At 33.0% G+C, this 141,307-nt stretch overlaps 21 protein-coding genes and 1 non-coding gene across 25 annotated transcripts; 6 read left to right on the forward strand and 16 right to left on the reverse strand.

Annotated features, from left to right (window-relative positions):
• Positions 1 to 848: 848 nt before the first annotated feature.
• On the reverse strand, positions 849 to 3,716 carry LOC11416539 (uncharacterized). Of its 2 annotated transcripts, none has more exons than XM_039828358.1 (2): positions 3,314 to 3,716; positions 849 to 932 (listed from the first exon to the last, which is right to left on the reverse strand). In XM_039828358.1, the coding sequence occupies exons 1-2, from the start codon at positions 3,648 to 3,650 to the stop codon at positions 916 to 918; spliced, it is 354 nt and encodes a 117-aa protein (XP_039684292.1). In that variant the 5' UTR covers positions 3,651 to 3,716; the 3' UTR covers positions 849 to 915. The 2 variants fall into 2 exon arrangements, with proteins under 2 accessions (XP_039684292.1, XP_003623161.2); XM_003623113.4 differs by lacking the exon at positions 849 to 932 and adding an exon at positions 2,612 to 2,822 and having other exon boundaries at positions 3,314 to 3,713.
• On the reverse strand, positions 2,617 to 27,436 carry LOC11407869 (putative lipid-transfer protein DIR1). 2 transcript variants are annotated; one of them, XM_039828359.1, is made up of 2 exons: positions 27,045 to 27,436; positions 2,617 to 2,822 (listed from the first exon to the last, which is right to left on the reverse strand). In XM_039828359.1, the coding sequence occupies exons 1-2, from the start codon at positions 27,379 to 27,381 to the stop codon at positions 2,806 to 2,808; spliced, it is 354 nt and encodes a 117-aa protein (XP_039684293.1). In that variant the 5' UTR covers positions 27,382 to 27,436; the 3' UTR covers positions 2,617 to 2,805. The 2 variants fall into 2 exon arrangements, with proteins under 2 accessions (XP_039684293.1, XP_003623166.1); XM_003623118.4 differs by lacking the exon at positions 2,617 to 2,822 and adding an exon at positions 26,534 to 26,739 and having other exon boundaries at positions 27,045 to 27,435.
• A 1,013-nt stretch (positions 27,437 to 28,449) lies between these two features.
• Positions 28,450 to 28,521, forward strand: TRNAP-AGG (transfer RNA proline (anticodon AGG)). Its single transcript has one exon. It is a non-coding gene; the product is annotated as a tRNA-Pro (tRNA).
• Positions 28,522 to 28,839: 318 nt separating this feature from the next.
• Positions 28,840 to 32,234, reverse strand: LOC11413481 (rop guanine nucleotide exchange factor 7). Its single transcript, XM_003623119.4, has 7 exons — positions 31,557 to 32,234; positions 31,304 to 31,420; positions 30,781 to 30,935; positions 30,526 to 30,600; positions 30,142 to 30,435; positions 29,683 to 30,039; positions 28,840 to 29,412 (listed from the first exon to the last, which is right to left on the reverse strand). The coding sequence occupies exons 1-7, from the start codon at positions 32,104 to 32,106 to the stop codon at positions 28,990 to 28,992; spliced, it is 1,971 nt and encodes a 656-aa protein (XP_003623167.2). The 5' UTR covers positions 32,107 to 32,234; the 3' UTR covers positions 28,840 to 28,989.
• A 5,550-nt stretch (positions 32,235 to 37,784) lies between these two features.
• Positions 37,785 to 40,161, reverse strand: LOC11436005 (probable glutathione S-transferase). Its single transcript, XM_003623120.4, has 2 exons — positions 39,679 to 40,161; positions 37,785 to 38,304 (listed from the first exon to the last, which is right to left on the reverse strand). Exons 1-2 carry the CDS (start codon positions 39,997 to 39,999, stop codon positions 37,966 to 37,968), a joined length of 660 nt encoding a protein of 219 aa, XP_003623168.1. The 5' UTR covers positions 40,000 to 40,161; the 3' UTR covers positions 37,785 to 37,965.
• A 4,279-nt stretch (positions 40,162 to 44,440) lies between these two features.
• LOC11405818 (probable glutathione S-transferase) lies at positions 44,441 to 46,318 on the reverse strand. The gene is made up of 2 exons (XM_003623123.4): positions 45,894 to 46,318; positions 44,441 to 44,944 (listed from the first exon to the last, which is right to left on the reverse strand). The coding sequence occupies exons 1-2, from the start codon at positions 46,233 to 46,235 to the stop codon at positions 44,588 to 44,590; spliced, it is 699 nt and encodes a 232-aa protein (XP_003623171.2). The 5' UTR covers positions 46,236 to 46,318; the 3' UTR covers positions 44,441 to 44,587.
• A 2,272-nt stretch (positions 46,319 to 48,590) lies between these two features.
• LOC25498637 (probable glutathione S-transferase) lies at positions 48,591 to 50,856 on the reverse strand. Its single transcript, XM_013593569.3, has 2 exons — positions 50,473 to 50,856; positions 48,591 to 49,163 (listed from the first exon to the last, which is right to left on the reverse strand). The coding sequence occupies exons 1-2, from the start codon at positions 50,791 to 50,793 to the stop codon at positions 48,810 to 48,812; spliced, it is 675 nt and encodes a 224-aa protein (XP_013449023.1). The 5' UTR covers positions 50,794 to 50,856; the 3' UTR covers positions 48,591 to 48,809.
• A 2,435-nt stretch (positions 50,857 to 53,291) lies between these two features.
• LOC11407372 (probable glutathione S-transferase) lies at positions 53,292 to 56,430 on the reverse strand. The gene is made up of 2 exons (XM_003623125.4): positions 55,941 to 56,430; positions 53,292 to 53,925 (listed from the first exon to the last, which is right to left on the reverse strand). The coding sequence occupies exons 1-2, from the start codon at positions 56,259 to 56,261 to the stop codon at positions 53,572 to 53,574; spliced, it is 675 nt and encodes a 224-aa protein (XP_003623173.1). The 5' UTR covers positions 56,262 to 56,430; the 3' UTR covers positions 53,292 to 53,571.
• Positions 56,431 to 62,977: 6,547 nt separating this feature from the next.
• LOC11405498 (probable glutathione S-transferase) lies at positions 62,978 to 66,068 on the reverse strand. Its single transcript, XM_003623126.4, has 2 exons — positions 65,425 to 66,068; positions 62,978 to 63,796 (listed from the first exon to the last, which is right to left on the reverse strand). Exons 1-2 carry the CDS (start codon positions 65,743 to 65,745, stop codon positions 63,443 to 63,445), a joined length of 675 nt encoding a protein of 224 aa, XP_003623174.1. The 5' UTR covers positions 65,746 to 66,068; the 3' UTR covers positions 62,978 to 63,442.
• A 2,626-nt stretch (positions 66,069 to 68,694) lies between these two features.
• On the reverse strand, positions 68,695 to 71,488 carry LOC11409926 (probable glutathione S-transferase). Its single transcript, XM_003623147.4, has 2 exons — positions 71,111 to 71,488; positions 68,695 to 69,246 (listed from the first exon to the last, which is right to left on the reverse strand). The coding sequence occupies exons 1-2, from the start codon at positions 71,429 to 71,431 to the stop codon at positions 68,893 to 68,895; spliced, it is 675 nt and encodes a 224-aa protein (XP_003623195.1). The 5' UTR covers positions 71,432 to 71,488; the 3' UTR covers positions 68,695 to 68,892.
• Positions 71,489 to 74,913: 3,425 nt separating this feature from the next.
• LOC11410956 (probable glutathione S-transferase) lies at positions 74,914 to 76,460 on the reverse strand. Its single transcript, XM_003623148.4, has 2 exons — positions 76,085 to 76,460; positions 74,914 to 75,471 (listed from the first exon to the last, which is right to left on the reverse strand). Exons 1-2 carry the CDS (start codon positions 76,403 to 76,405, stop codon positions 75,118 to 75,120), a joined length of 675 nt encoding a protein of 224 aa, XP_003623196.1. The 5' UTR covers positions 76,406 to 76,460; the 3' UTR covers positions 74,914 to 75,117.
• A 5,735-nt stretch (positions 76,461 to 82,195) lies between these two features.
• LOC112416650 (uncharacterized) lies at positions 82,196 to 82,951 on the forward strand. The gene has a single exon (XM_024770944.1). It carries the CDS (start codon positions 82,196 to 82,198, stop codon positions 82,949 to 82,951), a length of 756 nt encoding a protein of 251 aa, XP_024626712.1.
• A 1,444-nt stretch (positions 82,952 to 84,395) lies between these two features.
• LOC11426304 (probable glutathione S-transferase) lies at positions 84,396 to 86,857 on the forward strand. 2 transcript variants are annotated; one of them, XM_039827544.1, is made up of 3 exons: positions 84,396 to 84,629; positions 85,821 to 86,179; positions 86,376 to 86,857. In XM_039827544.1, exons 2-3 carry the CDS (start codon positions 85,859 to 85,861, stop codon positions 86,718 to 86,720), a joined length of 666 nt encoding a protein of 221 aa, XP_039683478.1. In that variant the 5' UTR covers positions 84,396 to 84,629; positions 85,821 to 85,858; the 3' UTR covers positions 86,721 to 86,857. The 2 variants fall into 2 exon arrangements, with proteins under 2 accessions (XP_039683478.1, XP_003623199.1); XM_003623151.4 differs by lacking the exon at positions 84,396 to 84,629 and having other exon boundaries at positions 85,624 to 86,179.
• Positions 86,858 to 87,535: 678 nt separating this feature from the next.
• LOC11426305 (probable glutathione S-transferase) lies at positions 87,536 to 88,981 on the reverse strand. Its single transcript, XM_039827545.1, has 2 exons — positions 88,570 to 88,981; positions 87,536 to 88,147 (listed from the first exon to the last, which is right to left on the reverse strand). The coding sequence occupies exons 1-2, from the start codon at positions 88,888 to 88,890 to the stop codon at positions 87,791 to 87,793; spliced, it is 678 nt and encodes a 225-aa protein (XP_039683479.1). The 5' UTR covers positions 88,891 to 88,981; the 3' UTR covers positions 87,536 to 87,790.
• A 2,333-nt stretch (positions 88,982 to 91,314) lies between these two features.
• On the reverse strand, positions 91,315 to 92,410 carry LOC11409419 (probable glutathione S-transferase). Its single transcript, XM_003623154.4, has 2 exons — positions 92,016 to 92,410; positions 91,315 to 91,872 (listed from the first exon to the last, which is right to left on the reverse strand). Exons 1-2 carry the CDS (start codon positions 92,334 to 92,336, stop codon positions 91,516 to 91,518), a joined length of 678 nt encoding a protein of 225 aa, XP_003623202.3. The 5' UTR covers positions 92,337 to 92,410; the 3' UTR covers positions 91,315 to 91,515.
• Positions 92,411 to 96,750: 4,340 nt separating this feature from the next.
• Positions 96,751 to 99,432, forward strand: LOC11409927 (probable glutathione S-transferase). The gene is made up of 2 exons (XM_003623156.4): positions 96,751 to 97,188; positions 98,799 to 99,432. The coding sequence occupies exons 1-2, from the start codon at positions 96,868 to 96,870 to the stop codon at positions 99,141 to 99,143; spliced, it is 666 nt and encodes a 221-aa protein (XP_003623204.1). The 5' UTR covers positions 96,751 to 96,867; the 3' UTR covers positions 99,144 to 99,432.
• A 1,206-nt stretch (positions 99,433 to 100,638) lies between these two features.
• LOC11407375 (probable glutathione S-transferase) lies at positions 100,639 to 101,725 on the forward strand. The gene is made up of 2 exons (XM_003623158.4): positions 100,639 to 101,059; positions 101,190 to 101,725. The coding sequence occupies exons 1-2, from the start codon at positions 100,739 to 100,741 to the stop codon at positions 101,547 to 101,549; spliced, it is 681 nt and encodes a 226-aa protein (XP_003623206.1). The 5' UTR covers positions 100,639 to 100,738; the 3' UTR covers positions 101,550 to 101,725.
• Positions 101,726 to 103,118: 1,393 nt separating this feature from the next.
• On the forward strand, positions 103,119 to 104,072 carry LOC11405846 (probable glutathione S-transferase). Its single transcript, XM_003623159.3, has 2 exons — positions 103,119 to 103,434; positions 103,713 to 104,072. The coding sequence occupies exons 1-2, from the start codon at positions 103,123 to 103,125 to the stop codon at positions 104,070 to 104,072; spliced, it is 672 nt and encodes a 223-aa protein (XP_003623207.1). The 5' UTR covers positions 103,119 to 103,122.
• Positions 104,073 to 104,313: 241 nt separating this feature from the next.
• Positions 104,314 to 105,691, reverse strand: LOC11407399 (probable glutathione S-transferase). The gene is made up of 2 exons (XM_003623160.4): positions 105,250 to 105,691; positions 104,314 to 104,967 (listed from the first exon to the last, which is right to left on the reverse strand). Exons 1-2 carry the CDS (start codon positions 105,568 to 105,570, stop codon positions 104,611 to 104,613), a joined length of 678 nt encoding a protein of 225 aa, XP_003623208.1. The 5' UTR covers positions 105,571 to 105,691; the 3' UTR covers positions 104,314 to 104,610.
• Positions 105,692 to 108,475: 2,784 nt separating this feature from the next.
• On the reverse strand, positions 108,476 to 109,616 carry LOC11408634 (probable glutathione S-transferase). The gene is made up of 2 exons (XM_003623162.4): positions 109,219 to 109,616; positions 108,476 to 109,009 (listed from the first exon to the last, which is right to left on the reverse strand). Exons 1-2 carry the CDS (start codon positions 109,537 to 109,539, stop codon positions 108,650 to 108,652), a joined length of 681 nt encoding a protein of 226 aa, XP_003623210.1. The 5' UTR covers positions 109,540 to 109,616; the 3' UTR covers positions 108,476 to 108,649.
• Positions 109,617 to 112,195: 2,579 nt separating this feature from the next.
• Positions 112,196 to 113,133, reverse strand: LOC11407084 (probable glutathione S-transferase). The gene is made up of 2 exons (XM_003623163.3): positions 112,813 to 113,133; positions 112,196 to 112,555 (listed from the first exon to the last, which is right to left on the reverse strand). The coding sequence occupies exons 1-2, from the start codon at positions 113,131 to 113,133 to the stop codon at positions 112,196 to 112,198; spliced, it is 681 nt and encodes a 226-aa protein (XP_003623211.1).
• Positions 113,134 to 118,183: 5,050 nt separating this feature from the next.
• Positions 118,184 to 120,740, reverse strand: LOC11410639 (universal stress protein PHOS32). Its single transcript, XM_003623165.4, has 4 exons — positions 120,473 to 120,740; positions 120,268 to 120,377; positions 119,282 to 119,400; positions 118,184 to 118,542 (listed from the first exon to the last, which is right to left on the reverse strand). Exons 1-4 carry the CDS (start codon positions 120,645 to 120,647, stop codon positions 118,437 to 118,439), a joined length of 510 nt encoding a protein of 169 aa, XP_003623213.1. The 5' UTR covers positions 120,648 to 120,740; the 3' UTR covers positions 118,184 to 118,436.
• Positions 120,741 to 141,307: the final 20,567 nt, after the last annotated feature.

Genomic DNA, 141,307 nt, shown 5'->3' on the forward strand with positions numbered 1-141,307 from the left:
GATGTTGCTCTTTAAACAACCTCTAATTGAGAGAAAAAAAATCCAACTATGGATGGCTGAGAGGCCGTTAACTGTTGCTCACCCAAAAAAACGGTAGTTAAGTGGCAACATTTTTTAGATCGGTTCAATCACTTTTTAAATCAGTTTAACTGATTGGTAGTTAATTATCGTTAGAAGTATTTGTGTTGGTTCAGAGTGTTTGAGAACAAACCAAGGGTAAAGAGCAATTTCCTAATATATTTTGCATGCTAAACATTGGTTGGGCATAATAATTTGCTTATTTTGTTAGGCATCATGCAATGTTATTTAAGTAAAAAAAATAAAAAATTCTCATTCTACCACTCTTTTTGTCCAATTTTCATCTCTCATTATTTTGTTAAGCATCATGCTATGTATTTAGTTAGGTCTTGGAAGCTCATCTGGTTCAGATAGTCTTAAGGTTCAAAGAACATTTATCAAGCTACTTCCATCTTATTTGGTCACAAGATCATCACATCTGAAGCACGATCCAAAATCAAGTCTTTTTAGAATTTGAGACGAATCTTTATCGACTGTGGTAATTACCGGTAATTGAAATATGATGTTAAAGCATCCATTATAAATTTTTACTAGGAACATAACATAAAACACTTGTTTTATTCAGGGTTTACACCACTGAGCTACTAGCTCTTATCCACGCTATAACCAACAAGAAAGTTACAATACACCATAGTGTGTTTGTGTGCTATGTTTTTCAGCTTTTTGAAAAACTTTTAATCCTAGCCCTTGGTTTTATTTTGGCCAGATGTCACACATCCATGATGGTAAATGGGATAAATTGAGCAAAGGTAAAAGAAGCAAAGATGCACTCGTAGTTTCTAACAGCATCAATGGATATCCCATTTATGTTTGTTTTCATCAACAACCTCAACTTTTTCAAGGAAGAGTGTAAGCTGCAAAGTTCATGACTTTACAAGAGGAATTAGCATATTTGATCAATAAAAAAAATTACAAAAAGCAAAACAGATATTAGCAACATGCTATTTGACATGTTTATTAGGCACAAAATTGTTTCAACTTCCACAAAAGAAAATAGATTTCCTGCAAAAAATATTGTTACTTTTAATGAAATTATTTATTTATTTCTTTTCCTGTGACTCTTAACTATATTTATTATCTCATTTTACGGTATTACTGACAAAACAATAATTAATAGTATTACATTAAACTTTAAAAACAACAAGTATATACAAACAAATTTGTTCCTAAAAAACGGCAGCTTAAAAGAAACTGAGGGAGTCGTTGGTTATTTACGCCCACACTTGTAACCGACAGGGCGATCAGCAAGGTTGCAACGCTTAGGGATAGTACTAGCAATTTGAGGGTTAACACCAGACATTTTAGCAACGTTTGAGAGCAAAACAGCACAAAGACAACTTGGATTCTGACCAAGTTTCTTAACCTGAGCACAAGGAATTAGCTTAAAAGCTTCATTGTCTATCAATTTTGTAACATGGAAAACTTGTGCTGTAGTGACGAAGTATTGGATGGCTAGTTTCTTTCTCCAACCAAACAACAGAATCACAATATGAAACTATAGTTATATACATATTTCTTTGCATTTTCATGTACAGAATAACGGTATAAGTTTTATGGTAAAGGAATATGTATCATCAGCTACCTTAATGTGGCTGAAGCTAGCTTTTAAATTAAGGGGTAAAGCCCTATTTTTAGTGCTTTCCCCTTTATGTAATTTTCATTTCATATGTAATGACTGAAGAAAGTGGGAGCCTTGGCGCAGTCGGTAAAGTTGTTGTCGGATTCAAATCTTGGAAACAATCTCTTGTGTAAAGGACAGAGTAAGGTTGCGTACTATATACGAATTGGGGGACCCCTTCTCACGCCCTGCGTATGAGGGAACTTTAAAAATTATCTAATTTATCTCATTGCTATATATTCTTAAATCTTTTTTTAGCTACACACATTCACGGGTTGTAGATGATGAAGTACTACTAAGAATAATAAAATATTCTTGAAGAGTGTCAAAAGTTATAGATTCATGAACCATCTTTATTACACTTCATGAAAGCAAACAAATTTCCACACAATGCTACCAGTTAGAAAACTCTTCAAAGGTGTAGTGTGGTCCACGATCTATGAAGCATAACTATCTAGAAACATGTACAAAACAGCTGGTTAACTAACTTGTCCACTCAATTTCTTATCCTAAGTTTCTAGAATTCAAGCCTATGTTTATTTAATTACTATGTCCAAAACTTGTCCTCTCCTTCCACTTTCTCTTACACACCAAATGTCATTCTTTTTTAATGTTATTGATGCAAAGTATCTATCAATTTTGTCAATGACTAATCTCCATCAGAAAATCTGAACAATCATCTTTAATGAGATCTCTCCTCCTAACCATTTATTTTTCTATCCACAAGACTTCGCTTAAAGGATCCGAGTTCAATCCCCACTCAAACAATGTAGTGTATTTTTTAACAAGTTTTACATCAACAACGATATTCAAAATCCGATTTTTGTGAGATCTAAATTAAATCCATACCAACTATATTAAATAGTAATTGAAATATAATGTAAAAGCATCCACTAACTTTTTTTGGCAGGCACATAAAATAAAACACTGAAAGTGAAACTGTTTTATTCATGAGGGTGTACACAAGTGAGCTGCTAGCTCTTATCCACACTATAAACAAACAAGAAAGTTACAATACAACACAACTAAGTTGTGGTGACCATAATAGTAGCTAACAGCATCAATGCATATCCCATTTATGTTTGTTTTCATCAACAACCTCAACTCTTTCAAGGGAGAGTGTAAGCTGCAAAGTTCATGATTTTACAAGTAGAATTAGCATATTAATGTACCAAGAAAAAAGACATATAATTAAAACAGATATTAGCAGCATACTTACATGACATTTTTAAGGCGTAAATATGTTTCTAGTTCTTTTTTTTAGCTAAAGCCCACACATTTTAAATATGGAGAAGTGGGGTGTCTGAGGTTCGAATCTCAGCCCCTGCATAAAATATGCAATATCCCTACCGATTGAGCTAAGCTCACGGGGATATATATTTCTAGTTCTATAAAAGAAGGTAGACTTTTAGCAATATTTTATTTTTACTTTTGAAAGAATTATTTATCTTTCTATTTTCTATAATACTCTTAACTATTTATAGTTTTATTTCACTTAAATAGTTAAAATCATTACTGAAAAAACAATAATTAATATCTTGCATTGAGCTTTGAAAACAATAAATAAATACGAACAATTTTTTTTACAAAAACGACAGAGAGTAGTTAGTAACTTACGTCCACACTTGTAACCAACGGGACGATCAGCAAGGTTGCAACGCTTAGGGATAGTAACAGCAATTTGAGGGTTAGCACCAGACATTTTAGCAACGTTTGAAAGCATAACAGCACAAAGACAACTTGGATTCTGACCAAGTTTCTTAACCTGAGCACAACAACTTTGTGAGACACTAGCATTTTCATCTTTTGCTGCACTTGCACAAGGAATAAGCTTAAAAGCTTCATTATCTGGTGTAGTACCCCTTCCACATTCACCAGCACTTTCAACTCTATGAGTTCCTGCAACAAGGACTGCAATACCAACAATGCACAGCAATTTCATAAGACCCTCCATTTTTTTTTCTTAATATGCGTCTAAATCACTTAGTGAAATTAATTAGTTCTATGCAACAACCCCATGCATTTGGTGGGATTTTATAGTACTAAAAATGTGGTTGGTCTAGTCATCCACTTAGATTAATGGAGCTTGCACTAGTTCTAATAGGTGAGTTTTTACTATATCTTATTGCACCATTAGTAATAAAAAAAATTGTGTAGACACAAATTTGTTAATTATGTTGTCCAATATCAAGGTCGGTGAGAATTGTGTTTATTTTCATATTTGTAGGTGTAACCATTTTTTGCAGTATGTAAATTAAGGGACTATGTAAGGGTGACACCTCATTCTCAAGCAAATGATTCATTGCCCTTTTTGAAAGCTTAGGAACAACTTTTAAGCCAACTACCACAGAACACTAGCTCACACACACTTAGCTCAATGATACCCCTAAACTAGGAGTGCTTATGTAGACTCTATTATGGCCCTACTTTGATCGTAATTTATTGGTTTAATTCAACTTTTGAATTGGATGGGTCGACCGACCCTCGTGCTTGGGGGATTGTAGACTGAATGTGACTTCGCCTATAGGCCCATCGCTCCCCGTGCCTGGTTGGAGAGAGACGAAGCGCAAGACCCGAACACCTTGATCGCATAGCTTGGAGGTTAATCATCTAACTGACTAGGGCGAAGATTGGGGCACTAGGAAGCGCTCGAATATCTGGTCACAACTATAAACTTGATACTTTAGCATGGAAGGATGTATGCTGCTCTATGTGTGGGCTTGTGCCCACACAAATTTTACAACCTTTATTTTTTTAGTAGTATAATGTACCAACCGTTGACATTTTGATGAGATGGCCCACACTTAATACAAATCATTTCTCTTTTGGCACGCACCTATCATCATATATCTCAAATTCTTTCTTGATAATACGAATATTATCAAGAATCAGATGCGAAATTTAGTGGGAGATTACTGGTTAAGTGATCGTTTAGTTGTTTATATAGAAAAATATATTTTTATTGATATTTGAAAATGAGAAAATCATTCAAAGTTTCCATAATATAAAAAATCAATTAGAGACAATTATTAATGCTACAACTTTTTATATATGGTGCCCCCACTATTCAAATATCCTAACCCGTCATTGTATTTGAGGGACATGTAGTCCCCAATTAGTAGAAAAGGTTGTTGAATCCTAGGAAACAAACCCCAATCCTTCTCTATAAAAGGAAGTCTCTAGCCAAACCCTATTCATTCACTTTTTACCCTCTAAATACTCAGATGGCCCAGTAATCACTCTTAGCCTACTAGGTCTAGCCTAAAATTTGTTAGAACCTTTGTTGGGGTTTGGAGCAAGAACTTGACTAAGAAAATGATGAAGATGAACATGATGAAGAGTGAACATAAATTCCGAAGTTTATGTGTGACATACTAACTTTTAGGTTCGATTCACCCTACCAATTAAGCTAACCAGATGCAAAAGGGTATACTGGCGAATCCCCTTCAAGATAATATGGGACCCTTGACGTGACATTCACATTCACACCAAACGTATCAATCAATGATTTAATATTATTTTTGGCAGAATTCTAACTCACAAGAATGAAATTTTTGTGTCTTTTTTTGAATGATTGTCTGCCTCCAAAGTGTCTCTATTTAATATTTATAGAAAAACTTATGCCCTTTTGTTTACAAGTAACAACTCTTCGAAAGAGTTTCTTTATGAATAGACACAATGGTTACATTGCTTCAAGAATCAAGCATTACATCCTTTCACTGAAAGGTCTCCATTCAACCAATGCAACTTTCAAAATATATCTAAATCCACTATTTCGGAAATCTCATGGTTTCTGATAAAGGTATCTCACTATTTGAACATTTACTTGGTAAGTAAGTTTTCACTCATCCCCAAATAGAATAATATGCAAGCTTTGAACCAACTATCCATTAGAACAAATGTGTATAACTCACACATGAAATCTTGGTACCACTGATCGAATTGTAAAAATGACATGTTTGTTAAGGTCTTGTGTTGTTATTCTTTTCATGAAGAGTCGAGTCATTGAACTCAACGAAGCGATCCTCATTCTCATATAGGTAGACTATAACATAAATGCCTCAAAAGTATGCATTCCAACAAATATATAGTATATGTCTGTTAAGAGAAAAAAAACTCATCCTATCCCTTTTCATCTTATGGTCCATGTACTTTTATCCCATTGAGACGTATCTAACGTCAAGTACTTTTTAATGTTTTTAGAAAAGTAACAAACACACTCTTGGAAGCACAAACCCATTTTGGCTTTCACTCTCATAATTTTGATAAATATTATGGTATGAAAGTTGCAAACCACTTTGACTCTTTGAAAGATAAGAAATAGAGAGATTAAAGTGATAAATATGATATGTTGATTACGTGATTAGAAGAAAGAGATAAAGAAAAAAAAATGAGGTGTTAAATAAATGTTAAGATATTTGGCATGTTCAAATATCATAACTTTTAAAAAAAAATTATAATAGATACCCTACCCTAAGACACAAGTGTGTTGTAGATTTATTTTTGACTATGTAAGTATTATTCTTTTCAAGTTAATCATCAATTTAGTCTTAAATTTTTAGAGCTGTATATTTTGACCTTTGAAATTATGAAAACTTTAAAATATCTATCGATTTTTTTAAGCTAAATTAATCCACCCAAATTAATACTGGAGGGAATTTAACCTGAGACATTAAGGAGGAATACACTCTCAAATTTTAAACCTACCACCAGATCAATTCAAGTGGATTAAATTATCTTCCAAATTGAAAATCATTAAACCCTAAAATTGGGATTTGGATCTTCTCAAATAATAATAATAATAATAATAAAACGCGATGGTTATGTGGAATATCTCACAGTTAAAATGTATTTGGCCCTCCTTATAATTTTTATAAGTTGTAAATGTCGCAATGCATTTTAATGGTGAAATTGTTTGTTAAAAAAAAAAAATGGTGAAATTTTGCACATAGCTCTCTCAACTTTTTTTAACAATTGAGAGATTCGAAAACCCGAAAATTGACATGTGTACATAGAGATTAGTTTGATTGATGACTTAAGAATTAATTTATTGGTATTAATTGTGAACGATAGTCACACATCGAGTTTGAGTAAATTCAAAATAGGATAATATATAAGAGAGACGATCCACATATTCAACACCTTAAAGTTTCGGGTGAAGATGTGGTATTGTAATCTCTTGATAATCTTAATTATTTGGTTCGTTGTTGCTCTCAACGCTCCCCAAACAAGCGGTGTCAAAGGATTGATTATTACAATTTCTTAAAACTAAGAAGCTTAGCTTGATGTATGTACTTATGATTCTTGCTTGCAAACTTTTGGTGAATTTTCTCCTTGAAAATTGACAAACAAAACCAGCTGAGAATCATCCGTGAACAATGTGATTACCATGTGTTTTTGTTTATGGAGACACACTTAAATTATATCTAGTTTATGCCATCACTATATATTCATTGGTCATTTTTAGCTACACTTTCACTGGTTGTAGACGATGCAGTACTTAGAATAATGCAATATTCTTAAAGAGTGTCAAAGGTTATAGATTCACGAACCATCTTTATTACATTCCATGAAAGCCAACAAATTTCCACACAATGTTAAACGTTAAAAAGCCTTTCAAAGATAAAGTGTGGTCCACACCCTATGAAGCATAATTATCTAGAAACATGTACAACACAGTTGGTTAACTAAGGTGCTTGTCCACTCTATTTCTTATCTTAGTTTTCTGGAAATTGAGCCTATGTTTATTTATGTACTATGTCCAAAATATGATCCATCCCCTCTATATCCTTGGTTGTTGTACATGCTTGGTTGTTAAGATTTTCTTCTTGTTTCTTGGTGCATTGTTAAAATATTTAGTAATGTACTTGGTAGAGATATAAGTACTATATATAGTGATAGATATTTGGCAAGTGAACCAAATTCAATCGAAGTAATAAAAAGTTCGTTTCTACGAGGACTGTATTTAACTTCTACTTAGCAAATTCATTTTAAAAAGGATGTATAAATTTATATTGGTGCCCTAGGCAGTTGAGTTGATTTAGTAACATAAACTGATTAAAAACAATAAAGAATTGGTTTTTAAGAAAATCGAGAGAAGTATGGTTAAGTCCTTCGAATCCTCCAAAGCTCTCCTATGGTAATTTGCACTCCTAAATACGATCAATGATTATTTAGTTTCACGACGGATTAACTTAGTAATTCTACCCAATCTCTTGCCCTAGAATTCTCCCCGCAAGTGACAACCCCTTAATCTCTTAAGTGAATTCAAAACCATTGGAGGTATTAACGAACGTTAATCCCTATATCATAACCTAATAATGATCTATCTCTAGCTTGATTACTTAGGTTAAACCTATTACCTAATTCGGAGTTAAAAGCCAGGGTTAGTGGTCATTCAATTTCTATGATCAATATGCATATTCACGACGCTAGGATTAATAGTCTATCATAAACGTACATAAGGTACTAAGCACAAAGTAATATGAATAAAAACTAAACTTTCATTAATGTTCAAAGGAGTTCAACAAATTAGGGTTCCCATAGGATTACATCAGATTCATCTCAGGAATTAACCACAAAAGAATTAGTTACTCATAGCTAAAGTATAAGCTAACTAACATAAGAAAAAGGATTCATACAAGTGAAGGATGATTGACTCTTAGTTTTGATGGTTTCCCACCAGATCTCCAAGTCTCTGCTCCAAAATATGCCTTTAGGTCTCAAAATTCGTGAACCCTTCTTCAGAAAACACCTCTTACTATTTATAGGCTAATAAAAATCGGCCACCGAGCTCCAAAATCGGTGGCCGAAATCCTAAACTGCGTGGCCCAATAGTGTAAAATCGGCGTCCGATTTATGCTTATCGGCGGCCGATTTTTGTCGAACTCAAAGTCTGTAAATTGGCAGCAAAATCGGTGGCCGATCTATCTAATCGGTGGCCGATTTCCAATACTTCAAACTTCATTTTCTTTGTCTTTTGCGGCTTGCAGCTTCATGAATTCCAATAAAAAACCCCCTAAAATTACATGAAAAATGCCTACTAAAAGAGTAATGAGAGAATGTCATCATATAGTTTAGAAAAAAAGTACTATAGTTCAGCATAGTTACTATAGACCATTTTTGTTGACTATAGCATGAGAAATCTAATAATCTTCTGTTTCAAGTAAAAGGGAATCTATTTTTATATTTTATCTATTGTACGTTGTGAACTTGATCCTTTACAAGTGTTATATAGTGCACCAATTGCTATCTAACGGTTCTTACGGCTGCTTCAAGGTACAATAGTTGTAACTTGTAAGAGATTTGATTCTTATATCTTTATATCATCTCTTTATTCTTTTTAGAGAAATGATATATGTACATCGATTTTTTGATAACTTTTTGACAACTTTCTCTCTCATACTTACATTATATTTTGAATCTCTCTCTCTCTCTCTCTCTCTCTCTCTCTCTCTTGTTTTGGACTAATAGGAAGAGAGTAAATAAAAGTTGTTATCAAAGTTGTTAGATATGGTTATACAAATATCACAACTCTTCTTTTTATCTTCATGCTCTTTTATTTTTTGGACAAACTAGAATGATATATATGAACACATGTGATTTACCCCGCACAAGACCTGCAAAAGGCAAACCACCCAAGAGTATTTACAAGAACAAGGTGCTAACCAAAGGGAAGCACCACCAAAACGTCAAAACAGATAAAAAAAATTACAAGTGGACTCCCATACAAAGGAGCAGTTGTTTCCACCTGTAGCTAAATATCATCTGTTTTGATTTCAGCCATAAAAAAAAAGTCAGTTTAACCTTTTCAATGAGAATAGAAGAATTAGACGCCATGTTTTGGAATACACGGTCATTCCTCTCATTCCAAAGAACCCAAACATAGGCAAACCAAATGATCCTGAAGAACGTATGAGTGAATCTAGGCACATCCGCCGTAGTAGTAAATTGGATGAAATGTTGACGGAGATCACCTTAAGAAACCGAAGAAATACCCAACCAATGCCAAACATGAGACCAAAGAGACTCGAAAATGTCACATCCCAAAAACAGGTGTGCTGCTGTTTCGGACTTCCCACATCCGAACACACACACCGTGTCATCTTGAGAAAGGACACTCCGCCGCACCAAATTGTCCTTAGTTGAAAGTCTGTTGCAAAGGAGGCGCCAAATTATCTTCATGCTCTTATCTTTGCATGCTGCAAAATTAGGGGTGGAAGATGATCCAAACATGCATAAAACTACTTTCTGTAGGAATTTTGTTAAGATTATATCGTGGCAATTAAAAAGAGAATTGAGAAAAATCAAGATAAAAGCTTATCATTCGAATATTATGACATAAATATATTAAATAGGTTTTACTAACATTCAAATTAATATTTGTATTAAATAGTTTTATTAGCATTTAAATATTTATATTAAATAAATTTTATTAGCACATCAATTGTATTTATTTTATACAATAGTAAAGTTAGGCGGTCGTTTATTTTGTTTTGAAGTACCTATTTATTGTACAAATGATTTCATCTATTTATATGAAAAATCTTTCAAAAAACATTATTTATATGAAAAACAAATAAATGAGAAAATACAAGTTCTGTTGAAAATTTGTTCCTCTTTTATCACTTTACACTAGTTACAAACTTGTGCTTCGCACGAGTTCAATAACGTATTCGATAAAAAAATTCTTTGAAAGAAGAGATGTTAAAACGACGGAACATTATTGTTATACCCTGATTTTGGACCTAAAAATACTCATTCAAATTTCTTTTTCAACACTGATATTTGTCAATTTACTGTTGTTTTACTCTGAATCTTTACTCTCTTTTCATTTGCCTATTTTACTGTCTCTGTCTCAATGTTCAATCATGATTTTCTTGCGTAAAACTATCCAAAGTGTCTTTCTTGCATTACAAGTCATTTGAAAAACTCTCTGAATCATTGCATTACTTTTCTTGCATTTTATTTCAAAAAATCATACAAAAAGGGTATTTTGGTCATTTCCTGCATTGGAGCCCATTTTAATCTCTGTAACTGTCTCTGAGTCTTTTTAACTTGTCTGTACAAATTATTGTTGAATCTTTGTTTAAAAAAACCATTTCAAAAATTGTATCTGAGTCAGTTTGAGTCAGTTTAGTCCCTAGGGGCATTTTGGTCTTTTCCTGTCAAAATTTTGGCAGAGAGGTATTTTAAAATACCTCATTTTTGTAATTGGTTCGTTTTAGTCCTTTTTGTTGATTTTATTTTTGGTTTCACTTTACGTTTTGTCCAATTTACCAATTTTAGTCCAATTTTATTTTAATTGCATTTTAGTCCCTGAAACAGTTTCTAAAATTGCATTTTAGTCCAATACTTTTTAAAATTGCATTTTTAGGTCCTTTTTCTTAATTATAGTCCAGTCCTTCAATTTTTCTTTTTTTGCAGAGAGGTCCCTAAGTCCAAAAACAGGTGTCCTTCTCCCATTGGGTCTCAAGCACACATGGCAGCCTATGAAAGGCACAAATCTGCACAGATCCACAGAATCAGTGCCACATCACCAAAACAGAATTCCATTTTTCTCTCTCCATTCAGTTAGATCAAAATTCAGAAAATCATCAAGAACAAGCAAAAACCCTAACTTTTCCAGAACCAGATTCATCAACAAATTCATCAATTCTCAAAGATTCATTGATGAATCTTCATCATTGAATTGATTCCTCTGCAATTCAAGGTACGAATTCCTCACCGGAGGCGAGGAACTCCAGCACCGATCACAGAGAAGAGGAAAGAGAAGAAGAAGGAAAGAAACAAAGAGGAATCAAACCACAAAATCACAATATTGAAAGTTCGTAGCGATTCATAAACACTCAAACCGAACCGGATCTTGGAGTGAGAACACAAAACCGAATCGGAATCAAGCATATGGAAGGAGTTCGAATCAGCATCTGAAGAGTGACACCAAATCCGACTCAAACAAAGCTCAATCGCGCCAGATCGAAACCAAATCGAAGTTTTTCGTAGACTATTATCTCCAGATCCTAACAGATCCAACGGAGGTAACGATTTCGTTATCCTTTTTTCGTTTCTCGCGTTTACTAGCTGCATGTGATGTGATTTTGTTTTTTTGAAAAAATTTGAATCTGAATCCTAAAGTGTAGATCTAGAGAGTTTCGCTTCGATTTTGAAAAAAATAAGTTCGGATTCGTGATTAACACTAAAAAGGATATCTAAATCTTAAAAAAAAATCGAAATCGGAGAAACTTGCTCAACTCCGGCGGCGGCGCCGCCACCCTTGGGCGTCCGGCCACCACGTCGGAGAAGCAAGGTTCCCCAGAGAAGATGAAGATCATCTCCCACCTTTTTCAGAAACTTTTTAGAGAGAAGTGAGAGCTTCTCTCACTAGGATGAGAGAAGAGAGAGAAAGAAGAGGAGGAAATGAAATAAACCGGTCCCCAATGCCTTTTATAAACAACTGAATCGGTCTGGTTTATTTCCGGTTCTTTCCCTTCCTTTCTGCGCCCTTAGATCTAGGGTTTGGCATCTTGGATCAATCCAACGGTTCCTGTGCATCCGGATCCAGTGGACGTTGGGCTTGGGCCTTTTCCTGCGTTTTCTTGATTTTCTTGCTATGCACACCCTGTTTCTTGTTATGTGAACCCCCTGTTGTCTAATTTTTTCTTGTAAAAAAATTCCTAAAAATTTCTATGTGTTTCTTGATGCATTTTTGATATTTTTGTGATGTTTTTTCATGTTAAAAAATGATAAAAAAATATATGTGATATTTTCTTATTGATTTGTTCATTTTTTGACTAAACTTGTGAATTTTCTTGCCATAGTTTGTGCATGAGGTCTTGGCACGATATTAATGATTGATATGCAATTTCATGATGAATATGTCTCTGATCATATGTGTGTTTTACCGTTTGTGGATGTGAATTTTCATTTTTTCTTGTTTTGCAAGTAATGTGTGTTTTTGTCAAAGAAATAAAGTGCAAAGTATCTCTAGAAATATGTCATAATTCTTGGCTTGAATGTGTTCTTGTTATTCTCACATTATGGTATAAAATAAAACCCTTTAAAATTGCTATGATGAGAGAATTATAGGTCATGTACATGTTTAGGTATTATGACAAGTTTTGGGCATATTTTACCACTTTATTACTCTCTTTTTTGCCATTCATTCAATATCTCCTTACTTGTTTCCTATCATTTTATACCCTATTCTACTAACCATTTTATTTCTTGTTTCATTCACCTCATAAGCATTCTATCATTTCATCTCCATTTCTTATAGTTTAGGTCTTTTACTATTCATTTCTATGTTAAAGTTGGCATGTAATTTTAGGTAGTTTAATTTCCCTTTTTTTAATTTCTTGCAAGACCATAGAATGTAAACTAGGGCCAATGTAACGGACAATGGACTCTCCAATGATGTACACCGACACAAGCACCGACACGCACACACGTTGTATGTTTACCGCTTTAGATGTATGCTTAGGAAACGCGATACTTAGAAAAATATCAATTTTCCAAAATAAGTAAATTCCATCACTTGAAAATTTTTCCTAATAAACCTTGGAGTCAAAACTCCATTGAATTTTCCCTTTATTTTCTTAAGAAAAACTCAAATGAACTCTAATTCCAACTTAGACATTTTTAATAATAATTCAACCAACCATTCACCATTTTCTTCTCTCATGCCTTTACAGTCTCTTTCTCTTCTTCAAAACCCATTTTAAAAAAAAAACTTAAAATCAATCAAACACACCAAAAACATTTTTGAAAGAGAACTACATGAAATTTTGATCCCTTAAAAGGGTATGTAGGCAAGAGGTCAAAACCTCTCAAAGTCCAATAAAATAAAATCTCAAACATTTTCTCCCTCCATTCTTAACCTAAATAAACAACTTCTTTTTTCAATAAATAGCATTAAAAATAAAGCGTAGACATAAAACTAGGAAAACGGTTCCTATAGAGTACTATAGTCGTTGCGGGTGCCTAACACCTTCCCGTAACGAAAACGACCCCCGAACTTAGAATTTCTAAGGGTTTTCTCAATTTTGCCCTTCCCAAGAAAAAATAGAGAATATCAAAGATTGAAAGGTTCAAGCCTAATTAATGACTTGATACCCCAAAATCGTGATAACAATTATGATTCATCATAAAATATGTATGACCTGATTTAGAAAGCATATAATCAGTTTATGAGATTAGGAATTGACATAATATTTAGGATGAAAACTATTGGAACCAATAAATGAATCAATGATGTGTGAATTTACATATTATCGAAAATTATAAAAAAGAGTTTTGTTGTAATACCCATATTTACATCAAATGAAATCAAGCAAAGAAGTAGCATCAGTGAGTGAAGATAATCTAGTCTAGGATTAATGTTAAAGTGATATGTTGAAAGTGCGGATCATGAACACCAAATCTTTATTTGGAAACGACTTGAACGTGCATATTTTTAGGTGGCTTCTCTAGATAAAAAATTAACTTATCACCTACATCTAACACATGTTCTCGTCAAAATTTGAACCATTGGCCACCTAAGTATTTTTTGTAACTTGCTCTCTTTGCCGTTATCAAGCGACAATTATACATTTTTTGAGCTTGTTAGTCGATGAGTGTGATTATTTTCCGTGTTCCTTTTCAAAATGTCATTGATATCTCATTTGAGAAGTGTTAGGTACAAAACAAATTGCAGTGTTAATTAGAAGTTATATATATGTACATTTCTAAAACATTTACCAAAGCATTGTAAAGATTTACTGTAGGAAAATAGCATGTTTTATTTTTCTCAAGAGATTAGGAAAACAACATTACAATTAACATGATACTAATTGGAACCAATGAAGGAACCAACAATGTACAAATTAACGTTACATAATAGTTAGGTTTATAAAAGAGATTGCAAGTTTCATAGACTAACCAAAAAGGAATTTTTGCCAATACTTACATCAGACAAAATGAAAAGAACAAATGACATCCCAAAGTCAAGATAGTTTACGACTACAGTCCAAAGCGATACATCAAAATAGTAGAAGTTAAAATAGTTCAACAACAAAGATCTACTTTGGAACAACTCGAATTTGCAAGTTCTTCTGTGACTTTTCGAGATCAAAGATGAGCTTACCACCTTCTTCCATCACTCGTTATCTGCAGAAATTGAACCACTGCCCACCCAAGTAAATTTCATAGCTTACTCTATCGGCGGTAATGAGATGACAGTTATACTGTCTCTGTGTCTGGTCATCAATGAGAGTGATTGTTTTGCGTTTTCCTTTCAGAATTGTTCTTGACACCTCGTTTGGGAAATGCTAAACAGGAAAATAACTGCAATATTAGTCTAATGCATATTTACATGGATAAGATGTATGCGAATATAGTTACATATAATTTATAAAATAAAGGTAGCATGACTGATTTTAAGCTAAAGAAAATGTAACATGACTTCTAATTTATCATCCTATTATCTTCATATAAAGTCTAGATAAATGCATGCATGTACATTATATGCACCCCGTTGACCAATTAACATTGTTGAAACAAATGGAAATTAAGCATCACTTCCGCATGTGCATATATAGCTAGCACCATTTGACATTGATGTCTTCGAACATTTGGTGCAACTCTCATAATACAATCCAAACTGGTTATGATTGAATTTAGTTGTTTTCCAAATAGTGATGCAATATGTTTTCTAACACAAATTATGCACATGAAATAAAGAATAATGCAATATGTATTTTTAATTTGTGCGTAAAAAAACTCAAAGCATGTTTGTGCATAAAAAAGCAGACATTGACTAAGTTTATAAATTCAGCAATTGGCCTAACATGTGACAGTTTGGAAAAATCGTTGTACGAAGTACGTTGAGAAGAAGTCGAACTCTGACTTAAGTTCTAACTGAAGTTTGACTCTGAGCTTGAGAAGTGTTAAAGTCACGACAACAATTCAAGAAACATGGTCAAAAATCAATCAAATCGGATTGTGAAATAATAAGTTACTCTAACACTGTATTGTGAAATCATAATGCAAACTTACTAAGTCTTAAACTTCTCACAACCGGATGATGTAGGTTGATGACCAACCTCGAACCTGACCAATTGTTACATATATTTGGGTTGCCATTGACTACAAAATGGAAGCAAGGAACTCAAGGTAAATAGATGGTAAATGATAAAGCTACGGAGTATTTTTCCCATAGTGTTACATCAACTATATTCCCACTACATAAGGAAAGATATTTTTCGGGTCATTATCAAACTTATACAAAATTCTATCATCTGATGTTGACAAAATAGAAAATAATACATTTTTTAGGCATCTATACCTTTTATGTGTGTGTGTGTGTATATATATATATATATATATATATATATATAACATAAGCATAATTTTTTTAGGCATCTATACCTTTTTTGAAGAAAAGACATCTACAATTTTACTTTTAATTAAAATCAAAATTTTATAAAAATTATACGCATTAGCGTAACAAAAAAACATACACACATAAAGTATTACTCTAAACGCTAATATGTGTGTTTGTATATTTGCGAGGTTGAAGAAAGAAAATAAAAATATTCTGTATCATTAAATGATAGTGTAAATAAAAATATTTGTGAGGTTGTTATAATTAAACGATATTTAAATTAAATATATAAGTGATAAAAAGATAATAAAATTTCTTTGAAAAAAAGGTAATAAAATTAAATGGAACATCCTTTAAAAAATTAAATGGAACGGCTAAAAAAAATTAAATGGAAGAAAAAAACATATTGAAATATAATATTTGAAAATAAAAGAAAATGTTCCCAACGTGAATTGAAGAGAGATGATTGTGAAATAAATTGTCGAGAAATAGTTTTTTGAAGTAGCATTCAACAACTTTTGGTCAAAACTCATTCCATTCAATTTTATGCATTAAAAAAAGTACCTTTTTTAGTAAGTACTTAATTGATATTGTACTTGACCTAACTTCTTCTTAAAAATGTAGAGAAGTTGAAAAAAAAAAAGGGTCAAACGGTATCTTAATCTCCCACAACGGCAGTGTAGAAGCAATTGAATTTGTGAAAAAAAATTAGGAAATAGTTAAAAATAAAAAAATTGGAAAATAGTCAGAAGTTTTTAAAAATATGAAAATTGGAAAATAGTTAATAAAAATCGGTGAGGTAGCACTCAACCAAGCAATACTAAAAAAATTTATATGCTTTAGCGTAACAAAAAACAGACAGACGAACATAAAATATTACTTTAAACGTTAATGTGTGTGTGTATAAATTCGTGAGGTTGAAGAAAGAAAATAAAAATATTTGGTATCATTAAATGACAGCGTGAATAAAAATATTTGTGAGGTTGTGATGATTAAACAATATTGAAATTAAATATATAAGTGATAAAAAGATAATAAAAATCTTTTGAAAAAAAGATAATAAAATTAAATGGAACTGTTCAAAAAAATAAAATAAAATAAAATAAAGTTAAATGAAAAGAAAATATATTGAAATATAATATTAAAAAATAAAAGAAAAGGTTCCCAGCGTGAGTTGAAAAGAGGTACTTGTGAAATATATTGTCGAGAAGTAGTTTTTTAAAGTAGCATTCAACAACTTTTGGCCAAAGCTCATTCCATTCACTACAAGAAACATTACCTTTTGCCAGGGATTTTGACAGGGTTTTAAAACCCCTGGTAAATATACCACGGAAAATGCCAAGGACAACCCCTGGGAAAAAGACGTAGGACCCTATGAAGAAAACCAGGGCCAAACTCGTCGTTTTATGTAGACAATCCCTGGTTTTTTTTTGGCGCCACTTTTAAATTCAAAGTGGGAGACAAGAATGCAGACTGTCAGCCCATTGCAGGCCATAACCCAGGGCTTCTGCGACGGACAGCCCGTCGGACTGACATGAATCTCTGCAAAATGCAGATGAGTTGACCGGTGCCTGCAAAAAGCTGATAAAGCTGACGTGTGAGGGGTTTAGGCCGTGGTTTTTTGCATGAAATCCCTGGCTTTTTCTCTGAGAAATATGACCGTTCTGAGCTACCTATGCCTAACCTATGATTGCAAAATGAGAGGGGGGATTCCGTCGTAGTACCCCTGGCTTTTCTCTCTCCCTATATAAGCATGCATCGGTGCTCTCATATGCAGTTAACACTTAGAAAAAAAAATCAACTCATTATATTATATAAACTACTCTTCTCCAGCAGCACTAAACCTCTTAAATTTGTTAATACTCTTTTAACTTATATTTTCATGTTTCTATTTTTTGTTACTACTCCACTAATATTTTTAATTTCATTTGTATCAGTGTCAAAGTTATACCACCTCTTGTGTAGATCCTTGCTAAGCAGCTTGTTCTCTAGATCTGTTATTTGTTAAGTCTCAACAAGTTATTAGTTTCTCTACTTCAAAATATTGTTGTTGTTATACATGCTGATTGTTGTATATATTTTTTTTGAATTTGTTATTGTTTTTAAATATATGATATTGTTTATTTTTTTATGTATATGATGTTATAATTATTTGCATGGTAGATCTGTTTTTTTTGTTTCCTGCAAATCTATTACGGATTTTAGGTAATAAATTATTTTTATGGTAGTGAAAAATACTGCAATTAGAGAAATTTTTTTTATTAATTCTGTTATTTTAATTTATGATTTCGAATTTTAAATGCATGTATTTACATATAATATGTATATGTTATTGTTTTTTGGAAATATGTTGTTAAATGAAATTATTTGTAGAAAATATATATGTTTTGATGGTTAGTAATAAATATGTATGATGATTTTGTTTGGAAGATATACATGTTCAATATCTTATTTTTAGGTAGATTTGTTTATTATACGTATATTAATTTATAGTTATAGTAGAATGTAAAAGAAAAAAAAAGGTCAAACACTAAGCTTTATAGTAGTGTATGTGTGATATTGCTTTATTTATATGCATTTAATTGTGTTTTAAAAATAATTTTATATTTTTTAAAATATATTTTATTAATTAAAATGATTTTTGAACCATTTAATTGTATTTGAAAAACAACTTTTAAAAAATATCGAATTTTTAATTTATTTAAATTCATTTTATTAATTAAAACTATTGTAAAATTATTAATTAATTAATAAAAAATTCGGTTTTAAAAAGAATACATTTTTATTTTAAAAAATAATATACATTTTGCCAGGGGTTAAACCCCTCGCAAGTCCCTGGTTTTTTCCCTGACCTGATCTGACCTTCCATCAGTCAGTCAGAAGTGTGAAGCGCGACAGTGTGTCGGAAGAGAGCAGACTGCACAGCAACAAAAAGTGAGGGATTTTGCCAAGGGTTATGACAGGAATAAAGCCACGCCATATACCAGGGGTTGAGCCCCTCGTTTTTCTCCCAGGGGTGTAACCCTTGGCAAAATGTTTGCGACGAGCGCTTTTGCCATTGCTTCCGCCCCTGGGAAATTCCCTCACAAACGTCCCTTTTCCCAGGGATTCTGACCTTTTGACAAGGGTTTTGCCCCTGGCAAAAGGTAATGTTTCTTGTAGTGATTCAATTCTATGCATTAAAAAATGTTCCCTTTCTAGTAAGTACTTAATTGATATTGTGTTTAACCTAACTTCTTTTTAAAAATGTAGAGAAGTAAAAAAAAAAACCGGGTCAAACGGTATCTTAATCTCCCACAATGGCAGTGTAGAAGCAACTGAATTTGGGAGAAAAAAATTGGAAAATTGTGAAAAGTATTTAAAAATATAAAAATTGGAAAATAGTTAAAAAAAATCGGCGAGGTAGCACTCAACCAAGCAACACTAAAAAAAATTATATGCATCAGCGTAACAAAAACACAGGCAGACGGACATAAAATATTACTCTAAACGTTAATGTGTGTGTGTGTAAATATTTGCGAGGTTAAAGAAAGGAAATAATAGTATTTGATATCATTAAATGACAGTGTGAATAAAAATATTTGTGAGGTTGCGATGATTAAACAATATTGAAATTAAAATAATTGATAGTGTGTTTGACCTAACTTCTCCTTAAAAATGTAGAGAAGTTGGAAAAAAGTAGGATCAAGCGATACCTTACTCTCCCACAACGGCAATTTAGAAGCAACTGAATTTGGGTTAAAAAATTGAAAAATAGTTAAAAAAAAATAAAAATTATAAAGTTATTAATAATATAAAAATTATAAAATAATTAAAAAAAATGGTGAAGGGTAAAATGGAAAATGCACCCTAAAATGATGAGGTGGCATTAACCACACCCCATCAATAGGAAATTACTAAAATACCCCTCCAAGGGACAAAATGGTAAAATCCTAGGGATAGTAAGTAGATTGTATTGACGGGTTACTTGTCCACTTTGACATTAGTCGTTTATTTTCATTTGTTCATCATGATGTACCACCGGCAGTTTTTTCGACACTTTCTTCTAAAAACTCATCAACTGTTTTTCACCTAACAACAACCTCAACATTTTTTTTTTTTGAAGGAACAACAACCTCAAACATAGACCCTTGTGCATTCATCAATCTATTAATCCATCAACATTCTTGTGACTCCTTAGGTGACATGTGATAATTATGGTTCATTGAATCATGCAGCGACGATGACACTTTGTGCCAAATGTTGATTGGGTCACTTACCACTCTAAAGAAAAAATAAGACATTTAGAATTTGTTTGAGAGTTTAAAGGGGAGGAGAAGGAAAGGTTTTGTGAGAACATAAATATATGAAAAAATTGTGAAATCTTTTACTTTTTTTAAAAGAATATTTTTTTAGCGAGGGATCAATTAATGTTCACGATTAATATATGTTAATTTTAAGAATATTATGAAAACATATATTAAATTTGAAGAATTCATATAAACTCTTCCAAATCCCCCAAAATCCTCCCTTAATATAATTTTTTAATTTTCCCAAATGAGGAGATTTTTATATTTTGAAGAAAAATAAGTCTCCCAAAGTCCCTTCCTTTTCTCCAAACCCTCCCTTCCATTCTCCTCCAAACTCGCAAACAAAACCTTAGTGACTGATGGAGAGGGCGGAAAGCATGGGCTCTAACCCCCCCTTCTATCCCACCCTATTATATATATGTTTATATACATATGTTTTCTTTAATTAAATCTCTTATAAGAGCATCCACATCCATGTCATTCATATGGGTGGTATAAATGGACCCACTTAATATATTATATTATTTCACATTTTCTAATTACAAGTGTGTTAATCCGTGCAATGCACGTGTGATAGACTATTATTTTTCAATCTCAAATTATTTTATTTTATTTATTTATTGATGAAAAGTATCTACGCAGCGTGAATATTTAAATATGTCAGTATAGATTTGTTAAAAATAATATGTTAATATTTTTTTTGCCGCAATGATGACAAATATGTGTCACAGGTTTTTATGTTTATCAGTGGTAAATATATGTCCCGTGTTTTTATGTATAAATGAAAAATATATTTATGAGTTTCAGATCGTCGTCGATGAAGCGCCGCAGCGGCTATCCTTTCAGAGTCTTGGTGTGTGTTGATTCTATTGTGGTCACTGGTTTTGTTTAACATCGTCGTTGTATTGTAGAGCTATGGTGTTGACGCGATTATGAGTTAGTCTCGGTCTTCTTTTTGCTATTTTTTCATTTTTTTATTGGTGTTTGTTTTCGTTTTGTTTTGTGGAAATGAAGATGAGTGGTGAATTTGTTTCGGCTCTGTGATTTTGTCTAAAAATCTTGAATCTGGTTTTCTGGATTTGAAGATATGGGTTTTTTTAGTTCTGGCATTGTTTTGTTGGATGCATATCTCGATTCAACATGACTGGTTTTATCATAATGTTCTTTGAAACGGCTAGGTGTGTAGATGCTCTGTGTTGACGGTAGTATCGTTAATCATTCCTAAAATATTTTATCCGTCGTGGTTGCTTCTTGCATCATTGGTGGACAGTGGTAGATTAATGTCGTTTGTTCATCCCTTGATCTGGACTGCGCCTGAAGTTTCAAGACCACTGCGATTTTGTGGATTCGGTTCGTAATTGGTTGCTTTGAATCGAAACGGTGTTTATGGTCTTCTGATACTTGAAGATAGTTGTTGGAACTTGGGTCAATTCTGTGTTGGCAGATGATCGTTGGATTATTGCACCCCTACGTGGGTTCGCTGGATTGCACGTGATAATGGTTGTTTAGGACTGTTATCTCTTATTACCCTTTTTGTATTAAATTATTGGGTTTTGCTTTTGTGGTTTACTAGGTCAGGTAGTTGGCCCGCAACCCAAGTCATGTATTTCCTTCTCTTGATAAAAACTTGTCCCATATTTTTTTTATTTATCAATGACAAACATATAGTTTTATTGAAAAATAATAGTCTCTGGTTTATTTCAAAGATATTTATTATTATTGCAGAATGTTTTCCCTCAATTTTTTTTCTTATGTTTATCCGTGATAATATATATCTCATATTTTTTAGTTTTTTATTTTGACAAAAAAAACATTCATATGCAAGAAGCAATGTAGTCATTTGAGATTGTAATTTTTCAATCAATGCAAAATATATCTTATAAATAAATAAAAGAAAAATCTATTTTTACAGATTTAATAAATTATAATTCTAGTTTTTTAATTTTGAAATTATGTTATTTTATATAATTATTTATTTAGATTATTTTTTAAAATTTTGTTGTTAAAGATTTTTATTTGATTGTTGGTTATACTTTAGTATGTCATAAATGGTGTCATTAAAAAAACGTTTGTCCTAAATGGTGTAATTGGATTATGACTTTTATGATTCAATCTTACATTGCCACATGTAACTTTTCTTTTAAATTTTATTTTGAGATGCCATGTGTATTGTTCATTTTAAACATTCTCAAATGTTTGTATAGAGGATTTAAACCACTCAACTATACTTTCAAAATATTCATACCATCTATCCAAAACTCTAAAATGGATCCCACAAATTTCACAATATACTCAAACTTTATATTTTACCAGCGAAAATACGGGCACTCATGTGTCATCTTTCCGCTATTTTTATTGCTCTAACGTTTGAAAATTGTGAACGGTGTCTTTTTTCTGAAATTTTAATTTTGAATAAAACTAAAAATATAAATGTTTGTTGCTTACAAGTTATAACAAACCAAACAAAACATGATTATCTATTTCAATGACACCAACAATATAACAAAAAAATATATTTTAAATTCTTATTTTATTTAATGATACCAACAACAATCTTTATTATATATAAAAAGTTGTTTAACACTATAAGGGTTAATAGTGTTTTTCACCCCTGTAATATATGTCATTTCTGGTTTGATTTGCACCCTCGTAATTTTTTTTTCTTCCGGAAAACACCCCTCTAATAGGCCCATTTTCAAAATATTTTTCAAGAAATTTTGGTTTTTTGAATGACCTATTAAGGTTTGATTTTGGTTTTTATAGAGGCGAAAACCGAAAATGACATATATTACAGGGGTGAAAAACACTATTAACCCAAACTATAATTGAGATAATGAAAAAGCAAGTGTATATATATATATATATATATATGTATATATATATATATATATATATATATATATATATATATATATATACTCATCTTGTTTGTTACTCTTTTTAAATGATAATGAAAAAGCAATGATTTGGTTGCTAGTTGGATCCTTAATTTTGTTTGTTGTAAGATCTATCATAATATTTTCTATGCTCAAACTGCAACATAAATCTGATTCTATTTAAAGGATTAATTTTCTGAATCAAATGTTCTTTTAATATACAAATTGAAACAATCAATCTCTGCCCCTGAAACATGAACCCATGTTTGTTTCTCTTTACTTCACTTAACTCAATTCTCTATTGGATGAACTCAATTACATTACTCAAGTCAACTCATGTACATGTGATAACGCTAAAAGCATTCTTGATCAACATAAACAAGATCATGCCATGGATTTCTGATGACTACTTGTCAACACTATATTTGTGTCTGTTTGATAACTTTTAAAGAGAAAAAGTCTGTTGTACATGGTCAATTCAGCTCAGAACAAGTTTTTGAGGTTTTTGTGAAAAGATGGAAATATTTCTAAGAGTAAAATAGTAATTCTGCTTAACTTTACATATGAAACTTGAGATAGGAAGTTGTGAGTTATGATTTAGGAATTAACGTTCAGAACTAACTTCTGTGGTTATTCAATTGGTTTAAGAGATTAAATTGTTATAACTTAGGAAAGAGTTTTGTGTCAAGAGATAGATGAAAATTAATTAGTCAATTTGTCTTAGATAACGAATAATTATTGAGAGTAAAGGGAGGTAAACGATTCATATAAAGCAATAGCGGATTCACCGGCTTAATCATTCATCTCCAAATAATTTTCCAAACAAATTTTATCTTTTCGTTACTTACTTTTTATGCACCCAAAAACCTACTTCCTAGGGCAACAAAATAACCTTTACACATCCTAACTAATAAGATCATTGTTGAAATTTTGAGATTAACACAGTCCTCGTAGAAACGAACTTATTTTTATTACTTCGATAGTTTTAGTATACTTGCTAAAAGATTTATCAATTTCCTTCATGATAGTTTTTCATATATTCACAATTGAATCCCTCTGATGGATTTATATTCTTCATATTAACATATCTATAATCTAGTTCGTCAAGAAGAAAAACAATAAGATTCATGGAAAGCGCCAAGGTCCTTTCTGTGAACATTAAAAATGGTCAAATCCTTGCAACTTATTATCAATCCATGGCTTCCAAAATAAGCCATAAAAGAAATCAGGACCACCATCCTCTACTTTAGCTAACCTTGATAATCAAGTGTCAAGTGCACAATGGATTCTTTTATTTAATGTCGATTTTGCATCAAATAATCTTGACAAGGATCACTATTGTGAATAATCCATCAAGTTGTTGTTATGGTTTTAAGCTTTGTAATCAATTTGACCTTCAACATTCATGTGAAGGTTTTATGTGTCCGTTTCAATTTTATTGTTAGAAATTTTTTAAAAATTAATTCAAATAAAGATTTTGTTAAGTTTGTCCACGTCCAAAACAGTCATGTCTACCCTTTTCTCCAAGAACATATTATTATTCATCTCATTATTTTGAATTAATTCATTTTAATCTTTGGGTCCATTCTCTATACCATCCAAACATGGATTAGGATATTTTCTAACTACGAATTGAATGACGCATCTACTACATTACCAGCTCAATCTAATATATTTTTTTGAAGATCTTGGTATATAATCAAAATGATGCGATTATGATTATTTCCACTTCCAATTCTCATGATGATGCCTCACCCAATTCCCATCATGTTATTTACAGAGGTGGGCATGGTTCAGTTCGAAACGAAAACTGAATCGAACTAAACTGAACTGTTTGCTAAATTTAAAATAATTGAACTGAACTGAAATGTTTGTATTTTGAACTGAACTGAACTGTTTCAAACCGAACTGAACTGCTATGAACTGAACTGTTATTATTGATACCTTTGAAAAATATATGAACAAAAAATCAAAATCAAATTTTAGTTATTGAACTGAACTGAACTGTTTCGAACTGAATTGAACTGTTTCGAATCGAACTGAACTGTTTTGAAAAGAACTGAACTGTTTCAGTTCAGTTTCAGAACTGTTAGTAATGATTCAGTTTTTTTTTTTTTTTTGGTTCAGTTCATTTCAGCAATTCAGTTCGGTTTTTGATCTTTTTGCCAACCCGGCCCTTAGTTATTTAGATGTTTCATCGAAACAAGATCCAAATATCTATCTCTCAATACTCGCACCAAAACCCCTTTAAAAACAAACAAACCCACCAAAATCCCTATAACAACACCTCACATTCTCTTCCACAATTGAGCCTAAATAAACACAAGAAAATCACTTATTCAAACATTCATTCAACTGCTTCCACCACCAATCGACCCCGATCTGCCATACACCAAACAAAGCCAAAAACTAGAGTCTAGAACTTGACTTCCGATCTCGAAGCAAAAGCGATCGACCAACCAAACTTCATAAACAAATAACTAAGGCACCCCTCAAAAACTCTCAACCTACTGGAGAATACACCATAATCAGCCCAAAAAAAATGAAACTAGACACTAATTCCTAATCTCGAAGCAATAGTGATCAGCCCATGAGAATTCCGAAGACAAATCGCCCAGGCAGTCGACATGTGGGGAGGTAGTGCAAACAAAACAGCTCGTAAAAGGGCCCAGCTCGAAGACAACCCAAAATAAAAAACAACTCAAACTTAACCACAAGCCAATCAAAAACAACACAACAATGAAAACAGCTAGCGACGACAGAAATGGACCCAGATTGAAGTTCACCACAGATATATAGCAGAAAAAAAAATGAATATTTATCTTAAATTCGATCTGGGTAGATAGTCATATTCCCTTAAAGATGACTAATTAAGGGAATCTTACTCGTCACCTTTAATTTGAACTCATCTTCCAACCACACTTTTTCCGTTTACAAAATTTTGCTTAAGAGATTTGAATCTATTCCTCTCCAACCGATAAAAAGTTTGTATACCTAAATGTCAATTTGTAATAGATGCAAACTTAAAATTATTATTATTTGATGAAAGACGTATTATTATTAAGTTTCAGCTGTTGTTTATTATTTTTTATAATAGAAAAGATTATGTTGGTTAGGTTCTGAAGGCTCTTAAAGTTCGAAAACAGTTTACAAAACTAGTTGTGTCATAATCAATTACAAGATCCTCACATCTTTAGCGGAGTTCGAAATCAAGTCTATTTAGAATTTGAGATGATTCTTTATCAACCGTAATAACGGTAATTAAAATATGATGTAAGAGCATCCACTAAAAAGTTTTAGTAGGCACATAAAATAAACCACTGATAAAGAACATGTTTTATTCATGAGGGTGTACACAAGTCAGCTGCTAGGTCTTATCCACACTATAAACAAACAAGAAAGTTACAATACAACACAACTAAGTTGTGATGACCATAATAGTAGCTAACAGCAACAATGCGTATCCCATTTATGTTTGCTTTCATCAACAACCTCAACTCTTTCAAGGAAGAGTGTAAGCTGCAAAATCAGAATTTTACAAGAGTAGTTAGTATATTGATCCATCAAGAAAGTTGACAAATAGAAGAGAAGAAAAAAACATAAAAATTCCTAGTATCATACCGTTTCACATTTTTAACAATAAAGTTTCGTCGTTTTTTAAGTTATTCATTTTTTTTCCTATAATACTGTTAATTATCTATAATCTCATTTCACACGTCAATAATTAATGTTACATTGAACTTTGAAAAAGAGAAATAAATATAAACGAAATCATTTATACGACGACAATTCAGAAGAAACTAATGGAATTGTTAGTTACTTACGTCCGCACTTATAACCAACGGGGCGATTAGCAAAGTTGCAGCGTTTAGGGATAGTAACAGCAATTTGAGGATTAACACCAGACATTTTAGCAACGTTTGAGAGCAAAACAGCACAAAGACAACTTGGATTCTGACCAAGTTTCTTAGTCTGAGCACAACAAGTTTGTGAGACACTAGCATTTTCATCTTGTGCTGCACTTGCACAAGGAGCTAGCTTAAATGCTTCCATATCTGGTGTAGTACCTCTTCCACATTCACCAGCACTTTCAACACTATGAATACCTGCAACAAGGACTACAAAACCAACAAGGCACAGCATCTTCATAAGACCCTCCATTTTTTCTTCTTCTTAATATATATCTTAGATAATTAATTAGTTCTATGCAACAATGCAATGCATTTGATGGGGTTTTATAGGACTAAAAATGTGCTTGGTCGAGTCATCCACCTTAGATTAATGGACCTTGCACTAGTACAAATTGGTAAGTTTCTTCGCATATCTTATTGTACCACTTAGTAAATAAAAGCTTGTGTCGACACAAATGTGATAATTATGTTGTCCAATATTAATTTAAGTGACAATTGTTTTTGTTTTTTCATACTTCTAGAGTAGCCATTACCTGTTTGTATGTAAATTTAGGGAGCTATGTAATGGTGACACATCATTCTCAATCAATTAATCCAATGCCCATTTTGAAAGCCTATGAGTACCTTTTAAACCAACTACCACAGAACACTAGCTCGTACACACTTAGCTCAATGATGCCCCTAGCTCATAACACGGCAAGTGTCACATCATTTATCCATTTCTCTTTCTTTCTCTGCGTTTCCGGTCTCTCACGCGCCCTGTCGGCGAGTGCATCTCACGCCTGTTTCAGCTATTCGCGTTGTGCCACGTGTCTGTTTGGGTCAGGCTTTCAACTAGTTGAACATCTTCATCATCTCTTTCCTCCAACTCAGTTTTTTTCAATTTCAACACCCCCCACTCCAATGATTCAACATGTTGAAAGACACTTTCAATAAACCATTGCACTTGGTCTTATAGTTTATAGTTAAAAGTTTGCTCAATAAATGGTTATGTTAAATGGAAGGTTGTGGAATAAGATAATTTTTAGAAAGTTTACCCGTGAAACTTAATGAAATAAGTTAAAAAGAGCTTAGAGTAGAGATTATACTAAAGTCTTTCATAGGACAAAGTATGATTAGCATTATTGCTTTAAATTGTTATTTTGGCTGAAACGCATTTATGATAAATATTTGTTTTATTTATTATTTTTATAAGCTTGAGGAAAATTAAAGCCCAGATTTGAATTAAAAATGTCAATGAATATCATATTTATAAAAATCACAATATCTTAATATTCTGAAAAGTTTATTTAGAAACTAACCGAAACTGAACATCATTGGGCATTTGGTCTAGTGGTATGATTCTCGCTTAGGGTGCGAGAGGTCCCGAGTTCAATTCTCGGAATGCCCCAAAATCTATTTTCATTTTGTTTTCAATTGGCTTTTTATTACCACGTGAATTTCAATTTATACTTTCTGAAAATCCTTCAGAAATTATTTTTGACAGGGTTTTAATAGTATCTTGTTTAAATTAAGGTTATTATAGTTCTATGATGAATTATTAACATCTATTTCTTTAAAAATATTCTACAGCTATATATAAGTTCTGTTTATTAAATTTTGTTAACATATTTTTCTTGTTTTTGTAACTTGAAGTTCAAAATTTTCTCATATCCGTACTACGTATCCGGCTCTATAGGAGACAACTCATTACTATCATTCATGAGTATTAAATAAAATAAAATACTATCCATTCTAAATAAAAGTGAATCCTTCTGCATATTCCATTCTTTGCATTAATATACATAATAAGAACAAAAAAAAAAAAAACATTTGATAAAACCCTAGGCTACTAAAGATCAATGCCCTTTCAAACTTGTCATGCATGCACTTCATCAACTGTTTTTGATTCTGAAACTGATTTCTCATTCGAACTACTCCCTTTTGCATCAATGCTAAGAAAATCAGTCAACGATTTCTTCACCCCTACACCTCTCTGAGGAGTTTTGTTGCCATTATTCAGGAGTGGAGATTTTCCTCCCTTTGAAGGGCTGATCGCATGTGCAGGAGAGCGTGTCGGTGTTCCGAAAGCTGATTTGTATGGAGTGGTTGGAACAGGTACTGAGTACGGAACCGAAATACTCTTGCGAGTAATTACACCAACTTTTGAATGAGATGAGAATTGATCAGAATTTTTTGTCAAGTCATCTACGTAGAGCACGTCATCGATTCGCGACACCATGTTAAATGCTAAACTTTCGAGTACTCGGGAGTAGCTCTCTAGAATGGCTTTTCCAACATCCTAGACAACAGAATATTTCAAGGACTATTAAGATCAAACTTTTTTATTTTCAAGAAACAAAAAATAAAAGGATTTAATTCATATATACACTGTCAGTATAACAAAATTTTAAACTGTCAATCAATCATAATCGACAAATTCTTAAAAATGATTGACTTTTGTCTTAACTACTTCAAATGTCACGCATATAATTGGTTGTTATTTATTAACATTGTATGCGACGTATCAAAATAAAAAGATGTTTAAGTATTGAACATAGTGAATACAAACCTTGTTATATTGGATTTTGCTCATATCCAAAGCTGTTTGAGGGAGACCGGGAAAACGCTGCTTTAAGGTAAGAAGAAGGGTTTCTGCTCTCTCTGCAAATAGTTCCCTCTTGTCTGCATCAACCATTAGATCCTTGACCATTTCCCATGATGTTCTTGAACTTGATCTGCCACTGACACTAGCAGGCTTTGAATTTGTCTTTTTACGCCAAATATACATGGAAGCTTCTGCTCGGTTTGCGATCTCTATAGCTTGATGTTCAGAAGATAAATCGAGGCAAGCTAGCAAACACTCCGGAGAAAAATGATCTGACGTGATATATCGATGAATAACATCACCCAAGCTAATTCTAGCATTCTGAAAGAAAGTTAGATCAGCAATTTTACCATTATTGTATTTGTTCTTGCGAATCACGGTATTTTACAATTTTGAATAGATAGGGATCATTTGTGTATATACCTTTGGAAGAGATTCCAGATAAGACTCGGGAATGTCCATTTCGGCTAAAGTAATACTGTTGATCGCCATTGCGGCTTTTAAGATTTGGCTCGTGCAATCACGCTTGTGCTGCAATTGCTTTCTTGACTTTTCGTGGAGACCACAAGGAGGGACTCGGGGAACCGGAAGCCACCATTTCTCTTCTTGTCGCTGAAGTGCTTGCCTAAAAGACGAAGGACTAGTACCGGCATCTGGAGCTATAACACCTTGATCTACATACCAGAACTCGGTATCGACAAAACTATCTTGAATTTCCTATGAAAATAAAATACCATAGTTTAGAATAACGTCTTACTCGAAAATGGACTAATGAACTAAAAGTAAACTCATTGATGTAAATCTTACAAGAAGCATGTTATCTAACTTGCGCAGAGCTGGAAGATTGACGTACAGATCTGAGCGTGGTCGACAAGTCATGACCTGATTCACATTTTCAAAAACATTGTTAACTATCAACAAAATAAGTAATCATCAATCATCATAATATCAAAATACTTTTCATCGGGTTTAGGTTTATAGGGCTAAATAAGCATCTTCAATAGCAAAATATACATTAAAAAAACCAACGTAACTCTATATCGCAGCTATAAATACACTTACTTCAAGCTTGCTTCCATCAGGAAAAGTCTGCCAATTAGGCGTTAATTCAACAATATGATCACTAACAGAAAGAAACCACTCCATCTCTCTTCGCCACATTGCTTTTTTCTCTGAACGCAGAGGCTCTAATCTCCAAAGTTGTCCAAATAGAGTAGCTGCACATCCAGTAAAGGAAAGAATAAGAATAATCAAAGACAAGAATTGCAGCCAATCAAACTAACCGCAGCAAACTTAAAGCATCAATTAAGGAAAAATTGAAATTAGAGGCGTAGAATTGATTTTGACAGGTTTCAATGTTTACGAGTATAATCGATTCTAACTTGAGCTCAAATTTTGAACCTTTTCCTCTACAATTGATCTTTACCCTCAAATTTATTGTTCAACCTACTTTTTACATAAACTTATTCAAACATAAATCGCTTTACATTTAACTCAGTTTCAACCAAAATCAAATTTGTCACAACAGAACCAAACATATACTTAGCAAAAGCACAAAAACCAAATAAAAACGCATTTTTCATACCACATAGATTAGTTATGGCATTTGAGATAGCCAACGCTGTAGGGACCCCATTTCCACAACCTGACATATCTTCTCCAAGTAACAACTTTGCAAACCTCTCCTTCATCATCTCAATCTCTACAAAACAAAATCAAATCACAAAAACAACAAAATCACACTAATGTCAAAATTAAAAACAACTTACATTAAAAATTAAAAAAAAAAAAAAAAAAAAGAAGTGATTTTTTGCATAAACACAGATTGAAATTAATACCTGATAATGCTGAAACTTGTTTCACAAATTCCTTTTCAACCAAATGCTTCTTCTTACCATCTTCACTATCATGAACACTGATACAATCTGATTCAGAAATTTCCTTAACATTCCATCCCAATGAAGGTGATGAAGATGAATCCACTTCAGTACTACTACTCATACTATGTTCTTCATTACCAACATTCTCAGATGACAAAAACTCAGAACTTGAACTACTCTCACAACCCTTTTCTTCAATCAAATCACAAAAAGTTTCTCTTTTACCAACACCATTTTCTTCATTCTTGTCAGCTAAACTCAAACCCTCCATTGTAGTAGAACCATACACTATACCATGATACTGAATCTTTTTCAAGCAAAACCCATGTGAGAAATGAAGTCTAAAACACAAAGTTTTAAGAGATTTGGTGACCCAAATGACCAAAATGGAAAAAGGGTTTGAGTTTGTGGACCTTGTAAGGCTTAACAATGGGGTATAGTGCTTGAGATGTTTCAGATGTTGTTGTTTTTGTTGTTTTAGTTTATGTTTGGTGGAAGTAGTATCCATAGGTTGTAAAACATTGTTTGGTAGTGAAAGTGTGGGCTACACTAAGTTAGTTTGGTTACTTATATTTCAAGGGTTAAGTTTAAGCTACTCATCATTATTACTCTTTTTGTTCTTCTCCAACCACATCATGTTGTGATGTCATTCATTTTGATTTTTGGATTTTCTCATATGCTTGGAATCACAATATAAGTATATGTTTGGCACCTATGATAAGCACACGAACATTGACACGTCGACAACGTTAAAAATTTGATAAAATCATCTAATTTAGTGTTATGATATGTGTCAATGTCGTGTCGCATATGTCTAACATCATGACACGCCTAATCAGATGAGTGTCAGGGCTTCATAGTTTGACACTAAGATGAAAAAATATGATTTGACAAAAATTAAATTGAAAGTAAAATGATTTAGGTTTAGATACATTTAAATAAAAGTAACTTAAAGAATAAATTTAAGGGTTAATAGGTCTTTACCCCCTGTAATATAGGTCATTACTGGTTTTCCCCCTGTAAAAATTTTATTTTGATTCACCCATGTAAAATATTTTTGTTTTAATTTACCCCCCTAATAGACCAAACAAAAATCAATTTTATTTTTTTTAAGAAATTTTCGTTTTTGTTTGTTCTATTAAGAGGGTAAATCAAAACAAAAATATTTTACAGGGATGAATCAAAATAAAAATTTAACAAGGGAAAAAATTGAAAATGACTTATATTATAGAGGAGTAAACACTTATTAACCCTAAATTTAAATTTAAAAATGTTATAGTAGATTGAAATTCTATCAAACTATTTGTCAATTCAAACATGCATGAAGTTTTTGTTTGATTTTACAGCGATGAAAATTATTTTGATAAAACAGGTTTGGTTAGAATTAAGTTAAGTGTAAAGTCATTTATAGCATAATAATTTTATGTGAAAATGAATTTTGAAAAAATATTTAAAGCTAAATATCAAATATGGAAGTCGGTTCCATATTTTAACTGCATGTAAAATTATGAAGGTAGTATCAATTACACTAGAGAACATTCAAACATGTAACTAATTAATTCTAAACATCAGGAATAAATTTCTTCCTCCAAAATTAAAATCAAACATGAACAGTTTACTTTTAACAAAAAATGTATTTTATAACCAATTTAATGACACAATAAAAAAAAAATCTTAATCTAACAGACAACAGTTCATTTCATACATTTTGTTTGGAATATTAAAAAGGAGAAAAAAATTTGTTCATAAACTAAAATTTTAATAAGAAGATTTAAACAATAATTATTTTTAATGAAAAATTAGATTAGAGATTTGCATCTCAATGTAAGGACAGAGAGTACTATCACTTCAGCGAGAGTTTACAATAAAATTGATCTATATCAACGATACAAAAGATTGTAGACACATGTTAACAATTGATTTAACGAACTGAGACTTGAAGTTAACTTGGAGACAAACAAACGGGGTTGCTCATAGCTTAACTAAGGAAGCCCCGTCTAATTCTAGTTTCCATATTTACTCTAACATTCCATCTTCCATTTATGATATTCTAGTTAATGAAATGCAATAATCTCTTTTCTTTTCAGGAAAAAAAAAATCAACAATACAAAAAAAATTATATTTGAACCTAACTCACTTTTTATATATCTACCATTAGAAATACTTGATATAACTTTGACGTGCATATAGCTGACAAGTACTTATGTTATTATATTGCAGCTGCTGTATATGTGCATAGTTTGGTGCTAATGTGTCTCATCCAATTTTGTTACTGATTTAATTTAGGCATGTGGTGATTCAGGTTTTGGATTAATCAATTTGTTTTTGACAGTCTTCGTTTCAGATAACAAAGGGAATCAAATTAAACAAGTTTAAGAAATTCAATGACTAAATTGTAAGATAATATAACATAAGCTTTATATTATAAGGATTAAAGTCGATTTCAAATTCAAAAACTGAATAGGCTATAAGGTTAGATTACTTTAAATTTTGGACAGAAGGTTAGATTACTCTTCAACGTTTCTACGCTTTTTCATAATAAAGTATGGATCCAAAATCAAAAGGTTTAATTAAACGTCGCTATTCTTTAAGAATAATAAGTAAATGTTAGAGATCAAATACCAATTTACAGATAAAATAACATTTGGATAAGATTTTTTTTTTTTTTAAGGAAACATTTGGATAAGATGATAAATGTTCTTTTTTAGTTTCAGTTGGATTATAAGATTCGAATGCAGCAATGTTAGATCTCTAGAACAATAACTTTACCATTCAGTATGGTTTTATCCGGCTCAAGGGACTCTACTCCATAGTTGCGCGCATATTTTGCATCCCGTTTAAAAATAGTAAAAACCAATTTCAATTGAATTGAATTTTTTTTTTCCTCCCTTCAATCTAAATAAGTGATTTTCACACATATCTAAATTTTTTCTTTGTGATTCATCATCTAAGTGTGGTGGTTTGTTGTTCGTCGTCTTCTGCGGCGTTGTTTGATTTCTCGTCTTCTTGCGGTGTTCATTTGATTCATATTGAAAGATCGATTATTCAATCAAAGATTTAAACGTCAACGTTCCAGATCCCGAGGTCATGGATATTCCTGTCACTTTAATTTTATCATATATTTTTGTATGCATTATGTTGTTATATGCTATCAACTTAGATGCTGTGAGTTTGTTCGCAGATTCATCATTTACGTTTTTAGCTGTGTTGAATGATGTAATCTCTCTAATTGAATGAATGAATATATTTTTATTTTTGTCAAAAAAATGTTTCGGTACTCGTTAAAAAATGTTTTTCGGAGATTTACAAATATGCTTTGGAAATTTGAATTTTACCAAGTCAAGGTATGAATGAGACCAAAATGCTGAGTAAAAGAATTCTTTAGGAACATTTTGTAGCGTTAGGACATTTTGCTCCCACAAATTTGTGAATAGGTAATGACGTGAAATAATTTGGTTCAATTGTTAATTTTTTTTAAAAAAAACTCAAATAAAATATATTACTATCAAACCGTACTCTTTCCGGCACAAGGTGTATCCAGAAAGAGGTTTAAAAAGTTTCAAAAATATGTTACAAAACCGCGAGAATCAAAACAAAGAAAGAAACAATATCAACATATGCCCGCACACAACAAAGAGTTAGGCCATCACCTATAATAATCAAAAACAGTAATTTTAGATTTTGCCTTTAACCATCAAAAAGAAAGAAGCTTTATATTATCTAGAAGCTTTGAAGCGGGGGAGACTTTGTTTTGAAATATTCTACTATTCATTTTCTTCCAAATAGTCCACGTACAAGCACATCAAATCAATGTGAAGAGAGATCGTTTTGATTTCGATATACTAGCTAAACTCTCAAACTGAATTAAATGATCTGATAAATTATTTGGAGAAACTGAAAGAAAGTCAATCCACACAAAAATACCGTTCCATAAGGAACACCAAATCAATCCTTAAATTATGTCGTTAAGCGGTGTGATGTGAAATCCGCTAACTGCATATGTGGCAAACCAAAATTTGAATCTCATTCTAAAGAATTATCCACATTTGGTATTTAGTATCCTTTGAATAGAATTACTTCCAATAAAAAAAGCTTAAAAAGTTGCTATATGACCAATACAAACCATAATAATAGTGTTAAATGACATAATTTCAAACTTAACTTGCAAGACTTTTTTTGGCATATTCAAAACCTAACATAAGTTTCCTCTTTTACTCATGATACAAGTTGTTACCATGGAATTTGCAAAGAGAAAAATAATATATATAACGGCTATAACAACCATATGTTAATGTGGGCCAAATTTTGAAAACCAATGAGAGGGAACAAAGAAAACTTAGGCATCAAGATTTTTGAGTTCGCATTAAAAGCAAAGTTAGCCTTATTCCTTTCTTGCTTTTTCCTTTTGTTGATTTTTCTTCTTTAGTTAACTAGTTTTGAAAAATAAAAGTCATATATATGTTTAGCAAATGTCTTCTTTTAATTTGAACCCGTTTTAATTCATTGTTTTGTACTAAGCTCAAATTCAAGTTTTGAATGCAGCATAAAGAGTTCAAATTTAAAAGATTGCTTTTGGTTTATCTTAAATGTGATGACCACTGCAGTGGCACAATGACGTGAAACGTATGAAAAATTAAAGAGAAATGTGATGCCTTTGTATTTTGAAATTTGAATTTGATAGTAAAAGTGACGTATATGAAGCTCTAAAAGTATGGACTAATTCTTTATATTGTACTATCTAGTATCAGTTTGGTACACTTGTGAATTTCCTAGAAAACTAAATATGACAAGTGTATACTATACTTTTTTAATAGGGGTGATAATTTGATCGATTAATCCACAATTTATCCATTACACAAAATATTTTAATAGATTGGATCTAATCATCCCTAAAAAAAAATAAAAAATAGATTGAACCTAATCTATTCATCTTATAATATGAATATGGATCCAATTCATCCAACATTTTTCCAAAATACAATTGATTACTTATTTTTTTTAAATGAAATTGAATGGATTATATTATTATTTTTAAGCCAAAAAAGAGTGCAAAAATATCATGCGTAATAAATGACATCTTAAACCCTCTTTCACCTATCAACACTCTACATATATTATTAAAAAGAAAAAAAGAACGGGGACTGCACCAAAACTCATGGGAGTACAAAGTACAAAGACAATTGCCTCATTAAAACTAAATGAAAAATTCATTGGAATAAAACCAGATGAAGCAAAGATCATATGATGTTTATAGTTTGTTGACCAACATAATGTACAAAGTGTGTCTGGTACCTCAAAGCTTACACCATCTGATCCTCACTGTCAGCTTACAAAGTGTGTTTGGTACCTCAAAGAACACATTATAGTGGTTTTAGTTAATAAAAAAGTAAGTGTTAGATAGTACTCAAAAGAGAATATTGCTAGCATTCCTCTAAAAATATTAAGGAAATTATCTGTACATAACATCATGTAAAGTTATGTCCATAATTTTTTTTTCTTTTGAAATTAGGTTTTTCTCAATAACGCCTCAAATAATTACATTCACAACTCTCGAGTAAATAAACGACTCTTTTATTCAACTTTCTCTATATTGTATTCACAACCCCTTTATTCTCTCAAACATTGTTTTTGTTCACCATTCCTTATTGCATTCTTTTTTCAAAAAAATCATTATCATGTTATATAATTCTAAAATATTATATAATTTCGTTACAATTTGATTTTTATACACCTTAAATGTACAAACTTTACATACAACAGATGATGATGTGTTGTCATATCATTTTTTTTTTTTTGGTAGATAGACGAAATGGCAAAGCCATTATAAACTCACACACAAGTGGAGGTACCAGGGTTCGAACCCCGGTCATGGCATCCGGCCTAACAATATCGGCATTTTTGCCAGTTGAACTAGGACTTCTAGATTCATATCATTTAATAAGTATGAAAAATGACATATTAATCTTAAATTCATTAAATGATTTTGTAACACACCATTGTGCAAATTTTTATATACTAACATCATATATAAACTAAATTGTTATATATCATACACACACACATATATATGAACTAGGTTGATTTCGTTATAAAGAGACGTGCTAAGGTGCTATTTAATTTAATGGGAATAAAGATTTTTTGTACTAACAAATAGTATAAACAAGGTCAAAATCTTAAAAAAAAAAATTTGCGCATAAATAGGGTATCCTCCACTTACAACTTGCAAGACTAATTTTCTGTTATTGCATGCTCAAGACTGAATTCGATGTCAAGGTCTTTGGTAAATCCTATATAACACGAAAATTTAAACATAAACTAAAATGACATACAAATAGTTTAGATATTTCTTCTTAAATCCCCATTTAATCTATTTTGAAGCAGCAAGACTTTCTAAACGAGCTTTGTAGAAAGCCAAATAAGTTTCTTTGGGAGGGAGTTTTTCCTTGACAATTGGGTGGTTATTGAAGTTTTGGCTCCAATTGAATAGTTTGGGAAATTTCTCACTAGTGAACAACTTCAATCCCATTACTTCTTGTAAAGCTATGAAGGCTGCAGTAATGTCAACAATGCCAATCTCATCTCCACCAAAGAATTTGTCCTTGAGCTCATTCTCTAGAAATTGAAGAGCCACTTCCATTTCCTCAATAGCATTCTCACGTTCTTTCTCATCAAGAGTGAAAGAAACTTTTCGCATAACATTCAAACACTGCCTCACAAATTAAACCAATTATTAAAATTATACATGTTAAAAGAAAAAAATAAATATGTTATGCATATTGATTTTTTTTTTTAAGGAATGTTATACAATGAGTTAGTTGCAGTATAAGTAGATAAATTAATTTATATTTTGAAAGTTTTTATAAAAAAAATAGAAGACTAATCAAAGATATGTGTACATTCATTAATTTTCTACACTCCTTCAAGATCTTATTTTCTTTCTATCTTTATCTTCATATCACATTATCAACTTATCATATCCATCACACAGTTTCATCATATCTCTTTATCTCTCATGATGTTTGCACCCCAAAAGATGTACACAAAATAATTTCCTATATTAATAAAACTAAGTTTGAGCTCAATTTAAGGAACCCTTTTTCAAGGAAAGAGTGATAATTTTTTTTTAAATATAAGAGAGAATTAAAAATTAATGAAAAACTAAAGGTGACAACGAGGGGGTATCTTCGTCCCTAAATATAAGATCTTTTTGGAAAAATTTTGTCCATTTTTATAAGACTTTTTTTTTTTCGACACACCTATGATCTCAAATATACGAACTTGGACTAGGAAAACACTTGTGGAATCACAAATTATTTAAGCTCACACAAAAATGATTAAAAAATTGTAAAAGAAAAAAATATATATGAATTGGTTAAAAATTCACATTTAATTTATGTTTGGTTAAAAAATTCTTTTGTTTTTGAAGAGATATTTTTATAATTTTTTAACTTTTCATGCAAAAACTCATGGCATGACTTAAAAGCAAAGATTAAAATCGTAGATAAAAAAATTTGTGGGAATTAAAAGTCGAAAGAAACTTTTAGGTGACTAAAACAAAAAAAATTAAAATATTTATATAAATAAAAAACATATTTAATCCATAATGAAATAATATATTTTATGTCGGATGTTTAAATGGTTTTATTCGAGGTCGTGATCATTCATATATTTCTCCTTAGACTAGAGTTGCACAGAAAAATAGAAGAGCAGAGTAAATAATTTTTTTTTATAAAGTAGTTTAATAGTTAGAAATTCATCTATTAAATTAAATAAGTGAGAAATTCAATATTCATATCCATACTCTAGCATATATTTTTAGAAACTAAATTATGTTAAGCGAAATAAGGAATGCTAGCAACGCACATTTTTCTACACATCTTCTTTGATTGGTTAAAATTCAGAGTCCCACCAAATCATATAGGTTCACTATAAATTTGGTGGGTCCCGTGTAAATTCTAACCAATCAAATAGAGTGTTCCGAAAATGTGTGTTGCTAGCGTTTTTCTAAGCCGAATATAACTAAGAAAATATTAGCTTGTCATCCACACATGCCCACATATACGGATCAAAGAAAAATTACCTTATCATCTATGAACTTGGTCCAGAAACGAGCCAAGGCTCTTTCGTAAGGATCAGAAGGCAAGATAGGATTTTGTTTCCAAGTCTCATCAATATACTCAAGAATCACAAGGGATTCTGATATGGGCTTATCATTATGAACTAACACAGGAACCTTCTTATAAACAGGGTTGTATTTTTTGAGTGTCTCACTCAAGTTCCCCCACTTTTCTTCCTCATACTTGTATTCGACTCCCTTCAATTTTAGAGCAATCTCCACCCTTGTTACAAATGGACTTTCTACCAATCCAAAAAGCTTCACCTCTTCTTTGTTTGATGACATCGTTGCACTTCGATCATAGATTGGTTCCTAAGATCTACTTTTATATAGAACCAGGAATATCTTTTTGACAATTATAGACAGAATTTTTATTCAACACAAATGATAAGTCAAACTACACCGTATATTAATTTAATTACACGTGTGGAAGGAAATGTAAATTGTTTTTGATACACAACGATTTATTCGAAGGAAATGTAAAGTGGACGCGTGTGTTGTATTAACTTCATTTGACGTAGATGGTTGAACCAAAAGAAAATAAAGTTGATTGGACTAGTGCGGACAGACCATACCATGCGACTTGTTATATTTTACCTAACGATTAACAAGATCTCACCTAACATTGGTTTGTTTGTATACCAGCTTAGTTCGTCCTCACTCAATACTGGTTTTACTGTTCAAGTGACGCCAGCTCAATCCGTCCTCACTCACTACTGATTTGACTGTTCAAGTCATGCAAGCTCGAATCGTCCTCTATCAATGTTGGTTTAACTATTCAAGTGACATAAACCATGCCAAGCCCGTCCCAAAATGGACTATGCAGATAAACTTGTTGTGTTCACATTCAAATTACGCATGCCCTGATTCCACGTGTCTTGTACGGACGACCAACGTCTCTGAAAGAGCATCTCAATTTCACGTGCCCGTATGGACGAGTTTCAACCTACTTCACATGTGACCGTACTCGAGCCAGACAACCAATGAGAAGCTCTGGATCACAACTTAATGGGCTTGAAGTTCCAGTTAGGACATTTCAGAGTGATCTTGAAATTTCACTAGGGACATTTCACTGAGCAACTCACATGTTGTAATTATCTTGTGTTTACATACGTGAACAGTAACCAAATATATATATATGAGAAAATTACAAATGGAAAGCAAATGAATAACAAGTTGTGCCGCTAAGTCTTTTTGAATGATAGCATCAATCCTTGTAAACACAAGATTTATAGACCTAGGAGACATTACATTACTATGTATGATCCTTTGAACTGTATTTAGAAGGTCAACAACCTGTGGTGCTAAGAAAACAAAAGTGTCAAACATAATTGATATAGAAGCATGTTGATTGTCAAAACATATTTTCTCATATTCGGCCGCTTGACGCGGCTTTGAGGGATGCTTGTCCCACCATAAAAACACATGTAATTGAACTATCCTTTAACCTTTTTTTTTAAGAGGGAATTATGTTTTATGTATACAATTGCTCTTTATTTTAATTTAGATTTAGGGTGTATTTGATATACTAAAAAAATGAAAGGCAAGACATGACAAGTTCAACCGTATAATATTTAATTTGTAAAACTGTTACAGAGGCAAGATAGATTGTAGGCAAGGGACATAACAAAAACTGAATTTCTTGTCCCTCACTACACTACAACACAACTCTTTTCTCAAGTAGAAATTGTCTAAAACACGAAAATTTTCTCGCCTATAAAAAAACAAAAAATTATTCAGTACCATAAAAGTTTGTTATGTGTCTTTATGTCTTGTGTTGGATTGTTATGTATAATACTTATTGTTTAGCAAATCAGACACACTCTTAAACATTGATATTTTTTTTAAGGTTTTTCTTTAATTGTCATTATAATTGAAATGATTTGGGGACTGCTTCAAGACACATGGAGCTCAATCAAACTAATAAATTTAGATATATGGAGCAAGTATCAATATCAACCAACATCCAAACAGTCACACGCAACAACAACATATCTAGATTTGATCTAGCAATTAAATGTAAATCAAAATTAAAATTGAACCAAAGAACATCATGATAAAAGGAGTCGGGAATAAAGAACAACAAATCAAAAATTTGTCCACCTAAATCGACCGAACAATGTCCTACGTCAAGAGGAGAGAGATCTCTCCACTTAACCAATAAAGAGTTTCTTTATAAAGAGATACAAAATAGTTACTAAAAGTTAGCTTCAACAAGTCTTCGAGAGTCTTAATTTCTACCATTTTCTTGAATCTCTTCCGTAACCAAGAGACTCAATGATTTCCCTACCCAATGTGTTTACAAATTGTTTTTCAACTCTAGAATCTAACCACAAAATGAACCAACCATTAGCCTTTGATTTTCTAAGGATCTCCTCTTTTGGTCTCTTACGATTCACCCAAATTGCTCACAAAGACTCATCCGCTCATGTGTTTCTCAACTTTTCTAAACCAAAAATCTCTCCCCAAAAGGCACCAACCCTTTCCCATGATCCTCATCTTTTGGTTCTGTAAGATATACTGCGACATCATTATACAAAAATAATAATTTGTCCATGTAAATATAACTCAGTTGATATGTACATTGCAATATGTAGGAGCCAAAGTTTAAACCTCAATTTCTTAAAAATCGTGGTTGAGCCTAACTCAATCCCACAAAATTGGCTTGTGAGGTGAGGATTGCCACCATTTATAAACAAATGTTCATGACATCTTTTGTTTGATGTGTGACTCTTTAACACACCCCCTTGATAAGTGCTCAAAAGTAACATATTTCATGTGTTAACTTAGGCAAATTAGTGACTTGTTTTGCAAGTTATCTAAGGAAAAGCTACCATTTGAGTGCAATTTTACCATTTATTCTTTACATGCCTGATTCTACCCAATTTATGCAGGAAATGACAAGCAAGGACCAAAAGAAGGAAGCTCCTGAACCAAGGTTCGTTCGCTTAAGCGAACTCCTGTTCGCTTAAGCGAACCAATTACAGAGAGCAACCGTTATGTTCGCTTACAAGCACGCTTCCAGTTCGCTCATGAAGAAAGGTCAGTTCGCTTAAGCGACCTATGGTTCGCTTAAGCGACCAAGTTCCAGTGAGCTCCAGGAAAGTTCGCTCACATGTTCGCTTGTGCTTCGCTTAAGCGAAGTTCATCCAACTTCAGAAGATAGGGACCACGTGGCAGCACCTCAATGGTCAACTGGAGATTTCCTGGATGTTCGCTTAAGCGAACTATGCTTCGCTTAAGCGAACTGGCACGCAGTCAGCCCATATAAATAGTTTTCTCTTCTCTTTCCAAGATATTCTATTACATTTTTATTCATATTTTTCTGGTTTTAGAGAGAGACTAGGGATTTTCTAGAGAGAGAAACTCAAAGCAAGGTAGTTAGGAGTAGATTCAAGCCAAGATTTGTTGAGACATCATGGATCTTGTCATGGAATCTTCACCCTTTCTTCATCCTTTGCAAAGCTATTATAGACATATGTAGCTCCATCTACTCTTGTAGTTTTGAGGTATTCAAACAAGCTATTATGTAATCTTTTGATCTTTTAATATATGGTTCTAGCTTATTTATTCAAAATTGTTGTTATTCTTGTTTTTATTGTTTTATTGAGATTCAAAATGATATGGACATATACTTTTGAATCTAGAAATAGAATAACAATCTATCTTAAGTTATCACTCTAGACATGGATGTTAATATTTGATAATCACTTTTAATCTAGGACTTAATGCTTTTGGGTAATTTAGTCGATTGGGAAATCGTCGATTAAACTACCCAAACGACTTTGTGATCGTTTAAATGTTTGGGAAATCGATGTTTAAACGATCCCTTAGAAATAACGATATCATTTGGACACGAATGATATTGTCGAGTGATTGTGATAATATAGTTTAAAAAGCTAGAATCCGTTAATCGATCGAGAGATTGCAGCTGTTACGCTTGGTTGATGTCTCTGACCGCAAGCGGAATAGCCCTATCTCTTCTCGTTTTACTTTTATGTCAATTAGGAAAATAGTTTACACAAACAAACAATTTATACCCAAACACTTAACGTGACAAATATTGTGAAAATGCTTATGAAATACGCAACTCCCTGTGGACACGATCCTATTATACTTACGTGTAAATAGTTTTATGAGAGGTAAAAATCCTTCATAACCCCTCACGACCAACACTATTGAGTTTGGTTCATGGACATAATAACGGAAACATGATAGCATGTGGCCTAATTGATCTTAACGGAGGCTCTGATACCATGATAGCCGAAACTTGAGGCTCTGATACCATCTTAAAAATCATGGTTGAGCCTAACACATCCCCATAAAATCGGCTTGTGAGGTGAGGATTGCCCCACTTATAAACCCGTTGTCAGACCATCTTTTGTCCGATGTGGAACTTTTTAACAGAATTCACCACATATTGGATCTTAACGGAGGCAGTAATACCATCTTAAAAATCATGGTTGAGCCTAACACAACCCCACAAAATCAATTTGTGAGGTGATGATTGCCCCCACTTATAAACACATTGTTAGACCATCTTTTATCCGATGTTGGACTTTTTAGCATGATTCATCATTTATTACCTTTAAGGTGAATTTTTAGTCATTGAGCTACTAGGAAAAAAAAAAATTAAAATCATTTTTGTTACAAAAGCGACATATTTATTTTCTTTATTATTAACAAGAATAGTACATAAGAGGATAAAACAAAGAGAAATAGTAGATCTTGTAAAAAAAATATATAAAAAAAGGAGAAATAGTAGATTGCATATATCTATTTTTACATGAAAATTCAACAAAAACCAAACTGAGAAACAAGTAGATTAAACATTTATCCTAAATCACCCGAATAAATATCACCTTAAACTAATTTATTTTGAAGCAGCAAGACTTTCAGAACGAGATCTTTCAAAGGCCAAAAGGGTTTCTAGTCTAGGAGGCAAAATTTCCTTGACAATAGGGTGGTTATTGAAGTCTTGGCTCCAATTGTATAACTTTGGAAATTTCTCACTAGTGAACAACTTGAGTCCTATTACTTCTTGAACAATGGGGAGCCAAAAAGATATGAAGACTCCAGTAATGTCAACAAGGCCAATCTCTTCTCCTCCAAAGAACTTGTCCTTGAGCTCACCCTCAAGAAATTGAAGAGCCACTTCTGTTTCCTCAATACCCTTCTCAATCTCTTTCTCATCAAGAGTGGAAGAAACTTTTATTATAGCATCCAACCACTAGTGTCACAAATTAAGGTAACATAATTATTAAAATCATAAATATTAAAACTATTTTATATATGTATTTGTATGCATGTATATCCTCTAAAAGAAATAGGGTTAAATAAGTAAATGGTTCCTAAATACATAAAAATTTGATTTTAGTCCCCTTAAAACATTATTTAGGTTTTTGGTTCCTAAAAAAAATTTCATCCGTGAAATTAGTCTCAATGTAGAGCAGAGACCAATTTAATGGATAAAAAGTTTTAGAGGGACCAAAAATCTAAGAAATATTTTAGAGGGACTAAAATCAAATGTTGATATATTTAGGGAAACTATTTACATATTTAACAAAAAAAAAAAAAAACATCGATAAGTTGACCACCTCATGTAGCATACACCCTTCGGTCACTATTATAAGCAAAATTTTGCATTTTAGATTCATTCATTAAATGATGTATGTAGTCTATAATAAAGACCAGATACATCATTAATTGAATGAATCTAAAATGCAAAATTTTACTTATAATAGTGACCGGAGGGTGTACACATCTTATACCTCCACACACACTTGTACCTCCACACACAAATATAACAAGTAGCGACGTGGTTCCCACACACTTACCAACTTTGTCTCTCATTCTCTCTTCTCCCTGGTGCCACATAAGAGTGTACAAGGATGGTAAAAAAAGGTGTCAACTTATAATTAAAAAAAAAATAGAAAGGCTAACAAGGGCACTTGTTAAGAAGTTTAAAGAGAAAATTTTATCTTGGGAATGATGTATTCAATACATTAAAAATTTAAAAAGTAATTTTTTCTACCTAAAATTTATAAATTACTTCTATTTTTGAATCTTTAACTATTACCCTGAGACTTTTAACAAGACTCATAAAAAATATGTGTATATGTGTGTGAAGTTGGATTAGAGTTACATAAACAAAATGAGAGAGAGAGAGAGATAATTACTTTATCATCTATGAACTTGGACCAGAAACGTGCCAAGGCTCTTTTAGAAGGATCAGAAGGCAAGATAGGATTTTGTTTCCAAGTCTCATCAATATATTCAATAATCACAAGAGATTCTGCTATAGGCTTATCATTATGAACTAATACAGGAACCTTCTTATAAACAGGGTTGTAATTGATGAGTGTATCACTCAAGTTCTGAAACTTTTCTACCTCATATTTGTATTCAACTCCTTTCAGTTTTAGAGCAATCTCCACCCTGCACACAAATGGACTTGCCTTCATTCCAAAAAGCTTCACCTCTTCCTTGTTTGATGCCATCGTAGTGCTCCAGTTACTCATTGATTGATTCTAAGATCTACTTTTTTATATAGAGCCTGGGGTATTAATTTTCAATTAATATTCTAAGATATGGAATTTTTATATAACAAAAAGTGGAAGTCAACTAGGAAAACTATATTCCAGTAAAAAAAATATTGAACCGTATTCTATTAAGCAAACTGATCATTCGATACACACGTGTCGGGAGTTGAGACATCATAAATGGACGGAGCTTTAATAGATTTTTGGGTTCGAATTAAATATTGGATATACGATAGCTTTAAAACTTTTATAGAGAGTTTATTGTCCATTTAAATTTTATAAGACTTGATATTTACAAACAAAAATTGGTCTTTTTTAGAAATCATACTATTGAGCTACTATTTATATCTACTTGTTTCGTAAAAAAAATCTTGCGTGATGTTAGCATTATTCATCGATGAATTGAAACATTACTTACAATTTACGTAATGTGGGTTACTATTAATTTGTTAGTACTTGATTTGAGTTTTTTTTTTTTTTTGAAAAATAGTTTATAATTAAGGACAGATATAAATTTAAGGTTGTTATATTTAAAAATAATTCTTGTAATAAAAGATACTTATATTTAGAATCAGTGGTAATATTTTCCTATTAAATTTTTTTTGACTACGTGAAGTCGTGAATGCCCAAAATAGTGATGTAAGGGATTACGTAACCACAAGTGCTCAGAAAGTTTTGGGCAAAGACCAAGAGCATATTTAATCGGGCGTCTCTCTTATCTAATAGAGACTTCATTTTATTTTGAACTCTATTAGAGAAAGAAAAAAAAAAAAAAGACACATATCAGTTATCATCATTCATAAGTTATCATCATATTATAATAAATTATGTATGTGTGATCCATTTAAGGTCTCTTTTTTAGTTTCCTACCACTGTAGATGTTCTAAGGGTCTCATTTGATAAACACTTTGATTAAGCTTTAATACAATAAAAGTATATCTATGTTTATTGCTTTTTATATAAGTGTTTTTTTATTTTTTTTCTATATATTAATACAATAAAAGTTTATCATATACATCTCCGTGGGTATAACTCAGTTGGCAGAGACATGCATTGTTATATGCAGGGGTCGGGATTCGAACCTCGGACACCCCACTTATTCTCTTTAAAAAAGGTTAATTCTATACACTAAAGGTGAATTGTGTTTTCTTTTTCAAAACATTTCTAAATGTTTGGTAAAACAGTTCAGAGGGTAGTCTAGTCATCACGAACTTTCAAGAAATTTTCATTATAATCACTAAGATTACAAAATGCTTAAACACACAAGCAATATACTTCCTTTGCTCAATCACACAAGAAAGAGATTTTCAATGCTCAAGGACACAAGCAAAAAACTTATATAAACTAACTTAATCAAATAAAATATTGTTTGGGTTCACACTTGATATACAATAAAAGGTGTAATACAATAAAATTTAGATAAACTGCGAGACATAAGAATTTCTAAATTATTAAAGTTCATAAGAAATTCTCTAGTGTTTTCTTTTTCAAAACTTTCTTCTAAATGTTTGGTAAAATAGTTCTGAGTTTGAAGCAAAAACACAAGACAATTTATATATACTAGTTGCTCTCACAAACCGAGAGTAGTATAATCCTCATGCATTTTTAAGAGATTTTCACTATAATTACTAAGATTACAAAATGCTCAAGCACAAAAGCAATATCCTTCCTTTGCTCAATCACACAAGAAATAGACTTTCAATGCTCAAACACACAAGTAAAAAACTTATATAATCTAACTTAATCAAATAAAAGATTGTTTGGTTTTACATTTGATATACAATCAGAATGTAATACAATAAAGTAACTCTGTCTTGCATATATTATGTATTATCTCTTACCAAATGAATTAAGTTCATGCGGACGTCGAACATGTAACTTTATGTATAATAATTGTTAAATAGTATAAGAGAGGTGTGGGTTGATTGGGGTGAAGACTTAAAAAGGAGTTAAATCCGTTAGATTGGTAACGAGTTGAATCTACAACCCATTCTCTCCAACCTTGTATTTCTTCACCAAACCAAAATATTGCATTTTTTGTATAAATTTTTTTTTGTTCTATCTGAAGTTGCACGAAGAAGCTCTTACCACTAAGCTAGTTGCATGGTTTTAGTTTCTTGTGAAATTATAATTATTATTTTTTATAACTTCAAATGTTATGGAACTCGGTTACAATTTTATACACTTTGAATGAAAAGTATTTAGGTATATGATTTGTTGTCACGTCATTTTATGAATATGATAAATTATATATAAGTTTTAATTTCATTAAATGATATTTTCATACATCACTGTACATTTTATTATACTAATAACATATACAAATTAAAATGATTTTGTTATAAAGTCGTATGTCATTTTCTCTGAAATAAGGATTTATAACTACAATAGGATTAACAAGAACAACAAAATCCTAGAATTTCTTAACCAAGAAGAAATCCTAGGTTGCATATATCTAGTATGACATCAAAATTTAAACAGAAACTAAAATGACAAACAAGTAGTTTAGACATTTTCCTTAAATTTCACAAGTACATATCACCTTAAATTGACCTATTTTGAACCAAAATGTTCTTCATAACGACCTTTGTAGAAAGCCAAAAGGGTCTCTCTAGGAGGCAATTTTTCCTTAACAATTGGGTGATTGTTGAATTCTTGGCTCCAATTGTAAAGCTTTGGAAATTCCTCAATAGTGAACAATTTCAGTCCAAATGCTTCTTGTATAGGAGAGAACCAAAAAGATATGACCACAGCAGCAATGTCAACAAAACCAATATCCTCCCCACCAAAGAATTTGTCCTTGAGCTCATTCTCAAGAAAATGAAGAGCCTCTTTTGTTTCCTCAATACTCTTCTCACGTTCTTTCTCATCAAGAGGGAAACAAACTTTCCGTGCACCATTGGAGCACTAGTCTCACAAATTAAGGTCATTATTAGAAGTAAGAAAAAACAAATGTTAGGCACACTGAGTTAGTAGTATAAGTTAATTTTTTTTCTTTGTCAAATATCACACATGGTCTTTTAAGTTAGATGTTTATAACAAGTTAATCTTTTAATTTTCTTTTGTTATTAATTAGTTCTTTAAGTCGAAAAATATCAGCACTATGATTTTATTTTCATCAAACTCAGTTAAAATGTGTTTTTGTGCACGTTTAATATTTAGTTGGTATGTATAAATAAATAAAATATTCCTTTAAGCAATCAAAATTATTATGCTAAAAAACAAACAATTGAGTTCAAGTGAGTAATGAATTCCACCAAATGATAAATTTTTCGTAAGAATCTGAGATTGATTTCTAATAAAACTATTCTTTATTAGACTGTATTTTACTTATCTTTTGGGTGACCTGAGGATTATGAGGATCCTTTTCCCTTGATAATTGAATGGTTAACACCCAAAATAAAATTATTTTGTTAATCAAAGTTAATCAAATGAACCTAAGATCTCAATCTTTCTTTGTTGAACGACATGGGCATAAGAGCATTCACAATGGAGACACTCATTTTTTGGTACTTAAATGAGTTCCACGTGTACATATCACCCGTTTTTAATTTTTTAATAATAGTACCTAATAAGTACTCAAATACTCAATCCCTCCAACCCAGCATCTCACAAAAATTTCTTAAATGAAATTCAATAATCAACTATTACCTTCGACCCTAAATATATGAGCCTTTTGCCAAAATTGCGGGGATTAACAAAGTTGGTTGTAGTATTAAATTTGTATATAATTACTATTGTTTTTACAATTTTATCCTTAAGAGAGAGAGTAAATTTATGTTTTCAATATAATATTTATTGTTGATTGAAGAAAAAATGCAAAATAAATATGGGTGTGTTGGTAAAGAAATAATTAATGTACTTGGAAACACCAAAAGGATCTTATAAAAAGGGACAAATTATTTTTCAAAAGGATCTTATAATTAGGACGGAGGTAGTATCAATTACTTTATATCATTACATTTCAATTTTTTAATATTGAAAGAGTGTGAATCCTGCTTAAGATTGAGGTCTTAAGTAAGACCCCGAAAAAAAATTCTCCGATGGAATACCTAATAGGTACCAAATTTTAAATGTTGAAAACCTCCTTTAGAGATGGTCTAAGGACACACATAAGATCTCTAATTTACTTGGTCAACTATTTAGTGCTAACTAAAGTTGGATATATGAACTTGGACTTGAGTTACACAGAAAAATAGAAGAGGGGAGTAATTACCTTATCATCAATGAAATTGGACCAGAAACGAGCCAAGGCTCTTTTGGAAGGATCAGAAGGCAATATGGGATTTTGTTTCCAAGTCTCATCAATATATTCAAGAATCACAAGGGACTCTGATATGGGCTTATCATTATGAATAAAAACAGGAACTTTCTTATAAACAGGGTTGTATTTTTTGAGTGTCTCACTCAAGTTCCCAACCTTTTCTTGCTCATATTTGTATTCAACTCCCTTAAGTTTTAGAGCAATCTCCACCCTTGTTACAAATGGACTTTCAACCAATCCAAAAACCTTCACCTCTTCCTTATTTGATGCCATCGTAGGGCTTGATCAATTCTGTACTCAAACAACTGGTTTGGTCATTGATTGATTCCTAGGATTTACTTTTATATATAGAGCAAGGATTATTTTTCAACAAAAACGGTAGTCAACTATAGAAAACTAGTAAAAAGTAAACTAGAAAACTATAATAAATTCAGAAATAATTAATTATTCGATACACATGTATAGACACTGTACCCCTTAAAAAATGTATAGACACTATGTACGAGGGTGAAGCTGAACCGAACCAAACTGAATTGTTTGCTAAATTTAAAATAATTGAACTGAACTGTTTACATTTCGAATTGAACTGAACTGTTTCAAACCGAACTGAATTGTTCCGAACTGAATCGAACTGTTTATAATCGAACTGAATTGTTTTGAACCGAACTGAATTATTTCAGAACTGTCAGTAATAGTTCAGTTTTTGTTTAGTTTAGTTCAGTTCGGTTTTTTTATTTTTTTTGCCTACCCCTAATTGTGTATCGACCCTTTATGTCAAATTTTTTTTACATAAAAATGCTAATAAGTGTTCTTGATGCATTGTTTAAGCAACAAAAAATAATATTTTTTGTATAAAAATTTATATAATTATTACTTTTAAATGTGTTTGACTTATAATTTTAAGATAAAATTTCTTATAATAGATTCCTTGAACAATACTCTTAAAACACTTGTTAACATAATCTTTTTTATAAACAAATATTAGTTTTGTGGAAATCAAATACTTGAAAAAAGGATTAAAAAAATTATATCTACGTAAATGTCCAAAAAGTGATGTAAGGGATTACATTCCTATAAGCAATGAGTTTCGAGAAACTTTAGGCAAACACAAGCTAAAGAGTTTTTCAAATCTGCTTACACAGAACTAATTTTGATGAAAGCACTAATCCTTTTACATACAAAAATTAAATAATCTCAATGAATAAAAGACTTATATTAGTAAAACCAAACAAATAAATAAATGTTTATCATATAACCCTAATAAATAGGTGTTTAGTTACTCATGATAACAAAAGACATGATACAAAAGAAATAAAACATACTTTAAATACATAGGTTGAGGAGAGAGACTACTCTTGATGTTCTTAATGGTTGCCTTTCTCTTGAATAACCAAGTTTTGATTGAGAATTCGTGAATAAGAGCTCTTGTTTTTATATGCATATATTATGAATTGGGTTAAAAAACTGGTTTTTTTTCTTTCTTCCCAAACACGCAGAGAAAAAATAGCATATAACTATTTTGTCAGGGACCAAGGTGTGCGCCGCGCGTTGGGGCACATGTCTAGCATGTGGTAGCTGATAACGAGCTTTTTTCTCTTAGTTCCATGCGCCTGGGGTGTGTGGCCTCGATGGCCACTATTCCGTTTTTGTGTTTTTCTTCGTCTTTTCGAGTGTTTTTCTTTCTCCGATTTGGTTTTAAGGTTTGAGACATAATTTCTCCAACTTGTAATGTATTCATAGTTTCTAGAATTTCATTCCATGTCTTCCAAAACCTTCACGAGGTATCTTGTTTGCCGAATTACATGATTTTTCACTAAAAGACTCAAAACACTTATGAAATTGTTTGATTTATGGAGGAAACAAAATTACATGACTTGATTTGATAACATTTCAAAATGTCCCTTAAACCATGAGCAACTTCTCTAAAAATCCTCTTTTTTGACTCAAGTAACTATTAAAATAACTAAAAAACATGCTGAAAATAACGTAAGATAACATGTCATCATCTCTCATGCAAATGGATATCAATAATGCATTTCTCAATGACATTCTCAATTGAGAAGTCTATATGTATCAACCAGTCGGTGTAATATATCAACAAGTCATTGAACCACACATCGTTGATCTTGTTGGTAACCATTCTTTCTCACAAACTTATAAGATTATTTTACTAGCTTATTGACAGAGCTTGACAACGGGGGGACTTCTAACTTTTGTTGATAATTTTATGAATTATTTATTTTTTAAATTTATAGTAGAATATAAAATATAAAAAATAAAATAAAACAATGATAAGTTTTAGTGATAGCCGCAGCCGTAGGTAGATATCCTTAATGTTTTAAAATGGTAACCTTAGAATTATACTCTACGGTTTTGTCCGTAGGTAAAGGTGGAAAACATGCGGTGACAGCCATTTGACAATGACAAACAGGCACATTTTCGTTGTTAGTTGTTGAGAATAATGCACAGACAATATCCTCGAGACATTTGGCTAAGGAAATTAACACTATAATGATGAATTTCAAATCTCATTATACAGGTCAACTTTTTTTTATAGTGATACAAAGAAAGTATGGTTGAACCCGGATATGTGCCCGACTTGCTTGGGGGTAAAACCGCCCCTAACCAATAATATGCAAGCATTGAAGCGTGTTATGTGCTATTTGAAACATATTATCTCACATGGATCACATAGTATCTTTCATTTTTAGTCTCTCAATACAATATCATTTTTAGTCTCTCAATACATATCATATTTGGAAGACCATTGCTTGAAAAGCAAAAGATAACATATATTTTCCTTCCCCGTTAAAAAATTATTTTTACAGACAAAAAAATAGTAGTCTATCACTCGTGGATTTCATGGAATAAGAATTTGTAACTAAAATAGTAAACCTGAACAACAAAACCCTAGAATTTTTTAACCATGGAGATATCTAGGTTGCATTATATCTAGTATGACATCAAAATTCAAACAGAAACTAAAATGACAAACAAGTAGTTTTGACATTTTTCCTTAAATATCACAAGTACATATCACCTTAAATTGATCTATTTTGAACCAAAATGTTCTTCATAACGACCTTTGTAGAATGTCAAAAGGATCTCTCTAGGAGGCAATTTTTCATTAACAATTGGATGGTTGTTGAATTCTTGGCTCCAATTATAAAGCTTGGGAAATTCCTCACTAGTGAACAATTTCAGTCCAAATGCTTCTTCTATAGGAGAGATCCAAAAAGATATGATCACAGCAGCAATGTCAACAAAACCAATATCCTCTCCACCAAAGAATTTGTCTTTGAGCTCATTCTCAAGAAATCGAAGAGCCTCTTTTGTTTCCTCAATACTCTTCTCACGTTCTTTCTCATCAAAAGTGAAACAAGCTTTCCGTACATCATTCATACACTGGTCCCACAAATTAAGGCAATTATTAAATTATCCATGTTAACAGTGGAAGAAAAAAATGCTAACTTCTGCTTTGTGATATAAGTTTAGAAGTTAAATGTAAAAGTTTTTTTTATTAGAAATTGTGCGTTCAATATTTTAAAAGTTTTAAAATTATATTTTTCATATAAAATTTAATTTTAAATTCTATTTTAAGTTTATTAACTTGTGCCCCAAAAACACAAGTTAGCATGACCAAAAAATTTATACGCACATAGTAGTATAAGTTAATTAATTTATTTTGGGTTAATAGGCTTTTACCCCCTGCAATATAGGTCACTTTTGATTTTTCCCCTGTAAAATTTTTTTGTCAGATTTCGTCCTTGTAAAAATTTTTTGTTTTGAAAAACCCCCATAGGCCAGCTGACTGTGCATTTTCGCTGATGTGGCACGCTGACTGTATAATTTTTATTATTTTATTGTGTACAGGTGGCATTTGTGATTTTTTTTTAAAAAAATAATTAAAAATAACACTTTTTATAAATATTTCTTATAAAAAATAATAAGATTTTTAGAATTTCTAAATAATTTTTCTTATTATAAAAATAACACTTTTTATAAAAATTTCGAAATTTTTACAAAAAAAATTCAAATTTTTCATTTTATGAGATTTTTTTTATTTTTCTAGTATTTTATCAGATTTTTTTTCATTATTTTTATAAATTTTTCTAGATTTTTTTTTCGTTTTTTTTATTTTAAATTTTTTTTCCTGAATTTTTGTATTTTTTTTAAAAAAAAAATCACACATGCCACGTGTATACAATAAAAAATATACAGTCAGCGCGCCACATCATCAGAAAATGGTGACTCAGCGTGCCACATCAGCGAAAATGCACAGTTAGCTAACCTAGGGGGGGTTTTCCAAAACAAAAAAAATTTACAAGGACGGAATTTGACAAAAAAATTTCACAGGGGAAAACCAAAAGTGACCTATATTATCGGGGGTAAAGGTCTATTAACCCATTTGTTTTTGTATAGGAAGTCTTCTATGGTAACTATCAATCTTGTTCATTTGCTCAAAAATAAAAATAAAAACTATCTTTGTTCATAAATAGAAAAGAAGTTTAGTAGAAGGATAATTATTAAATTTTCAAGTATATAAGTCACAGTGTATTCAAAGTTAACTTTCACTACTTAAATCATGTTTTCTTTTGGCGTAAACTCTCGCTAAGATTTTTAATGATGCTACATGTCTAAAATTGAATTTGAACCCAAGACCTTAATTATAATAGGAGAGACCTGAATTATCCCATCTTGGGGTGTACATGTGTTGGATCAACCAAAAATATCTGGTCAAACACACACAAAAACTCAAAAAAGTGGGTTGAGTTGGATAATTGGGTGAATATGATTTCCAAAATTGACACAAGACATTCTTTATATCGAAAATCAAAACATGCTAAAGTTAAAAATTAGGATATTGTACTTTTTGGTTATTTTGATGTTAATACAATTTTATCTCATGTAATTTTAGTTTGTTCTAAGTATTTTATCATCAAATCTTATTTGATTTGTGATTTATTATTTTATGATGTTAAAATATAGCGAAAATAAGCTACACAATCTTTTTCAGAAAATAAAAAAGTTGAGTAATTTTTATGAAAAAATATGAGCTCATCATTTAGTTAGTTAAAATTAACAATAATTTTTTTGGGTAACCCGCTACCCAACGCAACTCAAACTGAAAATTAGTGGGTTTAGTAAACCGGTCCAATAATGTAACAGCTGATTATTTTACCACACCTAAACCGGAGTACCATATACGATTTTGATCTTTGATTTGATCAAACTCAACCTAAACCGACCCAACCCCTATCTAAGCGCTCTTAAATACTAATTAAATTATGTTATTTGTTACTCCTAACAAACATAATTAATGCTCCCCTAAAAAAAAACATATTTAATGCTAACTAAAGTTGGATATATGAACTTGAACCAGAGGTACACAAAGAAAAATAGAAGAGGGGAGTAATTACCTTGTCATCAATGAAATTGGACCAGAAACGAGCCATGGCTCTTTGATAAGGATCAGAAGGCAAGATAGGGTTTTGTTTCCAAGTCTCATCAATATACTCAAGAATCACAAGTGATTCAGAGATGGGCTTGTCATTATAAACTAAAACAGGAACTTTCTTATAAACAGGGTTGTAATTTTTGAGTGTATCACTCAAGTTCCCAAACTTTTCGTTCTCACATTTGTATTCAACTCCCTTCAACTTTAGAGCTATTTCCACCCTGGTTGAAAATGGACTTCCCACCATTCCAAAAACCTTCACCTCTTCCTTATTTGATGCCATCGTAGAGCTTGATCAATTATGTACTCAAACAACTGTTTTTGGATTGTTGATCGACTCCTAGGATTTACTTTTATACATAGAGCAAGGATTATTCTGTTTGACTATTAGGAGCAAGGATCATTTTTCAACAAAAAACGGTATTCAACTAGCTAGGAAAACTAGTAAAAAAATACTAGAAAACTATAATCAAATTAAGTCATCGAATTTGTAGTTTTATAATCCAACGCCACGTAAACGGTTTATGAAGTGAAAAATGTCTTACTAATAAACACTTAATATCACTTTTAAAGCTCATTTGTTATAGTTTTTTTAAAAAAAAATATATTTTATTTTATAAAAATAATCACTTTTAAGAGTGTTGCATCGTAGACGTAAGTACTTTGTCATTTTATTCTATTAACATGGATGCTGAGTTTGTTCACAGATTCAACCTTTTTGATTTTAGCGAATTTAGATTTGTATTGTATCGATATACTCTCTCAATTTGAATGAATGAATATCGTTTATTTTTGTCAAAAAAAGAGTGTTGCATCATTTGTTACAGTTTTAAAAAAAAAAATCAGAATATAAAAAAATAATCTAAAAACAGCTTCAAATGAGAAGTTGTTAAGATCAACTTCTCAAAAAAAAAAAAAAAAAGATTTTTTTAGAGGAAAGAGAAAATATGGTTTAAAAAATCTAATTAATTTTGTAACGAAAAATCCCTTTTATATAGTTGTATCCAACTAAACTAAATTATTTGTTTAAAAAAGGTGATTTTTATTGCGGTAAACAAACACTGAATAGATTATAATTATTCATAAAATCTCTAAAATATAATCTATAAATTATTTTATGTCAAAATAACTTTTATTTTAATCTGTAAGAAACGAACCCTTAATTTGTGGCTCTTAACACATACTTTCACATCCAGGCGTGGCGAACCATAAAAAGATGTTCGGGTGGGCTGCCACAATAAACTATAATACTTACTGGTGGGATGGGTCATGGCCCACCCATGCAAAGGGGCTCCACCATTGCATTTAGGATTGAACATCTGGATCACGATTTGAGTGATACGACATTGGAAACATGATAGCAGATGATCCGACGAATCTTGAAATAAACTTTGATATCATTTTGAATGGATATTCATGGATAAAATAAACAGGTTTTTTAACTACCCGCTAATTAATGGATACGGATGCGGATTTAATGGTATCCACACCCGCGGATATCCATACTTGCTATTAAACCGAGTAAATTACATAAATAACCTCAATATCATTCAACTTCCTAAGAAAACACGATACGTATTGTGAGTGTTATAAGTTATTACGCTCCTTTAAAAGGAATTGAAAGTGGTTGGGATTGTTGAAGCAAAAGATTTGTTTATGTTGAATATGATGAACTTTACTTATGTTTTTGTTAAATCAAAGAATTTTATTTTTATTAAATGTAAGGGACTTTTTTTATGTTTTTGTTGAGTCAATGATCTTTGTTGTTATTGTAATGTATGAACATGATGTTTTGCTAAAAAGAAAAGTAAATGCATGTGAAGAACCTTTGTTTATGAATTTTAGCTAAAAAAAAAATTAAACAATTTTTTATTTTATTTTTATAAATGTTATTTATGGATATCTGTATAAACTCGCGGATACCTAAAAATCCGTGGATTACTCGCTAAATGGATATCCCCACGGATATGGATAGGGTACGGATTTCATATTTATCTAACGGAGTGGACACGGATATCGCACTATCCGCATCCATGGATATCCATTTACATCCGTATGCAATGTTGGTGCATATTCTTAGGGAATAAAACATGTGTGAAAATTTTATGGATAAAGAATGATCACATGCAAGATGCTCTGCTCACTAAAACTACCCTCCGTCTGACATGAAATCTCTCATTCTAAGATATAAGCTTGGGACTTAATTTCGACTTTTTTTTTTTTCTTTTTCTTTTTGCCTCGTTGCATTGAAACACTACTAAAAAAAAGAATTACCACCTTTTATAAACATTTATTGATTTCATATTAAAAATTGTAACCCAAAAGAAAATTTCCTATTAAAAAATGTATGACAACGTGAATGTCCAACAAGTGATGTAAGGGATTACGTAGCTATAAGCAATTAAATTATCGAGAATTTTTTGACCAAACATTAACGTAAGAGTTTTAATCCTTACACGCAACTAATTTTGGGGAATTAGGAAAAACAATAACTTATATAATGTGATTTTTTTTAACAAACGAAAATGGATTATATTAACAACAACATAAAGATCTTAGTAGCACAAAGTGTGCTAGGAAAAACCTCAAAAGTTTACGGTCAAAGAATAGTAACCTAAGGAAACAAAAATAAGTTAGTCGATGCCCGTACAAACAAAAGGACTTAACCACCACATATGAAAGTTTGAACTAAAATTGACATTATAAGCTTTCCGCCATAAAAAAATAATGTAACTTGACTGTTTCTAGCAGCTGATGAATTGTATTTTCCTTATTCTTGACAACTTTAATATTTTGATCATTCCACAAGACCCAAACACAACATAACCAGATAATCTGCATGAAAGAATGTCGTGTTCTCGAGCCACTAGAGGAGTCAACAAACTGAACAACATGATCCAGAAGAGAGTTCGAATCGGCCGATGAGATGCCCATCCAAGACCTAACCAAGCTCTAAAGGGGGGTGAAACAAGGACAGGAGAGAAACAAATGGTGAGCCGTCTCTAAGCCTCCGCACCCAATCACGCATAATTGAGAGTCATGAGAAATAATGTCACGCGTCACCAAATTATCTTTAGTTTGTAGTCTGTTCTGAATAATGTCACGCGTCACCAAATTATCTTTAGTGAGCGATTTATAAACACCCTTAACCGAACCACCGCAATGATCGTACCTCCAGTATCACGGATATATAAAATTAGACTGTAAAGAAATATCATGCATGAAGTAAACTCCTACACTCCCCTAGCAATTCCTCCTCCCATACTCGTAACCGACGGCGCCACTGTCAAGACGACCCTCCTTCCTCCCACCCTAAACCACACATATCCGCTACCGTACTCAACTTATTCTCAGACAAGTCGAATATGCGGCTAAACTTCATAGAAAAGGAACTCCTCCTAACCACGGGTCCATCCAGAAAAAAGTATTTACACCATTACCAACCCTTCTCAAAATACTCTCTTCAAACCACCCTCCCCCCTCAACACCTACACCATCACGAATTTTCGCTACCTCCTGCGAGCACAAAGAACCACTCTGACCGATAACCACCAACTTCCCTGCCTCCTCACCGTAACGAGCTACCAACAACCTATACCACAAACCTCATATGTCTACTAACAACCTCCAGCACCATTTATCTAACAAAGAAATGTTAAACTCTCTCATCTGCCTAACTCATAACCCGCCAAGCTCTTTTCGTAAACAAACATTTTTCCAACCAATCCAATAAATTTTTTAATTATCCTCACTCTCTCCCAAAAAAATAATAATTAAATAAAGATTGATTAGAAGAGATTGTACCTCACGGATCTTTGAAAAAGGAAAAAGTATAGACAGATTGGAAAGTCATGACATACTTAAAAAATGTCAATCGACCACCAAAAGAAAGAGAGCGACTCTTCCACCAAGACAGTCTATTTTTAATGCGCGTTAGAATTGGACCCCAAAACAACAATCGTCGAGGATCACCACCAATATGGAGGACCAAATACAATAAAACCACCTATCCCACCTTACAATCCAAAACAGAAGCCGCCTCAGTCAGCCAAGAATCAACAATATTAACCTCAACCAGCATACTCTTATTAAAATTCACCTTCAACCCAGAAACTGCTTGGAAGAGAACAAGGATCTCCCGCAAAGCACAAACATTTGCCCAACTTTTAACACCTAAAAGTAACGTATCAACGGCGAACTGAAGATGGGAATAATAATCGAGTTAACAAAACCAATGTTGTACCCAGTGAAAATGTTGGACTGAATCATGACTCTCATCATCACATTCAAACCCTCTGCTTCCAACAAAAGGAGGAAAGGAGAAAGATGATCACCTTGTCATAGACCCCTCTTCATCGCAAACTCATTTATGGGGATCTCATTGACTAAAACGGATATGGTAGCCATGCACACACATTATTTGATCTATTTCTGCCACAAAGTTTGAAAAGACATTTTTCTCATGACTGCATCTAAATACCCCCAATTCACCGAGTCGTAAGCCTTTTCAAAATCTACTTTATATAAATAATAGCTCCTTCTTAAATTTACAAGTTTCATCCACCACCTCATTCGCAATAAAAATCCCATCAAGAATATTTCTATCTTTAACAAATGTCGTCTAAGACTCAGAAATAACACTGCCTACAAGCAACCGAAGTATGTTTGCTATAACCTTCCCGAAAATTTTATAGAGACTTCCCTCAAAAGAGATAGATTGATAATTATTTAAATTTTGTGGACTTTCAACTTTAGGAATAAGAGCTATGAAAGTATTATTTATAACTTTTGTCAATTTACCATTCCGGTGAAACTCTGAAATAAAACTCATAATGTCATTTTCATATCAATCCAAAATTCGTTTAAAAAATCAAAATTAATTCCATCAGAACCAGTACTCTTATAACTGTCACAATCCCACACAACTGCTGTAACTTCTTCAGCAGAAAAAAGGCATATACAAACTACCGCCTTCCGCAAAAGACAAAGTCCGGAACTGAAAAATCATCTACCCTCGGCCGATCCCTGTTACATGCGCTAAACTAAGAGGAAAAGTGCGAAAAAAAACTTGGCGAATGGGATGCACACCCTCCACGAGACAAAGAATGGATGTATGATGTAATACCATGCAATTCAACAACCTCATCTTATGTCAACACCTTATCTTCCCCTTTACAATCTAAAATAGATAAACTAGCCTTGAGAGACTCTATCTTTCCTGGTAAATTCTTGTTATGAGAAACATGTCACTCATTTAGAGCCAGTTTAATCAACTTCTTTCAGAACAAATCCTCCCCACCTATCGACTTGCAAGGATTTTCATTTACTAGTCACAAATTGTTGATACCCAGGAATATCTTGCCAACATTTCAACATCATTAGGGGCGCGAGGACCCCAATTTTCCTTATCCACTGACAACAAAGGACAATGATATGAAAATCCCCTCAATTGAGCCATTTGCAAACAATTAGGCCAAACCAAACACTAATCCTTAAAAAGAAGAAATCTATCAATCCGACTCACTGAGAGACCATCGCCCTTATACCAGGTAAATTTTCAGCCACACAACGGTAAATCGACTCACACCGAACATCAATAAAATCCCCAAAAACATACACCTTCTTCCCACCAAACAAATGTAACGGACCCGATAACGACTCCCAAATCAACTGCTTTGCATTATTCTCGCATGGAGCATAAATATTAGACAAGTGGAACTCCTCATTTGTTTTGATAAACCTGTCATGAATCATCAACATATGATTAAAAATGATGGAAGAACATACCTCCAACTCCACAGTATCCCACAAAACTGACAATCCCGTCGAGCCCCCCAACCGAGGGACGAAAGGAAAAATCATGAGGCGAGTTACCCCACAATGAAACACATAAAAAATCGTCACACACAACAAGCTTAGTTTCTTGGATACACATAATAAAGCGATTCTTGTCCCTGATCAATTTCCTGCCTCTTCTTTAACCCACCCAACCCCCGTACATTCCATGAAAAAAAATTATTCTTCCCCATTACCCCCTTCACGCCCCCACCAACCACACTAACAACTACCTCCCAGCGTCCCACTTCCTCTCCTATATTTTTCTACTTCCTCATTCCTATTTCCGCTCTAGACAACACACTAAACATATTTGCATTATCACCATTAAACTTGACACATCTTGCTTTCCTAATACCCTAAACATCCTCTGCAACCACTTTCTCATTCTTATGCATAACCACCCAATGTTCCCAATACTTATTAACAAATGCTAAAGAAGTACATGTATTTGAAGAAACTTGATTGACCATTTCAATTGACTTGCTGACTCTACTTCTACCACTACGTCTTCTAACATCACTCGAACCATACAACAACTCAGTAACATCCCTAACCTTAGAAAATCTCACAAACCAGTACACTTCACCATAAAACATTATGCTTCCTAGCAAGAAACACATACTCTAGAATCCGACATACTTCAAATTCCTTGCTTAAATGAATATGGAGAATTTGTTCCGGAAAGTTCATAAAATAGAAAATAACAAACCTTTTAAAACCACATTTGATATGCACTAATGTGGGTTTTACCTGCAATTTTTGCATTTATAGTGTGAATTTCACTAATATAGACTTTCTAAAACCTAAATTTCTCATAAAGATAAGTGGACACACAATTTCATACACAAATACAACACCATGGATAAAATAGTAATTTTGGTGTAAATTAGACTGGTAAGTTGATTATTCGACCTTGTTCTTTCCTTTTCTATACCTTTCTCCTTCTTTTCTCCCTGCAACTACAAGGTCCTGCATTTACAACACCACACTATTCCAACCATCACCACCACCGTTCTCATTAGTCACAACCACCAACGTCCTCACCGCACCCTCCATCCTAACCACCACCATTGTACTCGTCAATCTCCACCACAGTCAGTAAAAAAAAAAAACAAAAGCATGATGTGTATTTAATATTTCTCTTTTGAAAATGAACTAGTATATAGAACACATGTGTCCGCACATGTAACTTTATCTGTAATAATTGTTACAAAATATATTTATTAAAAATACATTTGGGAGAGTCCTCACTTATCCAATATGTGACTATTTAACTTAACAACAACAGAGGTGTGGGTTGACTGGGGTGAAGACTTAGAAAGGAACCAAATTATTGGTAAGGAGTTGAAATGCTAGAGTATTAACAAGAACAACAAAATGCTAGAATTTCTTAACCAAGGAGAAATCTTAGGTTGCATATATCTAGCATGACATCAAAATTCAAACATAAACTTTAATTTTTTTTGTGGTGTTCGGGATTCGAACCCAGAATCTTGCATATATTATTGCATTGTCCTTACCAACTGAGTTAAGCTTACGACGACATTCAAACAGAAACTAAAATGACAAACAAGTTATTTAGACATTTTCCTTAAATTTGACAAGTACATGTCACCTTAAATTGATCTATTTTGAACCAAAATGACTTTCATAACGAGCTTTGTAGAAGGCCAAAAGGGTCTCTCTAGGAGGCAGTTTTTCCTTGACAATTGGGTGATTGTTGAATTCTTGGCTCCAATTGTAAAGCTTTGGAAATTCTTCACTTGTGAACAATTTCAGTCCAAATGCTTCTTGTATAATAGGAATCCAAAAAGCTATGAGTACGGCTGCAATGTCAACAAAGCCAATCTCCTCCCCACCAAAGAATTTGTCTTTGAGCTCATTCTCAAGAAATTGAAGAGCCTCTTTTGTTTCCTCAATACTCTTCTCACGTTCTTTCTCATCAAGAGTGAAACAAGCTTTCCGTACACCACTCAAACACTGCAAAAAGAAATGTTACGCACATAGTAGTATAAGTTCATTAATTTGCTTTTTTTATATAAGAAGTTTTCTATGGTAACTTTCTTTTTCTATGGTAACTATTAATTTGCAAGTATAGGGTAAGGCATATGCCACTCTTAAAGAGTTGTGGATAACTTATCTAACAATCATGAAAACTAATCATATGAGTAGATTTTGCAAATGGTTTCACAAACTAATTTTTACTATAGTTGTAAATTAGTTTATGTGGCTCATTTTCATTGGTTATTGAAAAAATTAATCACAGTTCTTCAAGAAATAGTTTAGAAAAAACATATTTGTTATTCTTACGTTAATTATATTAAAAATCAATTTGAGATTTATTAAAGAACTCTTCTTCGAGAAGAGAGTGGTAAGATCTAATTTTAATGAGAAGGGGACACCCTATCCACCCAACTCACATCTCTCCATTATCTTATTTCTCGATAAATGATATTTATACAATCACTTTTTAACAACTTTTGGAACAACCGTCTCTTTTATATTCGCATGTGTTTTTATCCTCTCTCTCTTCTTCTCTCTCTCTATTGTTTTTATCCAATAAAAAAAGAGAAAAAGTGGTTTTCAAAAAAGTTGTCTAAAATTGATTGTATAAAAATCTTTCTTCTTGTTTCTCCTCTCTCATTGTTTTATGCCTAGAGAGAACATGTGGTGTGAGACTCCTCCAAGATGTAAAATTGGTGTTAAGTGTTTAAATATTACTCATTTTAATTTAAGAGAGAATAAAAGATACTTCCTCTATCTCATTTTAAATGACATACTTTAAAAATGTGTATTATTCACATAATATATTTTGACAATATTTTTATATTAGGCTAAAATATGGTTTTAGTCCCTGCAAATATGGCTCGTTTTGGTTTTAGTCTCTGTAAAAAAAAAAAATTGTTTTTGGTCCCTGCAATTTTTTTTTGTTTTTTAAAATAGTCCCTGGAGGGACTATTTTAAAAAACAAAAAAATTTTGCAGGGACCTTTTTAAATAAAAATATATTTTGCAGGGACCAAAAACTACAAAATCGGTTTAGTCATCATGTGCCACGTATACAAATCATCACAAAAATGGGGTCAGAGACTATTTTAAAAAACAAAAAATTTTGCAGGGACCAAAAACAATTTTTTTTTTACAGGAACTAATACCAAAACGAGACATATTTACAGAGACTAAAACCATATTTTAGCCTTTATATTAATATACAAAGACAAAAATTGGTGTATAAAATATTGAATTTGTCTCAACGAATATTTTCAAAATCCAATTATCATAATTTTTTTAATATATTATTAAAGATATTTAAGATTAAAATTATGCATTTTAGAAGAATATGGCCCAATCCCTGTGAGCTTAACTCAATTGGTAGGGATATTGCATGTTATATGTAGGGGTCGGGGTTCAAACCCCAAACACCCTATTTCTCCACGTTTAATTGTGTGAGCTCTAGGCAATAGACAGCTTGACAAAAAAAAAAAAGACATGGCCCAAAACACACCTAAGATCTCAAATTTAGTTACACAAATATTTAATGCTAACTTAAGTTGGATATTTGAACTTGACTAGAGTTACACAAAGAAAATAGAAGAGGGGAGTAATTACCTTGTCATCTATGAGGTTGGACCAAAATCGAACCAAGGCTCTTTGGTATGGATCAGAAGGCAATATTGGATTTTGTTTCCAAGTCTCATCAATATATTCAAGAATCACAAGTGACTCTGCTATAGGCTTATCATTATGAATAAAAACAGGAACCTTCTTATAAACAGGGTTGTATTTTTTGAGTGTATCACTCAAGTTCCCAAACTTCTCTTTCTCGTATATATATTCAACTCCCTTCAATTTTAGAGCAATCTCCACCCTTGTTACAAATGGACTTTCAACCAATCCAAAAACCTTCACCTCTTCCTTATTTGATGCCATCGTAGAGCTTGATCAATTATTTACTCAAACTACAGTTTTTGGATCGTTGATTGATTCCTAAGATTTACTTTTATATATAGAGCAATGATTAATCTGTTTGAATATTAGGTGCAAGGATTATTTTTAAACAAAAAAAATGGTAGTCAACTATAGAAAACTAATAAGATAATACTAGAAAACTATAATGACTTTGAGTCTTAGAATTTTTTATTGGACTATCACAACTCCAAAAAATTAGTTTGCAACGTGAGAACTATCTCTACTTAATTATAAACATTTATTTAAATCATATCACTTTATTAATGAAAATTGTCTTCAAATTTCTTTACATCTATATTTTTCAAATGAAAGAAATAGAGATAATCCTCCTCCAAAGAAACGACCCCTCATCTAAAATTTTCTTAAATGAAAGTCATGGCCTAGACAGTTCACTTTTCCTATATGAGAACGGGAATGTCCAAAAAAGTGACGTAAGGGATTACGTAACTATAAGCAATGAATATCAAGAAATTTTTGGCCAAACACAAGTGCAAGAGTTTTTTCCTTACACGCGGTGAATTATGAAGATAAAAAAACTATATACTATGATTATGTTTAGAAAGTCTTTTTTATTTTAAAGGAGATTATGTTTAGAAAGTCATACGTTAAAATATACACCATCCAGTCACTATTATAAGCAAAAATCAACATTTTAGATTCATTCATTAAATGATGTATATAATCTATAATAAAGATTTACTTAAAGGACCCCTTATATAATTTAACCTATTTTGTATTTATCAACTAGTTTAACGGCTTCCTTAAAAAAAACTAGTTTAACCGCTTCTTTAGAAGAAAAAACTAGTTTAACCATGTTATAAAATTAACAAAGTATTATCAAAAGTTGTATCGTATAGAATAGTAGAGAGAAAGAGAAAAAGGGAGAAGAAGAAAGTATATTGTTTTACTTCACAAGTGTGTACTTTACATTACAACTTGAGTCCTATTTATAGGATACAAATAGTAAGTGAATGATCAAATTTAATTAAACATCACTAAGAATCCACTCACTAATGGGAGTTATAAGAATATGGAAGATCAAGGATATGGACATCCACTAATATTCATAACATTTCTCATTGGATGTCCATCGAGGATATGCCTCATTAAAACATTACTAGAGAAAAACCCGATGGGATGAGATATTGTCTTCATATGGAGTGTTAGAAAGAGTCTCCTTATAAAACTAGAAAATCACAAGTTTTTTGTATGTGTGAAATCATAATCCTTAACAACGAGCATTCTCCACTTGCTAACATTTTTAAATGATCGGATGATAGTGTTGTTTCTTTAAGATACAAATTGTATTTTTGACTTTGCTGCAATATTTGTATTTACTAACATTGACAAAAATAAAATACCATGATATATATAATATGCAAAACGCATTAGTGTCCTTACTATGATAACACTAGTCTTGTGTCTCGTTTATTCAAGGCATGATATTTCCCTTAGTGTGATTTTTTGAGTTCTAGGCTTGGAGCTAATCCCAGCTATGTATGGCGAAGTATATTCAGTGCTAAAATTGTGGTTAAATAGGGTGCTAGATGGAGGATTGGTTCCGGTGCTAGTGTTCCTTTGTTTGGTGCTTCATGGCTTAAAGATGGATGTTCCCTCTCAACACAAAGCCTTCTTTATGAGCCACTTGCTCATGTCAAAGTTCAATACATCATCGAACCATTGAAAAAGGTTTGGAATGCTGCCTTAATTTCTAATCTGTTTGATCATAATACTTCCTAGCTTATTTTAAATACTCATCTCCTTCCTCTTGTTCATGAAGATAAAATTATTTGGAAGGCTGAGAAAATGGTAGTTATTCTGTTCATAGTGCATATCAAATTTGTGTTACAAAAATTGCAGATAACTCTCATTTGCATGTTTCGGGTAAGTGGAGTTCGATTTGGAAGCTTAAGGTCCCTCCCAAGATTCAAAACTTTGTTTGGCGTGTGTGTCGGGGTTGTTTCGCTACACGTGCACGCCTAAGTAGTTGTGGTATTCATTGTCCTAATGATTGTGTGGAACTAATTATGAAGATATCATTCATGTCTTATTAGAATGTTCAGGTGCGATGCAAGTGTGACGGGAGGTTAACTTATCGGATATTATTGATAGAACTTTACGTCAAAATTATAACATGAATTCTTTGATCTTTTCTCTTCTTGACCAACTGCCGTTTGCGCAAAAAGAATTGTTTGTGATGATCATGTGGAGCTTGTGGAAGCGTAGGAATTTAAAATTATGGCAACAACAAAATGAAACGCGTATGCATGTTGTTGAACGAGCCCGCCACCTCTTAGATGATTGGAGAACCGCCCAAGAAGTCAGATCGCACAAAGCGACTGGCATCCCTGCACAACCGAACATTGTTATTCATGGTCCTGTCATCGAGTGGACGAAGCCGACATATGGTAGGTACTAATATAATATTGATGCCTCCTTTTCTAACTCTCTAAATATGGTAGGTATTGGCATATGTATTTGTGATGTTCATGGTGAGTTTGTCATGGCTAAGATAGACTGTTTCTCTCCTCTTTGTGATGTTGATGTCGGCGAGGTTGTTGGACTTCACATGGCGTTACAATGGGTGGCTGATCTTCATTATGACCATGTTAATTTTGTTTTGGATTCCAAGTCTGTTGTTGTACACTTTAATTCAAACCTAGGTGATAGTAGTGAACTAGGTTGTATCATTCAGGTTTGTAGGCAGTTGTTTGATTGTAATTTTCAGAACTCTCATATCGAGTTCAATAGGAGGCAAGCCAATGGGGTCGCTCATGAATTAGATAGGGTAGATCCATCTCATGCTAGCTCCCACATTTATGATGATGTACCGTCATATATCCGAGACTTGATAGTTAATGAAAAGCAATGATTTCTTCCAAAAAAAAAAGGTATATTCGGTCAGAAAAAGAGCAAAATATAAGACATCATACCCTCTCATTATACTTCCATGAGGGATAATCCCCATGGAAATTTTATTACAAACTGAAATCCAAGGCTCAATATATCTAATTTGACATGAAAAATCAAACATAAACAACTAAATGACAAACAAGTAGTTTAAACATATCTCTTTAAATCTCCCCAAAACATATGACTAAAATTAATCTATTTTGAAGCAACAAGACTTTCATAACGAGCTTTGAAGAAGGCCAAAAGTCCTTCTCTACGAGGCAAGTTTTCCTTGACAATTGGGTGGTTGTTGAAGTCTTGACTCCAATTGTAAAGCTTAGGAAATTTCTCACTTGTGAACAACTTCAATCCTGTTACTTCTTGTACAATAGGGAACCAAAAAGCTATGAAGACCGCAGTAATGTCAATAAGTCCAATATCATCTCCACCAAAGAACTTGTCCTTGAGCTCATTCTCAAGAAATTGAAAAGCGTCTTCTGTTTCCTCAAAACTCTTCTCACGTTCCTTCTCATCAAGAGTGAAAGCAGTTTTCCATGCAGGAATCATACACTGGTCTCACAAATTAAGGTCATTATAAAAATTAGGCATGTAAAATAAAAGTAAGAAAAAAGAATAAATGTTATGTTCTGTTGAAATTTGGGGCCGCCTAACTCATCCTTACAAAACCGGCTTGTAAGGTGATGATTGTCTTCTCTTTATATATGAGACTTGAGTTTTTTCCAATACACCCCCTCACGCCCATCACTCTTTGGGCTTGGTGCGTGAATAGGTAGGTAACCCTTGAATTCGACAAACTCTAATACCATGTCAAAATTTGGGGTAAGAGTCTCATCTATCCTATGTGGGACTTGGGTTTTTCCCAATACACCTCCCTCACGCCCAGCACTCTTTGAGCTTGGTGCATGAATAGGTAGGTGACCCTTGAATTTGACAAGCTATTATACCATGTTGAAATTTGGGGCCTAACTCATCCTTACAAAACCAACTTGTAAGGTAAGAATTGCCTCCTCTTTATAAACTGTCATCAAAAGTCTTATTTATCCGATGTGAAACTTGGGTTTTTCCCAATATGTTTCTTGAGTTGGTAGAATAAGAAAATAAACACCAATTGAACACCAATTTCTTACGTTGTGAGAGTATTGCACCTTCCATTAGCCAGAACATTTGTAGATATGTTAAATTGTTATGTTATTCGTTCAAATTATGTTCCTTAAGTTGGTAGAACTCAAATTATGTTCAACTTAAGAGCGTACTCGTTCTTCAACAAGATAGTAGTAAGAATTTTTTAAGGGTGTGTAAAAGATGAATGTAAAGTGAGAGAAAAAATAATAAATCCTTAGATATTGGTTCAAATGTGCTGTTTGTAATATTGGTCTCGTGAAAATTATAAACTATAAAATAACTTACTTTTAATTTGTTTTTAATCAAATTACATCATAAGTCATTTAAGTTATTTAATAGTAATCAATTAGTTTAGAGTTTTTTTTCGTACCACTTATATCATTTAAGTTATTTTCCTTCAAACAAAATCATTTAAGTTATTTAATTGTAACAAATTAGTTCTTTAAATATTTTTCGTAACGCTTAATTCTTTTATGTTATTTAATTGTAATTTTTAAGCTCCAAATAACTTAAATAACCTAATTGATAAAAAAATAAAAAAACTTGAAGATTTAACTTGTTAAAATTAACTAATATAAATGACCTCCTTCAAATAAAAACAAAGATAAAAGATCTAAGTGGTACGATAAAAATTGAAAGAACCAATTTATTATAATTAAATAACTTAAAAATTCTCTAGTGTAATTTAATCTTTTTTAGTTTTAGTATAGTTTTGTTCCAATCGAGTTGATCAGATTTTAGATGTCTCCTTAAGAGGAGCCTTGGACTTCCACAAATTTACAATGTTGCTGAAGTCTATCCCCTGCACTAGACCCATATTGGTTAAGATAGCTTATTCATACACCTCATACTCTTGGTTCGATTAAGCAAATCTTATAAACTAATTAAATAAATTGTAAGTTATATAAAAACTATAATTATAACAATATTTTAAATTTTAAGAAATATACTTAAATTAAGATAAAATTTTATCTACATAAATGTTTAGTATCATAGTGAGTATGATAGAATCACAATAACCCACAAGAATTTTTTAAAAGTTAAACTTTGTAGTTTCTATAAAATCACAGTGGATTATCGTAATTCTGACATATCTTTCGTGATACTAAAGACGCACAAAGATTTTTAAACTATCAAAATTTTATTTTTTTAAGAATAAGCAATCAAAATTATTGTGTTAATTAATTAAAGTAAAATAAATGGACTTGACATAAAAAATTAACTTACTCAAAGATTTCATCCTAATTAAAGTTGGATATAAATCACTAAAAAAAGAGATGATTGAAATTACCTTATCATCTATAAACTTGGACCAGAAACGTGCCAAGGCTCTTTTATAAGGATCAGAAGGCAAGATTGGATTTTGTTTCCAAGTCTCATCAATATATTCAATAATCACAAGAGATTCTGCTATAGGTTTATCATTATGAACTAATACAGGAACTTTCTTATAAACAGGGTTGTATTTAATGACTGTATCACTCAAATTCCCAACCTTTTCTTCCTCATATCTGTATTCAACACCCTTCAACTTGAGAGCAATCTCCACCCTTGTTGAAAATGGACTTCCCACAAGTCCAAAAAGCTTCACCTCTTCCTGATTTAATGCCATCTTAGTGCTTCAACTATTTGCTCTAACAACTGTTTTTGCTTGTTTGATTGATACATTTGTACATAAGATCTACATATATATAGACCAAAGAATTATTTTTTTGTTTGACGATTAGATACGTAAGTTTTTTTTTTTACAAAGTCGAAAATATATGTTTTTTTTTCTGTGAAAAAAAGACCAAGTTGAACGCAAATTCCTAGGATTATATTTTACCATTTTACAAATACGAAGTTTTAAATGTCTTTGAGCGATGACTAGTCTCTATAAGAAACTTTGTGGGGGACATATAAGATGGATTATATCCTTCTATTCAAACTAAGAATCTATAGAATTCTTTTTATATATAAAACAAATAATAAACACCATTTAACATTTATTATGATATTGATATTATCGGTTAAGCTCGATCTCTACTTGCAAGAGCAAGTATGGAAGAAAATGTAACCAAGTTGTTTGCACTCCGGTGGTAAGGAGCTCCTTCTAAGGACGTATCCGAGGAATATCAGATTTGATTCTCAAGGGAAACAACGTTTGGCCAGTGCGCATGCAGCGCCTTGTTATGAAATTTATTAGTCTATTTTTAAGATATTTTTAATTTAAGTTTTTAGGTTTTAATAATTAAAATTGAAAACAATAATAATACAAAACCACAACAACAACAAAAAAAAATGAAAAAATGGTCTTCATGAGTTTGGCATTTCAATTGACAAACTCGTTGCCACGTCACCAACGAGTGCGCCATTTCATTTGGCATACTCATGCTTCAAAATTTTAACTAGGGCATATTGGTATTTAAATTTTTAAGTAGGACAGATTGGTAATAAAAACTCGCAACTAGGGCATACATGAAAAAAAAACCAGATAAATTACTGATTTTTAAAGACTATCGAAATAAACTAAATTTATTACTTTCTTCATCTCAAAGTATATATCCTTTTAAAAAAAAATATTTTAAATTATACGCCGCTTTACAATACTAATAAAATATTAATGGTATTTTTCTATTATATTTTTAACTATTTATTACTTTTTTTCTTTAATTCTTTCATTTATATTTCTCATATCATTTATTAAGGACAATATCGTAAAATAACTCATAGTATTTTTTTTTTTTTATCAAGTAACCTAGTGGCTAGAGAAATTCACCTTAAAGATGAATAAGTAGGGTGTCCGGGTTCGAACCTCGGCCCATGCACATATTGTGCATTATCCCTTACCAAATGAGCTAAGCTCATGGGGACAACTCATAGTATCTTTTTACCATACAAAATTAATTACATTTTTTAATACGTGTGAAATGTTCAAAACATCGTATAATTGAGAATGGACTCAGTAGTATTTGATAAAGATGATACATCCATTTGGAATTAATAAATTGATTCAATGCAAGTTACAAATATTACTTCAAATTAAACTTATATTAAGAGATATTTTTATTTTTAAACACTTATATTATGATGTGTTGCACAAGGCAAGGATCCTAGTAATAAATCTTTGACTACGTTGTACCAAAAAAAGAATTTTTGACTACATTAAAATTTGATGTAAGTGATGACGTAAACGTAAGTAATGAGTATATGGATAATTTTGGCAAAATCGACACGTAAGACACATACGCGCTTTAACCACCATGAAAGAACCGATGTATTGGCACCCACCTCCCTTCCATGTTCCTTCTTCCTCCTACACACTTCATTAAGTTCGGTTTGACTCAATCAAATTTATATCGGCTTAAAATTCAACTAGAGTTGTCATAAATTTTCATTCCAACTCAAACTTGATGACTTGACTCAATAACAAATGTTCAAAGAGTATTGTTTAAGGATACTTGTTTAAGTTATAATCCTTCAAGAAATATTGTTTTCTTTTTTGGGTAAAGAAGGAATATTATTTAAGGATATTTGTCAAAAAAATATTTGTTAAAGTTATAACCGTATAATTTCTAATATAAAAATTATTATTTTTAAAAACTTAAACAATATCTTTAGAGTATTTATTAGCCTTTTTCATAGATTTAACTTGTTAGCTGAAAAACTTAACCAAAAGAAAGAAAAAACTACTCTAGTACCCCAACGTGTATATTATTTTATAATACCAATGCACTATATTGATATTTTTTTCCTTGTTATAATTTTACAATTAATCTCTTTAATTTTTTAATGTATCTTTCTTATACCATTATTAACTAATGATATTTTTGTAAAGTAACTCATATTTTTGTACTTCATATAATATTAATTTCATTTATTAATTTATGTAATATTGCCAAAGTGGTATATAATTTGAAATAGAGAGAATAATCGTAGCCAAAGAGAGACAAAACCACTTATAATTGGTCTCAAAATCACATAAAATTATAGATGATTTTGCTTCCTTTATAGATGAACGTATGCTTCGCCTCCTCTTGTAAATAATCTTGCTCCCTAGTACACTAAATTGTCGATGTGAGATCATCTTGCTGGTTTGTAAGCTTGTATTTATTTTTATTTTTTAAAAAAATTGTGTGTTCAAAAGCATCTTAGGTCCGAGTCTATGATTCCTACCTACAACCAACCATAATTTAGAACACACAATACCTATAACCAACCATAATTTCTTGGCTTAATAGCACTTTTAACCCTTTAAGAAAAAAACTACAAAATCGCTCCTTAAATTTTGCATTTGTGGCAGTTTTGGCCCCCAAGATCAATTTTGATTCGGTCTACGCTGACGTGACGCCCTAATTGAAGTGTCATGTGTCATTTTTTTTTACCAAAACTTGATCTTAGGGACCAAAACTGCTACAGTTGCAAAACTTAGAGGACGATTTTTGTAGTTTTTTTTTTCTTAAGGGGCCAAAATCGCAACTTCGTGAAAGTTAGGGGACAAAAACTGCTATTAAGCCTAATTTATTTGCCAACGCTTTAGCCAGGAATAAAAACACACAATTTCTACCTATAACCCATATGGTGTGTGTCTCACTTTAGGATTTTACTTCACGATACTTCTTTGCAACATAATTCTACATATATGTGGCTTTGGCAAATCGATCCGAGTGATGGTTATTCGATCAGAGGTGTGTATCAGATGCTTCCCAACTAGGAGTATGCGCGATCTTAGATGCTACTACATACTTCATTTGGCATAAGCAGGTTTCCTTGAAGGTTTCGATTTTGGCTTGGAGACTCTTACAAAACAGGTTACTGACAAAGGATAATTTGTTGGTGGTGGTATTCTTTCTCACGACAATCAATTATGTGTGACTTGGTGTGGTGGTTTGGAAACTGCTCAACATTTGTTTTCATTTTGTCCTTGTTGTGCTTCTCTTAGGGACCTTGTTAGGTTTTGACTTGGCATTTGTTCCGTTGTTCGGTACTATTTACATAAACACACTATTCAGTTTTCTTATTTATCAGGCGGTTTGCGAGCAAGTCAATCTTTTTTTTGCAGCTAGTTTGACTTTGTTGTATATGTTGATTTAATTATAAAGTGATGACATGTTATTTTCCAGGGAATAAGGACTTTATTATTTATTAATTAAAATAGTGTAAACAAGGACAAAACCCTAGACTTCTTAAACAATGAGAAATCATAGGTCGCATATATCTTAATTGAAATAAAAATTCAAATAAAATTAACTAAATGACAAACAATTAATCCAGACAATTCTCCTTCAATTCCCTAAATATCTATCACCTTAACATAATCTATTTTGAAGCAAGAAGACTTTCATAACGAGCTTTAAAGTAAGTCAAAAGTCCTTCTCTAGGAGGCAATTTATCCTTAACAATTGGATGGTTGGTGAAGTCTTGACTCCATTTGTAAAGCTTGGGAAATTTCTCACTAGTGAACAAATTCAAGTTTGTTGCTTCTTGTACAATGGGGAACCAAAAAGCTATGAAAACTGCAGCAATATCAACAATTCCAATCTCTTCTCCACCAAAGAAAGTCTCCTTAAGCTCATTCTCAAGAACTTGAAAAGCCTCTTCTGTTTCCTCAATAGCTTTCTCACGTTCTTTCTCATCAATAGTGAAAGCAGCTTTTCGTGCAGCACTTAAACACTGGTTTAAAAAATTAAGGTGATTATAAAAATTATGTATGTTAAAAGTAAGAAAGAAACTATCACATTTGCTAGTTTCACAAAAATTATGAATAAAAATAATGATAATAATTTTATCATATTATTCTTCTTAAATATTGATGTATTCACTATTATCGTGAGTGAAATATAATGACTTGTGACGGATTGGTTGAGTATTTGTTATTGTTACATCACTAAGAACATGAATGACTATGAGTATTCACATGTATATATAATAGTCATCCGATGTTCGTTTCATTGAATAAATATGATATTTGAAGCCATTTTCTATGTGGATATACGCTAGAGAGACATTTAGCGAAGTTTGTGGTATTTACATAAATTTACAAATATCCATATGTATCATGTTTTTCTTCTTTCCCTCTAGAAAATAAAGACACGATAATAACATTCTCGTGATGTCAGTTATTCAGTTAGTAGAGACAATGCATATTATATGTAGGGGTCAGAATTCGAACTTCGAACACCTCACTTATGCACTTTAAAATTGAATATTTAGTTACCAGACTAGTTGACAAAAAAAAAAAAGACACGAGATTTACACAACAAAAAGAATAGAAGATTAGAATTACCTTATCATCTATGAACTTTGTCCAGAAACGAGCCAAGGCTCTTTTGTAAGGATCAGAAGGTAAGATAGGATTTTGCTTCCAAGTTTCATCAACATACTCAAGAATCACAAGGGATTCTGATATGGGCTTATCATTATGAACTAATACAGGAACCTTTTTATAAATAGGGTTGTATTTTTTGAGTGTATCACTTAAGTTCCCTCCCTTTTCTAACTCATATTTGTATTCAACACCCTTCAATTTTAGAGCAATTTCCACCCTACTCACAAATGGACTTGCCATCATTCCAAAAAGCTTCACATTTTCCTGATTTGATGCCATCTTAGCGCTTCAATTCTTAATCAAACAACTGTTTTTGGCTTATTGATATATATTTCTTGCTAATATCTACTTCTATATATAGAGCTAGGATTGTTTCTTTTACAGTTAGAGCTATAAAAAAATTTCAACAAAATTGGAAGTCAACGAGAAAAGTCTATTAAATTAATTGCAATTTGAAGGAAATGTAATTAGTGGCGCCTCCCTTTGACCAAATGTATGTAGGATCACCATTTTTTTTCCTTTGACTCATAAGATATTACTAGTACTAAGTTCCTTATGATAAGTTGTTTTTTTGCAATTCTAACATAATGTTAGAAAAGAAAATGCAATGTGTTTAATTTAGTATTTCATTCACATACATTGTTAATATTAACCACCGTAATGTTAGAAATATTTGACTTCAATCATAATTATTTATAGAGTTTTGCTAACAAGTTCCTCCTTTGGGGCACTTGTTAAAGATACAAAAATAGAAATAATAGTTGATAAATGTTAAGTAGAAAATGTTACTTTCTAAAATTTCAATACATTGAATGCATCATTTTTAAGACAAAACTTCTTCTTTAGTCTTCTTAACTAGTGTCCTTAGGGCTTATATGTACACTTTTGTATATGAATGTGTTTAACTCTAATTTTTTTTATCTTCTAATACACTTAATAGTTTAAACTAGACAAAATTACACACGTGATCACTCAACTACATTTTAGATGATGATTTGGTGTTTTTTTTTTATTTCACATCAATTATGTCCGTTTGCATATAAATTTTCAAGTTTTAAATCAAAAAAATTTGTGCAAACATAGACGAAGGACCGTAGATTTAAAGACTAATAGTTCACGCAGAAATGAATGTATATTCAAATCAATCTAAATGACTAAAATAAATGTAAAAATATCGTTACATGAAATTTAGTTAAGGGACTATGTAAATAAATTTTGCCTTTTAATTATGGTTGTATCTTTTAAAACGGAGTGCGTGTCTATATATACACACACATTTCTTTTTTCAAAATTACTTTATTTACACAAAAAAGATGTTTTTTAAAAGTGCTTTGTATATGGAGTACTCTTTAGAGAGAAGATATTGGATGAGTCAAATGATCTAGAAAATCAGTGATACTTCTCCTACGAAGAGAAAATTCTGACAACATGAGTGCCAAGAAATGACGTAAGGGATTACATAGCCGTAAGCAATGAGATAGAGATTTTTCCCATAAAAAATATACATTTAGAGAATTTTTTCAGCATATAAAAATATGCACATAGATAATTTATAAAAAAAAAAAAAATAACAATAATTAGTCCATTCACACACTAATTATAGATTTAGCCTCGTTCGATAAACGCTTTAATTAAGTGGTTAAAGATTTTCCCTAAAAACAAAAGTGGTTAAAGATTTATCCTACAACTATTTAATTAACTTTCATGGAAACAACTTATTTATTTTTATAACATGTTTATTTATCTTTAATTGTCATATTTTATTAAATAAATGAGTTGTTCTATTTATATTTATAGGAGTATTTTACTATGTTACTGTTATGTTTAATTTCACATAAATGGGATAAGTCACGAGAATAAGAAAAAATTGTAGAATTATGATAAAAATGTTGCATTTGTTGAAGTTGTGATGAAATTGGATTTGTAATAAGAGAGGCTTTCTTCATCGTAAAAATAGTGAAAAATGAAAATGTAACATTTCATATGCGATGTCAAAGGACAAAAATTTATCACCATTATTTAAAAGGAAAATGGTTTTTTTCTATACACATCTCGTTCCAAAACTAGAATATTATATATATATATATATATATATATATATATATATATATATATATATATATATATATATATCAAACATTAAAATACATTTATTTATGGTATATGTTATCATGGTTTTTGGGTGCCAAGCCATTAATTGGACTTGAACCTTTTGACCGTTGATATCTCTCTTTTTTCTTGGGAAGGGTAAAAGGAGAAAAACCCTTAAAAAGTTCTAGATTCGGGGGTCGTTTTCGCTAAGGGAAGGTGTTAGGCACCCGGAGCGATTATGGTACTCCATAAGAACCGTTCTCCTAAGTTTATTTCTACGCTTCATTTTTATTGCCTACTTATTGAAAGAAAAGAAGTTTTATACTTGAGTGAAGAATGGGGGTGAGAAGAAGTAGAATTTTGATTTTATTTCGGCTTGGAGGGGTTAAAGTCCCTTGCCTACGTACCGTTTTACGGGATCAAAACCGGCGTAGTTCTTGCTAAAAAGACTTGTTGTTTTTTGTTTTGGTTGTTTGATTTTAAATTTTGAAAATGATTTTGGAGAAAGGGATTGAGAGGCTTCATGAGCATTAGAGTATGAAAAAGTGAGGGTTTGTTTAGTGATTTTGCAAAAAAGGTCTAAATGATTAGATTTAGTTGAGAATTTTATTAAGAAAATAAAAGGTGAAAAGTTGTTGGAGTTTTGACTCCATTTTTATGAAAAATATTTGAAGCGAGTTTGTTTGCATATTTTTTGGAAAAAAGTTGGATTTTCTCTAAGTGTTTAAACCTAAGCATTCATCTAACCATGCAATCATAGCCACATATCTACGCATACAATCCTAGGCATACATCTAGGGTGAGTGTGTGTGTGCCGGTGCGTCATAGCGTCCATAGTCCATATTACAAAAATTACCTAAATACATTCTATGGCCTCTTTGCCAAGCTACAAACCAATGATAACAAATTACATCACCGAATGAATTAAAACTTGCAAAAATAAATGCTAAGCTAAAGAAAGTGGAGGAGATAGTGAAATGCTATGAAATGTATGGCACATGAAATGAAATGGTTAGTAATCATAAAGCACAAAATAGTAGGAAATAAACAAAAAGAAATTGCATAAGGATGGCAAAAAGAAAGTAATAAAGTGGTAAAAAACCTAAAATTTTTTGATATGATACCTAAATGTGCTTGTGACTCATAATCCTCACATCATGGCAATTTTGAAAGAGATTTTGTTTCAAGCTATGACATGAAATTAATAGAGACACATGCAAGCAAAGTATCACACCAAATTCATAGAGGAATTTGACACTTTATTTCTTAAGACAAACACTTGTTGCTTGCAAAACAAGAAATTTACAAAATCATATCCAAAAACAGCAAAAAAAGCACATGACCAGAGGCATATTCATCACAAGATTGGATATCATTTATTCATGTCACATATCAAAGTGTCAAGAACAAAAACATAACCAAAATAATACCAAAAGTGTAAAAACACATGGGAATTAATTCATGCCATTTTACCATTTTTTTTACATGCAAAACACCATAGAAAATACCGAAAATATATCAAGAAACAACTAGGATTTTTAGGAATTTTTTTGTAAAAAAAATGTGAGCAAGCAACAGGTTCAGATAGCAAGAAAAACAGTGCAAATAGCAAGAAAAAAAAACAAAAACGTAGAAAAAACAAAGAATAAAGCCCAAGCCCAAAACCACAGGATCCGGATGCACAGGGAGCGTTGGATTGATCCAGGGGGGGAAACCCTAGATCCAACGCTCAGGATTGAAGGGATTGGACCGGTCTTGAACCGGTCCGGTTCAGTTGCCTATATAAATGCACTAGCACCGGTTTTTTCATTTTTTGCAAACCCTTTCTCTCTCTAAACTTCTCTCTTCTCTCAGACCTCTCACCTCTCTCTAAACTCACCGCCGGTGAGGATGAAGCTACGGCGGAGACCTTGAAGGTCCGCCGGAAACTTCATCTTCTCCGGCGAGCCTATGCACTTTCCGGTGACCTAATTTTCCAGAATTCAAAGATTTTCACATCAAACGATTCGTCCTTTAACCCTAAACACGAATCCAGCAAAGATTTTCTCAAACACAGCTTGAAACGACGTAGATCTGAAAATCTTCGTGCGGTTTTGAAACTAATTTTTTTGATCTTTTTTGAAAGAAAACGTTTAGATCTTTAAGGATCTACATCGTTTCGTCGTTTATCACTTCTCTGGTGCTTGTTCTTGCTTTCAAAACTTGGATCCTTATGGATCTAGGTTTTGGTGTTTACGGTTATGATTTTATCTTTGTGATTCTGGAAATTTTAGATCTGTTTGTTCGTTTTCAAGCAGGTTTAACCGTGATTATAATTTTTTTAAAGAGAAAGATGAGTTTTACCCGAGTTTTGGTTGAAACTTTTGATAGGGAAAATCTTCGGAAAACTTGAATGTTCTTTGACGAATCTTTGATTTTCTCTGGACCGAAAATAAATCGGTTTACCGGTTCTGTTTCTTCATCTTCTCCGATTCTTTCTCTACTTCTCTCTCTGTGATTACGTGCTTGAGCTTGCTTTTTGCTTCTTAGATCTGCGTGAGAGAATCCCTGTGATCAGTGCTTGAGCTTGCTTCAATGTGAGCTCGCACTTAGAATTGCAGGAGAATCTTCAATCCAGTGATGAAGATTCACACGAATCTCTGAGGATTGATGTGAAATTCGTTGATTTCTGATGAACTTTTGAGTTTCTGGAAACGGTTAGGGTTTTGTGTTCTTGGTGTTCTTGAGGAATTCTGGGGAAATTTTCTGTTTTTGATTCAATTGCTGAGAGAGAAAAAATTGGATTTGTGTTTTTTGAGTTGGCGTGTGATTAATGGATCTCTTGTTGACTTGTACAGTAAATGCGCCTTTTATAGGCTGCCATGTGTGCTTCTAAACCAATGAGAAAATGACACCTGTCTTGGACTTAAGGACCTTGTTGCAAAAAGGAAAAATAAAAGGACTAAACTGCAATAATAATAAAAAAGGACTGAAATGGAATTTTCAAATATTTTGGACTAAAATGCAATTTTAAAAAAAGAGTTCTGGACTGAAAAGCAATTTTGGACCTCTTTGAAGACCAAAATGCAAAAATAAAAATAAAATTGAAATAAAATTGGTAACCTGACAAAACGTAAAGTGAAACCTAAAATAAAATCAACAAAAGGACTAAAACGAACCAAAAACTGACATGAGGTATTTCAAAATACCTCCCTGTCAAAATTTTGACAGGAAAAGACCAAAATGCCCCTAGGGACTAAACTGACTCAGATGCAACTTTTTTGAAATGATTTTTAAACAAAGACTCAATAATGATTTGTACAGACAAATTGAAAAGACCCAGAGGCAAACACAGGGACTAAAATGGGTTCCACTGCAGGAAATGACCAAAATACCCTTTTTGCATGGTTTTTGAAATAAAATGCAAGAAAAGTAATGCGACGTTTCAGAAAGTTCTTAAATGACTTGTAATGCAGGAAAAGACAGACAGAGGCAGTAAAATACGTTTAAAAGAGAGTAAAGATTCAGAGTAAAATAATAGAGAATTGACAAATATCAGTGTTAGAAAAGAAATTTGGACGAGTATTTTTAGGTCCAAAATCAGGGTATAACAGTATAGACTAATGACTTATATTTCGATACAACAAAATTAACCTTACAACAAATAAATGACAAAGTTCATGATGATAGGCTTGTTTGGACGAAGGAAAACAATTGTGAGTATTCTCTTAGAAGTGCATATAAAATGTGTATGCAAGAATTACTCGATGTTAATCATTTTAAGGCATAAGGACATTGGGATCTGATCTGGAAGCTTAAAATTCCTTCCAAGGTGAAGAACTTCATATGGCGTGTTTGTCGCAACACTTTACCAACACATTTACGCCTTAAAGACAAAGGGGTTAATTGTGACCCGACGTATGCTTTATCCAATCTGGTGGAGGAAGACAGTTTTCACCTTTTCTTTTGTTGCCCTATAGCAGCTGCAATATTTGGAGAATGTGTGATTTCGTTAATACTGCGAATAATGTGATAAATCAAGGCCAGGATTGTGCAAGTGATATTTTCCAATTGTTGCAGGTGTTACATGGTTATGAGGCAGCGTTGTTCTGCTGCATTCTTTGGAGTATTTGGAAGCAACAGAACAACAAGGTTTGGAATGATGTGATTGAAGCGCATGTTGCTGTTCTGGATCGTGCAAAAGTACTTTTACAAGACTGGAGAGCAGCTAAATTCTATCAGCAACAACCTTCAAGGATACAAAATAACGCTGATACTTCAAAGTGGAAGAAACCAGCTGTAGGTCGATATAAATGCAATATCGACGCCTCTTTCTCTAAGCACTTAAATAAGGTGGGTATAAGAATGTGTATAAGAGACAACACATGTACGTTTGTCTTAGCTAAAACTGAATGGTTTAGTCCGATATGTGAAGTTCATATACGAAAAGCTCTTGGTTTATTATCTGCTCTAGAATGGGTTCACGAGCTTAATCTTGGTCCTATGAATTTTGAGATGGATTCGGAAAAGGTTGTTGATAATTTCTTATCGACAGATCATGATGCAATTGAATTCAAAAATATCATTCAAAATTGTCAATCTCTTTTTAGGAATTATTATGAAAACTCTAAGGTAGAGTTTGTACGGAGACAAGCAAATGAGGCAGCTCACATTTTAGTTAAGGCGGCTACATTGTCAACTAGTTTCCAGATATTATATGTAATACCTGATTGTATTGAGCACATTCAAAAGTGACAAGTATAAAATAAGAAAGAAAAGTCAAAAGTGAGTCTTTTCGTGGAAATTAAGTCCACAAAAGCAAAACACATTCAAACTACTATGCGAAAAAAAGAAAGAATAATTCTACGATTATAATCAATATTATGAATGAGAGTTCTATCATAAAGAAAAATTCAAATGTGAATCTGATAATTATTGTCCTATGTGTATGGAAAAGTACTTCCACGTTGTTGGAACATAATTTGGTCTTGGAAAATTGAATTGCGTGCTTTCAATTTCAAAGGATGCTCACCACCCAAACAAACACGTTAAAAGAGCGAAGACTTCTTAACTCGATTTGTTTCTTTTCCTTTCTTTCAATTCCTCAGCTGGGAAACATAAAAAAGAAAAAAAAGATAAAGATAAAATCTACAATTAATCAAATGAGTTTTGAGAAGGATTTTTTTGTTGAGTGAGATTAAAATGATTTTGGTTGAATGAGATGAAAGTTCTGAAAATTGGTAATCAGATTTTGAGAATTAGTTGGATTTTTGTTTAATGGGTTTTATTTTGAAAAAAAATTGAGAACATTATAAAATGGAAAAAAATCTGAAAAATTAATACTTCAAACTTGAGATTTATAGAGATTTGATGTAATCTATGTCTTACTTGATTGTAGAAATAATGGGAAGAGGGGTTGTTTCAAGAAAATGATAGAGTTTATTGAGATGATTAAGAAAATGACGATTGTTGTTAACAAATTTTTAGGTTTTTGTCATGAAGGTCATATTGTTGAAGATGATGAAGACGTTGGAGATCATCTTATTTCAATTTAGTCCATAATACCACATCACACGATCCTAAGTCATGAACCATTATGACATCGAGCTGCACATACAGGGACCAAACTGGTTGCTTTTCCATATTATTTACTTTCAATTTGGTCTCTACGACACATCATTCATTTTGTTCAGATTTCATGACTTCAAGCCACTTCTCAGATTCAGGACTAGTATTGGTAAGTCAGAGGCTCATCTTGCTCCATAAACAATGCATCAGTTTGTTCTGATGTAAGAAAACCATATCTCTCGGGTTCTTGACATATCATGTTTGACCTACGTGGTTCTTGTGTTATTGTTTAAATTATTACCATGACTAACTTCATGATCCTTCTAAACCATTACCCTCTTTTGGGATTTTGCCTTTTCTACCACGAAAGGCTAAAAAAATGGATAAAATAATGACAAAATGAATAAAAATGACCTTTAATGACAAAAAAATATTTTAATACGAGATCCTTACTAAAGTTCAAAGATCAATACTTTTTTAAAAAATAAAACAAAAAGAGAAGTCAAGGGATCGATTGAGTGATCAAAGGACAAATACACACATGGATATACTTAAGAGACATTTTATATTCTAATTTTATAAAGGATTTGGATTGAGCTTTAATTGTTTTATATTATAAAATGATGAAATAATATTCCATTGATTACATAAAAATGAGAAGAAATAAAATATGGGTACAATTCACAAGTTTTTATATGCTATGATCCTATTTATTCATATAACTCTTGTTGTAAGTGGAAACTTTTTTGAATTCTTTCACAAGTGCACTCAGGACAGTGATTGTCCATCTCTTTTATGTAGAAACAAGTCTGAATTACCAAAATGTATTGCTGGGTTCATGTGTCGTTGTCCTAATGTTTAGTAGGTTAGTAAAGGAAATATGATTCTATAATGTTCCCTCAAAAAATGATTCTATAATGTAATCATTTATCATTTATTCTAGTTTTTTGATACAGCATATTTATCCTTTATCTATAGTCCTACATTTCGCAAGTGAACATATATTATCAAGCATTTTAATGGTATTATCATTTTCTATTATGCATACAATTATAAGCACACAACTAATGAATCTATTAGATATTCATTTTCTTTATAATAAAAGAAATAAAATACAGCAGCTACATTCATTATCAATTGATCATGTTTATCGGACCTAAGCATCAACAAATGGACCACAACATTATTATATTTTAATAAGACCAAAACCTACGGTTGATTGTAGCCGACAAAATAATAATAAAAAAAAATCTGACACTAAATCCGAGTCGTCCTTTGTTTTTCGCTCGCCCCAATTTATCGAATGAATTTTGCGCTTCTTTTCATTTGTTCCCCGCCAAAACTAAGTAACCATGCCTCAATGTCTCTGCAGCATCCTTCTAAAATCTTGGAGTACCTTATGACAGAATAATAGTACAGAACAAACATTATTTGAAAAAAATATAACAAGTTTTTTTAAGCATTTTTTATTCTTTTTGGATAATCAGTGTAACAAACCAACATTATTTGGATACAACTAAGGAAGCATTTTATTAAAGTACTATTTTTCATTGTCAAAAAAAATTATGTTGAGTTTTTGGCTTTTTTTTACTCTCTTTTGCATGTTTATACTCTTACAAGGTGCACTTAGACATTATACGTGCACTTCAAGTAATTGACATAACCAAAAATTTCTTTAATTTTATTTGTTATTTTTATCCCTCTTATTTTATGAATCTTGTTCTTTTCTTGCACCAAATTACGACTCATATCTCGTTACTGTGAAGAGAATCATTGTTTTATTAATTTTCCTTTATTGTTACTTTATCCTTGGACTCATATTCAGACTCTCACATCTCACGTTATACTTTGTTTTTGTTCTTTTGGAAAGATTAGAATATTTGTCAGTTAAATTACTCTTCTTGTATCTATAAGACACACATTCTATTATGATGTTAAAATATACAGATAAACGAGACTGACGCGGTCTCAATCGTAATTAAAATAAAAGTCGCGGAGACCTCTAAAACTTTTATATTTCGGGCTGATTTTTTTTTAACTATGATTCATACATTAGTTGCGAAAGTCAAGAGAGTGTTGCAAGGCTATGGTGTGATGGCTGCATCTGAGGAAGAAGTGAAGCTTTTAGGTTCTGTGGGAAGCCCATTTGTTATTCGAGTTCAAATTGCCTTGGAATTGAAGGGTATTGAATACAAATATTCGGAAGAAAAATTGGGTAACTTGAGTGAAACGCTTCTCAAATACAATCCAGTTTACAGGATGGTTCCTGTTTTTGTTCATAATGGAAATCCCATCTCAGAGTCTCGTGTGATTCTTGAGTACATCGATGAGACTTGGAAACAAAATCCTATCTTGCCTTCTGATCCTTATCAAAGAGCCTTGGCTCGTTTCTGGTCTAAGTTCATTGATGACAAGGTAAGTAACTCTAGTCTCTTCATGAAATTATGTTGCTTATGAACTATAAAGCATCGACGCTTCTGATTGAAGGCATGTCTGGTGTTCGTCACATGCCAGTGTCTATTATGACATCTGTCATATGTAAGTGTTAGTATCATGTTTTATATCTTTCTAATTATTTTCTGATGTATATTAATTTAATTTGTGAAATCAGTGTGTGGCTGCTGCATGGATGTCGGTTTTTATGCCTGATAAGAAAGAACGCGAGAAAGCTAGTGAAGAACTATTGAAGGCTCTACAGTTTCTTGAGAATGAGTTAAAGGACAAATTCTTTGGAGGACAAGAAATCGGCTTTGTGGATATTGCCGCTCTCTTCATCCCTTTATTCCAAGAAGTAGCAGAGTTGCAGTTGTTCACAAGGGAGAAATTTCCAAAGCTATACAAATGGAGTAAAGAATTTAACAACCATCCAATAGTCAAGGAAATTATGCCTTCAAAAGATCAACAATTTGCATATTTCAAAGCTCGCGCTGAAAGCCTTGCTGCTGCATCAAAATAGAGTTATTAGTTGTTTGAATTTCATTTCAAATGGAATATAATCTATGATTTCTCATGTGTAATAAAGATCCTGAAGTATTATTGTCACTCACTATTTTAATCAATGAAAGACTGTTGCAAGTTTAAAAAAAAAAAAAAGGTTTTTGGTTTTCAGTTGAGTTCAATGTTTCCTCGTGAAGGGGCAACTCAAATGTCGCAATTAGGCAACTAGGGACGGATTGCAATAAAGGAAGAATTTCCAACACATCCCCTCATGATTGGACCCAATAGGCCTGAAGCATGGCAATGTGGAATCCCAATGGTAGGTCTTGGATAGGCTCTGATACCATCGTAGAGTAGAAATTGTCGATGGGCCTAACACAACCTCACAAAACCGGCTTGTGAGGTGAGGATTTCCCCCACTTATAAACAGATTGTTAGACCATCTCTTATCCGTTGTGAGACTCTTTAACATATTTTGATTTCTGATCATAGTTAATAAGACTAAAATCAGTCACTACCTTCCATTAGTTGAAACATTCGCTTGATTATGAAGAATATAGTGGATATTGTTAAAGTTAAGAATCTTTAGATATTCCTTTGATTATACAACTTCCTAGATTGATTGTATAACTCCTAGAGTATTTAACTTCCTAGGCTAGTGCTTACTAATTAAGCATTCAATGCACTTATTGTAAAACCATTATAAATACAAGTTGTGTGATCTCATTATAGACGCACAGAGAGCTTACACGGATTTCACATATTTTACAGATATAATATGTAAATCATGTAGCCTAGTTTCATACAGGGGAACAAGTTAATTTGGATTTAGGGTTAGGACAAATTTTGCATATAAAAAATCAGATTACAAAAGAATTTACATATCTTTGTTATCCGAAACAAAAGTTGATTACAAGCATTGCAAAATCAGAGCTATGACAACAATATCCTTAGATTTCACATGGAGAAATCTCACATTATAAAATATTATTCAGAAATGAAATCCTAACAACAAGAACTCAATAACAGATAAGAATTCATAAACATAAAATTCTGACTCTCGATATTCTATATCAGCAGTACATTGATCTATTTTGAAGCAGCAAGAAGGCTCTCATAGCGACCTTTAAAAAAGGCGAAAAGAGGCTCTCTTGGAGGAATAGTTTCCTTCACAACAGGATGGTCAAGAAATTCTTGACTCCAATTGTAAAGCTTTGGAAACTTTTCAGCTGTGAACAATTGCAACCCTATTATGTCTTGAACTAGAGGGATCCAGAATGCTACGAAAACAGCAGCAATATCCACAAAGTTAAACTCTTCTCCTCCAAAGTACTTACCCTTCAGCTCATTCTGAAGAAACTGAAGAGCCTCAGTTGTTTCTTCGACATTCTTCTCGCGCTCTTTCTCATCAAGTGTAAAAACGGATTTGGATGATGCGGACACAATCTGATCAATTCACAAATTGAAACATTTGATTAGTACTTATGCTAGAAAACTTAAATAACCATCACAAAATACAAACACTTACTCCCCAATGTTATATACATGTTTTAAAGCTAAGTTTTTCACAAACTAAGAAATGGTTTTGATTAATAAGAAAATTTTAAATATATTCTTACCTTCTTATCGACGTAATAACCAAAAATAGATAAAAATGAATAATTTTCTATGAACACGACAATTAAAAAGAAACAACAATAGGGAGCAACGGTTTAAATAAAGACTTGCGACAGCTATCTAGCTTGTGACATAATGGTTGCATCAGTTATATCTAACCGCGATTCTACGCAATATTAAGGATCGCAACACGAAGACAACGTGTTATAGGAAGTACATATACTAAAAAAAATACTAAAAGAAGAAGTTACCTTGTCATCGATGAATTTCGACCAAAATCGAGCCAAGGCTCTTTGGTGTGGATCAGTTGGCAAAATGGGGTTTTGCTTCCAAACCTCATCAATGTACTCAAGAATCACAAGAGATTCTGAAATGGGCTTATCATTGTGAACAAAAACTGGAACCTTCTTATGAACTGGATTATATTTAAGAAGAAGTTCACTCTTTGTGGCCAAATTTTCTTCAAGAAATTCATATTCAATTCCCTTCAACTTTAGAGCAATCTGTACCCTGCACACAAATGGGCTTCCAGTAGCTCCCAAAAGTTTCACATGTTCCTGATTTGTAGCCATTGCAACACTTAAATTTTCTATGACTTTGATAATTGGTATAATAATTTGTTTTGATGTTTGAGTCCTAAGGTTTTGTGGCCTTTTATAGAGTTTGGAATGTTAATTTAGTAATTTTCAATATAGATATACACATGAGGTGAGAATAATCCGTACACTAAAATAAAAGGGAAAATGATGATGCCTTCCTTATCAAGATAATGGAGAATAAGTGATGTAAGAGGTTACAACAGCAATATATATATATATATATATATATATATATATATATATATATATATATATATATAAAACTAACAAAATAATAATTGAATCAAGTGGGAACACTTAGATTAGGGACGTTTCTATGAAAATGGAGGCTCGACTCTCAAATAAAATTACGATTCTAGTAAAATAATAACACAATTTTTTTAAAAGAACAATCATCTATTTTAAATTGAAAATAAAATCCATAAACATAAAAAATATTCATCATTGTTAATAATATATAGGATTTACGTTAGACACAAGATATTTTGGGGTGTCATAAATGAGATTTCAAAACATTATATTATAGTGATTTTGGATACCAAAATAGTTGTGATGCCAACCTCTATAACTAACCCACGTCTCATTCATCATTTATAAAATAAATTATTAACTACTAATGTATTATGTAAAATGTTCTTTCTCTCACGTTTTGTCTACCACTCATAAAATATCAGGAATGGTCTGATGGGCATCATTGTCTATTTATTCAATAAAAAGTTTCCCCTTCCCCAAGTTATGTAACCAATATATTGTCTTGATCTCTTTAATGACACTGGTTTCTTGAGCAACAAACTCGCCAATTGACTTAAATCTCGGATCGCAACAAGACTGATACGATCCAATTTAAGTAGGGATCACACTCTTAGAATTTACAGATAAAGAAGAGAATTGACTAATTTCATAGATGATTGTAATAAAGAAAGTGCAGGAATATGCAAGATTATTCTAGATATTTTAATTAATTCATAACAAACTAATAAGTCATCAATCTTATAGAAGTAATGAGTCTCTACTTTTAATAGTAACATAGTCATCCCACTTCTTAGGTTCAATGATGGTCCTTTTGGCTAACTCATAGTCAGTAGTCTTTAATCCCGAATTATGGCAGCTTATATCTTTGTTGATGCTAGAAGATGGTTCTTTTTTCAAGACATTCAGCATTGCAACCCAGTGGATTCACATAATAGGAAACTTGTCAGTTAAATTACTTTTGGTCAAATGCATCTAAAAGTCCTTTAAGTTTTTCGTTTTTCTCAAAGTGGTCCTTTAAGTTTCAAAAGTTCAAAACAAGTCATTTTAGTTTTTGAATCGTTTCAAACAAGTCCTTTTAGAGGATGATGGTGATGATTCAGATGATAGCAACAAAGAGCATTATCCACCATCTGCCATGCCTAAAAAGATGACTAATTTGAAGTGGGTGTTAGGAGCCAGATTTGGTATCAAAGATGAGTTCAAGGAAGCAATTACCAACTATGCTATCTACAATAGGACTTGTTTGAAACGATTCAAAAACTAAAAGGACTTGTTTGAGACTTTTGAAACTTAAAAGATCACTTTGGAAAAAACGAAAAACTTAAAAACCTTTAGATGTGCATTTGACCATTACTTTTCTTGGATCTATAAAACAAAGACATTCAATTATGGTTTTAAATTGGAGTTGCACTTGGAACTTTGATATTGTGGCAAAATGCTGATAAATGCTGTTGATGCAGTCTAAATTATGTTTTAAATACGATTGCAGAGACCTCTAAAACTTTTATATTGCGGGCTATAATTTAGAACTATGATTCATATATTAGTTGTTAAAGTTAAGAAGAGAGTATTGCAAGGCTGTGGAGTGATGGCTGCATCTGAGGAAGTAGTGAAGCTTTTACGTTCTGTCTGTGGGAAGCCCATTTGTCATTAGAGTTCAAATTGCTCTAAAATACAATCCAGTTTACAGGATGGTTCCTGTTTTTGTTCACAAGTGAAAGCCCGTATCGAAGTCTCGTGTGATTCTTGAGTACATTGATGAGACTTGGAAACGAAAACCTATCTTGCCGAATGATTCTTATCAAAGAGCCCTGGCTCGTTTCTGGACCAAGTTCATTGATGACAATGTAAGTAACTCTAGTTTATACATCAATATTCTTCATGAAATTATGTTGCTTATGAACTATATATGGCATTGACGCTTCAGATTGAATGCATGTCTGGTTTTCGATGCTTAATGTGCTCCCTATTCAAACTAACAATGATTAATCATTTGTTATCCTTCTTGTTAACATTACTATGTGCAAGACTAATGTGCTCCCTATAAGGCTATAACTCTTCTTTGTTAATCTTTTTATGTTTCATAATCATTAAAATTGACTCAATGTAAGGTTGTAGCTACGTATCAAGATTCATAACCATTATTTAGGATAAAAAAAACACCCTTCTCATTATTAATTGAAGTATGAAAAATGACAACAATATTCTTAGATTTCACATGGAGAAATCTCACATTACAAAAACATTATTTAGAAATGAAATCCTAACAACAAAAACTCAATGACAGATAATAATTCATAAACATAAATTCTGACTTTCGGCACTCTATATCAGCAGTGCATTGATCTATTTTGAAGCCGCAAGAAGGCTCTCATAACGACCTTTAAAAAAGGCGAAAAGAGGCTCTCTAGGAGGAAGAGTTTCCTTCACAACAGGATGGTCAAGAAATTCTTGACTCCAATTGTAAAGCTTTGGGAACTTTTCAGCTGTGAACAATTGCAGCTCGGTTATGTCTTGAACTAGAGGGACCCAAAATGCTACGAAAACAGCAGCAATATCGACAAAGTTAAACTCTTCTCCTCCAAAGTACTTGTCCTTCAGCTCATTCTCAAGAAAGTGAAGAGCCTCGGTTGCTTCTTCAATATTCTTCTCGCGCTCTTTCTCATCAAGCGAAAAAACGGATTTAAATGACGTGGACACAATCTGAAGAATTCACAAATTGAAGTATTTAGTATATTATTACTCATTTTTTCGCTCTTTACATTAGTGAATTAATGTAAATGTAAAATAATTACCAAAGTATTGATATAATTGATAAGAATAAAAAATCTTAAAGAGGAAGTTACCTTGTCATCGATGAATTTTGACCAAAATCGAGCCAAGGCTCTTTGGTGTGGATCAGAAGGCAAAATAGGGTTTTGCTTCCAAACCTCATCAATGTACTCAAGAATCACAAGGGATTCTGATATAGGTTTCTCATTGTGAACAAAAACTGGAACCTTCTTATGAACTGGATTGTATTTGAGAAGTTGTTCACTCTTGGTGGCTAAATTTTCTTCAACAAATTCATATTCAATTCCCTTCAACTTGAGAGCAATCTGTACCCTGCACACAAATGGGCTTCCTGTAGCTCCCAAAAGCTTCACATGTTCCTGATTTGTAGCCATTGCAACACTTAAATTTTCTATGACTTTGATAACTGGTAAAATATTTGTTTTGTTGTTTGAGTCCTAAGGTTTTATGGCCTTTTATAGAGTTTGGAATGTTAGGTTTGTAATTTTCAATCTATACGCGTTGGTGCTTGTTGACTTGGTGTATGAAAGATAAAGAAAAAGTTGCAAATATTGATTTATTAATGTGTACATAGATAGAAAAGTGCTATTTGCTATCTATTTTTAGACAATTTTCAAGATCACATACACACACCATTATTAAATAAGAGTGGTGACCGATACATGCACATCCATAGGTAACATACACACTCAAATCTCCACATAAACATGTGACATGTGCCCTAGACCTCACAAACACTTTGTCTCTCTTCCTTTTCATCCATCTCTCTCCTCTCAAATATATGGGGGTGTATAGGTGGTATGAAAATATGAGTGGTTTATCAATCATTTTCCATTAAATAAGTTCTCTTTATCATAAAAAGAAAAAACGACATTAGATCTTACGATTAAATAGGTTTCACCATAATTAATTATTTTTTAATTTTTTTAAATTTTTTATCCTTATCTTTCTAAATGGAAGAAACATATATGTTTATAAATGAGAAATGATATTTGTACAACAATTTTGTAATAATTTTGTGACAATTTTCTCACTCATGCTAACATTATATTCTTATTATCTCACTTTCTTTTTCTTTTTATTGTTTTTATCAATAAAAAGAGAAAAATAAAAATGTCTTAAAAATTGTTATAAAGGAATATTGTAAAAATATCAGTGCTCTTTATGAATGGAGAGGATATTTACACATGTGGTGAGAATAATCCGTATTCTAAAATAAAGGAAAAAATGATGATGCCGTCCGTATCAAGATAGTGGACCATAAATGATGTAAGAATCCTTCAAAAAAAAGTGATGTAAGAAGTTACAACAGCAATATGTAGAAAACTAACTAAACAATTGAATCAAAATCAAGGGTGCTCAAACCAACAATTACTCCCTCCGTCTCTATATATAAGTATTATTTGCCTTTAATAAAAAGGTGTTTAGATATAAAGAAAGAGGAGTATTAATTGTATTCATATGTATAGGTGGGAGCACGTTAGACTATTGCCATTGGAGGCTGAGAATGGCTTTTCTTGAATAATCTTAATATTTGGATCATGTTAACTTATGTCGTTAGGGCAAAAGTTAAAAAGCTTAAAATAGTATTAAAAAATATGTTTTATATTGAAAATATAATTTTTAAAACTTTTAAGACTTAAATGCACAATTTTTAACAAAAACTTTTACATTTGACTTAACTTATACCTCAAATACAAGTTAGCATTTCCCTTAATATTTATACTTTTCTTTCTCTCATAAAATCTTTCTCTAAAACTATTTTAAGACAAAGGTTAACATAACATATTGCTTCTAGACTCTGCTAATAAACCAAATGTAGAGAATTATTGTATTGGAAATTTGTCTTTTCAATATAATTTTTTCCCAAGAAGAAATATGCAATTTTAATTTTTTTCAATAAGTGTTTTAAGGGAATACATTATCGAGTACCACTCTGTTAAAGAAATTCCACATTAATCTTTTGGTATTAAAGATATTGATATTCGACTTCAAATACCGAAAAAATAAATAAATAAATACAATGGAATACATTATCCAAGTACGAATTAATTTCTTATTAATTTTTTTGATAAACCAAGAGTCCAGTGACATAAAAAAGGAATAGAAAACAGTCCAAAAGATGGAATGTCCTATAGATTCCGATCTATGTCAGGTACTCATATATATTATTAAAAAAAAGGAAAAAATAAATACAAAAAAGAACCGGGGGGAATAAACCTAACCCAATCAATCCACACAAAGTGTATGTCAACCCAAACAGGTGATACAAAAATAAAAACAACACTAGTGGATATGTCTAACAGGCGGTGTATGGACAAACCGTCAACACGAAATGAATCCAAGAACCAACAACTCCTTGCGACAGCAACAAGCCTAACATCTCTTTCGAGCCAAACAGTCCAACATCAAACAGACCGATGAGGATTTTGAAACCGCATCCAAGTTATATAGAGTCAAACTTAGTGAAGGTGAGAGATTCTACCACCAACACGGATTCAGAACCACACACCTACAACCCCTATGCTGCGACGGAAAGCTTCACGACCATTTCTAGCCAAATCCAATAGAAATCAATTCAAATCCAATTGAAGCCAGATCGAGGGATGGTCATCAATGGGTCTGAGCACCACGAGCACCGCCAACACGGTAACACCCGCACCCACCATTCGCAGCAACAACGGACAACAAGTGCATGACCATTTCTAGACTAGAAGACCTGTTACGAAGAATGTCTATGATCTTGGAGGAGCAATACAACGCTGAGGGTACCAAACCACCGAAACAAACACACGACATCGACCCCAACAACGTTGAACAGAACAGAACCTAACCACCACGACGGAGACAATGATTTTATAATACCAGACCAAGATCGAAACCAGATTTTTCAGAAACCCTTTGAATCAAGAACCACCCACTTTATGAGCAGCAGCACGCGAACACAGAGAACGCGTTTTAAAACGACACCGCCGAATCTTCGTGGAAACAGACCCGGTTTTGAAACGCAGACGTAACGACGACGGAGAAACAACACACCCACCCCGTTATAACACCCTACGTCAGAAGCTACAACCTCTAGAAACAACCGCCGTCGGAAGAACAGAAATCGACCCAAGAAAGGAGATATGCGGCGGCTCCAACGGAACAAAGGATGGTGCGGAGCAAGAACCCGTCGCACCACCACCTACCGGAGTTACATGGTGGAGAATTTGGATGAAAGGGTTAGGGGCGGCGCGATAGAGAAAGGCAGAGAATAGAGGGTTTTCGCTGCCAAAAAGAAAATCGCTTAAGAGCATTTTTTTCTATCCAAAAATCAATTACTTCTTTTCATCAATTAATTTCTTATTAATCAAACATACTTCTCTTAAAAAAAAAAAGGTTAAAATTTTTTTTGTCCCTATAAATATGTCAACTTTTTGTTTTAGTCCCTCTAAAATTTTCCTTCAATTTTAGTCCATATAAACTTTTCCATCTTCACTTCTGGTCCCTCCTTTAAAATAAACTCATATGTAGAAATTATATTTTTGAATAAAAATTTTCAGAAAAATACATAATAATTTAAGAGTCTCTCCCAAAAAAAATTGAATATTTTAACAAAACATGAATTTAATATGAATTTTTATATTTTTGACTATTAAAAATTCATATTTAATTTGTGTTTTGGTACAAAATTCTAATATTTTTTTGGGATTTTTTTTACAATATTCTACACATTTCTGCACAACTTCATTAAAAAATACACAAATTTACTTAAAAATAGGGACCAAAAGTAGTGATTGAAAACTTTATAGCGCTTAAAAGTTGAAGGAAAATTTTAAATGGACTAAAACGAAAATTTAGTATATTTATAAGGACTAAAAACATATTTAACCCAAAAAAAAAAATCATACCTACATCCCAATTAACATATATATATCTGAGAGATAATATTTGTACAACTTTTGTAATAACCATTTTATCATATTTACATTGTATTTTAACTTTTTTTCTCTATTATTTTAATTTTTGTGTCAATAGTTATTTTTTTATATATAATTAATTGTTCAAATAACATTCATCTTTTCACACATAGTAATGAATCTACATAGTTATTTAAATAAAGAGAAATGATATTTGTATAATCATTTTTTAACAACTTTCTCTATCATATTCATATTATCTTCTTATTCTCTCTTCCTTTTTCTTTCTTTATTATTTTTTATCAATCAAATAAGAGAAAATCAAAATTATCATAAAAGTTATATCAAAGAGTTGTCCATATATCATTGCTGATAAATAAAAAACTATACTAATGGGAATCCTCAATAATGGGTACAACTTGATATTTTAAATCAACAATTATATTTATAGGTGATGTGATCTCTTACATCACTCATTGGTCATTGGGGGGACAAAGACAACTTGATAGGGAAGTCTGCAATTATTTCCCACTTTTATATTCACATTTTTTACCTTTTTTCCCAATATCTGTATCTCATTCCTTTTTCTATCCACATCCGACAATTAAATCACATGTGCCACCTCTGTTTTTCTTCTTCTTTCCCATCATGTCCGTCAACACGCGTAGAATATTTTTTAAAAATCAAATAATTAATTTATGAGTCACATTAACTTACATCTTTATAACACATGTTAAGCATTAATTTTATTCTTTTAATGATAAAAATTAATTATAAAAGATTAATATTAAACATTTTGGGTGATAAACTAACGCAATTTCCAACAAGTAATTTTTATAAATAAAATTCTTAACATATGCCATAAAAAATGACGAGTTAACATTTCCCTTAATTTATTATTAATTTTGCTATAAAAAGTAATAATAAGAATACCTTAGACATAAAGATACCAACACAATTTACTTGATAAAACCAAAATTACTTGAGAAATTGAAGCACTACAATGGCTGCAATTGATGAAGAAGTTCAGCTTCTGGGTTCTGTGGGAAGTCCATTTGTGATAAGAGTTCAAATTGCTCTAAAATTGAAGGGAATTGAACACAAATATGTTGAAGAAAAATTGGGTAATTTGAGTGAAACACTTCTCAAATATAATCCAGTTTATAGGATGGTTCCTGTTCTTGTTCATAATGGGAATCCCATATCAGAATCTCGTGTGATTATTGAGTATATTGACGAGGCTTGGAAACAGAACCCTATCTTGCCTTCTGATCCTTACAAAAGAGCTTTGGATCGGTTTTGGTCAAAGTTCATTGATGAAAAGGTAAATCTAATTTATAGATTATTAGTTATTACCCTTTATGAGATAAATATACAAGTAATTTTAATAGTTATAGTGTGGTTTTAAATTGTGGTTAGGGACTACAATTTGCAACTGAGTTAGAAAAGTCAATTGCGTGTAGTCAAGTGTCAATCATTAGAAATTTTGGTGAAATTTCATTCATGAATTATATTGGTTATGATTAGTTATAAAACACGGACACTCCTCAGATTAGGCTGGTGCCGGACACATACACCGACACATATAATTATACTGAATTATGTGTTTTTCTTAAATTATTATCAAGTGTTGCCGTGTCAATGTTTGTGTTGTATCCAGTGTCTCTATCAGTGTTTCATAGGTTATGAGCTTTGTTCAGTATGGCTCAAATATAAACACATATAAGAGGAGCAAGGGGTGGAGAAGGAGCTCGGGTAGTGTAGTGTTGCGAAGCACCCTCCACCCCCGCCCTTGCTTTTGGGCCAAATGTGTGTTAGGCCCAATTGTTGTTGAGAAGCAACTGGTTGGTTCCTGTAGTACAGTTCAAGGGTATTGTTTTAATTTGGACCGTAGTACTATATCTTGGTTGTAACAATGTAAACCCTGATTCATAACAGAAATAAACAAAACTATGACTGCTTTATAGTCGTAAGGGTAGGCACCATTGGCCGAACTGCGTGAACAAAGATCATGTCTCATTGTCTTTCGATTTTCGTTCCTTTTATATTTCTATACCGGTTGTTGTTCTAACAAGCTTTATCTAAAATCATAGTTTTAGCCACTGATCAAATTCAGTTATGAACCACTTTAAACTTTTGTTATGATGTTTAGATTTAGGGAATCTTGTTAAGTTTTGTAGACTTGTTCATGCTTGAATTGAACATATTTTGCAAATTTCAGATTTGAATGCACTGCATTTTGTAAATTGAGTTTGCAAAAACAACTCTTCAAGATGAGTTTCAACACAATTTTGGTTGCAATCAAACTGAAATGACTACCAAACAAGATGTATTTTAGTTATACTCTATAACGAATGTTTGGAAATTAGCAACTGAAAACCAAACATACAGTAATTTAGGAGAATATGAATCCTGTGTTTTGTATTTCATTTTTGCTTGACACACTTACACAACTTGGTTTTTAAAAGATGCATTGGATTTAAGCTTTTTCCCATTTCTATAACTCGAAATACAAAGCTTCAGAACCAAGAGAAGATCCTTGGCAGTGGAGACTGTTCGTTTTATGCTATATATTTATTTCTTACTGATGTAATGGTAAGGTTATAAGGATAGAAAAATACACAGAAAGTCCCATAACGAACACCACGAATTAGCTATAGATAATTAGTCGCATATTAGCTAAACATTCAGTAGATGATCTATATATTATTCATTGCGTTGTTGATTAGATGATTTTTTTTAGCACTTATGTGATAGTTACAAGTATCCATGTGATTATCTATGAATTTGTTACTTCTTAGCAGTCAATATTTCAATTACTAACATGAACCGCATAATGTGTGATCCATGCTAGAATTTATCTACCATGTCACTAAATGTGAACTTTGTCTTGAATTATTTTCTAATCTATATAACTTTAATCTGTTCAATCAGTGTACGATTGCTGCATGGAAATCTGTTTTTATGCCTGATGAGAAAGAGCGCGAGAAGGCTCGTGAAGAATTATTCGAGGCTCTGCAGTTTCTTGAGAATGAGCTGAAGGACAAGTTCTTTGGAGGAGAAGAAATAGGCTTTGTGGATATTGCTGCTCTCTTTATCCCTTTATTCCAAGAAGTAGCAGAGAAACAATTGTTCCCTGGTGACAAATTTCCCAAGCTACAAAAATGGAGTCTAGACTTTTACAACCATCCAGTCGTCAAAGAAGTTATGCCTTCAAAAGAGCAACAATTTGGCTATTTCAAAGCTCGCGCTGCAAGCCTTGCTGCTCCATCAAAATAGAATAATATAATAGAGTGAGACTCTTAACTTGTAATGAAATTTGTATAAGTACTTGTCTCTGTTTAGTTCTTGATTGTTTGTATTTCAGTTCAAATGGAATATACTCTGATTTCTCATGTGTCATAAAGATCCTGACAGATTGTTGTCATTTTCGATATTTCAATTTATGAAATGATTGTTGTAAGTTGCATATTTGTAATTCATAAGTGAGGTGTGAGCTCATTGGCAAGAGTTTAACCTTATAACCTCAAAGGATGGAGTTCAAATCCCTTATGGGACAGTTGAAAAATGGTTGTCAGTGTACTTCATAGCTTAACAAAATAGAATAATTGAATGTAAACACATGTGTCGGTGTCGTGTTTAACACTGGACGCGCCTTCAATCCGAAGTGTAAGTACTACATGGCATACACATACACATACTCCCATTATATTATTGACCTATGCATGGTAAGCTTATCATTCAAACACTTTCTTCTTCTTTCTGTCATGAGATTCTTTGAAGGCTGTTCTTCAATCCTTTTGGATTTGGGGTTTTTGTCGGTAACTTGTTCCTCAACTTTGCACCTGAATTTAGTTTTTGTCGGTAACTCTTCGATATCTGCTTGTGGTAAAATTGGTTCTAACTCCTCAAGCTAACCGTGAACCTATCAACAAAAGAGTATGATGTATCACTTGGATAGAGAATTTCAAATCTATGGTCTATTGGTGTTGAGAATGTAACAAATGATGGATTGAAAGATGGGTTGTGTAGATTGTCATCAAATGAGTCAAAGGTCCAACCAGTAGGGAGTAGAAAGCTCCATTTTTCTTCCTCTTCTGTTCTCTCTTTTTCCTCTTCCCTCTTTTTGTAAACTACGAATAAAATCATCATTTTCCTATTTTTATTTATCATTTTTTTTCTATTTTTTTCTTCTAATAAAATACAGATTGTTCCAACAATCACTATTGAAACTCACATACAACTGTGAGGTTTTGGATTTGAACCCAGGTGAAATGTCCTAGTTTTCAATATCGACACTATGGAATAATCTTTCCTTAATTTTTTTCAAATGAAATAGTTAAATGAAGTTATTGTAGATCGAATCAAAGGAGTAATATTTTCAATCTACTAATATGGGTTGTTTGCCTTCTCAATCAAATGAATTCACATTCACATATGTATATGGGAATGTGGAAGAATCTACACTGTTTAGGATTCCTGCTATCATATTTCCTTTACTACAAATTAAAATTTCATTCAATACTTTTGCAGAAACTGGAAATGCCGACAACAAAACTAGAATTGAATCAATTACTTTAGTCAAGAAAAGAGAAATAGAATAGAATCAATATGATTTAATGAAACACGTTAATTTAATTCAATATATGCGTAGATTACTTCCTTTGGTCTCATTTATAAACAACTTTTTACTTTTTAGATTCAATAAAGAAACGATGTATATGGTCTATAATTGAGACTATATACCTCATTTATTCAATGAACCTAAATATGAAAGGTTGCTTATAATTGAGACCGATGAGAGTATAATAATTGTCACGCAAGATCTGTCCCTATTTATAACGTTTTACAACACTAAGAATTCAAGAACTACAATGGCTGCAATTGAAGAAGAGGTTCAGCTTTTGGGTGCAGTGGGAAGTCCATTTGTGATAAGGGTTCAAATTGCTCTAAAATTGAAGGGAATTGAACACAAATATGTTGAAGAAAAACTGGGCTATTTGAGTGAAACACTTCTCAATTACAATCCAGTTTACAAGATGGTTCCAGTTCTTGTTCATAATGGGAAGCCTATTTCAGAATCACGTGTGATTCTTGAGTATATTGATGAGGCTTGGAAACAAAACCCTATCTTGCCCAATGATCCTTATCAAAGAGCCTTGGACCGTTTTTGGTCTAAGTTCATTGATGACAAGGTAATCCATTTCTTATATCATAACTTATACGAATTCAAGCGTTTATAATAAGCGTTAAATTAAGTTTTTTATCGGTAAACTTTGTCCGATTTTATTTTCCGATCTATCTAAAGTTAATTTGTGCAATCAGTGTGTGGCTGCTGCATGGAAATCTGTTTTTATACCGGATGAGAAAGAGCGCGAGAAGGCTCGCGAAGAATTATTCGAGGCTCTGCAGTTTCTTGAGAATGAGCTGAAGGACAAGTTCTTTGGAGGAGAGGAGATTAGCTTTGTGGATATTGCTGCTTCCTTCATCACTTTATTTCAAGATGTAGCAGAGTTTCTGTTGTTCTCCGGTGACAAATTTCCGAAGCTACACAAATGGAGTCAAGAGTTTTACAACCATCCAGTCGTCAAAGAAATTATGCCGACAAAAGAACAACAACATGGATTTTTCAAAGCTCGCGCTGCAAGCATTGCTGCTGCAAACAAAGCTGCTGCATCAAAATAGATTAGTATAAGTACTTGACTGTTTTGAGTTATTGGTTGTTTGAATTTCAGTTCAAATGGAATAATACTATGTGATTTCTCATGTGTCACAAAGGTCCTGAAAGAATATTGTTGTCATTTTCGCTATTTCAATCAATGAAAGAATTGTTAACAAGTTGCATGTATGTATAAGATATATGTAATTTTCGTTATTTCAATAAAATATGGTTATGGCTATGAATCCAAATTGATCTAAGTGGTTTATAAATGAAGGGAATTGCTAACAAATTAAATGCCCTTACGGAACTTGTTAAGAAATCTAAAGAGAAAGTTTTATTTTGGTGTAGTCAAATTTCAAAAACAACTTAGTCAAACCTTCTTTGAATCATAAACAAGTGTCTGTAAATGAATACACTTTAGTTTATAAGAAGAATATATGGTCGTTAATAAATATGGATTTTTATTTCAAGGGATGAAGTTCAAATCCTTTCCAAGACAATTGAAAAATGGTTGTTAATGTACTTCATAAGTTAACAAAATAGAATAACTAATGTAAATGCATGTGTAGGTATCGTGTCTAACACCGAATACACATTTAATCTGATGTTTGAGTACTACATATCATACATAGTGAGGCTGCCCTCACAAGTAGACATTGTAATTGACGCCTCGCTTCAAATTAGTCGATTATTGAGTCAGGCATCAAGGTTTCAAAAAAAAGAAAGTTCTTACAATCTAACAAAACTTATGTTATTAGATAAGTTCAGATAAGGATATTCAACATATGCACTAAGATAGTGTTTAAAAGAGTAATCTTCTATTGAATAATATTTTTTTTTTAAGAAACCCATTTGGGGTTGGCCTAGTGGTTGGCTTGGGATCTTGGAGTTTGCTCCTCCAGAGGTCTCAGGTTCGATTCTCGATTCTTGGATTGGATACCGAGTTTTCAAAAAAAAAATAATATTTTCTTAAGTTTTACAAGTGAAATTGTTAAATGCAGTTATTGTAGATCGAATCGAAGAATTAAAAAAATTTCAATCTAATAATACTGGTTGTTTGCCTTCTTAATCAAGACAACTGCAAAGAGGTGATGTAAGACCAGACATCAGCGACATGTGTTATGGAATATGAATTAAGTGTAGTCGACATAACTGGAACTCATTAATTGTGTTCACATTCATGTGTTATCATATTCCCTTTATTATGAAAATTTACAATTTTCCGGATTCATAACTTAGCAGAAACTGGAAATAAATCTTAACAACAAAAATAGAATAGAATCAATGACTTTACTCAAAAAAGAATTTAATCAATATAATTAAATGAAATACATTAATTTCATTCGATATAATAATTGTCCTACTCTCTTCGATTATTACTATAAGTAAAAATTCTTTTTTCAAATTTATTGAATAATTAATTCTCTCAACAACAAAAAAAATTATTGAATAACTAAGGTATATGGTCTATAATATAGATCTGATACATCAATCATTCAATGAATTTGAAAAACGAATCTTTACTGGTGACCTGAGCAAGTACTTGATTCGTCCCTATTTATAATTTGTTACATCACTAAGAATTGAAGTGCTACAATGGCAACAATTGTGAAGCTTTTGGGTTCTGTGGGAAGTCCATTTGTGATAAGAGTTCAAATTGCTCTGAAATTGAAGGGTATTGAATACAAATATGTGGAAGAAAAATTAGGCCATTTGAGTGAAACACTTCTCAGATACAACCCTATTTACAAGATGGTTCCTGTTCTTGTTCACAATGAGAAGCCCGTTTCAGAGTCTCGTGTGATTCTTGAGTATATTGATGAGACTTGGAAACAAAACCCTATCTTGCCTTCTGATCCTTACAAAAGAGCCTTGGATCGCTTTTGGGCCAAGTTCCTAGATGAGAAGGTAAATCCTAGTTATTAACAGTTATAATCTCATTAGCACGACACTTTTGATGATCGAAGGTGTGTTCAGTGTCTGACAAAATATTGCCGTTGTGATGCTATTCTTGTGATATATCTTAAACCTATATATTTTGATAACGATTGAAGTAATATTTCTACGACTAACATGAACAGCCTAATGTGTGATCCATGCTAGAATTTATTTACCATGTCACTAAATGTAAACTTTGCTTATCCGGTTTTATTTTCCTATCTATCTAACTTTATTTGTGCAATCAGTGTATGGCTGCTGCAGTGAAATCTCTTTTTATCACTGATGAGAAAGAACGCGAGAAGAGTCGTAAAGAATTATTCGAGGCTCTGCAGTTTCTTGAGAATAAGCTGAATGACAAGTTCTTTGGAGGAGAAGAGATTGGTTTTGTGGATATTGCTGCTCTCTTCATCCCATTATTCCAACAAGTAGCAGAGTTGCAGTTGGTCCCTGGTGACAAATTTCCGAAGCTACACAAATGGAGTCAAGAGTTTTACAACCATCCAGTCGTCAAGGAAATTATGCCGACAAAAGAACAACAATTTGGCTATTTCAAAGCTCGCGCTGCAAGCATTGCTGCTGCAAACAATGCTGCTGCATCAAAGTAGATTATTATAGCGCGAGACTCTGAACTTGTAATGAAATTTGTACAAGTACTTGTGTGTTGGTGAGTTATTGTTTGTTTGGATTAAGTTCAAATGGAATTTATTGTTTATTATAACGCCATTCAATGTGATGAATCAAAAGCTTGTAATATGTTGCTTTAATCAATCAATTAAAGACGGATGTGTTCCCTATAACTCTTCTGCGTCAATCTTTGCATTTCTAGTGTTAAGACAGTAACTCCAATAAAATAAAGAAACCATAAGCGCAAACAATGTATTCACGATATTTGGTAACAAAGTTCGGTCAATTGTGCCTACATCTCCGACTACAGTGCGGCTGCATACCACGTGGTGCTACGTCCCCCCGGCAACACACTCAACACTAAGTCTTCCGTAATCTCCTAAATGTTTGACAACTATAACCTTAGATGTCACATGGAGAAATCTCTGATTACAAACTATGATTTTGAAATGAAACCCCAACAGCAAAAATCCGATGACAAATAATATTAATAACAATCACAAACATGAAATTCTAAGTCTATTTTGAATCAAAGAGACTCTCATAGTGAGCTTTGAAGTAGGCAAAGAGAGGTTCTCTAGGAGGCATATTTTCCTTAACAATTGGATGGTTGAGAAATTCTTGGCTCCACTTCGAAAGTTTGGGACACTTTTCAGCATTCAACAATTGCAACCCTGTTATTTCTTGAATCAAAGGGATCCAAAAAGCTATGTACACAGCTGCAATATCCACAATTCCAATCTCCTCACCTCCAAAGAACTTGTCCTTCAACTCATTCTCAAGAATCTGTAGAGCCTCAATTGTTCCTTCAACATTCTTCTCGCGCTCTTTCTCATCATGAACGGTATGAACAGCTTTAATCGAAGCAGCTATGATCTGACCATTTCAAAAATTTATTAGTAATTTACATGAGAAAAGTACGCGGCTGCGATTTGGACCGTGACATCATAAATGTAATTTTAAGTGTTTTATTCACAAGTCTTGCATTAGTAATTTGCGCTTGAAAATACTTGATTTTATCAAAAAAATTACATCATACGTGATTGATGGATTTGTAACGCGAAGACAGTTAAAGCTCCATCAATCACATATGATGTAATTTTTTTGATCAAATCAAGTATTTCAACGCTACTGCAATTTAAAATTCAGCGTATTTACCTTGTCGTCGATGAAGTTAGACCAAAATCGAGCCAAGGCTCTTTGGTATGGATCAGAAGGCAAGATAGGATTTTGTTTCCAAGTCTCATCAATATACTCAATAATCAAAAGGGACTCTGATATAGGCTTTTCATTGTGAACAAAAACTGGTATCTTTTTATAAACTGGATTATACTTGAGAAGAAGTTCACTTTTGTTGGCCATGTTTTCTTCAAGAAATTTGTATTCAATTCCCTTCAATTTTAGAGCAATCTGTACCCTGCACACAAATGGGCTTCCTATCGCTCCCAATAGCTTCACTTCTTCCTGATTTGTAGCCATTGTAGCACTTCAATTTTCTCTGACTTTAACAAACTATCAAGAAAATTTATTTATGAGTGTGAGATTTAAGGTACTGTGGCTTTTTTATAGAGTTTGGAAGATTAATTTAGTAATTTTCAACCTACATGTTGTTGACTAGATGTGCAAAGGTTTTGCCTTTCCTATCAAGATAATGGACAAGAAGTGATGTAAGGGATTACACCAGCAATATACATATAAAAATACTTAAGTGTAGTCAACATGAGAATGGATATTATTATTAATTGTATGCACATGTATGTATATATACACGTGGGAACAATTTAGACTATTGGGTGCCAGAGCCCCTTTTCTATTGAATTTTTCCTGAATAATATTTTATAATTTAATTAAATAGTTTGATATTATTTAATAGGAATTAAATATATATACAAAATTACTTTTTTAATTTTTTTTATTAAACTAATTTCATAAATAAAATTTTTTATCAAATTAATGTGTATTATTATTTGATGTGATCCAATGAACTTTTAAAATAAGGTGGATGAATTCAATTCATCTATAGTTTTAAATCGATCTATCCTAATGAATCCATTAGCCTATTTTTTGTTTGGTGGATGGATTAGATAGATAAATCGATGGATGGCGGATTGATGGATAAATTGTCACCCTTAATTGGCATAGACAAGCTATCTATGCTAATTCAAGAAAAGGTGCAAGTCAATGTGTGGCATCCAGGATATCCAACATTGTTCTTGTGTTTTGCAGATAATTGTCTTTTGTTTACTCAAGTCAGATTGGTAAAATAGGTGCTAGAGAGTTTCTGTCAAGCTTCTAGCATGGAAGTCCGAATTCAGAAGTCTAGAATATCCATGTCTTCTGCTAATATCTCCTGGAATAAAGTAGATAAGTTTCCATCTATTGTTTATTTTACTCAATATTCTCAACTTGGAAGATATTTGGGTTTTCGTATGCTCTATGGGATTCACACTGCTTGAGCTGTGAATATTGTGATTCTTGGTAAACATGTATGGGAAATTATGTCTTCCCAACCCACCCCCTCTCCCTGATAGCTGGACTCGCCTATGACTAATTCTTCACCTCTATCCACCCACATGTTAAGCACGTGACGTGACTGTTAGAACTCAATTGACAGTCACACATAGAGAAAGGGGGAGAGAACAAATGAAGATAAACTCCGTATATTGAAATGCAGGGCCGGACTTTGGGGTGTAAGGTGCTCAATGGAACTGGGTTTTCCTAAGATATGGGCCTAACAAAAAAATTATAACCTAGTAGTACTACTGCGCTATAAACAAAAATTCCTTATTCTCTTTCTCTCTGATACCACGCGTTCCATCACCATCACTGCATCAGACTTCCTTTTCTTCTTCCCCAATTTGATTTCATTTTCCTCTTCCGTTATCTTGTTTTAGGCCTATTAGAATTGGGTCCTCTTGCATTTGGTGTTAGGTGGGTGTTTTTTTGGGAGGGTGGTTTGAGGATCCTCATGTATACGGTAGTAATTTTCATCTTTGGGTGTATCGCATATATACGGTACATTGTATTTATCTTTTAAAAAATTTAAATAGAACATTATTCTCTTAAACAAAATACGTTTTTATTTTATTACAGGTCTCTTTTCACTTACAGAGTCGAGCCTCCAAATTCGTAGGAACGGACCTGTTGAAATGGAGTCAACTTGTGTGTGATACATGAGATGTGTTATCATATTTAAACTTTATAGAGTTCCTATTTAAAAGACTAACTATACACTTGAATCTGTAGTTAACTAACTTGTAATAGCTAACTCTAGTTATAGTTATTAACTATAACTTCTCTAACTACTTTAACAACTACCAAATAACAACCTAACTAACTCTATGTAGTTACAAATAAATATACTTAAATCTGAATTATACACCAACAGTCATACCTGTGTTAGACATGTGACAAAAGCTTAGCTGTCCTCCCTATTCTATGTTTTTAGGAGAGGGGTATGGTGCCAAACTATTCCTGATGGTCCAAGTATCATCTAAGACTTCTCATGTGTCATTAAGATCCTACAATCTTCTGGTCCTTTTTTGCGTTTTCAATTCATGAAAAGACTGGAATTGGAAAAATGATTTTGAATTTTAACACTTCACATAATGTGTGAGTAAAGTATTCAAGCTTGAGTACTGCATACGTAATTTTCGAAATATAATATAGGTATGCTAATATCTTTCATGACATCAAAGATATGCTTCTCAAGGATTAGAATGTCAAGATTCTTGATACTTTGTGCAAAGGGAATCAATGTGCATATATTTTAACTTTACATCTATGAAGCACGGACACTCCTCAGATAAGGTATGTCACTTTGTTAGACACGTGTCGTGTCTAAATTATGCGATTTTCTAAATTTTGTATATGTGTCGGTGTGTCAGTATCCATGTCGTGTTCGATGTCCGTGTCCGTATCCTTACTTCATAGATTTACATAGTACTAGTTGGCAGGCGCCTTGAGCCTGTTCCGGAAGTTTGATCGAATAGATCCCAATTTTTTTATCCTTTTTAATCTTATGGTAAAGGTGAAGATTATGTGATAAACATCTTGAAACGTGTCTGAAACAATATTAGTTTGTATGATCTTGTTGGTGGTATTTTATTAGAAGAACTGAAGTCATTAGAAGTATTTAATTATTTAATCAAGATCAAATTTCATAATCTGAAGACATAAAAATGTTTTACCAATGCATACATAACTTATCGAATAATATAAACTATCAAGGTTACAAGTGCAGATAGTTTCACCTATGCATACATACATACTAACGTACATACAAAACTTATAGAATAATATAAACTATCATATTTAGCTACCACATCAAGAGTTCTACTCGATCACATCAAATGTACGTGCAGCTACCAACTGAGATATGTGCTTACGGGACAAAAATCCTTTTCTTTATTGATTGAAATATGAAAAATGACAACAATATTATTGATTTCTTCCTCATGGAAAAAACTACATACCAAAACTTATTATGAAATGAAATCCCAACAGTAAAAACACAATGACAGAAAATAAGTGCTTTCACAAACTTGAAATTCTGAATCTATTTAGAAGCAGAAACAAGGGCATCATATTTAGCTTTGAAAAATGCAAAAAGAGGGTCTCTAGCAGGCACATGTTCCTTCACAGCAGGATGGTTGAGAAATTCTTGGCTCCATTTGTAAAGCTTTGGATACTTTTCAGCATTGAACAATTTCAATTCAGCTATGTCTTGAATCAAAGGGATCCAAAAAGCTATGAACACAGCAGCAATATCCACAAAGTTAATCTCTTCTCCCCCAAAGTACTTGTTCTTCAGCTCATTCTCAAGAATCTGCAGAGCCTCGGTTGATTCTTCAACATTCTTCTGGCGCTCCTTCTCATCGTTAACAGCATAAACAGCTTTGAATGAAGAGGTCACAATCTGATCATTTATTCGTAAATTTTTATGTTAGAAAATAATCAGCACAAACGTAACGATATAGAATATTCGACTTAGGTAACATTTTTTTAAAAAATATACGTGTCTGCGATCTGGGCTGTGACATCAAAATAAAAAAATTAAAATTTTTTGTGCATATCATCGTGATATATTACAACGCGATCACAATATAAAAGCTTTAGAAAACTTACCTTGTCATCGATGAATTTCGACCAAAATCGAGCCAATGATTTTTGGTATGGATCAGACGACAAAATGGGATTTTGTTTCCAAACCTCATCAATGTACTCAAGAATCACAAGGGATTCTGATATCGGCTTCTCATTGTGAACAAGAACTGGAATTTTCTTATGAACCGGATTGTATTTGAGGAGAAGATCACTTTTGTTTGTCAAGTCTTCTTTAACAAATTCGTATTCAATTCCTTTGAATTTGAGTGCAATCTGTACCCTGCAAAAAAATGGGCTTCCCACAACTCCCAAAAGTTTCACATCTTCCTGATTTGTAGCCATTGATTGCAACTCAACAATTTTCTCTCTGACTTTATCAACTATCAAGGCAATTTTGTGTTAATGTGTGAGGTATTCCTAAGGTCTTGTGTGGCCTTTTATAGGAGTACATTGTTGCTTTCTCAATCAAGACGGTTGAAAAAAAGTGATGCAAGACATTACATCAGCTAAATGTGTATAGAAAATAAATTAAGTTCTTAACCAAAAAAATAAATGAATTAAAGTGTATTGGACCAAACAATGGAAATCATTAAATGTGTTCACATTTTTGTCAAAAAAAAAAAATTAATTGTGTTCATATGTATATATACGTGGGAACAATCTAGACCGTTGAGAATTGCTGTCATATTGCCTTAACAACAAAAATAGAATAGAATCTGTATAATGTAATGAATCAATATACTTTAATGAAACACATCAATGTATTTACATGGGAGCTGATTCTCTCCTGTGATCGGAGAGTCCAATGAGATCTAAGCCATTTATTTTCTACTACTCCATGTGGGCCTTCAATATTGAAGTAATTGAATGGTATATTCTCTCCATTGAAAATTTCACTGGAGGGGATTTGCACCCGTATTTACATACTCCTTTTATACAATAAATCTTGTTTGGGTAGAATGAGATTTATTCTATGTTTGGAGAAATTAATTTTTTACCAATTTGAAAATCTTTTACACTAAAATCTCAAAATCACAAAAATATACTCCAACCACTATATGATCACCTCCGACCACCGCCGACGAGCACTCTAATGGCACCTCCAACCATCGCGGCCACCTGATCGTCAATAACCATGTGACGAACACCACTCCAACCATCAATGATGATCATACATTTATTTACCGGAAAAACCTCAATAGATGAACATACTTTTTATTTTGACAAGAGATGAACATACTCTTTTGAAGGAATATATGAACATACTTAATACTACTAGTTTTTATATTTATTTATTATTTTAAAAAGTTGAACATACAAAAAGGCCCCCAACAAAGAATAAATTAGAAATGATTATAAACAGATATCCTTTTTTTTATTTGCATAAATTAAGCACATATTAAAAACCTACACCAAGACATAATAGTCTTTCACTTTTATTATGAAAGAACAAATAAATGAATCAATTCTCATTAAGTGCGATCAAAGTGATAGTACAACTTATATAGGAGAGGTGAAATACTATAGGAACTATGCTACACTAACTATATACTAACAATCACTCTAATTCAGTTAGGCAAATGTAACTAACTGATAACTTGTATATCAAGTTATCTCTATATCTAGGATTTATCATCACTAATGTCTTCACTATGCAATAACTTTCATCCATTCATCTACTATTAAAAACGTACAAATGATTAATCGTATTAATGTCTTCAACCCTATATTGATCATCATCGCTTCAACATGTCTATATTGTTTTTCGATTGCCATGTTATTGGTACAAACTTTCCACCATTGTTTATCGATGACTATTCCTCGTCAAAGAATTTGTGAGGAACACAAGGTGGGTTTTCTCTTCTCCATCTAATTTTTTCCATACGCAAAAATCGAAGATCGAACCCCTGTCCACTTACATAAGGGATTCAAGTCTCTTACCACTAACTAATTTATTGTTGATATGATTCAACATGTCCTTAACACTCTTGGATGTGTACAAGATGTCTCTAAAAATGTCTAAGGTGTTTCGAAACAAAAAAAAAAATTGTTTTGATGAAACACTTGTCTTTTCTGAATTGTAGTATATGTGTCGTATATACACTTGACTTGTCTGAATTGTGTGGTATATGTGTCGTATCTTGTTCGACAAGAGACAACTTTGTATTCATACTTTTAATCCTTTTATGAACACCAAACAAACTTTTTTTCAATCGTTGTTTTAGAGTTTTGAAAAATATGAACGGTCAAAACTTTATTGAAGTCTCATGTGGATTCGATATTTGTTTTTGATGATAAACCGACATACTTACCGTGTTTGAAGATTTTAAAACAGAAAATTGAAAAACATCAAAACGGCACCTTAACAATTTTGAAACTTATATCGGAAAGATAGTATTGTTGTATTGATGATCCTAAATAATTTGATTTGGAAATACAAGCAATGGAAATGCACTAAGGTTACCTTTTTTTTTTGTGGTCGGGTTTGAACCCGAACTTTGCGTATATTATGCATTGTCCTTACCAACTAAGTTAAGCTCACGATGACCACTATGGTTACCTTTAAACTTGATAAATGTGCAGCAAGACATTCAATTTTTCTAGAAAAAGAAAAAATTGAGAACAATTTTCTAGAAAGATATGTTGATATAGATTATTATACAGGTTTTAAATAAACTATAGCTCATATTAAAATATATATAATTATTATAATTATTAAAGAGAAAATCAACAATGAATACCTCAACATATTTATAATTTATTCATATTTTACATGGCAGTTTACAATTGACATTACTTTTTTTTATTAACAATAGACATCAATACTAGAAACAAACAATGTACGAGGCCAAATTAATAAAACACTCCAAATTACATTATTATTGAATTTCCAACTCATGGAAAAGAACCACATACCAAAACATATTATGAAATGAAATCCAAACAACAAAACTAAATGACAGATAATAAGTTCTTTCACAAACTTGAAATTCTGAATCTATTTTGAAGCAGAAACAGCTCTATCATATCTAGCCTTGAAATTTGCAAAAAGAGGGTCTCTAAGAGGCACATTCTCCTTCACAATTGGATGGTTGAGAAATTCTTGGCTCCATTTGTAAAGCTTTGGATACTTTTCAGCAGTGAACCATTTCAACCCTATTAAGTCTTGAAACAAAGGGATCCAAAAAGCTATGAACACAGCAGAAATATCCACAAAACCAATCTCCTCTCCCCCAAAGAACTTGTCCTTCAGCTCATTCTCGAGAATCTGCAGAGCTCCAGTTGATTCTTCAATATTCTTCTCGCGCTCTTTCTCATCGTTAAAAGCATAAACAGCTTTCAATGTAGGAGTCGCAATCTGATCATTACAAAAATTTGAACATTTATAATTAGTTATTTTTACGTTAGAAAAATAATCAACGAAACATTATTTAGATATTCTGCTTTCGAAGTGATTTCGATTTGGGATTCAACATCAACATAAAAAATAAAAATATGTTCGTGCATAGAAATTGTAACGTGACTGCAATTAAAGATACAACAACCACATTTGAGTGCAAATGTCTGTGATATCAAATATTGCAATGCTCAATTTAAAAGTTTTAGGAAATTTACCTTGTCATCGATGAACTTGGACCAAAATCGAGCCAATGATTTTTGGTATGGATCGGACGGTAAAATGGGATTTTGTTTCCAAACCTCATCAATATACTGAAGAATCACAAGAGATTCTGATATAGGCTTCTCATTGTGAACAAAAACTGGAACCTTCTTATGAACTGGATTGTATATGAGGAGAAGATCGCTTTTGTTGGCCAAGTCTTCTTGAACATATTTGTATTCAATTCCTTTCCACTTAAGAGCAATCTGTACCCTGCAAGCAAATGGGCTTCCGAGAGCTCCTAGAAGTTGCACCTCTTCTTGATTTGTCGACATTGATTGCAACACTTAAATATTCTCTCCGACTTTTGTTTTGATGTTAGTTCTAAGCTCTTGTGGCCTTTTATAGGAGTACACTATTGCAAAAAAGTTATGTAAGACGTTACATCAGCATTATATGTATCGAAAATGAATGAGAATCAAAATCTTTAATCAAGACCGTTGAGAATTCATGTTATCATATTTCCATTATTAATTTGCTGAAAGTGGAAATACTTGCAGAAACTGGAAATAGATTCTATTAAAAGAAGAAAAGCTGGAAATTGATCTTAACAACAAAAATAGAATAGAATCAGTATAATTTAATGAAACACATTAATTTCACTCAATGTATTTATCTACTGCGTTTACACGATAAAACATGATTGTGTAGAATGAGATTTAATTGATTTTTTTACTTGATTTGAAAACCGTTTTCACCTAAATCTCAAAACCACAAAAATATTGTTATTATTATTTGTTGGGTTTTGTTAACCAGTGTCTTAACTCGTTGGTTAAAGAATTCATTAATATTGCCAGCCATATACTCAAGTTATAGCAAATTGTCCCTTTGATCCAAAATGTCACTTGCATCTCTTCATCACATTCTGCTGCCAGTTCACCACTCCAAAACCAACCATAAACACAGATATATGCAGCAATCGGCGAACAGACTAAACCATACCCAACCACACCTGCCATTCCAAAGTTTCTCAGAACATAAAAACCAACTTTTTTATGCAAACCTACTTATTTTAGTACTTTAATAAATGTTCCAAAGGCATTCATTAGCATTCTCCTTATTTTTTTAGCATTAACACATCATCGTAGATTTGCGTTTGCCCCTTTTTTTAGGCCTGAGAGTTACTTTTGAATCGAAGTATTAACTGTTGTATTTTGGTTTTCCAAATTCTATTATTTACCGAAGTTGAGTCACGACCAGGTCGCTCTCTTTAAGACGTTTCGTGGCACTGCCCAAAATTGTGCAAGACAGACTATCAACCACGCCGCCTCCAGGATAAAACAAGCTCAGCTGCAACTGTGCGGTTAACTACTGCACTGTAGAAAACCGTTCGAGAATTACACCTTCAATATGGTACTAAGACCACTCTTTTAATGCTGAAACCAATATGGTACTATGACCACTCTATTATTGTGTTGAGACCACTAAATATGGTGTTACCACCATTCTAATTTTTTAACTTCTCCAAATATCAATATGGTATTTCAACCACTCAAATATGGTGTTACGACCATACTAACATCTAACTTCTTCAAGAATTGAAGAAGAATATATATGTTTAAGATCATTCTTATTATACCGAAAAGGGACTATGATCTTAAAATATTATTTATTCTAAAAAGACATAAATAATTGAAGGGACTATGCTCTTAAGACTATTCTTGATTCCGAAGGGACAATATATCGACAAGGGACTATATGGTCTTAAGAACACTCTTAATTCCGAAGGAACGGAAAGGAGTAGAAAAAGGAGAAGGACTTTTAACACAAAAATATATTATTGAGTATCAAAATATATCTCAGATTATGTACTAAAATATATTAGATTGCCTACTCAAATATTCTTTTTATGTTGGGAAAACGGGGTGTTACAGCTTACTTCATTCACATAACTATGTACCTCTTAGAGGTACACCCCCATTATATAAACACTACTAATGTGTTCCATCCAATGTGGGACTTCCACTTTTTTTCAATTCACACAACACTAGTTCTACCCAACATGGGAATTTGTGTTTAGTCTTTTAACTCAATTTTCACACATATGTTCCAACAGATGCCACTCGGATGAATGAATATAAGTTTCCTGTAAAACAAATAGTTGTCACTTAAAACTACAATCCCATATTTTGATTAGAATTACTAATGTTGAATTAAATAAGTTTGTTACTGAAAATGGTTAACATGTGAGTAATGACTCTTAATTATCAATCTAACTATTTTATTCTTCCTCCAAAAGAATCACTTTATCACTTCTATTTTACTTTTTTAGTCATTTTTTTGGATCGAGTTACAATTCTATTTTATTTAGGACACATTTGAAGAAGAAGCACAAGCTTGCTTGATACAAAACTATCTTAAATTAGTAGAAAGAATTTCTAATAAGAGAATTGTAACTTGTGTAAAGTAATATAAGTCTCTCTTCATGTATTATTATCATTAGGGTTGTTTTTTATTAAATTCCATAAACCCAATTAGATAAAGAGAACACCAGCCATTGATCAGAATTTATGTTTTTCCACATTCAGGAGCGTTTAGCTGAGATGACACATGTCTCTTCTAGTTTAACCAAGGTTTTGGGTTCAAATTGGATATGCAGTAGGTTCCTGTTCATTTCTCGAAGAATTAATATAGTTGAACGAAGGAAACACATTTACAACAAAAAAAAAATTATTTTTTTCCATTGGACAAATTGAATGAAACAATAATTCATCAGAACATAAGGATTCAACGAAACCATGAATAAATGCAAATGCTAATCAAAAAAAGGAACATAAAGGTAGTTATCATATCTTAATACACAAAAAACATTAATTAATGGTACTATAACAAACAAACATGAAACCAAAGAGGTTGCAGCTGCCATGAATATGAGAAAGTAGAACGCAGTGAAGAGTAAGAAGGCGCCACTGGAAACTGTAACGACAAACAATAGCATAATGACGCGGAAGCTAGGACGGTGGTAACGGAGAGGTGTTTTGAGGAAAACGGAGATCATGTAACTGAACATGAAACAGGCGACTGAAGCGAGTGAGATCTTAGCCACAGTTTGCTGTATGGTTAATGGAGCATTTTGGAAGAAGCCGAGTAACAGAATTGGATGCGATGCCACCATGGCCATACGGAACCCTAACTTCCTCATCTAATCTACGTTGACGTCCGCCATTGTTGGAAAACCGAACCTAAAATGAAGAAAAACCAAGAACAAATCTATAATTAACAAAAACTATGAAATTACGATCACCTTTCACAAGAATTTAAGGCAAAACACAAACCATGGAGCAGCGGTGGATGTGACCGGAGAAGGAGGAGATGCAAGCACCAAGGAAGATGACGAAACGGTTTGGCCTGCATCGGTGGTGGCAGAAGGTGGTTGTTGCGGTGGAGACATTGTGATGAAGAAAACAGGAGAGAATGGAAAAAAATAGGGAGAGCGGGTGTGCCTGCGTGGGAGTACGTAGCTTTAAGCAGCTCTCTCTATGTATGTGGCAAAATGGATGGACGGGATGAACATAGATTTGAATCTTGGATTGATCAAAACAATCTATTAATTCATTCAAATCCATCAATCCATTAAATATAAAATTCATCTTCATCAATTAGATTATTATTTGATGAATGTCCATCTGATCCATATTTTAAGGTGTATTATTTTTTTTTTCATAAATTAATTTAATAATTCACTACACATTAATTTAATAATTTCATCTTGTATTTATTTGGTTTTAGTATTTGATTTATTACTAAACTTTTGTTAATGAAATTAATTTAATGACTGTATTATTAATTTGATACATGTCCAAACATATTTTATGTAACAAAGTCCAATGCTAATTTTACTATTTAACCCAATGAATTTTTTATACATAAGCCCAATGAATAGTTAAAAATGTGATGTGGTGGCTGTTGGTAGTCAAAGGTCGCCGTCGGCATTGACCACAGTGGTGACCCGGCAGATTCAAGGTTGTGCATAGTAGTTTACCGTTCAATTTTTCGGTCATCCACTGCAGAGATTCGGTGGTCTGGCAACGGCTCACAATGAAGGGCCGACGAAGGTGGTGGTTAACGATGGTGGTTGCCAAGCAAACACCCTTGATTAATATATATTTATTTATTTATTAATATTAGAATTGATTTGGGCTTGGGCTAAATGTAATTTTTTTTCAAATGAACTTAATGAAAAAAAAATTGTTTTAGACCCAGTTAAGAGAAAATAATTTTATCCATCCAAACTATTACTTTTTTCACTCCGATTAAATTTCTATAATTTTATGTTTTGTATTTTTCACAATTAATTTTAATATTTAATTTTTCATTATGACTTTTTTCAATTAAGTCATTGGATTTTAAAAATAAGTTGGATGGATTGAATCCATCCCTAAATTTAAATAGATGGATTGAATCCAATCCATTAAAAAAATTGTTTGGTGGATGGATCTGATAGATTTTGTAGTGGATTAATCGGATGATAATGGATTTAGTGGATCACTTTGTTACCCATAATTCACACGACAAATTGTAATTTTTTTTTTATTTGGCTACTTAGCATCTCCAATGGTACTCTTGTTAAGAGGTAGCTTAAGTATTCCCTCCGTGTGCACATCACATATTCATTTCATTTTTAATTTTAATGTTTAATAAGCACTCATTCACTCCAACCCATCAATTTTTAAAAAAATCCATCCATTTGTAACATTGAATTCATGTATTAACTTTTTTATTAGAAATATGAAAAAATAAGTTGAATAAAGAATGCAAATATTACATAAATGCACTAAGAGCATCAATATCGCATGTATATTGTCGTGGCTACACAATAACCAGTGACTTTATGTCAGAATATCTTAGATAATTGGCATTGGAGAAGAGTAGCCAAACTTTCCATCGTTGCTTTGCACGACAATGTATACTTACATGCAATTGTCAGCCTTTTTTTACTTTTGAGTTTTTTTTTTAATTAATAGGTTCATATTTGTGCAAAGGTTGTTTTAAATTAATGTAGGATATAAATTTGTAATATATTGTGAGATCAGTGTAACCCTTTAATAAATTTTGGATGAGTGGTATGGATATTTAGAAAATATAGTTAAGTAGTTTAAAAAATTGAAAAGTGTGAAGTAATATATTATGTGAGGTCCATTTATACCATCCAATTAAGTAGCATGGATTCGGATGTTCTAAGATTACTTTTAAACTTGATAAATGTGCGACATTCTATTTTTCTAGCAATTTATGTTAATATAGATTATTAGACAGGTTTTAAATAAACTTTTAGCTCATTTAAAAATATATAAAATAAAGTATTATAATTATCAAAGAGAAATCAACAATGAATACCTCAACATGTTTATAATTTATCATGGATATTCATATAATATTAATATAATTTATTCATATTTTACATGACAGTTTACAATTATCATCACTTTTTTTTTCTAATAACAACAGAGACATGATTACTAGAACTAAATGTACATGGCCAAAATAATATAGCACTTCAATTACATTATTCCTTCGATAAGCTAAGGACTGATATTTAGATCAGTAATAAACTCCATTACAATACCCAGAGGAGCAGCTAGTAGCTGCTGCTGCTGCTGCTGCTGCTTGAATAATACTTCACAATAGTCACTGGGCATGGAGAGTGAACCATCACAAAGTTGCTAACACTTCCCAGTAGTATCCTGTATTTTTTATACATACATGTCCAAAAAGTAAATATCACACTAAATATAGATAAACATAATTAAACATACAAAAATGGCCCTCACCCCCAACAAGGAATAATTTAGGAATGATCATATACAACTATCATTTTATGTGTGTTTACTTCAACGTTTAGAACCAATTGAACGCACGTTCAAGGTGAAGCTACCAACCGGAGCTTCATTTTTACCGCACGTTTGGTGTACACTTGACGCAGTTCCGAACACTTACTTTTTTTATTTGCATAAAATAAGCTCATATTTTTATCAAATTTAGTCACGCTACATAAGTTACCATATATAAGGTCCATACAATTTTTTTTAAGGAAGGTCCATACAATTATATCGTGGTAAAAATCAATAATAGCATTATACAATCATCAATATCATTATACTCCCTCCGATCTTATTTATAAGAAAAATTTGATTTTTTCGATACATTGAATAATTTATGTATTTCAACTAGGACGGGAAGGAGTACAATTTAAAAAAGAGTATTTCAGAAAAAATGAGAGAAAACCTTTTTTCAAAGAAAAATAGTTGTAAATTTTTTTTTTTCAAGCGAAAAACAAGTGTAAATTATATGTTTCCCAAACATAAATAGAACCATTTGTTTTCAAAAGTTGTTCAAACCTCAAACCCCAAATACCAGTTATTCGCCCAAGTAACATCAATACCAACAAAAAATAAAATTATGAGACCATAAAAAAATATGAACCTTTTGATTGTGCTAAGGCCTCTGCTTCCCAAAACCAGAGCATCTAGCTTTAGATCTTCAATAGAGTCCATAAGTTTCTGTCTTGCATCACCCCAGTACAGTTTTGCAACAACGCTCACCTATAAAATACAATCTCACAAGGATAAAAAAAAAATATATGGGTAACCTTGAAAATTAGACTCTAGAGTAAGGTTTTGAAATAAAGATCAGAAACTGTGATCGAGGTCACAATACTATGCTTTTTTATGTCCGAGTCTATAAATTATCAACTCCGATACAAATATCGGATACGACACATCAATATATTAATGTGATTCTGATTATATTTATTTATTATAATTAAATAAATATGAAAATTGTACCAAAAAATAATTATAAAAATTATTCGTTATAGATCTTAATTATAAATTCACATATATATGTGCCACTAAAGTGAACAATTCGTTTCATTAGAAAAATAAAATTCAAACCAAGACATAATAGTCTTTCACTTTCATCCATTCATCTACTATTAGAAAACTCGAAATAGTTAACCGTACTAATTTCTTCAACCTTACATTGATTATCATTGCTTCAACGCGTCTTTTTTATGTTACCATGTTTTTGGTACAAACTTTCCTCTGTTGTTTAACCGTGACTAATTCTTGTCAGAGAATTTGTGGAGCACACTAGTGGATTCTCCCCTCTCAATCTAATTTTCTATATACGCAAAAGTCAAATATCAAATTTATGACCATTTGCTTAAAGGGTTCAAATCTTTTGCGTCTTAAACTAATTTATTGTTGATTCTTTAACATGTCTTTAACACTCTTAGATGTGTACGAGATGTGTTTAGAAATGTCTAAGGTGTTTTGAAAAAAGAAAAATTAGTTTTAATGAAACACTTGTCTGAATTGTCAGACACGTGTCGTATCTTGTTAGACAAGAGACACGCCTAATGTGCATAAAATGAATGTAAACATAGAAGAGAAAAGAAAGTAAAAAACCTCCTTCTGTGTTGCAAGAGTATCAAGCATATCAAGAACCTCAACATCAGTTTGCACACCATATTTGCTCATAACCTCTACCTCTTTTAACTCTTCCAAAGAAATAAGAGCTGCAAAAACATCATATAAAAACAAAAAAGTATAAGATAAATTTATAAGAACACAAATGAATTATTTACATAAATAAATAATAAAAAGGACTCACGAGAACCAGTTTTTGCAAACTGCTTGTTACGGGACTCATCAGAAGAATTGGAGTTGATGTGAATGAGGTAAAAAGTGTCACCTTTATCAGCCATATTTACAATGGCCCATTTCAGAGCATTTTTACTGTTCTTGGAAAAATCTATTGCAACACCAATTTTTCTATCCTCTACCATTGTTTCTTCTTATTAATTATCTCTTGCTGCTTTTCACTGTTTTCGTGATTATCTTGATGGCTTTTCTAGTATTGATGCATGTAGAAAAAAGAGTAGAGGGAGGAGATTTAAATACTGTATTTTTTTACAATAAATATTATATATTTGTTTATCTAAAATGGTAACAAAATGACTCTTGCGTAAATAGTAAAAAATATATTTTTTAATATTATCTGAATTTTTTATTGAATGTGTCAAATAATCACTTAATCATAATATTTAACAATTAATAGTATAACATGGTTTTTTTTTGTCTGTTTCAAAAAAAAAACATGGTTTTTTAACCAAAAATGTAGAACGTGGTTTTAAATTACGATTGTAGTTGCACTCGATGTGTTTCCGGTCATCGAGCTTGTTGCGATGTTGACATGAAATAATTCAAAAATTTACCAAGTATATAAAGTGGTGCAACTAAACTATTCACCCATCATAATATAGTCTTTGCTTCATGAATATTCTTGTAGGTAAGATTTTTATAGCTAATATTCAAATTTAGGGTTCAGAAATTTATTTATTTTTGGGAGAAGATTTGAACAAATATGATCGGAATCTTTTGAAGCAACCTTATACGTGATTGAAGATCATGCCGCAATTACAGTGTGAAGTCGTTGTAAAGGCTACCACAATAGCAATGTCGTAACCGCACTTGTAAACGTGGACTACAATTTGAAATTGTCTATAACATTCTTCCAAAAAGAATGTTTAGAATGATTATTTATGCAATATTTTTTATTTTTTAAGATACACTCTCACGTGCAACTTCAAATAGCGAAGTTTTGATAGCTTGTACATTCTTATTCGGTTCAAAATATTAGTCTTTGCAGTTGTATACATAAATACTCATTATTCAAATAGGGAATTTTTAACGACTAGTACTTATTCGGTTCAAAATATTAATCTTTGCGCGTAGTTGTACACATAAATATTCATTATACCTAAAGAAAATAGTGAATTTTCATATTCATAAATCAAGGATTGGATTCATAAAGTTCTAATCTTGTTACCACTTTCGAAGCACACCAATTTAGTTATTCACGTAGTATTTGAGATTTAATATTTTGAGGGGTTTATGTCATCAACTTAAAAATTAATTTTCCTCTCAAAACAACAAATAAATTATTTTGTCTATTTTATTTTATTTTATTTTGTATCATCAACTTTTTTTTGAGGGGTCTACATCATCAACTTATAAATTAATTTGTCTATTTTATTTTTTTATTTTAAACTTTATAATTAGCTTTAGAAGAGAGTTTTAACATATACTAAATAATAAGCATTTTGTACATATCTTGTAAAAAAAAGTATTAGTACATATATTCAATACTATTATTTTAAAAAATTTAAATTTATTGATTGGGCAACATTTTATGAATTATAATATCCTGAAATAGACGGATTGGGATTTTCTCCCTTAGCTTTTTTCACTGGACCGAGAGCAGTGAAAATCTCACCATCCAATTGTTCTAACATGTTCGATAGGGTCAAACGAGTGGCTGAGATCTCACTGAACTCACCCGTCACTGTAGAGAATACATTCCCTTAAACAGATTGACATTCAACCAATTTGCATAGATAAATAAATAAAAAGAGTGCAAATACCTAGGCGTTTTACACAAAAAAAAAAATATATATATATATATATATATTTTCTTTGCTAAACAATTTTCACAAAGCATGTTGTTTGCTTATCTCATAAGGCTATTCTAAATCCAATATATGCAATGGCCTTTTATACTTACTAATTTGCAATAATTAAGAACAAGCCAAAGGCTGCATTTCAAAATAAAATGCATCCTTTTTAGTTGAAGTAATTCAACCAATATTTGAAAGGTTATAGTTCTCCAACTAAATTACAACAAATTATTCTCATGTTCTTTCTATCATTTTCAAATCTTTAAAGATCATTTCTTCAAAAAAAAAAACAAATCTTTAAATATAAACTCTATAATAATTTTAACATAAAATACACCGTAAGTTCTTGTCAAAGAATTATTGAATTCTCTAGTGCTTGGTTGTTTATATATATGGAGAGGCAGATTCTGTTGTCTATTATAAATATTGCATAAAATATAACTTAAATTTGGGTAAAATTAGCTAGAACAAGTAGTTTAGTTGCCATATAACTTCAATTTGGGTAAAATAGATGTTATTCGGTTTTTACTGATACAACATACTTTATTTTCTCTCATTTTCTTTTTGTTACGTAGTGAAGTGGCTAAAATATCAGCTTTAAGATAAATAAGTGGGCAATATATTTAGAGCTCGAGCTCTGATCTCTGCATATGTTATTATAAATAAGTGGTGAATCTGGAGTTCGAACGCAGATCTTTGCATGTATAACGCAATATCCATACTAAATGAGGTATGCTCATTATGACTTCTCTCGTATTATTCTCTCCATTACTAAAGTTTTTGAATATTTTGGGTATTTAAAAAAATTAAACTCATTTAATGTCACAATTTTGTATTCACATTCTTTTAAGCAAAAACAAAATTAAATTAAAACAAATAGAGAATATAAGATAGGGGCAAAGAACATGGCCAAGTATAACCACATAATCAAACCCTAATGGACGATACATACAATGTAAACACAAAAGTGAAACAAAATAGAGAAATATCCTAAACGGATATTAAGCAAAACCCAAACAAACACTACCACATACGATCCCGCAACTAGATAATTGATCCCACCAGACTAAACCATCAACAAAAATGTGATCATTGGCTTGTTTGTTTGCACAAGTATTCCCCTCTCTATAAATATGAGAAAATCTAGAACGAAAATTTCTAATTATTTGAAGGCAATTCTTCCATTTGACCTTAAAACTTCAAAGGAACCAAATTCACATTAGAAAAACCTAGAATCATGAGGAGGGGGTCAAACTCAAGCCATAAATTTGTCCAACCTCTAGCATGAGCAAATTCAAAAACATAAATTACCACAAAAGTTTCAGCATAAAGAGATGTTGTAACACCAATATTAGTTGAAAATACACCTAAAAAAGTATCAAGGTGATCTCTAAAGATGCCACTACAAGAAAGAGACTTCCGATGATCCTCTAGATGCCCAATCAGTGTTACACTTAATCTAGTAGTGATGGGGCATAATCCAGTTGACTTGCTTAATAATAGGAAGGGGAGAAGGATGACAATCTACATAAGAATGCTTAAGAATATCAAATAATTATGTGATAGATGAAAACATGTGACCTTTGGAATGATGTGTTGCTTGATGAATGAGGGTTTTGACATCAATCAGATCATGATCAAAATTGCAAAAAATATACTCCCTCCGTCCCTATATGTAAATTCCCTTTGCTTTTTTCACATTTCTTAAAAAAAGTTGTTAGTGTAGTTAATATGTCCATTTTATGTGTTAATATTACTAAATTGTCTTTTGTTTGTATGTGTATTAAATTTAACTTTTCGTATTTCAAGACAAATTAGTATGATTAATTAGTGGTATGTTTAGGAAAATAATAATAAATGCATCTAATAATTTAAAAAGAAACTTATATTTATGGACAAATTAGGCCTTTACTATGATTTATGGACTCTTCTTGTGTATACTTCGTTTATACTTTATGTGGAGGCAAATATACAAGAGAATTTCTTTTCCCACCCAAAGTATTTCTCATGCGCCCCCCAAATTGCTATTTTATTTTCGTTTGGATTTTATATTTGAAGCGTATTTGACATTTTCTTGTAGTCTAAAATCTGATCTGTGTTTACTTAATTATGATTAAATTCAACTTAATTTATTAACGTAACATAAATTAAAATGGCATAATTTAAAGTGACATAATATAATATAAATTGGTAGCGAAATTTAACAATTCAACACATATTATTAACTGAACATAAACTTTTAATACATTTATATTAACATAACGCTTGTCGCGTCATTTTTCGGAGATCAAGGCTATTTGATTAGCTTTTGACTCACTAATTTATTTCACGACTGAACATTTAATTTTATTAAGAAAAGGGGAAAAAAGTTCAAACTACCCCTATTTGAAAAGATTTAGGGTTCGGGGGTTAGTTACATAAAGGGAAGGTATTAGCACCCTCTATGTCCGTAGTACTCTACGGGAACCTCTTGGTTTTATTTAATTTAATGTGCTATAACTTGCTTGCTTTTGAAAAAGAAGTTAATGTGATGATTAAAAGAAAAAGAAAGTGAGACCTAATTTATCTACATTTTTTATTGATTTGGAAGGACATGGTCCTCTGCCTACGTACCCGTGAGGGATCAAAACCTCGTAGTTCGGGGTAGAAAACGACGTTTGATTGGTTTTGTGTTTTTTATTAGTTTTGAAAAAGGTTTTTAAAATGAAAAGCCAAGTGGCAAAATAAGCTTGTTTGTATTTTTTAGATTAAAAGAAAAAGACTTAAAGTTGAAATTAAATTGATTGAGATTTGGTTAAAGAAATAAAAATAAAAAGAGACGATCACTTGATTTAGGATCAAGGTTTGTTTATGAAAATATTTTTTGTGATTTTTTTTGGTATTTGATGTTTTTTTGTGATTTTTGAATAATTGCTAAAAAAAATAAAACTAACGGAGCATGAAAGAATAAAAGCGCGGCTACCCTAAGTTAGAAATATAAAATCTATGACTATTACATAAAAAGCCTATTTACATTCTAAGGTCTGCAATAAAATTAAAATGCTAAGAAAAATAAATAAATACGAAAAAGAATAAAAAAAAGGGTCCAAACACATGGTGGGGTGCAGGAGTAAACGGGGGTGTGCAGAAAGCAGCAAAAAGGAATTGGGCTTAAGGAAAACGAAGCGGGTCATGGGTCGTGGGTTGACCCGGTTTGGGGAATATATAAGGGTTGTAAACCCTAAATCTCTCATTTTCTTCTCCCTCCTTCTCTCTCTTCCGTTCTCTTTCTCTCTCTAGCTCTCCTCTCTCTCTTCTTCTCCGGCGAAGGTGAGGGGCGGCCGGCGCGGCGGTGGGCCGGCCTAGGCGGCGGCGCTGCCGTGCCGGAGCTAGAAGCTCCTATTTTTTTTGCTATTTTCACTCGACTCTCTCTCCTCTATTCGTTTACGAATTTGAAATTTCCAGAATCAAAACCAACAACCCTAGATCTAAAAGAAAGAGATACTACTACCTTTATTCGTTTGGTTCTGTGATGTTTGTTTCTGGATCGGCCGCTTTGAGTGAGGTTTGCGATCTGTTTGACGAAACCTGTTGTGTAATAGCCCGAAACTGTGCTGCGATGCCGTGTTGCGTACGTGTGTGTGTACGTGCGTGTACGTGCGTGTACGTGTGTACGTGTGTGTTGTGCGCCTGTGCCGTGTTGCGATGCCGTGTGTGGGTGTTTGTGCGATGCCGTGTTGCGATTCCGTTTCCTCTGTTGTTCCTCGTGTTTTGCTTCGTCTCCTTCTGTTTTTTCGTCTTCTCTGCTGTGTTGCTTGCTGTTGTGTGATTCTGTGTTCTGTTGTTGTTTCGGCTTCTCCGCTGTTGTTTTCGTTCCTTGTTGTTCCTCTCCTTCTGTTGTTTTCTTTGTTGTGCAGGTCTCTATTTATAGAGTGAGGTTGAGGCTAGAGTTTGTTACTGATGAGCAAAAATTGTGCTTGGATTGGGATCCAGGAGAAACAGAACAGAACGCGCAGTGTTCCCGGATTGGGAAAACAAACGCGTGCCATGCTGTGTTGGATTTTTGGATCAGGACCGCCTTTGGACTTATCACTTAATTAAAAAAATGAAAAAGATAGACACGCATGTACATATTTTTTGGGTTTTATCTCCTAATTAAATAATAAAAGAAAAGAAAAGAGAACTTGGATTTATTTAAAACGGGAATAAAAAGAAATTAAGTCTAAATTAAAACTATGTTAAAATAATTAATTTATAACAAAAACAGAATTAAAAGATGGAAATAATTGATCAAAGACTGAGAGAAGAGGGCCCGATTCGGAACTTTATGAGGTATTTCAAAATACCTCTCTGCCGAATTTTTCACTGAAATGTTTAAGTCCGATCAGGGTCAAGTGACACGTGTCAGTGGGATCTTGGGTCAAAATTTGGGGTATGACAGATGCCCCTATTTAAGTTTCTTCGCTCAGAGATTCGAAGGTAAAATCTTTGACTCGACGAGCCGAAGAGACTTAAATACAAAAGTGCACCAATTTTGACCTAAGATGCTTATGAATGCTCATGATTTAATTATGAATGCGTGATGACAATAACGGCTCGACCGGAATGAAAGGACATTGGGATACCCAAATTCTTCGAAGAAAGGGGTCCGACTTTAATGGGGAATCTGGTTTCACTGGGGAAAATGGTTGTCCCTCATTGTCTCGTCCTCTCGAAACAATGGTTCAGACTCCAATGTCTATTTGTGGACTTGGTTTTGAAATAGAAGGATACAAGCTATTTGTTGGTTGAAATTGGCCACTTGTTACAGACTGTTCGTTGGTTGGAAATGGTTGCCAGGCATAAAGATAAAAGATTGATATGAGTTGTTCGTTTGTTGGAACTAGTTGCTCGAAAGGTAAAAAACATTGGCATAGGCTGTTCGTTTGTTGGAATCGGTCGCTTGAAACATAAGTTGTTCGTTGGTTGGAACTGGTTACTTAAAATAAAGACACAAGCTGTTCGTTGGTTGGAACTTGGTCGCTTGAAATGTTTGATTGGTGACATCTCTGGAACAGCTACGTTGGGGATGACGTTTCGGAATTTGGAATTGAAATTGACATTGATTAGTGACATAATTAGCACGGCTTTACGCCGGGGATGACACTTTTGAATTTGAAATTGAAATTGACATTGATTAGTGACATAACTAGCACGGCTTTTTCGCCGGGGATGACACTTTTGAATTTGAAGTTGAAATGGAAGACGCTCATTTGTAGAAACTTGCGGCTTGACACAATGGTAAACTAAGACTGAACCGAAGTGACATGACCGAATCGATTGATGAGTTTATGTATGAATTGATGTCGTGCGCATGTTGTGTACGCATGAACGCATGATTATCAGTAAATGCATGATTGTTATGAGTTTGTGATTGTATGAGTGCATGGAAGCATTGATGTGATGAATGCAAGATGATTTGACTCGAATGAGAAATGACAACGGATATCCAAATTCTTTGAGAAAGGGATCCGACTCTGCTAGGGGAATATTGTAGTTCTATTGGGGGAAAAAAGTTGTCTACTATCTGTATGGTAGATGTAAGAAGACAAGAGTTGTATTACCTTACTACCCGTATGACAGTTGTATGAAGGCAAGATGAAAGAAAACATTGTCCACTATCTGTAAGATAGCCGTATAAAGACAAATAAATGAGATTACCTACCACTCGTAAGACAGTCGTATGAAGGTAAGACACAGAAGACATTGTCTACTATCCGTAACATAGTCGTATGAAGACAAATGACATAGATTACCTACTACCCGTATGGTAGTCGTATGAAGGTAAGACGAAACAAGACATTGTCTACTATCCGTAAGATAGTCGTAGGAAGACAAATGACATAGATTACCTACTACTCGTATGGTAGTCGTAAAAAGGTAAGACGAAACCAGACGTTGTCTACTATCCGTAAGATAGTCGTACGAAGACAAATGGAAAAAACAAGATAAAAGGGTAACCTCAAGCGGTCCGTTGGTGGACTTTGATAGTTTGAAACGAGATAAAAGGGTGAACTTAAGCATCCGCTGGTGGACTTGGTGACTTGTTATAAGGTAAAGAGATAAATGCAAGCTGTTCGTTGGTTGGGACTTGCCACTTGTCATAAAGTAAAGAGATAAATGCAAGCTGTTCGTTGGTTGGGACTTGCCACTTGAAATAAGGTAAAAGGGAGATGCAAGTTGTCCGTTGGTTGGGACTTGCCACTTGAAATGTTTGATTGGTGACATCTCTGGAACAGCTACGCTGGGGATGACACTTTTGATAAAGAAAGTAAAACAAGACGTTCATTTGTTAGAAACTTGCGGGTTCACAAAACGATAAGTTAAGACCGAACTGAAGTGACATGACCAAAACGAAATTCTGGACGATTGATGCAATTATGTGTGAATTGATGTTGTGCATATGCTATGTACGTATAAACGTATGAATATGTGAGAAGATTGATGAATGCGTGATTGTATGATTGTATGGATGTGTGACTACATGACTGTATAGACCGTATATGCCAGATGACTCGATGAACCGAGACAAGACAGGTAAGATGGGAGTCGGACCGACATTGCATTACAAACACTCGGCAACCTTCCTTGGAGATGATATTATTGTGAGCAAATCGAGCCGTTGATGGTGTAAGAACCTGGCACTAGGTAGCCACCGATGCCTCCTGGGGGGTGAGCCCATTGTCGATGAAAGAAGTCTGGAAGAAGTTGCCATTTGTAAACCGGCACAGAGTGTCCTTCCATTGGTATGCTTCAGCAGTCATGCCTTTTGTTTTATTGAAAAATCCCTAATTTTTGCCTGGACCGCCCTTTCGGGTTTTCAGTCCACCGGGAATATTTTTTTGTTTTGCCCCTAATTTTGCCTGGACCGCCCTTTCGGGTTTTCAGTCCACCGGGACGCTCTCTGTTGCCTAAGTCGCCTTTTCAGGTTTTCAACTTAGCGAGCTTCTTTGCATTATTTTTTTGTATTTTTTGACTGTGACAGCATTTTGTTCAAAGTATAGGATCTCTCCATAGTACTTAGTCATGTTTCTTTTCCGGAGTGTAACCGTTATCGAGGCGGATGCTGATGTATACTTCACCTACTCACGAGTTCAAAGAGAATGTGTTTGTTGTTCACACTTTTCAAGAGATGTAAAAAAAAAAAAAAAAAAAAAAAAAAAAAGTTTTGTATTTTGAAATTTTTTGCTTTAAGAAGAAATTATGCAAATAGAATAAATGAGAGTTCCAAATAAATGGGCACAGGCTCAAGTTTGATGAATTGAGTGGTGACCTGCCAAGGGCATGGCTCCACGGATTTTTTTGAAAATTTTGGAAAAATGGTAAATGTAATGGGGAGGGTACATTGAACACAGTAACCATTATTCTCCCTAACAACTTTGAATGCCCCTGTTCCGAGTCTTTGATCTGCAGATGCTTCGAGTCGGAGGTCTTTTGATAGCTGGATGCCCCAAGTGGATTGTGCTTGACCGGATGTAGTTACTTTGTCTTTTTGATCCTTAACTTTTGCATAGATCGCCCTTTCGGGTTTTCAATCTATCAGGATAATCGTTTTTGTTCATGTCTCTAAATTTTGCCCGGACCGCCCTTTTGGGTTTTCAGTCCACCGAGACGCTCATTTTTGCCTAAGCCGTACTTTTTCAGGTTTACGACTTATCGAGCTTTTATGTTTGACAGAGTATTTCTTGACTGTACCGGCATTCATAGGAAGTGCAAGTTTGTCACCATCCATAGTTGTAAAAGTCCTTGCACATGAGCCTTCATGGTTAGGCGTCCACTTGCCCCTGGAGTCTAGTTGGAAATGTAGTACCTTTTCGGGCACAAAGTCTTCTTCTTGAAAGTCACGGGGACAAACCTTATTGTTGGAAGTTTGTTTCAACCTCTTGTGATTTTAAGTTCTTTCAAACTTGGATTTCAGCAGAACTCCTATTGTTGGGACTTCGACCTCCGCGAGAAGCACGACCTTCATGTTGTATACTTGAGCGAAGGAGGGGGGATGCCCCTGTTGAAATGTGTACTGAAGCAGGATATCTGAGCAAAGAAAATGATAGCACCTCGAGCTAATCTTTGTAAGCGATTGCCATCCTCTGAACTATCTTCATGATTTTTGTAGCTTTGACGGCTTATGATGCCCCAGTATGCGAGAGATCTCATCGGGAGCCTCTTCACTTTCCTCTTCTTCAGCTTCGGATACAAGGAACTCAAAGTTGGTAGAGAGTACATGGTTATTGTTTTCAACGGGTTTATTAATGCATGATTTGATTATTGATTTTGACAAGTAAGTATAAGTTATGATTATGCAGATATTTGAGAATGATTAAAGAAAGATTTTTTTGGTTTTTTGTGTTACCATTTTCCAAGAAAAAGCACAAAATAAAAGCAAAGTCGGGATCAAAACGACCTTTTTTATAAATGATGACAATTCTTAAAGCAAAAAGCCCTACACCAGTTCACTTTCATCTCGGGCGGGACGAAAGGATGTTTTTTTGAAAAGGTAGTAAAAAAACAAACATATTACTAGAAACAAATCGAGTAGCAGAAGAAGACATAAACATCAACCCAATTGCAGTTACACGCTCGGATTCAAATTCTTGAAAGGCAAAACATCATCGTCAATCAGTTTCTGGACTTCAATCTTCAAGGAGAAACAATGCTCAACGTCATGACCTTGTGCCCCTTGATGGAAGGCACAAAAGAGGTCAGGTCTCCACCTAGCCGGTAATTTCTTAGGTATCGGCGGAGGTGGTCTGGTCTGGACAAGGTTTCTTTCAAGCAATGAAGGAAGCAGCTCCGCATATTTCATAGGAATCGGATCATACTGCGGTGTTTTCTGAGCCTGATGAGGTGGATTTAATTGCGGATGAGCCTGTCGTCGAGGATGACCTTTCGCCATATTTACTTCTTGGTCTTTCTTTTTTGAACTGCCTGCGGGGACACTTTCATTGACCAATCGTCCTTCTCGGACCCCTTCTTCCAACTGTACACCCATACCAACCATCTCAGCAAAATTCTTGGGCGTACTTCCGACCATCTTCTTGTAGTAGAACTGATTGAGAGTTTTTAAGAAGAGCTTGGTCATCTCTTTCTCTTCTACACGCGGGATGACTTGGGCAGCGGTATCCCTCCATCGCTGGGCATACTCCTTGAATGTTTCCTTGTCTCCCTGAGTCATTGCCTGAAGATCGCTTCGGTCTGGAGCCATATCCACATTATAACTGTATTGTTCCACAAAAGCTTCACATAGATCCCGAAAAGTTTGGATTTTTGCTTTGTCTAGATTCGTGTACCATTTTGAGGCGGGGCCAGTCAAGCTTTCTTGGAAGTAGAAAATTAGGACCTGATCGTCCCGAGCATATGCATACATCCTTCTTACATACATTTTCAGATGTTCCTCAGGGCAGGAGTTCCCTTTATACTTCTCAAAATCTGGAATCTTGAACTTGTGAGGTATCTGGACATTCGGCGCCAAACAGAAATCATAAGCGGTCTTTCCAAATTTTTCTTTCCCGAGGAGAGCCCTCACTTCTCGATGCATTTCATCATATTTTTCCCGCAAGTCATTCACTCTATCATCGGGCTCCATGTTCCCTGAATGGAAGATGGGTTCTTCATTTTGTGGGATGGAAGTCATGGCAGCTAGAGGAGCTCTCACAGGAGGCGGAGGAACACAAGCTGTATATTGATGAGTAGGCATCCGAGTTTCAGAAGCAATAGGCTGGAATACTTCACTGAGACAAATAGGGACACCCCAAGGACGACTTTCTGGCATAGAATTTGGTGGAATACTGACAGGTATCGCCCATTCAGGGGCAATAGAGACAGTTGCTTCGGCTTGAGTATTGATAGGAGGAGGAGGTGGTGGTTGATAATGTGCAGCCGTCAATGCTTTCATTAATTCAGTCATTTCATCCATCTTAGTTCGCATGGATGCCACTTCCTCACGGAGCAATTGATTTTCTTGTTCGAGAAACTCCATCTTCTCCTCATGATTGTTCGAGTGTTGTAAATGCGAGTGGGTTTCAGACGAGGATGCCATGACTCTTTTGAGATGGATTGACCTTTAGCAGAAAAGACACAGTGTAAGACTTAGACTTGAAATTATGAATGCAAAATGATGTATGATATGCTTAGACACGTTTTTTGAAGGACTTGTCAAAGTAATTGTAGACTTGATAAAGAACATTGTTTTTTGCAATTTGCGAAAATGTTGCAATTGGTTCCCTTTTCAAAAGTAAGAACGAAACCAAGGAAAAAAAGTTCTTAACAAAAGCTAAAGCTTAGTTAAGGTTTTTGAGTTTGTATTTCTTGGTGTTCCTTCTTACAAGATCCATATCTTTGATGTTTACAAGAACTTATCTAAGTCCTTTGATATTAATGAGAGAAAAAAAAGTTTTTATGAATGAATGCATGTATGCATGATTATGCTAAAGAACATGGAATGCATGGTGATGTTAGGTCCATAATGATGGAGCTTAAAGGTAACAACGCCATTTGGTAAGGACTATGGTTTCATTTGTACCTGTATTTCGGGTTCTACCAAGTTCCCAAAGTCATTAACTACCTCCGAATGTTATCAGGTTACAAGACTACTCTTGATCCAATAAGATGCGTAGGAAAGTTTCATTTGAGTGTAGTATCGCGTATCAACTAATTCAAGACTACTCTTGATTAGCCACCGCACTACGTCCTAAAAGGCTAAGATGGGTTAAGGGTAACTAAAGGTCCTCAACTTCGACGGTCACTTGAAAATATAATGCCAACACGACTATTCATGCCAACATAAATTACTTTCAAGATCCCTCCATTGAGTGGGGTTGTACCACATGAACCTAAACACGAGACTTGACTCTCGGAAAGGCACTTTGGTTATACCACCGTCCTATCTTATGTTTCTCTCAAGCCCGGGTGTAGGGCTTTATCTCACCACTCATATTTAAGAAGAAGGGAAGAAAGAGAGAAAAGAGAAGATAAAAGATATATACAATTATTTCCATCTTTATTTTTGTTTTTTTTGTTTTAAGCAAGTTATAGCATAGAGAATTAAATAAAGTCAAGTTAGGCTCAACCCTCTTTAGGGGGTATCCCCAGTGAAGTCGCCATTTCTGTCGCGTCATTTTTCGGAGATCAAGGCTATTTGATTAGCTTTTGACTCACTAATTTATTTCACGACTGAACATTTAATTTTATTAAGAAAAGGGGAAAAAAGTTCAAACTACCCCTATTTGAAAAGATTTAGGGTTCGGGGGTTAGTTACATAAAGGGAAGGTATTAGCACCCTCTATGTCCGTAGTACTCTACGGGAACCTCTTGGTTTTATTTAATTTAATGTGCTATAACTTGCTTGCTTTTGAAAAAGAAGTTAATGTGATGATTAAAAGAAAAAGAAAGTGAGACCTAATTTATCTACATTTTTTATTGATTTGGAAGGACATGGTCCTCTGCCTACGTACCCGTGAGGGATCAAAACCTCGTAGTTCGGGGTAGAAAACGACGTTTGATTGGTTTTGTGTTTTTTATTAGTTTTGAAAAAGGTTTTTAAAATGAAAAGCCAAGTGGCAAAATAAGCTTGTTTGTATTTTTTAGATTAAAAGAAAAAGACTTAAAGTTGAAATTAAATTGATTGAGATTTGGTTAAAGAAATAAAAATAAAAAGAGACGATCACTTGATTTAGGATCAAGGTTTGTTTATGAAAATATTTTTTGTGATTTTTTTTGGTATTTGATGTTTTTTTGTGATTTTTGAATAATTGCTAAAAAAAATAAAACTAACGGAGCATGAAAGAATAAAAGCGCGGCTACCCTAAGTTAGAAATATAAAATCTATGACTATTACATAAAAAGCCTATTTACATTCTAAGGTCTGCAATAAAATTAAAATGCTAAGAAAAATAAATAAATACGAAAAAGAATAAAAAAAGGGTCCAAACACATGGTGGGGTGCAGTAGTAAACGGGGGTGTGCAGAAAGCAGCAAAAAGGAATTGGGCTTAAGGAAAACGAAGCGGGTCATGGGTCATGGGTCGTGGGTTGACCCGGTTTGGGGAATATATAAGGGTTGTAAACCCTAAATCTCTCATTTTCTTCTCCCTCCTTCTCTCTCTTCCGTTCTCTTTCTCTCTCTAGCTCTCCTCTCTCTCTTCTTCTCCGGCGAAGGTGAGGGGCGGCCGGCGCGGCGGTGGGCCGGCCTAGGCGGCGGCGCTGCCGTGCCGGAGCTAGAAGCTCCTATTTTTTTTGCTATTTTCACTCGACTCTCTCTCCTCTATTCGTTTACGAATTTGAAATTTCCAGAATCAAAACCAACAACCCTAGATCTAAAAGAAAGAGATACTACTACCTTTATTCGTTTGGTTCTGTGATGTTTGTTTCTGGATCGGCCGCTTTGAGTGAGGTTTGCGATCTGTTTGACGAAACCTGTTGTGTAATAGCCCGAAACTGTGCTGCGATGCCGTGTTGCGTACGTGTGTGTGTACGTGCGTGTACGTGCGTGTACGTGTGTACGTGTGTGTTGTGCGCCTGTGCCGTGTTGCGATGCCGTGTGTGGGTGTTTGTGCGATGCCGTGTTGCGATTCCGTTTCCTCTGTTGTTCCTCGTGTTTTGCTTCGTCTCCTTCTGTTTTTTCGTCTTCTCTGCTGTGTTGCTTGCTGTTGTGTGATTCTGTGTTCTGTTGTTGTTTCGGCTTCTCCGCTGTTGTTTTCGTTCCTTGTTGTTCCTCTCCTTCTGTTGTTTTCTTTGTTGTGCAGGTCTCTATTTATAGAGTGAGGTTGAGGCTAGAGTTTGTTACTGATGAGCAAAAATTGTGCTTGGATTGGGATCCAGGAGAAACAGAACAGAACGCGCAGTGTTCCCGGATTGGGAAAACAAACGCGTGCCATGCTGTGTTGGATTTTTGGATCAGGACCGCCTTTGGACTTATCACTTAATTAAAAAAATGAAAAAGATAGACACGCATGTACATATTTTTTGGGTTTTATCTCCTAATTAAATAATAAAAGAAAAGAAAAGAGAACTTGGATTTATTTAAAACGGGAATAAAAAGAAATTAAGTCTAAATTAAAACTATGTTAAAATAATTAATTTATAACAAAAACAGAATTAAAAGATGGAAATAATTGATCAAAGACTGAGAGAAGAGGGCCCGATTCGGAACTTTATGAGGTATTTCAAAATACCTCTCTGCCGAATTTTTCACTGAAATGTTTAAGTCCGATCAGGGTCAAGTGACACGTGTCAGTGGGATCTTGGGTCAAAATTTGGGGTATGACAGATGCCCCTATTTAAGTTTCTTCGCTCAGAGATTCGAAGGTAAAATCTTTGACTCGACGAGCCGAAGAGACTTAAATACAAAAGTGCACCAATTTTGACCTAAGATGCTTATGAATGCTCATGATTTAATTATGAATGCGTGATGACAATAACGGCTCGACCGGAATGAAAGGACATTGGGATACCCAAATTCTTCGAAGAAAGGGGTCCGACTTTAATGGGGAATCTGGTTTCACTGGGGAAAATGGTTGTCCCTCATTGTCTCGTCCTCTCGAAACAATGGTTCAGACTCCAATGTCTATTTGTGGACTTGGTTTTGAAATAGAAGGATACAAGCTATTTGTTGGTTGAAATTGGCCACTTGTTACAGACTGTTCGTTGGTTGGAAATGGTTGCCAGGCATAAAGATAAAAGATTGATATGAGTTGTTCGTTTGTTGGAACTAGTTGCTCGAAAGGTAAAAAACATTGGCATAGGCTGTTCGTTTGTTGGAATCGGTCGCTTGAAACATAAGTTGTTCGTTGGTTGGAACTGGTTACTTAAAATAAAGACACAAGCTGTTCGTTGGTTGGAACTTGGTCGCTTGAAATGTTTGATTGGTGACATCTCTGGAACAGCTACGTTGGGGATGACGTTTCGGAATTTGGAATTGAAATTGACATTGATTAGTGACATAATTAGCACGGCTTTACGCCGGGGATGACACTTTTGAATTTGAAATTGAAATTGACATTGATTAGTGACATAACTAGCACGGCTTTTTCGCCGGGGATGACACTTTTGAATTTGAAGTTGAAATGGAAGACGCTCATTTGTAGAAACTTGCGGCTTGACACAATGGTAAACTAAGACTGAACCGAAGTGACATGACCGAATCGATTGATGAGTTTATGTATGAATTGATGTCGTGCGCATGTTGTGTACGCATGAACGCATGATTATCAGTAAATGCATGATTGTTATGAGTTTGTGATTGTATGAGTGCATGGAAGCATTGATGTGATGAATGCAAGATGATTTGACTCGAATGAGAAATGACAACGGATATCCAAATTCTTTGAGAAAGGGATCCGACTCTGCTAGGGGAATATTGTAGTTCTATTGGGGGAAAAAAGTTGTCTACTATCTGTATGGTAGATGTAAGAAGACAAGAGTTGTATTACCTTACTACCCGTATGACAGTTGTATGAAGGCAAGATGAAAGAAAACATTGTCCACTATCTGTAAGATAGCCGTATAAAGACAAATAAATGAGATTACCTACCACTCGTAAGACAGTCGTATGAAGGTAAGACACAGAAGACATTGTCTACTATCCGTAACATAGTCGTATGAAGACAAATGACATAGATTACCTACTACCCGTATGGTAGTCGTATGAAGGTAAGACGAAACAAGACATTGTCTACTATCCGTAAGATAGTCGTAGGAAGACAAATGACATAGATTACCTACTACTCGTATGGTAGTCGTAAAAAGGTAAGACGAAACCAGACGTTGTCTACTATCCGTAAGATAGTCGTACGAAGACAAATGGAAAAAACAAGATAAAAGGGTAACCTCAAGCGGTCCGTTGGTGGACTTTGATAGTTTGAAACGAGATAAAAGGGTGAACTTAAGCATCCGCTGGTGGACTTGGTGACTTGTTATAAGGTAAAGAGATAAATGCAAGCTGTTCGTTGGTTGGGACTTGCCACTTGTCATAAAGTAAAGAGATAAATGCAAGCTGTTCGTTGGTTGGGACTTGCCACTTGAAATAAGGTAAAAGGGAGATGCAAGTTGTCCGTTGGTTGGGACTTGCCACTTGAAATGTTTGATTGGTGACATCTCTGGAACAGCTACGCTGGGGATGACACTTTTGATAAAGAAAGTAAAACAAGACGTTCATTTGTTAGAAACTTGCGGGTTCACAAAACGATAAGTTAAGACCGAACTGAAGTGACATGACCAAAACGAAATTCTGGACGATTGATGCAATTATGTGTGAATTGATGTTGTGCATATGCTATGTACGTATAAACGTATGAATATGTGAGAAGATTGATGAATGCGTGATTGTATGATTGTATGGATGTGTGACTACATGACTGTATAGACCGTATATGCCAGATGACTCGATGAACCGAGACAAGACAGGTAAGATGGGAGTCGGACCGACATTGCATTACAAACACTCGGCAACCTTCCTTGGAGATGATATTATTGTGAGCAAATCGAGCCGTTGATGGTGTAAGAACCTGGCACTAGGTAGCCACCGATGCCTCCTGGGGGGTGAGCCCATTGTCGATGAAAGAAGTCTGGAAGAAGTTGCCATTTGTAAACCGGCACAGAGTGTCCTTCCATTGGTATGCTTCAGCAGTCATGCCTTTTGTTTTATTGAAAAATCCCTAATTTTTGCCTGGACCGCCCTTTCGGGTTTTCAGTCCACCGGGAATATTTTTTTGTTTTGCCCCTAATTTTGCCTGGACCGCCCTTTCGGGTTTTCAGTCCACCGGGACGCTCTCTGTTGCCTAAGTCGCCTTTTCAGGTTTTCAACTTAGCGAGCTTCTTTGCATTATTTTTTTGTATTTTTTGACTGTGACAGCATTTTGTTCAAAGTATAGGATCTCTCCATAGTACTTAGTCATGTTTCTTTTCCGGAGTGTAACCGTTATCGAGGCGGATGCTGATGTATACTTCACCTACTCACGAGTTCAAAGAGAATGTGTTTGTTGTTCACACTTTTCAAGAGATGTAAAAAAAAAAAAAAAAAAAAAAAAAAAAGTTTTGTATTTTGAAATTTTTTGCTTTAAGAAGAAATTATGCAAATAGAATAAATGAGAGTTCCAAATAAATGGGCACAGGCTCAAGTTTGATGAATTGAGTGGTGACCTGCCAAGGGCATGGCTCCACGGATTTTTTTGAAAATTTTGGAAAAATGGTAAATGTAATGGGGAGGGTACATTGAACACAGTAACCATTATTCTCCCTAACAACTTTGAATGCCCCTGTTCCGAGTCTTTGATCTGCAGATGCTTCGAGTCGGAGGTCTTTTGATAGCTGGATGCCCCAAGTGGATTGTGCTTGACCGGATGTAGTTACTTTGTCTTTTTGATCCTTAACTTTTGCATAGATCGCCCTTTCGGGTTTTCAATCTATCAGGATAATCGTTTTTGTTCATGTCTCTAAATTTTGCCCGGACCGCCCTTTTGGGTTTTCAGTCCACCGAGACGCTCATTTTTGCCTAAGCCGTACTTTTTCAGGTTTACGACTTATCGAGCTTTTATGTTTGACAGAGTATTTCTTGACTGTACCGGCATTCATAGGAAGTGCAAGTTTGTCACCATCCATAGTTGTAAAAGTCCTTGCACATGAGCCTTCATGGTTAGGCGTCCACTTGCCCCTGGAGTCTAGTTGGAAATGTAGTACCTTTTCGGGCACAAAGTCTTCTTCTTGAAAGTCACGGGGACAAACCTTATTGTTGGAAGTTTGTTTCAACCTCTTGTGATTTTAAGTTCTTTCAAACTTGGATTTCAGCAGAACTCCTATTGTTGGGACTTCGACCTCCGCGAGAAGCACGACCTTCATGTTGTATACTTGAGCGAAGGAGGGGGGATGCCCCTGTTGAAATGTGTACTGAAGCAGGATATCTGAGCAAAGAAAATGATAGCACCTCGAGCTAATCTTTGTAAGCGATTGCCATCCTCTGAACTATCTTCATGATTTTTGTAGCTTTGACGGCTTATGATGCCCCAGTATGCGAGAGATCTCATCGGGAGCCTCTTCACTTTCCTCTTCTTCAGCTTCGGATACAAGGAACTCAAAGTTGGTAGAGAGTACATGGTTATTGTTTTCAACGGGTTTATTAATGCATGATTTGATTATTGATTTTGACAAGTAAGTATAAGTTATGATTATGCAGATATTTGAGAATGATTAAAGAAAGATTTTTTTGGTTTTTTGTGTTACCATTTTCCAAGAAAAAGCACAAAATAAAAGCAAAGTCGGGATCAAAACGACCTTTTTTATAAATGATGACAATTCTTAAAGCAAAAAGCCCTACACCAGTTCACTTTCATCTCGGGCGGGACGAAAGGATGTTTTTTTGAAAAGGTAGTAAAAAAAACAAACATATTACTAGAAACAAATCGAGTAGCAGAAGAAGACATAAACATCAACCCAATTGCAGTTACACGCTCGGATTCAAATTCTTGAAAGGCAAAACATCATCGTCAATCAGTTTCTGGACTTCAATCTTCAAGGAGAAACAATGCTCAACGTCATGACCTTGTGCCCCTTGATGGAAGGCACAAAAGAGGTCAGGTCTCCACCTAGCCGGTAATTTCTTAGGTATCGGCGGAGGTGGTCTGGTCTGGACAAGGTTTCTTTCAAGCAATGAAGGAAGCAGCTCCGCATATTTCATAGGAATCGGATCATACTGCGGTGTTTTCTGAGCCTGATGAGGTGGATTTAATTGCGGATGAGCCTGTCGTCGAGGATGACCTTTCGCCATATTTACTTCTTGGTCTTTCTTTTTTGAACTGCCTGCGGGGACACTTTCATTGACCAATCGTCCTTCTCGGACCCCTTCTTCCAACTGTACACCCATACCAACCATCTCAGCAAAATTCTTGGGCGTACTTCCGACCATCTTCTTGTAGTAGAACTGATTGAGAGTTTTTAAGAAGAGCTTGGTCATCTCTTTCTCTTCTACACGCGGGATGACTTGGGCAGCGGTATCCCTCCATCGCTGGGCATACTCCTTGAATGTTTCCTTGTCTCCCTGAGTCATTGCCTGAAGATCGCTTCGGTCTGGAGCCATATCCACATTATAACTGTATTGTTCCACAAAAGCTTCACATAGATCCCGAAAAGTTTGGATTTTTGCTTTGTCTAGATTCGTGTACCATTTTGAGGCGGGGCCAGTCAAGCTTTCTTGGAAGTAGAAAATTAGGACCTGATCGTCCCGAGCATATGCATACATCCTTCTTACATACATTTTCAGATGTTCCTCAGGGCAGGAGTTCCCTTTATACTTCTCAAAATCTGGAATCTTGAACTTGTGAGGTATCTGGACATTCGGCGCCAAACAGAAATCATAAGCGGTCTTTCCAAATTTTTCTTTCCCGAGGAGAGCCCTCACTTCTCGATGCATTTCATCATATTTTTCCCGCAAGTCATTCACTCTATCATCGGGCTCCATGTTCCCTGAATGGAAGATGGGTTCTTCATTTTGTGGGATGGAAGTCATGGCAGCTAGAGGAGCTCTCACAGGAGGCGGAGGAACACAAGCTGTATATTGATGAGTAGGCATCCGAGTTTCAGAAGCAATAGGCTGGAATACTTCACTGAGACAAATAGGGACACCCCAAGGACGACTTTCTGGCATAGAATTTGGTGGAATACTGACAGGTATCGCCCATTCAGGGGCAATAGAGACAGTTGCTTCGGCTTGAGTATTGATAGGAGGAGGAGGTGGTGGTTGATAATGTGCAGCCGTCAATGCTTTCATTAATTCAGTCATTTCATCCATCTTAGTTCGCATGGATGCCACTTCCTCACGGAGCAATTGATTTTCTTGTTCGAGAAACTCCATCTTCTCCTCATGATTGTTCGAGTGTTGTAAATGCGAGTGGGTTTCAGACGAGGATGCCATGACTCTTTTGAGATGGATTGACCTTTAGCAGAAAAGACACAGTGTAAGACTTAGACTTGAAATTATGAATGCAA

This window comes from Medicago truncatula, chromosome 7 (assembly GCF_003473485.1).
Source record: "Medicago truncatula cultivar Jemalong A17 chromosome 7, MtrunA17r5.0-ANR, whole genome shotgun sequence".
Lineage (NCBI taxonomy): Eukaryota > Viridiplantae > Streptophyta > Magnoliopsida > Fabales > Fabaceae > Medicago > Medicago truncatula.

Excerpts from the sequence above, each read along its gene's own strand:
- LOC11407084 (XM_003623163.3), bottom strand. The coding sequence starts at position 113,133 with ATGTCGACAAATCAAGAAGAGGTGCAACTTCTAGGAGCTCTCGGAAGC. Across the intron at positions 112,556-112,812 it reads CCAAGTTCATCGATGACAAG|ATTGCGACTCCTACATTGAA; the intron begins GTAAATTTCCTA and ends TGTAATGATCAG.
- LOC11409926 (XM_003623147.4), bottom strand. The coding sequence starts at position 71,431 with ATGGCATTAAATCAGGAAGAGGTGAAGCTTTTTGGACTTGTGGGAAGT. Across the intron at positions 69,247-71,110 it reads CCAAGTTTATAGATGATAAG|TGTATGATTCCTGCATGGAA; the intron begins GTAATTTCAATC and ends TTGTGAGACCAG.
- LOC25498637 (XM_013593569.3), bottom strand. The coding sequence starts at position 50,793 with ATGGCATCAAATAAGGAAGAGGTGAAGGTTTTTGGATTGGTTGAAAGT. Across the intron at positions 49,164-50,472 it reads CCAATTTCATTGATGATAAG|TGCTCCAATGGTGCACGGAA; the intron begins GTAATTACTCCC and ends TTGTGAGACTAG.
- LOC11408634 (XM_003623162.4), bottom strand. The coding sequence starts at position 109,539 with ATGGCTACAAATCAGGAAGATGTGAAACTTTTGGGAGTTGTGGGAAGC. Across the intron at positions 109,010-109,218 it reads CGAAATTCATCGATGACAAG|ATTGTGACCTCTTCATTCAA; the intron begins GTAAGTTTTCTA and ends ATAAATGATCAG.
- LOC11407399 (XM_003623160.4), bottom strand. The coding sequence starts at position 105,570 with ATGGCTACAAATCAGGAAGAAGTGAAGCTATTGGGAGCGATAGGAAGC. Across the intron at positions 104,968-105,249 it reads CTAACTTCATCGACGACAAG|ATCATAGCTGCTTCGATTAA; the intron begins GTAAATACGCTG and ends TGAAATGGTCAG.
- LOC11416539 (XM_039828358.1), bottom strand. The coding sequence starts at position 3,650 with ATGGAGGGTCTTATGAAATTGCTGTGCATTGTTGGTATTGCAGTCCTT.
- LOC11407375 (XM_003623158.4), top strand. The coding sequence starts at position 100,739 with ATGGCTGCAATTGAAGAAGAGGTTCAGCTTTTGGGTGCAGTGGGAAGT. Across the intron at positions 101,060-101,189 it reads CTAAGTTCATTGATGACAAG|TGTGTGGCTGCTGCATGGAA; the intron begins GTAATCCATTTC and ends TTGTGCAATCAG.
- LOC11409419 (XM_003623154.4), bottom strand. The coding sequence starts at position 92,336 with ATGGCTACAAATCAGGAACATGTGAAGCTTTTGGGAGCTACAGGAAGC. Across the intron at positions 91,873-92,015 it reads CAAAATTCATCGATGACAAG|ATTGTGTCCACGTCATTTAA; the intron begins GTAACTTCCTCT and ends TGAATTCTTCAG.
- LOC11409927 (XM_003623156.4), top strand. The coding sequence starts at position 96,868 with ATGGCTGCAATTGATGAAGAAGTTCAGCTTCTGGGTTCTGTGGGAAGT. Across the intron at positions 97,189-98,798 it reads CAAAGTTCATTGATGAAAAG|TGTACGATTGCTGCATGGAA; the intron begins GTAAATCTAATT and ends CTGTTCAATCAG.
- LOC11407372 (XM_003623125.4), bottom strand. The coding sequence starts at position 56,261 with ATGGCATCAAATAAGGAAGAGGTGAAGGTTTTTGGAATGGTGGGAAGT. Across the intron at positions 53,926-55,940 it reads CCAATTTCATTGATGACAAG|TGTATGAATGATGTACGGAA; the intron begins GTAATTACTCCC and ends TTGTGGGACCAG.
- LOC11407869 (XM_039828359.1), bottom strand. The coding sequence starts at position 27,381 with ATGGAGGGTCTTATGAAGATGCTGTGCCTTGTTGGTTTTGTAGTCCTT.
- LOC11436005 (XM_003623120.4), bottom strand. The coding sequence starts at position 39,999 with ATGTCATCAAACAAAGAAGAGGTGAAGCTTTTTGGATTGGTAGAAAGT. Across the intron at positions 38,305-39,678 it reads CCAAGTTCATAGATGATAAG|TGTTTGAATGTTATGCGAAA; the intron begins GTAATTTTTCTT and ends TTTGTGAGGCAG.
- LOC11426304 (XM_003623151.4), top strand. The coding sequence starts at position 85,805 with ATGATTCATACATTAGTTGCGAAAGTCAAGAGAGTGTTGCAAGGCTAT. Across the intron at positions 86,180-86,375 it reads CTAAGTTCATTGATGACAAG|TGTGTGGCTGCTGCATGGAT; the intron begins GTAAGTAACTCT and ends TTGTGAAATCAG.
- LOC11413481 (XM_003623119.4), bottom strand. The coding sequence starts at position 32,106 with ATGGATACTACTTCCACCAAACATAAACTAAAACAACAAAAACAACAA. Across the intron at positions 30,040-30,141 it reads ATCTGGAATCTCTTCCAAAG|AATGCTAGAATTAGCTTGGG; the intron begins GTATATACACAA and ends ACTTTCTTTCAG. Across the intron at positions 29,413-29,682 it reads GCAAAATCCAATATAACAAG|GATGTTGGAAAAGCCATTCT; the intron begins GTTTGTATTCAC and ends TCTGTTGTCTAG.
- LOC11405498 (XM_003623126.4), bottom strand. The coding sequence starts at position 65,745 with ATGGCATCAAATAAGGAAGAGGTGAAGGTTTTTGGATTGGTTGAAAGT. Across the intron at positions 63,797-65,424 it reads CCAACCTCATAGATGACAAG|TGTTTGAGTGGTGTACGGAA; the intron begins GTAATTACTCCC and ends TTCTTTTTGCAG.
- LOC11426305 (XM_039827545.1), bottom strand. The coding sequence starts at position 88,890 with ATGGCTACAAATCAGGAACATGTGAAACTTTTGGGAGCTACTGGAAGC. Across the intron at positions 88,148-88,569 it reads CGAAATTCATCGATGACAAG|ATTGTGTCCGCATCATCCAA; the intron begins GTAACTTCTTCT and ends TGAATTGATCAG.
- LOC11405846 (XM_003623159.3), top strand. The coding sequence starts at position 103,123 with ATGGCAACAATTGTGAAGCTTTTGGGTTCTGTGGGAAGTCCATTTGTG. Across the intron at positions 103,435-103,712 it reads CCAAGTTCCTAGATGAGAAG|TGTATGGCTGCTGCAGTGAA; the intron begins GTAAATCCTAGT and ends TTGTGCAATCAG.
- LOC11405818 (XM_003623123.4), bottom strand. The coding sequence starts at position 46,235 with ATGAGTAACTGGAGCACTACGATGGCATCAAACAAGGAAGAGGTGAAG. Across the intron at positions 44,945-45,893 it reads CCAAGTTCATAGATGATAAA|TGGTTGGATGCTATAATAAA; the intron begins GTAATTATCTCT and ends TTGTGACACTAG.
- LOC112416650 (XM_024770944.1), top strand. The coding sequence starts at position 82,196 with ATGTGTGATTTCGTTAATACTGCGAATAATGTGATAAATCAAGGCCAG.
- LOC11410639 (XM_003623165.4), bottom strand. The coding sequence starts at position 120,647 with ATGGTAGAGGATAGAAAAATTGGTGTTGCAATAGATTTTTCCAAGAAC. Across the intron at positions 120,378-120,472 it reads GTTTGCAAAAACTGGTTCTC|CTCTTATTTCTTTGGAAGAG; the intron begins GTGAGTCCTTTT and ends ATGTTTTTGCAG. Across the intron at positions 118,543-119,281 it reads GGCCTTAGCACAATCAAAAG|GATACTACTGGGAAGTGTTA; the intron begins GTTCATATTTTT and ends TAAAAAATACAG.
- LOC11410956 (XM_003623148.4), bottom strand. The coding sequence starts at position 76,405 with ATGGCATCAAATCAGGAAAATGTGAAGCTTTTTGGAATGATGGCAAGT. Across the intron at positions 75,472-76,084 it reads CAAAGTTCATAGATGATAAG|TGTTTAAGTGCTGCACGAAA; the intron begins GTAATTCTAATC and ends TTTTTAAACCAG.